The sequence below is a fragment of the Manacus vitellinus genome, unplaced genomic scaffold (genome assembly GCF_001715985.3).
Source record: "Manacus vitellinus isolate BGI_N305 unplaced genomic scaffold, ASM171598v3 scaffold_12_pilon, whole genome shotgun sequence".
Lineage (NCBI taxonomy): Eukaryota > Metazoa > Chordata > Aves > Passeriformes > Pipridae > Manacus > Manacus vitellinus.
Genome location: NW_021938949.1, coordinates 12,970,980 through 13,092,055, shown reverse-complemented (window position 1 = coordinate 13,092,055; position 121,076 = coordinate 12,970,980). Strand labels below are relative to the sequence as shown.

At 39.0% G+C, this 121,076-nt stretch overlaps 2 protein-coding genes and 2 long non-coding RNA genes across 8 annotated transcripts in view; 3 read left to right on the top strand and 1 right to left on the bottom strand.

The window, feature by feature from the left end:
* Positions 1–26,484: 26,484 nt before the first annotated feature.
* Positions 26,485–34,419, bottom strand: BFAR (bifunctional apoptosis regulator). Of its 4 annotated transcripts, XM_018067453.3 has the most exons (10): positions 34,187–34,419; positions 32,939–32,998; positions 32,585–32,648; positions 31,590–31,911; positions 30,546–30,747; positions 30,048–30,217; positions 29,280–29,424; positions 28,861–29,031; positions 28,145–28,347; positions 26,485–27,273 (listed from the first exon to the last, which is right to left on the bottom strand). In XM_018067453.3, exons 4-10 carry the CDS (start codon positions 31,853–31,855, stop codon positions 27,081–27,083), a joined length of 1,350 nt encoding a protein of 449 aa, XP_017922942.1. In that variant the 5' UTR covers positions 31,856–31,911; positions 32,585–32,648; positions 32,939–32,998; positions 34,187–34,419; the 3' UTR covers positions 26,485–27,080. The 4 variants fall into 4 exon arrangements, with proteins under 4 accessions (XP_017922942.1, XP_017922939.1, XP_017922943.1 ...); XM_018067450.3 differs by lacking the exon at positions 32,585–32,648; XM_018067454.3 differs by lacking the exon at positions 32,585–32,648 and having other exon boundaries at positions 26,485–27,112.
* Positions 34,420–34,920: 501 nt separating this feature from the next.
* Positions 34,921–82,729, top strand: PARN (poly(A)-specific ribonuclease). 2 transcript variants are annotated; one of them, XM_018067448.2, is made up of 24 exons: positions 34,970–35,024; positions 35,909–35,988; positions 36,925–36,992; positions 37,087–37,168; positions 37,799–37,859; positions 38,519–38,684; positions 38,893–38,958; positions 39,692–39,730; positions 41,626–41,668; positions 42,294–42,374; positions 44,153–44,209; positions 45,051–45,128; positions 46,297–46,340; positions 46,812–46,854; positions 48,506–48,581; positions 48,956–49,066; positions 49,152–49,221; positions 55,139–55,194; positions 57,585–57,671; positions 62,916–62,990; positions 72,697–72,886; positions 79,300–79,493; positions 80,554–80,602; positions 81,563–82,729. In XM_018067448.2, coding segments are annotated over exons 3-24 (1,731 nt in total). In that variant the 5' UTR covers positions 34,970–35,024; positions 35,909–35,988; positions 36,925–36,930; the 3' UTR covers positions 81,564–82,729. The 2 variants fall into 2 exon arrangements, with proteins under 2 accessions (XP_017922938.2, XP_017922937.2); XM_018067449.2 differs by lacking the exon at positions 81,563–82,729 and having other exon boundaries at positions 34,921–35,024; positions 80,554–81,495.
* Positions 82,730–83,504: 775 nt separating this feature from the next.
* On the top strand, positions 83,505–101,694 carry LOC115307122. Its single transcript, XR_003915566.1, has 3 exons — positions 83,505–83,757; positions 93,828–93,925; positions 101,605–101,694. It is a non-coding gene; the product is annotated as an uncharacterized LOC115307122 (long non-coding RNA).
* Positions 101,695–119,876: 18,182 nt separating this feature from the next.
* The window catches only part of LOC108638683, a 19,012-nt gene continuing 17,812 nt past the window's right edge, over positions 119,877–121,076 (top strand). The window contains exon 1 of the long non-coding RNA XR_001920031.2: positions 119,877–119,996. This is a non-coding gene — a long non-coding RNA (uncharacterized LOC108638683). The remainder of the gene's footprint in view (positions 119,997–121,076) is intronic.

Sequence of the window (121,076 nt, the reverse complement as noted above, 5' to 3'; positions counted from 1 at the left end):
GAGGGTCCGGACGGCGGCGTGCCTGTCTGTGAGTGGTGTGTCACGATCGTGTCCCCCGACCTTACTGCTCGTAGAGGCCGGCGGCAGCGCAGGGGAGGGGGCGGGCGGGGGTGGTGCTGACAGCGGCGGCGCGGCACGGGAACGGCGAGAGCGGCGGTGAGCGCCTCCCCGCGCGCCGCCGCCCCCGCGCGGCCCCTGCTGGCGGGAGGCGCGGGTGCAGCCCCGGGGTGGGACCCGGCCTGGGCTCGGGCCGCGCGGGCTTGCATTGGCCACTCCGCGCGCGCTTGGGGATCGGCGCTCTGATTGGTTGCCGGCTGGGAAGCGCTTTGCTGCTGATTGGGGCTGGTCTTGCCTTATGGACCCCGCCCCCCCGCCCGTTTCCCCCAGCGGGCCGGAGAGCGCCTATCAGAGCGCTCCGTGCGAAGCGGTGCCGGGTTGGGTGGGTGTCGACAGCAAGACGAAGGAGCCCCCGTCGGCCGGAGGCCGCCGCTCCGGACGCGGGGCGCTGGCCCTTTAGGCTTCCTGTTGACTCTCCCGGAAAGCCGCTACATTGGGCAGCGCGCTGCGGGAAAGCCGTTTCCCGCCAGTGACGTACGCAGCTGGCGGAGGGGGCGGGGCCCTGAGCGGGGGCGGAGCCCTGGGCGCTGAGGGCTGGCCAGGGCTGAGCTCAGCGGTGAGAGGCGTTTGTGAGCCCGGGACATCGAAAACCTTATGTTGGAACTCACAAAATACGTGTCTGAAAACGCTTTTGCCCGATAACAGCCCCTCAGCGAGCAGGCGGCAGAAGGGACGCTGTGCTGTCATTCCCTTCTCAGCGGCAGGGGGGGGCGGGGACACCTTCCCTGGGACCCCCAATAACCACCATCCCTGGTCGGGCAGTGTGTCCCACACACCGTGCCACGGAACGGCCGCTTTGCAGCTCCCTGCAGTGCTCTCCCAAATGAGAGGGGTCGGTGTTCCCGTTCTCTGGCAGTGGACGCAGTTGGTGTTCTGATAATGAACATGGTGAAGGGTCTGGAGGAAAAGCCCCGCAAGAAGCGGCTGAGGGCACCCGGTTTGTCCAGCCGGGAAGAGACTGAGGTCGGACCTCACCGTGGTCTGCAGCTCCCTCACGAGGGGCAGGCACTGAGCTCTGCTCTGTGGAGACCAGTGACAGCGCTCGAGGAAACGGCACGAAGCTGTGCCAGGGGAGGTTTAGGTTGGACATCAGGAAAAAGTTCTTCCCCCAGAGGGTGGTCGGGCACTGAACGGGCTCCCCAGGGCAGCGGTCACACACCAAGCCTGACAGAGCTCAGGAAGTGTTAGGACAATGCTCTCAGGCACATGGTGGGATTTTGGGGTGTCCTGTGCAGGGCTAAGAGTTGGACTCAATGATCCTTGTGAGTCCCTTCCAAATTAGGCTATTCTGTGATTCCATTTCCTTCTTTCCAGCAGCATTAGTGATGACAATGTCAGTAGTGCAGCTGACCAGCCTTATACATATGTCCCAGAAATACTGTGGTAACTGGTGTGGCCTCTGTGGTAGGACTGCAGAGAGAAAAGCTTTGGAGGTTTTAACAAGTATATTATACAGATTAAAATACCACTAATCATGACTGGAAGGAATGCAGCCAAATTGTATCTTATCAGCTGAAGTTATGCTGATGGAAAGTTCCTTGACCTGGTGTGGCATGAAACATTAATTATTAAACATATTAATACATTAATGTATTAAACACTGTTCTAGCCTAATTAGTGTGGAGAGACTGTAAATATAAATTGCTGAAACTCTGCCTTGAGGCTTTTCCCAGCTCCAAAGGGTGAGTTACCTCCCACTGATCTCAGCCAGGTCGATTCTAGAGACTAAGCGTGACAAGTCAATCGTAGCAGTCGGATGTTAAATAGTTAATGCTAAAGTCGATAGAATGGCATTTAAAAGATCCACAGGACTCAGTGTGAAATTGGGCCTTTGCTTACTGCAGGATCTAAAGGGACATGAGAGAAACAGAGTAAAAAAGATCAGGCGTGGAAGAACAGTTTCGTCCGCAGATCATAAACCATGAAATACACCATAAAAATGGGAGAAAGGCTTATCCAATTCCAAATTACAGTTGTTTGAACACTAAGCAGCTTAAGAAAGCAAGTAGTATGATCATTTTCATCCAGAACAGCAAACCACTACTGAGGAGAAATCCTTTGGCTGGTAGTAGCACGATGTTAATCCTTTTGATTTATAGGTATTTGATTTATAGGTATTACATAAATCATGTTGCTGATTTTCCTAAGCCTGCTGTTTGGATTGGCTGCATCCCATTCACCTGGAGAGGATGGCCTGTTGGGAGCTCTGCTGATGGCCTGACTGCTTAGAGAATGCTTCAGATGTAATACAGACTGCAAATGTGAGCCTGAAAATCACATCAGGTAAAGTTAAATTACTAAAATGTCTATACAAATACCCCGCCCATCAAACTCTCAGAAAACAAAGTAAATTTTGTGTTAGAATTAGGAAGTTGTTGAGCAAACTCCTGACTTCTGTTTTTTTAAATCCTTACAAAATCTTGAATAAGCTTATGAAGCCAAACAAGCATAGGGACTTGTCTTGAACTCTAAACAAATTTTTGGAGAGGAAACAAAACCTCACTGATCAAGAGAATTATATAGCTGTGAATGATAGTTCCAGATGAACAGAAGACAAGGTTTTTTCAGTTTTTTCTTTATCTGCAGCATCTGAAATCCTTATCATGCAACACTTGCTGACATGAGGATTAAAGTTCACTGGAATTTCTGACGTGAATAAGTTATTTATGTGTGGACATAATTCCAGGAATGTACTCCCTTCAAAACTGTTTTGGTTTTGCTGATGGGTTTTTTTTGAGTGTGCATGTGTGTTTTTTTCACTTGAATCAAGTTCTTGATCTTTCCCAGACCCAGAGTTCTATAATATACATATGGATGAAGACAATGCTCTTTTTCCTTAAACAGTGGTTATGGAATGTAACTACATATGGAATATATGGTTATTCCAACTCTGCATATATTTAGGAAAGGGAAAAAAATCTCCTTGAATAATCAAAACAGGAAATTTCAGAAAATGTTTGGGTTTGGTTTTTTTTTTTTTTTTTTACTTCTGTAAAAACAGTCAGTTTTGGTCAGACATGAATATATGTTTTCACTGCTACCCAAGGAAATGGTTCATAACAAGGAATGTACACATGAGTTCTATAAATACTTCACCAAGACAGAGCTTTATACAAAACTGGAGTGTGAAATAGAGAACTCCTTTGGTGAAGGCAAAAGGAGTATGGATCTGAATTAACAAAACAGTTGAGCCATGTTAGATCTTTAAGAGAAGAGAAACCTGCAAAACTAAACTGAACTAAGCCAGATTATGAACAATTCCCTTCCAAAGGCAATTGACTTAACCAAAATACCGCTGTTTATTTTGAAGAATCATATGTAGATTGAATATATCTTAATGTAATAATTTCTAAAAGTCAATTTGGTGGTTTTTTTTTTTTTGTTTTTCAGGGGGAGGCCACACTATTATTGTTCAGTTTGCTGCCACTACCTGACACCCTTATTTTGCTGAGGATCCCCAGAGGTGAGGGAGCATTGCTCTGGCCAGAACAGGAAGCCCTGTGGCACATTTTTGTAGCTGGGTAGCATATGGAGGAGGATTCCCACCAAAGGTATGGCCAATATTAGGGTTTTTTTCTGCTTTTTTCATGGTAGGGATGGATTCTTAATATCTCTATGATAAAACATCGAGTATTTCATAGAAGGTATGCTCCCTGTGGTGTTTTATTTGTTCTGTCATGTGCATACCATGCTGTTGAAAACCCTGACCCGCTGCAGCACTGAAACAGCAAAAGCTTTTCCTTTTCAAATGCTGATGAAATTGTACATTGTAATTTCCAGCACTTTCTAGTCAAATTATGGGCTTGAGCCTTGAAAATAGGATGATTTTTTTTTTAACAGCAACTACATCAATCTGTATTTTTTTTTTGAAAGCCACGTAATAACAGAACATCCTATAATGGACAACACTTATTGTTATATAAATAAAGAGGGGTTTGGTGGGGTTTTTTTGACTTTTTTTTTGTTTATTCTTTCTTAAACATCTATATATTGTAATTTAGCTACCCTCAGACTTAAGCTAAACAGCATAACAATATCTTCCTGCAACACAAGTGGCACGTTGCAAAGCTGTGTTTGTGACTTGTCACTCCGACAACCGTGTTTTAGATACAGTTCATTTGCTTTTTGCATGCAATTCTTGCCGGGGCAGGGGCGTGATCTGTGCTGGAGCTGAGAGAGTGACAGTGGCGGAGGGGCAGAAGTGTTTGAGAACAGCCAGAGGCAAGTTAAACTGTAACTTTTATGGTAGGAGCCCCATGTTACCTCTGAACCTTTCCCAAGTTTCCTTGGGAAACTACTGGGCGTTTTTAAGGTTAGTTGAAGATTTCTTCCTTGTTGAAATTCTGTTGGAAATCATGGAAGCCAGTGAAACACCCGCGGGTCTTTACAACAGAGAATATCCTGTAAGGCCTCCCCGTGGATTCTCTCCCAGTCCAAGGGGACTTTCCCCCAGCAGCACTCACGCTGTAACAGCAGCGGAGGGCCAGAGTCCCCCCGGGGGGAGTCTGACCGGGCCCACAGCGTGGGGAACAACGACTCCTGTGGGCTGGAAGGTGCGAAACTAGAAAGGATTTCTTCAATTAAACAAAAAAAGCAGCCAAGCCATCTCAGCGCAGTGCTGGAGCACACAGAAGCCACGTGGGGCGAGCTGGAATGTGTTCCTGCCAGCCACCACGAGCATGAGCTTCGTGCCTCAGGGCAGCCTCAGAGGGGAATCATGAGTAAAACACGCCACAGTGTGACAAAGTCACGGCTGACTGGTCTGATGAGGATGTGAACAGAAAAATAATCATTTTTCAAATGGGTGAGAGATCTTCTGTTAGCCAGAAGAAGAAAAAAAAGAGAGTGGGCAGCACTTCATTTCATGTCCAGTGAGCTAAGGACACTTTCTGAGGGTGCAGGATCTATCTTGAAAAATGAGATACTGATTTATATATATCAAGATGCTTCAGGGATTCAAGGAAAGCACATCATTAGTTATTAGTTTGTCAACTCTCTTCTTTCTGAGACACTTTTAATTTGTTAATGTTGTGTTAGTCTTTACAGTTTCTCTAAAATAAAAATACTAGAACTTTTCCTGCCCTTTAAAAAATAATCTTTTTTTTTCTTATTATTTATTGTGGTTAAGAAGGATTAAATGTAGCAATCTATGCTCTATGCTATTGGATTATTTTATTCTATTCCATTTTCTCAGAAGTGCTGTTTTATTTGTATGTAGTAAACAGTCCTTGTAGATTAAGCTCAGGAAAATTACACCCATTTTCTGACCTGTTTGCTAATAGAATATTTACATCACTGTTGTCACCAGCTAACCCATTATCATGAGCTTCAGCTGTTTACATCAGGTCTCAATTTTATCATTTGCTTTTCTGTAACTGTGCCTGCACTGACTAATTTAGCAACTTGAGGTGTGTCTGATGACTTCCTTTGGAAGATAGAGAATGTTACTGCATCCATTGGCAGCATGAATCTCAGGAAGTGTGTTATTCAATGCATAATGGAATATGGGTAAAGTGAATTGATCTCTTTTCTATCACAGGTTATACATCAGGTTTGAACCTGCCCATACAGAAGATGGGGGAGGGCAGAACAGTTGGTAATCTAATTCAGTTAAGGAATTGTGCTTTGGCAAATAACACAGCAGAGCAAAGGAATAGCTCTCTACATACGGAGTTGGATTGCTTGTAGCAGGAATGATCTCTCTGAAGCAAGTTTTGCAGAGGACTGCTAAAGTGGCTTACAATCCTCCTGAAGCTGGCAATCAGATTATTCTTTTCGTAGGTGAGCTAAGTAGGTTAAACATCTTCAAAGCCTCTAAACTGTATCTCTCATATCCTGAAAGCTATTAGCACATCAGCTCTGAGTCTGCTTCCCTGCAGTCTTAGGTCAAAGGGGCCAAATGTTAACACCTCTCTGCCTTGCTTCATCATATCCTCGTGGCTAAAACAGAAATTCCCCAATCATCATATTGGCTCTTAGGAATTCTCAACTCTCTCCATGTACATGAGGGGCAGCTCAGGCCTTTCACACAGAGAATGGCACTCAGTGAGAGACCAATACCCTAATTCCTGCAAACAGGATAAGCATTTATTCATCAGCTTATCTTAACTGTCATACTTATTCCAAAAGGTAAAGAACTCATCCAAAGCTCAGGTTTACAAGCACTACCAAAAATGGCACAGTATTTTCAAGCTGAGTATAAAAATAGACTAAAGGAATTCTTCAGATTCACCTCTGACACATTGCAAGGAATTGGAGTTTCGAGTCCATTACAGTAGTGTTTACTTTTTGCTTTCTCTCATTCTACTTCGTGTTGGAGAAAATACTGAAAGAAAAAATTATTTTGAATAATGTCTCCTAAAATGTAGTGAAACAAAAGTCATGTTACAAAACTAACAATATTATACATACATTGGATAACTCTGAATTTAAATAAAACTTTAAATAAGGAGTGACCAGACTTGACTAGGGTCTTTCAAAGAAAAAACTTTCGACAGAAAAACAAAGGTGAATGAAGTTAACTGATGCATTTGATGTAGCTTACTTCTGTTTTCATATTGCTGAGCATCAAACTGATGAGAGGGGTTTTTTGTTTTCTTTCCAACCATTAGTGAAATACAGGATTTAAAATACATCTTTTTCGGAGACCAAGGGAGAAAAGAGTTTTCCCACCCTCCAAAAACACCTACACACTTTTCCAGATAAAATTTCTTTGTAGAATTCACATTTCATTCCCTCCTGGCAAACTTCATTTCAGCACTTGACTTTTCGTGGGCAACAAAGTGTTTTAAAATACAAAAAGGATAAACAGTATTTTTAATTGTTGTTTGTCAAAAAAGATGGATCAGCATTTTAAGGAAATCATAGAAGTAGAGCAGAAAAACATGAGAATGCTTTTAATGGGGCTCTGAGCAACCTGGTCTAGTGGAAGGTGTCCCTTCCCATGGCAGGGGGCTTGGAACTACATGATCTTTAAGGTTCCTTCCAACCCAAACCATTCCATGCCCCCATGAATGCTGCCATAGATACCCTAAGAGAGTATTTTCTTTAAAGAATTATACATTGGTATTTGAGTTCTAACTCTGAAATTATAAAAGTTTTACTCTAAAATAATAAAATTGTAACATTTTAGGGGTTTGATTGATTTGTCACTGAAGTTGCTATATAAGGAACACAATCGTTGGGAGTCAGTGATTCCACAGAGAATTATTCTGAAGAAATTAATATATCTAAAAATAAGGAAAGCACATTTTCTTCTTCCCTGAAAGAGCCAGTATTCCCCAGTAAGCACACAGCTCAAGAGCTCTGGGAAGCAAGTGTGAACTACTGTTACTACTGCCTAATTTAGTAGTGCTGATATAACTGCAGCTGTGAGCTGCACTGTCAGCATCTGGGTGTACACAAAGTACTCCTACAAACATGGGCAATTCCAGCAGTGATGGGAGTTCCATGACAGTGGACTAACAGACTAACACAATATCCTTGGTTTCGTGGAGTTCCAGTTCTGAAGTAGGGAACAGAATCCAGCAGAGCAGGCAGTTTACAGTGGCCATTACAAATAAAGGCACTGATGGAGCAGCAAGAGCTTTCACAACAATCTGAGTGCACACAGGTATTGCAGGGAGGATATGGGCACAGGGAGTTATGATTTTAGGAAACAACTGCAATTGCAACAGAATTGCACTGCCATTAATGTAGAAGTTGCTACAACAGGCAGAGTCCTGCTGTTTCTCACACTTTGCTCTAATCAGCTTTTCACTCATTTCCTGCTTTTAAAATCGGTTTTATAAATCCATTTTTGTGTTTCTAACACCGTGTGGTTTGTGTTTATGCTGCAGGACTCAAACCAAACCTTGGATGGAGGTTTTGGGGTTTTGACTTGAACACTGTACTCTGAAATGTGGCACCCCACCCACTGGCTGGATACAAAAGGAGGTTTTTAATTGACAGGAGAGTTAACATTCTTCCAAACCTCAGTCTGGAGCCTGTGTAATTATACTGAGGCATTGTTAGAAGCAATTTTAAAAGGAAATGTTGCCTTCTTCCTGAGGTTTTTCTGTATACGTGTAGTTTGGGCATGTCAGCCTTTCTTTAAAACTCCAGCACTGTTGTTGCTGAGAGGATAAGCACAAGCACACTTTATAACACTTCATAGCAGAGAAAATGGCAAGCAGCTCAGCTCTTCCAAATTCAAATCTCCACCTTGCCACTGACTTTGTATAGAGCTTCCCTGACTTGTGCATAGAGTTATCCTGGGTCTCATTATTTAAATTTGTAAAATGGAACTTTAAGTTTTTATACTTGTGCAGCTGTTGCACTGATTATTCTTTTACATAAAAATGTAGTTTTCTTCTGCAGACTGCTGAATCTCAGATATAGATAGTTTTATACATTTTTTTGTGTTACTTTTTAGACATAGTAAGAATGTACTGGTTTAACTGAGGTCAGATCCCAACCTGTAATAAGGATTGTTTACACTTCGTTTATGTTTTCTCAAGACTAAACCTTCTCTAGCTGTCAATTGAAACATTTTAAGTATTGAGCTTACTGCCATTTCTTCCTTTTCTCACAGGCTCTCCAAATCATTACCAGTAGAAAAATATTGTAATTAATAACCCACCTTTTTCCTGAGGGGAAAAAATTGTCTTTATTAGTTTTATTTTTACTATAAAAATATGACCTGCTTCAAACGTGCATAGTCCCATCTTACTGTAACTCAACCACTTTTAAATAAATCCTCTCCTAGTTAGGCTGTCCCATCCCCACCTCTGGTTCCTACTGCACTCAATCTTCTTCCAGCCACAGGCCCCTTACAAGATGCTTTTCTGATAACTGAACAGGAAGTTCTTTATCTTCTAAAGTTGTGTGACTCCAGATTTAATTATATGCTTTAAGCTGACAGAAAATATGCCTTGCTCTAAAAGAAATTACTTGGGCTGGTACAAGAGATTTCAGGGCCTATGGCACACAAGGCAGATCAGATGATCTGGCCTTCAGCTCTTTGAATAAATGACAAGTGACTTAAGAAACCAAAGATAAAAAGGTGATGGGCAGAGGTCAAAACAAAGCGATGAAAAGCAAAATTCAACGACCAAAAAAGACTGAAAGCAGCAGGTACCAGTCAGCTGTGACACTACTTTGGAGGGAGACCCTTCTCTAGGGGATTGTGCTGCTCAGGGTTCTCACATAGCTGTCCAAGTCCAGTATTTCAGGTAAAATTAGGACTGCTGCAGCTCCTCCTCTTCCTTCAACTTAGTGTCATAATGGTTATAAAAGGACCCACCTAATTCCAGTCCTTCCAGTCGTGCAGTAATCAGCTAATTATGCAGATTACAGAAAACTGAAGGGGGGATGCAATACATGTGCCATGGCAGAAAATGTTTCTCTCCTGACACGAAAGAAGTGATCCTTTGGTGCTTGTATTATCTGGATCTTGCTTTCTGTCCCAAGGAAGATGCATTCCCTTCCCTAGGACCAGGAATGAAGTCTTACAGAAAATTAACTCCTTTATGTTGCTTTACATTTTAATTCTTCTTTATTGCATGCACATGGAAAACATGCTTGCACACATCCATAGACAAACTATTTGCTGCTTCAACAAAACAAAGGAAATGAAAAAGACTCCTTGATGGGAATTGAAGAAAATGGATGATCAGCAGCATCTCAGCACAAAATTATCCTTGAATGTCCATGGATTTGGAAGAGTGATAGACAGTATTGACTGTTGTTTTTTTTAATACAAACTACACAGGTAGTTTTTTGGTGGCTGTCAGAAAGAACAAATCTAAACAAAAATTCAATATAGTATTTTATAGAATAAAAATTAGGCTTGCTTATGTAATTAAGTTGGGGTATGCCTCCCCCTGACCCTCCATTCTAAATAAGCCTTGAACAAAAGCAAAGATTATCTGTTGCTGGCAAATCCTTCCTAGGGATTACATGGTGCATAAACGAATAAGGGTTTATCTTTTCTTCTTTCTGAGAGAGGAAGTAACTAGAGCAACATTGAAACATTAATGTGGCATTAAAGAATTCCAAACAGAATTAGGAAATTAAGTTGTTGGGATTCTCACAGCACTATCAAATCAACATTAAGGTTGAGCATTCAGATCCTACATGCAGATCACATATAATTCAGAATACTCTGTGTATGTAGTACTGTTTTGCTCTGTGAAGTAAAAATGTCAAGTATGCACAAGCTCTTTATTTTAAAAGATAATCTGAATATGTTCAGCATAAAATTTTGTATGCAGCAGCATATTACTTCTATTTTTGGGGTACCATAGTCAAAAAACAAACCTAGACAAAATTTTTACCATTCAACATAATTTAGATGAAAATACTTATGGTAAAGTAACTGAGACACAATTAGAATGTGCTGATTTACACCATAAAAAGGTAAAACTATATTTAGTACCTACCATCTGAAAGACTTCCCAGATCACTGTAAAATGGCTGTTTGGGAAGATGTCTATTTAATTCTGCAGATTGTGAAAGGCAAATCAGTGAAAGCTGTAACTGAGATTTCAAACTAGAAAGCTTCTAAAGGAGGAGGCAGAGAAATGAACTACTCTGTTACCTTTTGACTGCTCGTTCTGAGGTCACCTATGACTGCATGCTGTGTATATTTTAGGAATTGAAATCCATTTAGCAAGATTCACACCTCTAGCAGTGGAAAACTATTCTTTTTAAAGCTTTACTAGGATTGGTTCCTTGTCCCTTTCTTCCTGTCTGTCCTGCACATCCTGATGCCAGTCAGCAAGGCCTGTTACACACAGGAGAGCAAACTGCCTCACTCTGTACAGGAAAAGCAGAGAGAACAGCCATCCCTGCTGATATAAACAGGGTAGTTCCATGGCATTTGGTCTCTTGATGTTCTGATGCCATCTCACATGCAATTAAAACTTTCTCTCCTTTGCATGTAGAAACAATGGTCTTCACACATGTTATTTTAAAGAATACAGCTCCACGTGTTTAGGATGATATGAAATGTATTAGTTATAGGACCTGTAGAGTTTTTCTAGATGGCTCTCTGTGAAATACAGTAAATACAGTATCACCATTAGGAATTTGTTTTATTTTAAACCAAGGAAGCAGTTTAGGTGTAGGGATCAGGTCACTAAATCACAGAATGGGTCAGGTTGGAGGGGACCACAGTGGGTCATCTGGTCCCTCCTCTCTGCTCCTGCAGGGTCATCCCAGAGCACATGGCACAGGACTGTGTCCAGATGGTTCTGGAATGTCTGCAGTGAGGGAGATTCCACACCCTCTCTGGGCAATCTGTTCCAGTGCTCGGGCACCCAAAGGTCATTTTCCTGGTATCAAAATAAAACCAAGAAGAATGACCAAGCCAAACCATTGGTGTGCTAGTTTTCAATCTGTACCATGGAAATCATGCAACATTTCTCTATGTCTTTGAAGATCCAGTGAACTCTGCAAGAGTTAAGTATTACCATCTTCCTTGAGCACTGGCACACGTGCAAGGTACTGGGACTTCAACTCAGCAGCTTCCTTCAGACTCAACTGTTTTCTTAGCTTTCTGTGACAGTGAGTCTACAAGTCTTCTGCTCCCAAGTGTCCTGAATGTGTCTTCTCTTGTCCATAATTGATCATTTTTAAGGAAATATAAAACCTACAGAATCATAAAATCTTTCATAGTTTTAGGAAAAAGTATTCTTAAGCCAGTAATTGATACTGCAAAGAAGCATAAGCTTAAATCTTTATAATACAGGTTACATAAATCGTTCTAAATTGTTTATATTGTATAGTACCCATGGCATTTGTTGCCTTCCAAATGCAGTGCAAAATAGGCCTACACAGAAAACATAATAATATGTTTGTCATGACGGCCCAGATTTGAGAAGGCATTTAAACTCTTACCTTCTCTTGAGATGAGAGTCCTCACTTCTCACTGGAAATCAAAACAAAAGCAAAGAATAACAGTAGGAGACCCTCCCACAGAGATCTGAAGATGAGATAATTCAGAGCCTATTTGACAGGTGACACGTACTCGGTTCTTCAGCACTATTGAGCACCCTTTTGATCCCACATGTCTTAAGATACCAGTCTTCCTCTATTCACTTCTTTCCTACTCATAAATTCTCTAGTTAATCCCAGTGTTCCCCACCCCTCAGTACATCCAGGGATTTTTTGACTCTCATCAGTACATTCAGTAACTTCCCAGTTCCCAAAGCTGTCTGGAGGCATTTAAGGTGTTTAAAGACAGAGGGCTCTTGTGTGGATTAGCCTGGAACAGATGAGTCCTACATTCTGCTGACATTTCCTTTGATGGACACATAACTTAGGGGGTTTAAACTGCAAAGTGTCCAGCTGCCATAAAACTCTTCACAGCTGAGGAAGCCTCAAGAACAGAATGGTCCTGAAAGAAAGGTGTAATACAAGCAGACCAAGAGGGTGTTCACTGCTGACAGGGTGAAGAACAAAACAATTAAGAGGTGAACAAATAAACAGGTAAGAAAAATCTGCATTTTAAAGACAAATATTTAAAGACTGGCCATAGTAAAAGGGAAAGTTACACAAGATCATAATATGTGCATTTCTGTCTCTTCCCTCTTAAGTGGAATGTAGTCTGCACAATCTCTATAAATCCATGGTCTGATTTCACCCTGAATACTGCATACAATTCTGCAGCTTCCCCCCAGTCTCGGTATAAACAGGACTGGAAGAAGAGTCAGAAATGGTCAACAAGGACAAAGGCATAGAAATGGGATTTCATAACAGTGAGTTAAAATGGTAGAAAGTAGTTCTTTATGAAAAGAACTTCTGTTTGTGTCAAAGGTGCCTAGGTAATAAAAATAGGAAAAGTCTCTAGTCTCTTTGAATTCAGTACAGATGATTTCCCCTGTGCATTTGCATATTTTATTTGGTGATAAGTGGAAAACATAATTATCATTCAATTTGTTATTGCACTAGAACAGGCCTACTGCCTTCCCTGCCTGCAGGCCATGGTTTCATGAAAACCTTTAGGAAAAAGGAAGTGGTATTGGAGTCTCTTGCCCTGGCAGGGTGGAACTGCTGATTTGAAGGTATCTGCTATCATATCACAGTGTCATAGCATCATGTAGGTGGCAAGGGACTTCTGCAAGTCTGCAGTCCAGCTTTGTCCTTGTGGCAGGTCCTGTTACAGCAGGTTGCTTTGGGCCATATTTACCTGAGTTATGTATCTCTAAGGATGGAGTTCCCACAGCCTCTGTGGGTAAGCTGTTCAGTATTTGACCTCCTTGGTTAAAACAAACAAATAGAATCATTTCCCATATTGAATTGCTGTAAGTTGTGCTCAATGCCTCTTGTGCATCTCTGGGAAGAATCTGGCTCCATCTTTTCTACACCCTTCCATTAGGAAGTAGTAGACTGCAGTATGACCTCCCCTGAGCAGTCTGGTGGCCTTCACTAGCCTGGCTTCAGTGTGCCAGTCGCTTTCTTAAAATAAGACACAGACCTCCAGATGAAGTGTCACCAGTGTCAGATGGAGGGGAAGAATCACTTCTCTCCAAGCCCACCAGTGACACTCAGCCCAGTTTGCAGCTGGACACATTTGCTCCAAGAGCACACTGTTGACTTATATTCAACTTGACCCCCAGCTCTTTTTCTACAAAGCTGCTTTCTATCCAGTCTGTTCCCAAGCTGTCCCACCGTGAGGGGTTATGCCAACCCAGCTGCCTGGCTTTGCATTTGCCTTTGCTGAAGTTCATGAGGTCCCCAACAGCCCATTTTTCCAGTCTGACTGGGTCCCTCTGAGTAGCAGCCCTGCCCTCCAGAGTATCAGCCACTCCCCCCAATTTGTATCACCCACAAATGTGCTGAGAGGTCACTCTATCCCATCACCCTGGTCATTAGATCAGCCATTTCAAGAATCCAAGTTGATGTAACTTATATAAAGCAAGCAAGTCAAACATCCTTCCAGAGAGATGCTTTGCACTTCAAAATTTGTTTTACCAAATGCACACATTGCAAGTTATACTGGAGGCTGGTATAGCCCTAAAGTGGGATTTTGTTCTGTGTGCTAGGAATGGATTTGAGATAATACCATGTACATTGCAAAATACTATAAAATGGCTTAGCAGAATGGTTTCTAATCTTCCATATGGAGCTTTACAATTCTCATGCATTTTGGAACAACATTCCCAGCAACATGAGTGAAGGGAACATTGGTAAACAAGCATTGGTTGTGAAAAATAACTAAGAGAAGATGGAAGGACATGAAAGAGAGAAAACCCAGCCAAACCTCCAAAAATGGGATCAAAGACACTGAATGTTTCCAAACAAATACTCAAATAAGGAAGGCTGTTTGTTTTGGTTTGTTTTGTTTCTTTTAATGAAGACAACAGTGATAAAGAAGGTGACTGTGTACTACTTGGACATTGAGTATCTGGAGGAACATACACTTGTAAGGGATATATTCCAGGCTGAACCTTGTGTCCCAATCCAGTGTTTAAGAAGATGGGGAATAACTCAGGGACATTTATGCAGTACAGCAGAACACCAAGGTCCTGTTTCCCAGCTCTGCTACAGGCATCATAAAGCAACTTGAGCAAATCACCCTGCCTCCATTCCCACCTCTGACAATGAGAAAATAATTTCTTTCACTGTTCTTTATTAGTTCATTAATTCAGTGGGAAGGCAAAAACATCATATAGCTGAATTGCCACATGCTTAATGCTGTAGGATCCTAATTTTGTAGGACTTTGCTTAGACACCTATAGATCAAAGTACTTCTATACTCATCATGATCATCATCACTACAGATGATCACAACAAGAGTATATATAAATATGACCAAGATAGGTGCCATGCTTTTTCATTTCTTGAGAAAAATAACTGTTCCTACTAAATAAAAAATTTTAATGGACCCACTATTACTACAAAAATACAGCTTTGCATCTGTTTAGTCAGCAGTAAATCTACTGTTACACTGCTCTCGAAATCACCTTCACCTGCTCAGGGGGCAGTGGATAACTTGCACTTACATTAACTGTATTTTAGGCCATTCCAGCACTTTCCATAAACATATTAACATTTGGAGTAATATACTCTGTCATCTTCCTGCATGTACATAATCACAGACACTGAGAAACGAGGCTTTTGCAACTAATTTAACAAGTTTGCCAATAACAGTGTTGTGCTGTGAGAACGTTCCTCAGTAGAACTACGTGCCTCAATTACATTAATCTATTCCTCAGATTTAAAAACAACTTAATTGAAGCAATCATGAGGCACATGCAACCCTGTTTGAGAAAGTATATTTGAAAAGCAAATGCTTCTGCCCACTCCTGCACAGCTCCAGTTGACAGAAAGGAAGAATTTATCAGTAAGAAGGAAAATGCCATTTGTCACATATGACTTGGGCCAGTTTTCAAGTGCTTCAAATGGAAAAAAAAGGAACACTACAAACCGAAATATAACAGGTTTTCACTGCCACATAAGTTTTTAATTAAAAATTTAAAGGGAATTCAATCTAATTAAAAAAATATGATTCTACTGTTGTAATCCATATGAACTTCCAATCTGTTACTAGTATCTTTTCTTAGCCATACGCCATGGCAATGAGCTGGACATCCTAGCTCCTCAGTAAAAGTATTTCCTTCTATCAGCTTTCCCCCTACCCACCAATTTCACTAGATGTTCTCCTTTGAACTTTTCCTACAACTCATAGGAAACAGAACTCCTGACTTGCATTCCTTACTTCATCACTTTATGTAGTTACTGTCACTTCACATCTCTGTGTACTTTCTGATAGAAGCAGCTGTAGTCTGAACATTTCAGTCTCACTCAATTTTTCAGTGGGTTTAAGGGTACTTTCCTTTCTTCAGACAAAAACGTATCAGCTGCACTAACTTATTGCATCAGTCTCCCGAAGAACAAACATGAAATGTAATTCATCTTGCTCCCTTGGATACTGTTTTCATTGTCATATCCAATGGTATGCTGGATGGGACAGTGTTCAACTGGAAGTTTCATTAAACAGCTCTTGAAGACCATTAAAAGGTTCTAATAGGTGTGACTTATTGACCGGAAGAGCCGGTAAACAAATGCAGAAGTGACAGTCGAGCCCAGAGTAACAGTAATTAGCGCTGTGACTCCATGAGTAATAGGGAAATTGCCCTGACCCAGTTGGTGGCAGGAGCAACAAAAATCTGGAAAAAAAAACAAAAAAAGAAATATCCCAAATAGATGGGTTTTCTACCAAGATTTCTCAGGGTCATGGATAAAATCTGTGGCTGCCACACATCCCATTTCACAAGTGCTCCAGTTCACCCTGCTGGGAGACAGGGTGGTAGCTCCGCTCTGCTGGCCAGACGCAGGCACAGGGAGAGCAGGATGGGCTGGCAGCGTGTCCCAGCTGCCTGGTACGGATCCACAGGGCCTCAGAGGCACACAGGGAGCCTCCAGCAACCTCCATCCCTCTGCAGAACACCAGCACTCGGTGGAAACCCTGCAGCTTCTGCTGTGACAAGTCCATCCCGTCCCCCCGTGCCTCTCCAGGCGCCGCTCGCGGCTGTCCCGGCTGACGGGCCACGCCTGGTGCTCTGCACGCAGTTGCACAAAGGCCTATCAAGTGTACAATGGCATATCAATATCCTGCCTATCAGTATCCTGCCTGCTTCCACATTTATCCCACGCTGCCCTGACTTCAGTGCCAACACAAACACCTCACAGAGCGTGGATTAATGAGAGCGTGACAAAAACAAATCTGATCTGTCTGTGCATGCTTTCTGTCTGTTGGAATCGTACCACAGGTGATTTTCTACCTCTCCAGATTAAAGAGGAACGATACAATGCAGAAATCACAGCATTTTAATGCAAAAGTAGAATTATCCTTCAGTATGCACACTAAAAAAGGGTTTATTTCTTTGATAAAAATACTATTCACTACAAAAAACCCCAAACTACCAGCTGGTCTCCAACAGTAAGATAACATGACCAAGAGCGAGTTCTTGGTAAGTTCCATAAGTTCATTTTATCTCTTTCCATATCCTAGCAGTGTAAGCCTTGGTGAGATCCAGTGGGGATAATATCCTGGAATATAATAATGCCAAAAAAACCCAACAATGAACAGCACAAAACAAAACACACACATGCACACAAAATCAATACTTCAAATTCTGGGGCTCCTGACTGCTTGAACAATTGACAGGAAATGCACTGGTTTCAGTGCAATAATGCAAGGTCTGAAGAAACACTTGGGAAGTATGAGCAAGAAAAAAAAACATATAAAAGCAAGTTGTATTGTCTGTGTGTTGAGAAGGGCAGTGAAACTGTAATATGTAGGTTTTACAAAATAATGCAAGAGTTGGAAAGGGAGAGGAAAATATACGCACATATTATACAACGTACAAAAAATACTCACTTTGAGACTCTGTTTTGGTTGAGGTACAATTAAAAAGTTGTTTTGATCAAGCTACAAATGTCCATAACCAGTTTAGGAGCTGGTTGTTCTGTGGTCCCCCAAGAAAAGAAGGAATCAAGAGATGAAGTCTGGCAGATGCAGACTCCAGATAGAGCGCATGACTTCGGCACTGGGTGTAATTAACCACCAGACTAACTTGCAACACAGTCTGCTGCCACCCTAACTCTCCAGATCTGGATTAAATTACCAAGGAAGTGCTGTAATTCAAAAAGAAAACATAGCTACCAAAGCAGGAGGGTCCTGGAGGAGCGGAGCCCCCTCCTCAGAGACTCCAGGGCTCCTTGCCGCTGTGCCCGCACCGCGCTCCGCTGCCGAGTGACAGGTCCCATCTCTCCCCGGCTCTTCCAGCGGCAGCTCCTCCCTTCTGGCCAGATGGACAGCACGGCTTGGTCTGGGGCTCGGGTTCGGGGGGACCCGGCTCGGGGCAGAAAGCAGCCTTTTATAGCCGGCCCGCCGCCGCTCCGCTCACACCTCCACGCTCCTGCCCGAGCGCGCCGCCGGACCCAGCAGCCCGCACCCCGCAGCCCATGCACCGCTGCCCCCGCTCCTGCTGCTGCTCCTGCTGCTGCCCGCGGCCCGTTGAGTACAGCCGGGCACGGTCCTGAGCGCCGGGGAAGCGCCCGTCCCGCCGCTCCCGTGCCCGGGGAGGAGGGGCTCGGCCGCGCCGGGGGGCAGGGGAGAAGGGGCAGAGGAAGGAGCTCTGGGAGCAGCGATCACGGGACGTGCCTGTCTTCCCACGCCGGAGAGCACAGTCCCCGTGACAGGTGTCCCCGCGCTCGGGCACGGCTGGGTGGAACTCGCCCGAAGGAGAGCCCGACGTGCCGCTCCCAGCGGCGGCTGCAGCTGCACCTCCGGGCTGGGGGTCTCACAGCGCTGCTGAAAGTTCCTCAGCGATGCGCAGCTGTGCCGACCAAGGTCGGGGTTCGAAAGCAGACTGCAGCTCGCACGTGCAGGAACAATCTGCAAAGCCAGTACCTTCAGCCCTGCTCCTCTCCGGGTACCGGAGCGAGCTATCGCAGAGCACTCGAGCTCCAGAGCCGTTCAAGGGCAGGAACTGTGAGAACTGAGATTGCCTACAAAACCCTGAGTTCTCCTGAAAAAATGAGTCAGTCTTTATAAATAAGTTATGATGAGAGAACATAATTAAAGGACCCCTGCCTCATACCTGAGCACAGCCAATTACTCACTTTGCAAATATTTAATTAATTTTTTTGTCTCATATGTCCTATTTATTAAGCAGTATTAAAGACCAGTTGTAGTAATTTACAGCCCATTTCCTCATAGGTTTTCTGAAGAGTTCATCAGTACAGTATCTTAATGTACTTATTTTGTTCCCATAGTGACATGGTAGAACCCAATTTTAACTGCTTAAAATTATGTGGAACTTCAACTACTCAAAGCCTGGCTCTCAACTGAGTATTGCAGCAGCTTGGTACTCCAACCCCAGGACACTCAGCAGGCAGGGAGCAAACTATTAGTAAACATCAACAGGCATCATTTTAAAGTGATTAAATTAACCTCGTGCTGAACCTTTGTGACAGCTGGAAGGACAAAATCCACTTTTCCAGAATAGCATTCTGCTGCCTCAATTAAGAGATTCTCTTTTGTCTTCTTGCACTTCTTTTTTTTACACATTCCTACACACCTAGGAAATTCACCACACCAGATCGTGCAAATAACAGGATGCTGAGGACAAGGGCCCCAGTCCAGTCCTAGAGCAGATTCTGGGCACAGAATGAAGCAGGGTCTGGGGAAGGCAGTGGCACCATTACAGCCCACAAGGTAAGGTGCTTGCATAATGGGGCCAACTTAAGGCCCCACCAAGCTCCCTGCCCCAGTTCTACGTCCTGACCTCAGCATGGCCCCGTGAGTCCTCCAGCATTTTGATCACCCTCCAGACTTCATCCCTTGCATGGCACAGAGCTCAGCAAGAGCAGTAAGAAAAGCCATGGAACCGCTGCTGTGCCAGCTCGGGGTGCTCATGGCAGCGAGCCTGGCTGTGCTCGAGGGCGCTGAGTCAGGACTGCAGTCACCCACTCCGTGGGCAGTGGGCAGGATGGGAAATGCAATTCATGTTTCCCAATGCTTGGGCCACAGGAGCAAAACAGGCAAATTTATCCTTTCGAAAAATTCCCATGTGACCACAGTTTGTGGAGATAGCACGGGAGCAGCCTGGGCAATAAAGTGAGGTGGAAAAGGTCACCCCTGATGGCTTATGAAACAGGAGGTAAAAATCCAAGCAAACACCCAGAAGTTTCTGTAAGGCATACATGTCTCTTGGAGATCATCAGAAACTCTGCTTATTCCCATGTTTCTAGTTCTGAACTACTAGAGCACTATGACTGCACAGGGAAAATATCCCTACAGGAAATCATACACATATTTAACATGAAAAAATGTTTCTGTAGCCTTAGTGTTTGAAAGCATGGCTTAAAAATTTTTTTGAAACCCACAAAACATCATAGACTGCATTAGATGCTAATGATTAATGTAGTTATGTATCATAATTGTGCATCTCAAAAAAAATATGACTGTGCATCTGCAAAATTAATTATGTTTGCATTGAACCCATTGCAAAGAGTAAAATGTTATAGGAAATACAACCTTTCACAAAAAATTAATGTGTTCCTAATTTTTTTCCCTTTTCCTTTATTCACAAAGATAATCTGTTTATAATCAAATGGATGCTTCTGCTACCCAGAGCTGAAAGATGCCAGTAAACACACAGATAATATTCTGGAACAGGAGCCATGACACAACAGATACTATTCACTATCTTAGCAAGGAAGTTTAGTGCCAATGGAGCAGTTTTTAAATGAAACTGCAATCAAGGACAGAGCAAGGAAGCTTTTCTTAGCTCCTCAAGATGTGATGGCTTTCAGTTAATGGCCAGAGCTGCATGTGCAAGTTTAAGCACCTTTATTTCAACATCCCTTCTCTCCCTGGATCACACGTCCACAAAACAGGAGGGAAAGAGCTCTGGGAGTGGTCCCAGTCAGGAAAGCACCACCTGCTGCCTCAGGAAGCCTTGCTGTTCTTTCTAAAAGGGTTTTTTACCATTCTCATACACAAACCAATTGTATTTCTTAATGAGGAGATCTCATGAGGTGTTTAAATTCCATTGTTTTCAAGAAATTACAAGTGCAGGAGGTCACGAGCATCCCACACGTTTCAAGTTACACAAAGGTGCTGGGAACAGTATTTTTGCTGGCACATTTTCCATTAACTGATTATAGTTAATCATATAATCTATTATAATAGATTACTCTATTAGTCTATTATAATAGATTATGTGATTATACAGATTATATAAAAACTGCATAATCATCATAGTTGTTTTGTAGGAAAATAAATATCAAAGCCTTCAATGACAAAGTCTAAATATTTTTTCTGCTGTCTGTCTCCCTCACAAGGTATTATCAGTTATTAATTCTTAATGTCTTTTGCAATCTGTATCCAGCACTGGGAGTTTAGTTTTATAAACTGTTCTCCTCATATCAAAATAAATAATTAGTTTAATTACTAAGAAACTGTAATCAGAAACCTCCCACTAATTTGTTTTGTACTCATTCAGCTTCTTAAAATGTGCTATAAATAGCTTGGAGCCAGCACTGCAAGGAGATGCTGCCCATTACCATTAAGGGTAGCTCAACCTGCAGGAGGACAGGAAGCCCCCAAAATTGTCACCCAGTGTCTCAGCATTGTTCTGCTGCTCAGGATCTATTGCTTTAGTACTGACATGGGACAGTTAAAATATAGTTCCTAAATACAGTTTGTTTTGGGGAAATACTGGTGAGAATCCCTTAAACAACAAAAAAACCCAAACAAAATGACACAGAAAAAAATATCCCAACCCCACCTTTCTAATTTCCCTGGAAATGACTCCAAGCACCCACTCATTTCCCTGCTCTACATCCACCACACCATCCCCACCAGTTATTTGTCTGCTTTGTCTAAAACTCAGGAAAACCAGAACCCTATCATAGAGGACATATTTGTTCCAACGTAAAGCTTACATTCTACAAAATAACAATTTGGGCAAAATTGTATGTTATAATAAGGAGTAAACACTGCAACCCTTTGGGCAGCCAGTCCTAAAAATCTGTGGGCCTGGGCCACAGAACAGATGCTGCCCTTACCAGTTTTAAGACTGGAGATGACTGAAGTCTGTCTCTGTTTGCTGCCTCCATGGGAGGAAACCCCTGCAGCTGTTCTGAAGGGACTGGGGCCAACGGGACGGGGTCAAGCAGCGTGACCCCAGAGCGTCACAAACCAAAACTGTCTTACTTTCAAGGACCGTCATTTATTATCAGCGCTTAAATATTTTATATTTGCACGTTTGATTGAATAAAAACCCGTTTTTTCTCCCCAGTTTACAGAGGTGCTTTGGGGGAAGGCCGTTCCAGACAGCGGCGGGGAATCCTGGAGCTGGCCGGAGCCATCCGCTGCACCACGGGCCGCTCGCCCTTCGCCTACCTGCGCTACGGCTGCTACTGCGGGCTGGGGGGGAGAGGATGGCCCAAGGACAGGGTGGACTGGTGAGAGAACTGCTCAGCTGGGGAGCCAAGGGCAGAGTAAAAGGACTAAAATATACATCAGGCCTATTTAACAGCAGTGGGGGACTGAGTTTAAACGCTGTGTTTCTGTGGATTGCCTTTAACCCCAGCTTCCCCTGCAGTACTGCTGGGTTCACAGCACAACTGAGCTGCTTTGCCAGTGCTGTTCAACCAAGAGCTGAATAACTGAAGTCTTGCTGGACAAGGTTAAAGCTCAAACGTTCAAAAAAAATCTATAAAAGTAAAAATTAAAAAGGCAATTGAAAAATCTTGTGATTTTACTGCCATGTCCCCTTTTATCAGCATTCAAAACAATGCATAAAAATTATGCAAAATCCAACCTGTTGAAAAATAAAAATAATCCTAAAAAACCAAACCTTTCTATTTAGTACTAAATCTCAGCATATTGACTATCATCAATTTAATTTGTAATGGAACATTAACTGACAAGATTATTTACTGTTTTTTTCCTGGGCTTTTTTGCCTTTTTTAAAGTTTCTATGCATGACCTGGAGTTATTGATCTACTTCCTGGGCATGTGCTGTTCAACTGTTACATTCCACGGGATCTTTACACAGCAATTTGTGTGGAATTACCAAGTAATTACTTAATAAGCATGGAAAAAAGAAGTAACTGCAAAGTGAGAGCTCACAGCATTAACTTTTCCTATTGCAGACACAAATTCCTCAGGCAACCTAAACACCATCTAAACACCATGTGCCTACTGTAATATGGTTTTAGGCTACCAGGAAGAAACAGAATGAATGAATGAATGCAGAGTGCACAGTTTGTGGATACACCCACCAAGTCAAAAAAGAAAGGGTGTCATTAGTTTGCAGCAAAACCTTACAAGCTCCCTAATTTCAGGTCCTTGTTACCTCCCCTACTTGCTCTTCTGGGCTTCCAATGACTCCACACCAGACTGTGCATTCACATATGTTCACTGTTCTATTATTTCCCAGCTGTAGTAACATGCTGATAAAACCCACTGACTGTGTGACCATAAATCACCAGTTCTGTTCCTCTCAGGTGCTGCTTTAACCACGACTGCTGCTATGGCAAGGCAGAACAAGCAGGCTGTCAGCCAAAGACTGAGAGTTACCACTGGGAATGCAAAGACAATTCTGCTGTGTGTGGTGAGTGAGCACTTGGGGGTTTTTGGTGTTGGGTTTTGGGGGGGGGTGTTGGTTTGGGTGCTTTTTCATTTTTACTGCTACTGATTATCTCATTGACTTCATAGAATAAAGGCATTTTCTCGATTATCTGTAAAATTCTGACTTTACCATCCTTCCTTTTGTGACCTTTTTGCCAGGATGCACTGTGCCTCCAGAAAGCACAGCTATGCCACCCAACTGAATGCACTTTCTTATTCTCAATCCCCACTTACTGACACACATAAGCAAACAGAATTCTGATCTACAAGCTCCTATTACCCTTTCAGAAAACATAGCCCAAAACCTCCTCCTTTTTCTCAGCACTGATGTTTGTTGAGGTCAGTTACTCTGCATGTAATTTTATGCTTCTACCCAGACTGCAAATTAGCTGGAGAAACCCTGACATGAACTTGTTCAAAGCAAGTCTGAGTTTCTGACTGCCATGGTTTAAAGGCCACACTGATGGCCATCCACAGGGAACACAAACCCCTCGAATTTCATAACTCCATTTAGAATTTGCCTGACCTGAAAACAAATGGAAGTTTTGACATTAATTCCTCTCCTCCTTTACATTCAGCCTTTACTTTGCCCAAGTGTCTACCCCATGCAGAATCTCTCCTTGCTCACTTCTTTCTCTGCATCAGATGCACGAAGCCTCTTGTCTCTCAAACTAATTAACCTGTCATGTTACAGTCCATCTATACTTGCCTGTAAAGATTCTGCTTCTGTCCCAGTCCAGAAGCTGATAATATTTTAAAATACTGGCCAAGACAGTAGGTGTGTTGTCAAGGAACAAAGATGAAACAAAGTCCCTGTCATACCACAAAGACAAACTTTAGAGCAACTACAGGAGAAGGAATAGTTCTCAGTTAATATATTTTGGTTTTTTTATCCTATCATGTTTTCATGCTACTTATGCTATTGAGTAGCCCTTAGGGTAGGGAGTTGCAGCATCAACACAGATACATGAACACTTGCAGTTCACGTCAGAAACTGAGTTCATACACAAAACTGAACACTTGTTCTGCTCCTGGACAAATCTCAAGCAGAGATCTGGCTAAGCTTTTAAAATGTTAAATACTCAGACAAAATGTAATCAAGGATTCCTCAGTTTACAGACAGTTGCAGAGAGAAAAAAACACACATTTCTGCCTTGGCACACTAAACCCAAAATACGTTGCTGTGGAAGAAAATGTTCATGCCAAGAAGAAACTCTCAGGCCAAGAAATCTGTTAAGTTGCAACACTACAATTACAAAACAAATATGACAAGACACGGATTTTGTCACACTTAAACACACTTTACCTAACTTCTTACTGAATGGCTTGATAAAAAAAGAGGTGAGCAATTTAAGCTGGACATGGAACATTTTTGCATCCTGTGTGTATATTTTTGGTGCTTTAGTAGATGAAAGGATATGTGTGGAAACTGTCTTCCCAACCTCAAGCTTCACTAGAGCAGGAGGGCAAGCAGAGAAGGCCACACACTGCTTTCTAAAGAGGAATCAGAGTTGTTTCATTAAAGAACATGAAGAATATTTAAGTCTTTATCTGACTGTTGTATTTTCACCTGCCAAGATCGGTGATCACTGATTGATCCACGGATCAGTTGTTGCTAAACCACACCATTCTGTGTTGGTATTCCATTTGGTGTGTTTTATTACTTCAGACTAACATCAAACTTACTGTGTTCTCTTTCAGATTCACTAGAAGACAAATGTCAAAAGATGGCCTGTGAATGTGACCGGGAAGCTGCCAAATGCTTTTCTAAAGCTCCGTATCACAGAAAATACCTTCTGTGGCCAGACTTTATGTGTGGTGAGATCCAGCCTTTGTGTAGGTATTAGACATCCAACATCAGTCTTTGTGAAAACTCTGTATTTAAATCTAAAATGACTTTTTTGTGTCACAGCAGTGATAACAAATGATGTTGCCCTTTGTTGATGCCCCTTCTTGCCACCTCAGCCTCTCTACCCAAGAATGGCCAAAGTAAACATGTACCCTCTTATTTACCTTGTGCAGTGCCCTTTTATTGACTAAATAGGAAGCTGAGTTTATCAGATAAGACCTGACAATATTAATTTTGTTTATATTGAGATTCACAGATTCTTCAGATTTATCTTAACATCTGTTAACTTTGAACTGACTGGAAAAAATGCACGAAGTGACAGTGTCAGCACAAAGAACCCTCTCAACTACATTAAACACTTACAATAAAAGCCTAATTTAACTGTTGCTAATTAACTAATTTAACATTCATCTTAAGCAATCCTACCTGTATTAAAGAAGGCCTAATTAATTCTATTTTTCTAGTATTCACTTTTTAAATACAGTTTTCTGAAAAAGCTGCTCATTTGACATGGCTCAAGCTCCTTACTCTGTACACCTTGAACTTCCTGTAAGCACAGGGAGAAGTTCTGCCCTTAAAACTTTAGAGCCACCTTTAAAAGTGCAAATGGAAACCACCACCAAAACAGACACATGAAAATGCAGCAGTTGTTGGGACCAACTTCCTTTTCCACAACTGTTTGATCTTGGACTGCAAGAGTTTACCAAGTTCAGAAGTGTATACACCTCCTCAGGATGTAAAGATGGTTCTAACTGGGGTCACTTCATAGACTTTTTTAACCTTTTAGGAAGAGAAATCAGTACCATGAATTGCTGAATAATACTGCTATAACTGCTAATTTTAACAGTTATAGAACCAGGAGTGTTTCATGTCTACTTTCACCCACCTCAACTTACTCAGAGACACAGGGCTACAGAACAGTCTGCACAAGGCAAAACTAATGACAAGTACTTCAATATAAAAAACTCAAACCCAAACAAAATAACCCACTCCTATAATAGTGACGATTTCAAAAGAGATCTTTAATCTTTCAAAATATTCACAGGCAAATTTAAAGTTCATACCAATGATACAAATGAAAAAACCCAAACAACAAACCAATGTAGAATGCAAAAAAAAATCTGACTTTTTCTTCAGTCAAAAAAAACATACATTAACAAATGTCAATCCTGTTTACACAAAATAACTTTCCAGTCAATATTTGCTCATGGATGTAGACACACATTGTATTGCAGTAAGCTGTAATTACAGTGTCAGGTCACTTTTCCAAAATAATAATTTTTGAGAGATAACCCTGAATTTAAGAATTAGCAACAGAATTCAAGAGGAAAGCATTAAAGGAGCTATTGGTGAAGTGTAACTGGTCTGAATAAAAGATATCCTATGGCAATCACCACATTTTCCAAAAGATGAGAAAACTCAAGTCTTTGCCCTCAAGAGCAGGAATTTTAGAGCAAACTGCTGTGAGACTGTGCAGAGACAGTCACAGCCTTACATGTAAAGAAGACTGAAAGAACTGATGTACTTCCAATATCAAGCCTATCCAGGAAGGGCATTCCTTTGGCAAACTTAAGCTGAGGAACACATCACTGAGATGAAACGCTACATTTCAAAAGAAAGAAATCACTGTAGCAGCTCCTAAGACTTTAAGGCAGGCTGGAAAATATACAGAATGCTCAGAACAGAATAGAGAAGTTTGATCTGATCAAAAATAAGGCAAAATGACTGTAGGAATTTTACATGGCTAAAACAGGAATGTCTTCTTTTTTTTTTCCAATGGAAAATTCCTTTTGGATACTAGAGCCCATCCTCCAATTTGGAATCAACTGGTTTAAGAGTAACTTACCTTAAGGCTTTTTTGTATGTTTAAATTAACACAATCCACCACTTTTGCTGCCACATACACAAAAAAAAAAGCAAAGTTTATTTCAAGTGTCCATTTTTAGAAGCTAAAGAGCCCAAAAGTTCCAAAGGCAATCACTGCACTTGTGTCTCCAGACGCCGCAGCTCTGTAACCACAAGATCAATGTTTATGATGGGGTTAAAATACAAGGCCCAGTAAAACAAACAATTGCAGACAAACTGAGGAATAAAAGGCCAAAAAATGGCAACAAAAAGACCCTGGGTTGAGACTTTCCAGAAATGTCTCCACATTCTGTGAGGAATAGTCCTGTGAAAAAGGAAAGGGAGAGGCTTAGAGGGACTTCCTGGTTTGTTTTTACCCAGTCAAAGAAAAGCTAAGAGGTGTTGCAGCCTTAAATTATTTAGCCCTTATTTGGGATTACCCTTTACGTGTAAAACACTATTTTGCACTCCAGAAAAGCTTTCTTAAACCCCAGCAGTACCAAACTTAAAGAGGAAGCATTAAGTCAGTGCACTTAGACCCCAAAGCCCAGCAGGCTGCAGTGTCACATTCCAGCCCTGCCACAGGTTATTCGTGTCCCCTGTGCTCTTCTGTCCCCTGGCGGCTGGCAAAGGGAAAACCCACGACACACCACAACAGGAATTTCTCCCGTGCAGTTTCTAAAACTAGAAATGAGACCACAGCAACTATGAAGTAATATTAATATGCTCGAATTTAGATTAAAGTCATAACAGAAAACAGAAATTCCTGTAACTTACCAGAAATAATACCAGCATAGCTAAACTTGTTTATGGTTCTGAGGACTCATCCTTTAATAACCACACTGGAAGCATATCATGACAAAATTCTGATGTATTTACTCTCAGCTGGCATAAAAGGCAGTTCTCACAGTAAGGGTTAGTATTTCCCAGTGGTTAAGAACATGTTTATTACTGTTTCTGCATTTGCTACATCTGATAAGTAAAACCAGCTGTAAGAAACCCTATCAAATATTCACATAAATAAAGGCATTCAGAAGTACTAGCATATGTAGGAATTCAGATTCACCTGTTCTTATTAACCTCAGTGTTGTAGTCAGACACTGTCATTTCAGTGAGCAACTGTGCAATCATAAGATTGTTACTATTTATAAGGCCATCTACTTCCTACCCTCTTCAACAAACTCACTAAGACTTACTTCAATTCTCTTCTTGACCAGAGCCTCCAAAAGGAGAATAATTCCAGAACAGAGAGCAACATAGCATTCACAATTATAAACCTTGATGTCCAGTAGTGCACATCCAGCCAATCCCAAGCAAATTCAGCTATCAACTGGTATGGCAAAAATAAATATTTTACAATGAATTCTCTCCATTGTTTCCATGAAGGATCTTTAAGGTCCTGTAAATTAGGATAAAAAGACTGTTAAACAATTTTCTATTAAACAAATTCAATACTGGTTTATTTCTACTAGTCTTTTGTTGAAAAGCTGTTTTTTCCATACATTGAAAGCAGCAAATTGTCTTTGCTGTACTTGTGGGTAGATAATACTACAGCACAGTAATTTCCATTGGATTAGAACATCACAGACAGCCAGACCTTAAAATGCCCTTTCTTAAAACACAGGTAATTTGAGTGAAGAGCTTTTCTGTAGTCTTGTGAACTTCAGAAGGATGACTGTCACACATTTGAAGTCTTAAAAGCCTTAAACTGATCTTATTAAAGGTAATGGTTCCAACTCTGGTGACCACATAAAATAAAATCAAGGAACCACTTACTCTGTAGGTTTGTTGTTTTTAAAGTCATAGTGTAAAGAGATGAAATGGTGAATAATTACTTTATGTTTTTATGCTGCTAGTCTTAAAAATGCTTGTAATTAAAGCAAGTAGCACATTTAATGTTTTGAACACTTACCAGCAGTTTTGTGAAAACATCTTCATGTTTGTCTTCTTGCATAGGACAAATTGTGTGGATGAAAGGTAGGAAAGCTTCTGCATAATCAAACAAATACAGGTATAACATACTGAGTCTTGGAGAGCTCTTCAGGGCATACAGAAGAAAGAGGGATTTTCCTGGATTTACAGCCTGAAAGATATCAAATTATCAAGTTTCAATCAGTGAAAAAATAAAGTGAAAGGGACATGCCAGTTCTTAGATTTTCTGACAATTATTTTTCAAAGGATCATTTTTCAAATATCACATTTCATTAAACTGAGCAGTTTTTACAAGGACAATTCCACTACCTTAACACTCCATCTGGCTTCAAAAAAATCTTTTAAAGATATTATTTTAAAAGTACTTAATATACATGACACACTTAATATAAAATTTACCTTATATTCCCAAAGGTTCTGTGGTGGTTTAACACCTAAAGCTTTCACACATTCCAGTTCTGCCATGATGGCTTTCCTGTGGTTGCTGTTCTCTATACTGTAAGGCTCTTTGGTGAAATCCTCCTCTGTCAGTGTGAGGAGCAGCCTACAAAAGCAGAAGAATTCAGAAGGCAAACAGTGTCTCTTCACCACAAAGATATGACTCACAAATAAGCAACTAAATACCAAAACAATAAGGTACTGATAGAAGGCAGCACCTTTTGGATTACAGAATGAATCACAGAATGCTTTGGGTTGGAAAACCTTAAAGATCATTGTCAAATTACATTCCATATCAAGTGTTCACACCAACTGCATCTCAGAGCCTGGGTTTTTAAACACTTCTTTTCCAGTTTCCTCTCTCCTGCTTTCAGCATTTCTCTTAGGTGGAATGCAACGATGCCCATGGCACATGGATACTTCCAAATGAAAGGGAAGGTGGGAGGGGTGGATAACACACAAGTAGAATTTTACTCTCAGTATCATTTCAGTCTGCGTTGTCAGCAATTTAAGAAGTTCTTAGGACATTTTCAAGTAGCTTGCTTAGTATCTACTACTCAAGTTTTCACCAAAAATTGTTATAACTTCCCCTATAATGTATTCTGGTACCTTACAGAATATTCCCACAATCCATGGAACACAGTACAGTCATTTCCCAACAAGCATCCCTAATGAATCTGTCAGCAATCCCAACACACAATAGTTGTTCTTGGCCATCAGGCCCCTCACCTTCCATTCACTTTCTCCAGTAAAAACCTTTCTCTGTAATGTGAAGCCCATGGGCCCAGCTGCTCCAGCCAGAGGATCACTTCCTCAGCAGTCCATCTAGCAACAGGCTTGTGGACAAGATGATCTTCTTCAAATTCTCTGCTACTCCAGTGATAGCCAAGTAGAACTACCTACAGGTGGATTAAAAAGATAAAAACCCCTCATCTTTTACCTGTAAATCAAATACATTAATGATAAACACGCAATAAGAGGCTTGGCATGTGGAATTTTCCACTTCATGGGCCCTAGAATATTCAGGTTATAAAAAAGTATCTTGAAGTTTCCCCCACTTTGCCAAACTTCCATCTAAGCTACATTGCAGTTGTAGTTCCTGACAGACCTCTGAAGGCCACTGTGCTCAGCTGAAGGCTCTTCTGTGCTGACAAGCTGACAAGTTTAAGTAGATTCGATTGCATGCTAAATGAAGGAAATATGGAAAACCAAGCAGATGAAACTTACTGCTACACAAGTTAAAGCTGTCAGAACGCCTGAGAAAAACCCTCCTCCTCGAGGGTTAAATCTTCCTGTGTTGGGAACTGTAGGGATCTGGTCATTCCCATATTTCTGGAAGGCTGCTAAGCTGCGTGCCACATCACTGTTCTGTTGAATATCTTCTTTTCTTTGTTCAATGGCATCAGAAAATAGCTTTTCAATAACATCCCTAATGGGAAAAATATTTGTCATTGTACCAAAACCATTCAGGGTTCATATTCAGAAGAGGGACTAATTTTTGGATTTTTGTTTTCCAGCCTCAATTGTAGACTATCATCTTTGAAAGCAATGAAAAATTAGTTATTAATACTTAGGAAACTTAAACTTTTATCCATTACTTCCAAACAATGTTTTGCTTAGCTTCTAAACTTAAAATACTACGTAATTCCTCCCATGTATATTTCTTATGTAAAATTAGAATTCTGTGTGCTACTGGCAAGTCTTGATTACTAAAAAATGGTAAAAGACAACATAAGAGCCTACCCCCAATCCTACCATCTAATTATTAAAATATTATTAACCCAGATAGAGTATTATTAACAAAAGAAGTTGTGGGTAATTCAAAACATCAAACATATTTCTAGCTTTGTTCTGCAATATGATCACATTTCTTCCTATAAATAATTCCTATTACAGAAATAACTACACAATTATCAAAGATCAATCTAATTTACAATTATTAGAAAACAACCAGCTATATTAAAAGATTCAAGGGTCTCAATACTAAAAAAGGATCCCTCCTCTCCATTTCCCAAAAAAATTCAGAAGAAACCTCCCCCACTCCAGCCCCCCAAACAAAACCAACCAACACACCCCTTAGCTCCATGCAGAAAAATGGGCTTGAACAGTTCAATACAAGTGCAGAGCATGAAAGCCTTTGGGATTTAAATGTCCTTGCAACAGTTCAGATTACCAATAGGCTACAAAATTCTGAGAAACTCAAGAAATCAGCCAGCTAATTTCAGTGGTTTGATTTATCCCAAAATGGCATTCCCAAAAGAGCACACTCACCTGAGCAGGATGTTGACTTTGGGGAACCCTTCCCATTTTACTCTGCATTCGGGGCACTCGTTCTTCTTGGACGACGCCCACCACAAGGCCAGGCAATGCCTACAGAAACTGTGGCCACAGTTCAGGGTGGTGGGATCGACCAGGATGTCGTAACAGCAGTGGCAAAGGAACTCACTGACCGAGATCTGCCCGCTCACGTCAGCAACAGCACCTGTTTCACCTCCTGCCCTCTCCCTTTCCCCTGGTAAAGTCTCATCTTCTTCCATTTTCTTTTATGCCTCACGCAAACGGGAAGCCCTCTCAGATCTTCAAACCATTACCTCTGCAAAGCAACAAAATAAACCTCATTAAGAAAAAAGTTCTGGTAGAAGTTTAGGATGGTAAGCAGTGTAATTTCTCGTGGCACTGCTTTTGCCGTTGGGATGGTTTTAAACCTTCTAAGCAACACAGCCTGCCCCCAAAATGAAACATGATCTACTTTTTCAACAACATATTCATTGCAAATTACAATCAAAACCAGATTCTAGATGTAAACAGCTGGGTTTAATCTCCCTCTACTTTCTTCTCCTGCGTTATGAAACACATGAAAGTGAAACAAAGTAGCTCACTGACCCACATGACTTGGCTATCTTTAATCAAGGTTTTACTAAAAGACACCAATCAAAAGAAACATAATTAGAAAATACCATCAGAGATGGTATTTTCAAAGATAAAACACCAGCATAACATAAGGTTCTAATTTACTTCATCCCTCTTCCTTCCAAGCATACAGAATAAAACATTACTTACAAAAGTCAACGCTAGACATTGCTGGGCGATGTTAAAAAGAAGAAAAGTTTGATCCACAAAGTCACATGTTTCAGAATTACAAGGGACAGACCTGCTTCCACTTCAGTGAAGGTCTGAGCCCTGCATTAACTTTACTGACAGCTATACTTTGTTAGTATTTCAGAAAACACACAGACAAGAAGAGTCTAAGACTGTTCCAAGCTTACCAAAGATACAAATCTATTTGCTTGATGTTCCTATTCCATTCTCTCAGATGGCAGTATCTAGTTTCTTAAGAAAAAACACTAATTCAGATCACTCACTCATCACTCGTGATATGTCAGAAGATACCAAAACCGACACAATTTTCTCCTCAGGTACTACCAACCCAAAATATGACTACACTCTCCACTATGTGGCTCCTGCTTACTACCAAATTACCTATCTGCCATCCAGATCAAGCACAAAGTGGTAAGCGTGCAAGCCGGTATAGAACGGAAATGAAAAAAACACCCAAACGAAACAACAATAAAGTACAGAAACACAACAGTGAATCCAGAATCCTCACACCGCTTACAAACCTGTATTTCCCGGCAGAGCGCGGACCGTCGGCTTTCTAAAACACAAACCTGAAACAGCACCTACAGGAGGAGAAATAAAACCAAGGTTTTGCACTTAAAAGCATTCTTCTAGTTCTCCCAGAAGGCAGAGCCAGCAGGATTTCCGTGGGTGGAAAAATATTTCGCCGCCCAGTCTCCACCAAATTAAGACCCAGCAGCAGCAGCAGGACGATTTCTGGCTCCTCTCCTGCCTCCTCTTTCCAGCTCCGCCTTCCTGCCCCCCGCTGCTTCCTCCGCCGCGTTTCCTGCGCTGGGCAGGGCAGGGCAGGGCAGGGTTGGGCCGAGCCCGACCCGCAGCCCGGTGGCAGCCCCGCCGTGCCCCGTTCCCAGCCCCGGGCTCAGGAGCCGGGCCCGCCCCGGCACTGCCGTCGGTGCGGTAACTACACAGCCCTGCCGGGCCGTCCGTGTTAGCAGAGACACAAGAGAGTGCATCTATAGAGACACACATTCGCTATTATTTATATATCAATCTCTGTTCCCGTACTGCAATTCCTTTTGACTGAGTCCAAAGAAAAATGAGTGATTCGTTCTGTACAACCACCTGAAAGGAGGCTGCAGCCAGGTTGGACTCTGGGGTCAGTTCTAACTACTTGGTGTTTATTTTACAGGTGAAAGAAGCAAAGAGTTCCTGGACCTGTCAGTTAGGAATTCCTGGATCTGGTGGGAAATGACAGCCATTAACCACTTTAAAGTGCCATGACCACTTTAACGAGAAACTGCAGGAATGTATGTTAAAAAATTGAGGAGTAACATGAAAATTTTAGGCTTCAGCCAATTTACTGTAAAATAGAAACATCTCTACTATTATTTTAACTAACGCCTTACTGGACACCATTTAATCATCCTGGATGACTTGCTGGGACTGCATGTAGAATAAATTGCTTACACTGAAAAGGCAAAACTTAATCTTGAAGAATCTTTAAAAGCTCTCTCCACTAAGTCTGGTGTAATTCTTTATCTTCTTCTCTATGCCGAAACTGCTTCTCAGTTAACAGAGACTTTTCCATTTGTTTTCATTCTGCTGGGATTCTGGAAAAGATGCTTCCTGTGCCGTGTGAACTTTAACCCTGCAGCCCATTCACTGAACTCTCACGGTGTCCGTGCCCACAGCTCCTGCCCTGGCCCCTGGGCAGCTCCTCCTCCCACAGCGCTGCTGCGGGGACAGAACGTTTGTTATTATACAATTACGTGTGAAAGTGCTGGTTTTACCAGGAAGGCGAACGCTTCTTCCGCAACACGCCAAGCCTTCCAGTTCCTCCGGACTCGACATCGTTAAGGCACCACCACCACCGGCAGCTCTCCTGGTGTCTCCTCAGCAGATTCCCATCCCTTCTTCCTTCCTGGTGCTAGTTACGCATTTCTGGGCTGAAAGGCGAGCGCTCTGTGGGCCGTGACATCTCACAACGCCCCACGGGAGAGCGCGGGTGGGACCCTCTCCTTCCTGGGCAGCGCCGTCTACTAGCCGCTCCCGCGGCGGCGGGCACGGCCGGCGGCTAGGGCCCTTGCAGCCCGACCAGCCCGCAGACAGCGAAAGGGCAGCCGTGTCGGTGCCGTCGGCAGGACGACAAGAGCACAGCGCTGCCCCGGGCAGCGCAGAGCGCGTCCGTGCCCGGAGGCGGCCGCCCCGGCAGGAAATGGGGCCGGCGCGCCTCACGTGCCCTCACGTGCCGGCGCGCGGGCGGCCCCGCGAAGCGCTCGCGCGGGGCGGGCCGACTGCGCTGGCGCGGGATGGGAGGACCAATGAGCAGTGAGCTGAACCGCCCGGAGCGAACCCCATCCCGACCCGAGCCTGCCGAATTCCCTGCCCGCCTCGGCCTCTCCTCGGGCGAAGGGGTCCCCGCACCTCCCCTGGCCCGTAGGGGCGGCCCGGAGCGCGGAGCGCGCTCCGGGCTGAGGGGGCCCGAGGGGCGCCGGGCTGCCCCGGGGTGTGGTGCGTAACCTCAGGTGCGTTTTACCCCTTTCCCCGCAGATTTTAAGGATAACCTACACAAAGTGTATGAAGCCATTGAAGAGTCAGACTTCCTGGCCATCGATGGGGAGTTTTCAGGTACGGTCGCGCTGGTTTTGTGGTTGTGAGCTGTTGGCAATGTCTGTGGGGGTGTCCCCGCGCCCCAGTTCGCTGTCTCAGTGTTGACTTGAAAAAGCTAAAGCTGAGGCTACTGCAAAGTGATCAAACTACTCGTTATGTCTGCGGTAGCAAGGTTTTGGTCAAAGATACATGTCATGCTAATGCTGCCTCTACTCCCTCCCCGCAGCAATCTTTCAATGTGTTAATTGATTTTCAGTTGCAGCTGAGGGGAAAAAAGAAGGTATTACATGTGATACCTTTATAAGTGAAAGGTTCAGATAAATGAGAAAGGCCTTGCAAGTATTTGGACAGGGAAGGGCAGCACTAAGAACTTGTATGTTTGTAAAATCCAGAGGGTGTGTGTGTCACAGAGATGCTTAATAAGTTTTGGGATGTAGAGTTCAGTCCTCCATGAAACAGGATCCATGTGGATCTTGAGCCATGAATGTGATCAAAACTTGGTTTTGTTAGATGTGGGGCTTATGGAAATACAGTTGTTGTTGTGTATTGTTTAAAGTGGCTAAGTCATTCCGTAAATCCCTGGGCAGCACTCTTCCCATTTTTAGTTTGGCTTTGATCCTGCACTGTGCTGTAAAGCCCATCTACGTGATTTTATGGAGGGTCTTTGCCTGTTACTGACACCTTGAATAGGAACCAGAACGGCAGAACTTCTGCAGAAGAGCTTTGCTGCTGGAACACTACTGTTAAAATGGGTGGCTTTTATGCAGTAGAAAATCCTTCTGAACTGAAATAATTGTAACATTAAGTGAAACCATTTTTCTTAAGTTATCAGTTGTTGCATTTCTTTGCTGTGGCTAATTTTGAAAAGCTTACCCAGAGCAAAATATGTTCTACTTTTTCAGGGATCAGTGATGGGCCTTCTGTTAGTGCATTAACAAATGGCTTTGACACTCCAGAAGAAAGGTATCAAAAACTTAAAAAGGTAAAGTGTTTACACTGACTGAAAGGAAAATTCTGGAAAAAGGTTAGAATGCCTTAGTTCATCGTGGAGACAACACAGGGAAGTATGTCATGGGTCTAAAACTGAGTTACAGGCAGCAGATGGGATTTGCTTGTTTTGTTTTCTGGTAACACAATTGAATGTTGCATTAAACTTGCAGAACTCATGGTCAGAACAGACAGAAATGATTCCTCACACAAGAATGAGTAAAGGTGTAGAACTTGTTAAAGGATGTTGAGAGTGTTAACATTTATGAGTTCAAAGGGGTATTGGGTGAGAGGAATTCAGTGAGGAGAAGCTTCATCAATTCAGGCCCTGCAGGCACAGTCAGTCTCTGTAAACATTTTAAGAAGTCTGTTGTATCAGAAGGCAGACCCAAATTCTTTGTTGTCACCTTCTTAAAGCTTTGCTTTTAACATTGAATAACTTGATAAATTGATATTTTTGATCTTTATGTTCAAGAGGGCTAGTTTTGAATGCCTGTACCCAGTGTAAGCCATGTGGGTTAGAAGAATATTAAATGTGTTGTTACATGTATTTGAAAACTCCTGTCACACTGTAGGGAATGTAAATGAACATTGAGAAGGACTGAGAGCTGCTTTGGGTGCAGCATGTCCTGTGCTTGAGCAACAGGTGGAGAGAGAGATGGGACTTCCCTCAGTTCTTGTCTGTTTATGGAGTAGAAGTGCATACTACAAATCATCTTTGGGCAATAGTAAGATGATTAAATGCAGATGAAAACTAGTTGAAAAACTCTAGTGTGTTTATTTTAAAATTACCAGCGAAACAAATGTTGGTTAAGAAGATTCAGTTTACTTAATTTTGAACTAGAGAGAGAAGTCATATGTGGATGCACCCTGGTAATCTTTCAATGTGTACAGGTTTTATTCTCATGCAAAGTTTTCCTTTCCTTTCCAGCATTCCATGGATTTTTTGCTCTTTCAGTTTGGCCTTTGCACTTTTAAATACGGTGACACAGAAGAAAAGTATGTCATTCTCTTATTTCTTGTTTTCTTAATTGAGGATTTTCTAAAGTGATACTGATAAGCTCTATTGACATGCAACTCATCTTCTCCACAGGTATATAATGAAGTCATTTAATTTCTATATTTTTCCAAAACCCTTTAACAGAAATTCACCAGATGTCAAGTTTGTCTGTCAGGTTAGTAGAAAAACAAGTTTGATTTTGTTTGGTTAAGGTATACCTGCAGCAAACTTCACCTTAAAAGGTGGAAAAATAGAAGTTTCTGGGGTTTGGTTTTGATTTTTTTCTTATAAGAGCAATCCCTAAAAATGAGCTTTAAGGCAATATCTTTGACTTCAGTTTTTAAATCTTGTTATGTATTACATTGTGTGGTTTCTGGAATTGGAGATAATGTTCCAAACCTGGCAAGATAATTCTAATTTTTTCACTTTTCTCATTGGACTTTGTGTTCCCTTTTCCTGTTTTATCCTATATTCTCATCTGCTCGTCTTACTTTTACTTCTTCCCAGGCTATTGCCAGCATTTTTCCTGTCTCAGATTTGTTCTCCTGAACATTTTGCTTTCTTTAGTTTCCTCTCTCCACGTAGCTCATTCTTTCATCTCTATCCCTTAGGATATTTATTGTTCTATGAAAGTTCAAAATAAATAACAAAAGTAATATTGCCTGAATTCTTGTTTAGGGTCAAAAACGTTGTTGCTCTTGACTTTGGTCTTTGTATAATTTCTTAAAAAGTGTGAAAATAACCAAATTGATCTTTTATGCCACAGCTCCTTTTCCAAATGTAAAGTCTTTTTCTTTTGTTGCAGAGTTCAAGTATAGATTTTTTAGCAAACCAAGGATTTGATTTTAATAAAGTTTTTCGCAACGGTGAGTTGTTTGGGTTTTTTTTTTATTTCTTTCAGTGTCTGCAATATTTATGATGACACCTTTCATTGTGTCCTGCAAGAAGAAAAAAGGCTGCTATTCATGATAATCTCTTAACACACAGTGAAGTTCTTGAGTTATTTTTATCTCTTTTACTGTTGTGCTGGTAGTAATTCCTTTCCAGGAATTCATTGTATAGGTTCAGCAGAATGGAATTCCTGCTCACAGGAGGGTTTGGTTGTTTCTTGTTGTCCAGTGGCAAAGCATGACTGGAGAGATCCATAGTAATGAATCACAAGTCATGTTTTAGGAAGGGGATCAGTGCACTGTAAGGGTGCTGCTGCAGTCTGGGATTCAGGTGATGCAGGGAGCAAGGGAGAGGAGGGCTAAATATTACTGTGGTTGGGACCTGTGGCTCTGCAGTCCTTGGGCTCATTCCCTGTCCAGTGGTAGCAGCTAGTGTGGCATGTGCTGGAGGGAAGCCTGGATAGACACAGAGAACCTCTGTGGGACAGAGGACTGAAAGGAAGGGTTTGTTTTCAGCCTTCAGGGCTGTAAGAGTGGCAGATGCTTGGTTAGTGATAAGTCTTTGCTGAATCCCTGCACATCCCTAATTTGTCTGTAATTATGATGAGCTTTTACTTGTCTTTTCTTTTTGTTAGGAATTCCATATTTAAACCAGGAAGAAGAAAGACAGCTAAGGGAACAGTTTGATGAAAAGCGTTCTCAAGCCAATGGTGCAGGATCTCTGTCATACATTTCTCCTAATTCCACAAAGTGTCCTGTAACAATTCCCGAAGATCAGAAAAAATTTATTGAGAAAGTAGTGTAAGTTAAATTGTTTCATATCCTCTGATGTTGTTAAAGCTAAAATGTGAACTGTGGTGATATTTCTGTATGTTGAAGCCATTTTTATTAGTTCACTGGTTTTAAAATGCTGCTCTTTTTGTTTTGAAGTGTTTTCTTGTCTTTTGGGGAGAGCTGTAAACTTCCAAAAAATAAAACAGATATAGAAGCAAATAATTATTTCCTCCAGGGAACAGATAGAAGACTTATTAAAGAATGAAGAAAGTGAAAGTTTGGAACTGGAGCCATGTACAGGGTGAGTTTCTGAAGTTGCATATCTTCTAAAAATATTTGTTGTTTGGTCATACAGAATTAGGGGAGTGACAAGGAAGACTGTCTTTACTTGGGTTGACTGCAGCAAAATTTACATTTGATTGATTTTTTGTATGTTGAGAAAATGTGCCTCTGTATATGGGTGTCATAGTTTGCTGTGTGAGCTGTAACTTCTGCATGTAGTGGCAACATATTTAAGTACAGCCAAAAAATGTCTTGTATATATGGGCCTCCTCTTGCTATTGCTGAGGTTTTCCATAAACCTTGGATATGCATTTTAAAAATAAACTTTTCAAATCTGTTGGACTGTTAGTTGTTTGTAGTTGACAGTGTGTTACTGTTTTTTATTGGGTCTCCTCAAAAATCTATTTAGCTTTGGGGTCTGGATGTTTGGAGAGTATGGTTGTTTAAAAAATTAAAAAAAAATTGAATTTAGAAATAGCAGAACATTGTGAGATGAGGTAAGGTATCATCACTGTATCTATATGGAGTGATCCTAGCTACAGAATATTTTCTTATGAGAAGATCTGTGGGTAACTGTACAAAATGGTGTAAATGCCTTTGCAGCTTGGGGAACCCTATAGGTTCTGGCGGCAGTGACTTTTGCTTTAAAAATCTTTCTGCAAATGAACATGAAGTCAGCTTTAACTGAATATCATTACTTGGAAACACTCTGTAAGAGGATTATTAGTAACAAAATTGTCTTTTGATTTTAGATTTCAAAGGAAATTAATTTATCAGACCTTGAGCTGGAAGTAAGTTGCTGGTAATACTGCCTTACTGTATATTTTTAGTATTTTTGATAAGAAATCTGGGTAAGATCTGATCTACTTAATCTTGGGGTGATTCATTTAGACACTGTTTTGTCCTTTAAAAGAAGACTTTTATAATGTTCTGAAGAACTTATTTGTGATGATTCACTTGAATATTTTAAAGCTTAGTATTTGTTTTATTATTCCTGTCTGAAATGTCTGAATAGAACAGCACAGCCTAGAATTATGTGACAAATGCAACTTGCCAGGTTTTTAGTGAACAGAAAGTGCATGTGCTTATACAGATTGTGGGCTTTACCTGAAAAACTAGGAGTTCTATAGGAGATACTGATGTGTTTATAGTTTTCTGTTAGATGCCAAGCATAAGCATTTTTGATAATTTATTATATTGCTTAAAAATATCCCTTAAGGCCTTGGGAGAAGCACTGAGGCTGTAAAGTAAGATTTTCATTGTTCTGACTGCAGTTGTAAAATGTGGGAAATACAGCAGAAGGCATTTTTTGTACATTTAGCTAATTCAGTGTTGCAGCACTGAATCTGATCCTCTGTTGTTTATGCTGGAAGTGGATAAAATGAAGCTTCTCTCTGTAAAATGGAATCTCAAGAAGGGAGCTTGAGAACTAATCTGAGAGGTGCATTTAAGAATTTTTCAGTGTGAGTTTTTTAGATATATTATTTATATCTAAATATATTTTTTAGATATATTATTTGGATAGAATATCTATAGCTTCCAGTAGCACAAAGTGTTATATTTATCTGACACTTAGCTTTGCATCTGCTCTCAGTGGCTGGGAGGAGGTGTTCTTGAGCTGGAGTTTGTGACATGCTGCAGTGGTGCTTTCCATGAACACAGCTGTGTGTTCTGGGGAGACAAAGCCGAGCTGTGAAGTGAACCTGGAGATAATTAAAGCAGAAAACACTGAGGATGTTGGTTGCCCCTGTGTCCTGAACTCTTCACAGGTGGTTTTCTCTGCTGAAGTGTTCTCTTGTGCATCAGTGTGGTGATGCATCCCAGGTTTGTGATGTGAGGCAGCTTGTGAGGGAGGTGTAGGCTCCAAACCCTGTGAGGAGGCAGGGAGGAGAGGACACAGCAGTGCTTGGGTATGTGCTCTCCAGGGCTAATTTTAGCAATAGCCAGAGGACAAGGAAACATGCTGGTTCTGCAGTGGTTGTACAGTTGTGGTTAGTTTATTATGATGGGAAAATGAGAGTAATTGCTGCTTAGGCAGTAAAATTACTGGTTAAGTGGTAAAAGATGTTATTCTCTTACTTTGCCATCAGTTGGATTCTGTGGCTCTGGGTATGGTAGTACTCTGGAAATGAAATGTGATTGAGTGATGCAACCCTGAAGCAGAGGTAGTGACATTTGAGTTAATAATTCCCATTGGAGTCTCCTGTTAGCAGAAAGTTCAGGGTTGTTTATAAATCCTAAAATAAGTGATGTATTAAAGGCAATGCAGTCTCCAAAGAATTTGTCCTGTGGCTGCAAGTAAATGAGAGCATTCTCACCAGTATCTTTGGTTTGGATTTCTTGAGAGCAGAGATTGTAGATTGTGATGAAATATCTACATGATATTTACTTAGTATTACTAAAATAAGAAGATAGAGGTCTCACAGCAGTAGGATGGGAAGTTGCATAAAGATAATATATTCTTGTGCTAGTTACTCTTAGGTAATGTAAGGAGGCCAATCAAATTAGCCTGTTGCTTCAGATTTTCCATTATTTTAAACTAAAAAGAAACTTTCAGTAGTTCTTTTGCACTTAAGACTTATAGTAATAATGAAACATGAAATTACTGAATCACTGCTGTGGTTTCAATTTGCTAAATGCCAAATTCATAGTTACTTATATTTACTTTTCATTTGTTTTGGTGTAGGTATCCAAAAGGTATTCATGTTGAAACTCTGGAGTCAGATAAGGTAACTAGGCCTCTAACATTTGTTCTCTTTGAAGGAAATTGTGTTTCTCAATTTTACCAAATCTCCTGACTTTTAGGTATAACTTGAGCCTTGTTATGCGAATGCAAAACATTCTAGATGGAATACAGTGAACTTATTTCTAAATATTAAATCTGACCAACGTATGGAGTATCAGCATGTATTTGTGTGGCTTAATATTATTCCTTTATACTGAAAGGTATTTTAAGAGGTATCTTAGATATGTCTGATGTTCAGTGTTGGTGAAATGTAGATTGTGATCTTAGAGGAAAAACAGTGGCATCACATGCTGTTGTGTCCTCGCCTCCCAGCAAAAATCCCTGCTCCAAAAGATATTTGAAATAAGCTATTTACAAGGACATACTGGTAACCTTTCCTGAGAATTAAAAAGTGGGTTTAGTGAAAGTTAGGTTTGGTGGATGAATGTAATACAGCTTTCTAAAGTAGGCTTTTGGGAGTAGGTGATGAAGTGGTGCCTACAATAGAAACAGTTGTGTTGCCAAGTAACTGCTGCTGAGGTGACAGTTTTCTTTACAATGTAAATTTACAGAAACTTAAATAAGAGCTTCTCAGAGTCATTCCTCAAACTATACATTTTCTGTTTTAGAAGGAGAGATATATTGTTATTAGTAAGGTAGATGAAGAGGAACGAAAAAGAAGAGAACAGCAGAAACAAGCAAAAGAACAGGTAAATAAGTTGCATTTCATTAATTTGTGTAAAAGAAGGAGGGGGAGAATCTCTGCCTTCAGTCAGCAATACAAAGTTGTGTGCTAGGATTTGGTAATGTTTCTGAAACTCATCTTCCAAATTCTGCCAGATTACTTAGGCTTTGCAGTAAAGCTGGAAGAGCTGCAAGGCACTCTAGAAAACTAAATGAGAAATTGTGGAATAGTGAAACAATATTCTAGAGCAGTGAATGCCTCCTGTGAATCTGCTCTGTCAGAGGAGTGTGGCCTAGGAATAGGAAACATGAGTTTCTTGCAGAAATTCTTGAGCAGGTTGTCACATTGTTTGCATTCACAGTCTGTCCTGGGTGTTCTGTTGCAGAGCTTGATTGCTCTTGGTTGTCAGTACAATGTCCTGCACAATTCCTGGGTCATTTCCCCATAGAAACATGTGCTGCAGGGACTGCTGTGGTAACAAGCTGAACACAAGGTCATGCCTGGTGTATTCAGGCACTCTCATTGTTTGTGGGACTTTGGATTTTGCTTACTGAGTCTGAGGCAGGTTTCAGGAGGTCACAGGACTTGAACTGTGGGAATTCTTGATCAAACTCCTGGGATTTGTCCTTATGTATTTCAAGATACATAAGTTTGGGTGAAGCAAGTAATATTTGCATGCAGAATGCCTTTTAGGAGGAAAAAAGATATCTAACAGAGACATCAACTAATGTGACTTCTGTTTTTCCAGAAGGCAAGTTAGGGACAATTTACTACCAAAGTAGATTTTTCTGAGGCATTCTTAATGGGGCTATTACTCACTCTGACTAGAGGCATTCAGAGCTGAACAGAAATAACAGTGAATGTTTTATTGAATTTCACTTCTGGTTGGATAAAAATGAACAAAGCAAGGCAGAAATTACTTCCCTAGACCTGAAAAAGAAAAATCTGTTACAAAAAAATTCCTTAAGTGAAACTAAAATAGGTGCTGTAGTCAGATTCCCCCCGAAACAAGTTTAAAATGTGTAACTCTCATTATGTAATATTGTGTTTGTATAATATTGTAGTTGTATAATGTTTCTTCTTGGTTTGTTTATGTAAATAGTGAAAAATGTTTCTTCCCCAACCTCAGTGTTGGCATAAAAGTACAACCTGATTGAATAGAAATAACAGTCAGGACCCAACCTGTTGCATATATAACAATATATGTTAAAAATGTGGGTGAAGATATACAGCTTAATTTTAATATCTTGTTGAGCTGTTTGCAGTCTCAGAGCAGGTGAGCACTGCTAAAGATCTGTACTGACAGTGAGCTGACTGCAGCTGTCACTGCTCTGGGGAGGATGAAGTTACCCTTTGTAGCAGCTGTGTGTTGCTGTGCTGTGCATTTGTGGCTAAACCAGCAGTGATACCATACAGGTGTTTTGTCTGTGCTGGGCAGCACTTGCACAGTGTCAAGATTTTCTTTTCCACCCTTCCCCAAAAGCAAGGAGGCCTGGAGGGTGGGCTCTCATTGTCTTTATCCACAAGTCTTAATACCTGCCTTGGAATTTTGGGTGAGGGGAGTGAGCAAAAGGCAGAGTGGCTTTTGCCCCTGGCCAGGGGCAACCACTACAAGAGCTTGTGACTTGTCCTTCTTGACAGTGAAGTAGAGCTACACATCCCACTGGAGTTCTGTCAGCAGCATCCTGCTTTTGATGGTTCCTCTGTGGTCTGTTCTTGGTTATGTCTGAGAAACAGTTTGCAGGTACAGTTTTTGCAATATTTGTGTTTATGTTTCACTAATGTCAGAATCTTTCCTTACAGGAAGAGTTGAATGATGCAGTAGGATTTTCCAGAGTTGTTCATGCCATTGCTAATTCTGTAAGTTAGCATGATTTTTAATATGCCTTTGTTTGCAAGAAAAAATAAATAATTTAAAGAAAGAATTCTTTTGCTGTTACATTTTGGAAGATAGAATTAAATACAAGTTAAAGGGACTTTGTAAATTGATGTTACTTCATGTTTTATAATGATGGAGTGTGGTAGGTTAACTAAGCTTTTAAAATAATACATGACATGAACAATCTCATTACCTGTGAGAGTCAACAGTACCAACTTCTAAGGGCTCTTCAGTAAATAGGCTTTGAGGGCTTTCATTCTTTGTTCTGAAAAGATTGTTGCTGGGAGATTTTTTTCCTTTTTTTTTCCTGGCAGTTAAATCAGAGAAGGACAGTTGTGTAAAATGTATCAAAGTTAACATTTAAAAAACTTCTTGTACTTCTTTAAGAAGGAGCTTGCTTCTACAGCATCTGGCCTGAAAGGTTCTGCACTGTGAGAAGCCCCTAATAACTCTCATATATTATAACCATGAGGAATATATTGTGAGTTGTTGTAAATTAAAAGGTAATGGACTGAGAAATTACTTGACTTCAACCCTAAATAGATTACATTTGGAAACCAAATTGTAAGTATCTGTTCTAGTGCATCTTCTCCACATTTGAAGCTGCTGCTGAAGGCTGTGATAAATGGTTGGGAGTAGAGGAAAAAGGAGTGACTGCTCTGAGGGAGTGGAGGAGTGTGTGGGGCAGGCAGAGAGCAAATGGGGAGGTTTGATTTGTCTTTGTTCCCAGCTGCCCTTGGCAAACATCAGGTGCTTTTCACACATTGCCTTTGCCATGGCCATGGCTGGAAGTGCAACCAACATTTAATGTTCTTTTCACAGGGCAAGCTGGTTATTGGGCACAATATGCTGCTGGATGTCATGCACACCATACATCAGTTCTATTGTCCCCTGCCTGATGTAAGTAGTCTTTTGAGTGTTCAGATGATGAAATGAGTACCTTAATGTATTTGTCTTTTAGTCTTATCTCCACACTTTCTTGTGAATGGAAGCATTGATCAGTCTATTAAGTACAGAAAAGTATTTTTAAAAAGCTTATTTGTTACTTTTCAGCTACTGCCTTGTTTTCTTAGATCTTTATGTAGAAAGCTTAGTTGAATTGAATTCTTCTCCTTTACATTCTTAAAATGTTCAAATTAAACATTGAAAGTGTGGTTTCTGCTTGTATCTATTAGTCCTTCACAAAACTGCTTGGATAATGGCAGGTATGTTTAACTGACAGACATGTTAAAAAACTGGTTTGGAGCTTCAGCATAACTATGTGGTATTTTCCCCCTGTAGTTTAATAAATGGGAATGTGTATTTTCATACAAGAGAACTAAGAGAGTGATAAGAAGTCCTGTAGCAGGATGATTTCATTGGGGTGAGGAGGTGCAATGTCAGAATAATTGGAGGGAGCACACTTTGCTGTCTGCAGTAGGGGCAGTCTAACAGTTCATCACTGCATTAGTCCAACAGTTAATTTAAAGTAAGCAATTTATTGGCACCAAGAACATTCAAGAAGCCAAAGGTCTCATTGGAAGGATGGCCTACAGGACATTGTTACTTGCAGACTTCAAGGGCTTGTGGGTGTTTTGGGAAAGACTTGATCATGAGATGGGAGAAAGAAAGCTGGGACCTGTTTGGGTGGTGTTGGAACATCAGCAACTGTCAGTTGTTGCTGTACTTTTTACATCTGGCAGATCTAAACCTGTAGGCATCAGCTGTGTCCCTGGAGCAACTGCTTATATTCCACTAAAATATTAAATGCTGGGAACATTTGAAGTAGAGCTGTTAACACAGCTGGAATTAGAGATAGTCTAGGCTTACAATGGGATAGGGTACTGGAAATGATAGAACATTTTATTGCTAATCACGGACAGATCAGAAATAATGAGCCTGTAGTTGTGTGTAATTGCAGGTGGTATCTATGGTAATGCAAATACATCTCTGACGTGGTGAGAATTCAGTTACTGTAGCTCACTGTTAGAAGCTGTTTGGATAATTGTAGCTGCTGCTATCTGTCATTCCAAGACTGATAACCAGTTAACTGACATGGATTTTATCTTCCAATTTAATGTTGAATTAGGACCTAAGTGAGTTCAAGGAAGTAACATCATGTGTCTTTCCCCGGTAAGTTCTTAGTTCAAACTTTCAAGTGTTCTAGTACAGTTTTAGCAGGCTGATCCTGTTTGTCCTAGCCCTGTAAACTAGCTGTTACTGGAAATATAATGGGGATCAACTTAGATAAATAGAGCTTTTAAAGTATTCTTGAGCATCTTTTTTTTTTCTCAGAAAAACAGTACAGTTGGTTTACTTTTTGGCAAAGATGCTGTTCTTTTGGTTCTGGCATGATGATTGGTGTTTTGAATCTCCCTTTGGAACAAGGTTTATTTGCTATTAGTTGTTTGCAACTCTTGCTGTTGCTTAGTTGCTGCCATTTTTCAAGCTGGACAAAGCCAAGGAATGTTTGGGCTGTTCTAAGATCCGAGAGTAGTTTCTATTGCTGTTTCTCACCTAATATGCTAAAAGACTTCTGAGGATTTGGCAAAATGGGCCAAATTTCTTCCATGTCAACTTATTTAGTTCTTACTTTGTTTCTAGGTTATTGGATACTAAACTGATGGCAAGTACACAACCTTTCAAGGTAAATTAATTAATAATATATAGAATTATTTGAAGACACAAACTTGCATTAATTCATGTGTATTGAAACAAATTTTATTTCTTTTTAGAGAAAAATGTCTAATAATGTTTTCTGTGATGCTCCTTTTTTGTAGAAGAATGATTTTCCTTTACACCTTATTTAAACTTACAAATTTTTTGGAGTATAGATTTTTACTTCCCTACCATTGTCGTTTGTATTTGAAGTTTTAAAGTAACTTGGCAGCTTTACATTCCAAAATATGTAGAGTTTTTGCAAGTTAAAATGTGGTCAGTAGATTATTTTCTTCATGTAAAATAGCAGCAACCTCAGGAGAAAAAGAAAGTGCTGTTTATGAACAAATAGGGTGGAAGCTGCTTGTAAATTCAAATATTTAGAATACTGTGGATGCTGACTTAGATTTGTTTAGAAAAATGCTTGATCATCATTAGTTTCTTTTGTGGCCCTGATGTTCAGTGGATAGTCAGCAGGAGGAAAAAAATGACAGGTTTCTCTTAAAACCTCTTGCAGCATGAGTTTTGTTCTAAGTAAGTACTGAGATAAGTGCTCGTGCTCTCTTGCCTTCTCATGGGCCTTTGAATTAAAAAACGTGCTGCTGAAGCAGCATCTTTGTGCAAACCTCTGTGACTCTGGAGCATTGCATAACAGAAAGTCTTATTAAAATGTTAAAAATTGTCAGGTTTGTGTTGTACACTACTGTAGTAAGAATAGAGGCTTTGGTATTCTGAAAGCTAAGAATCCTCCACAAGTTTTAGGTTTGGCACAGTTACGTTGTTATTTGTATTTCTACAGCAGTGCTTGGGTTTTAGGATATTGTTATCAGATACTGCTTCCAGATGCCAAATTAATGCATCATTTCAGCTTCTTCTTTGTATTTAGTTCTTGATAACTTTTCAGACTGCAGACTTGATGATAAGTGTAAACAGCTGTCTTGAGTTAGAACCAAAGGAACTTTGGTCCTCAGAGATTTCAGACAACTGTAAAAAGACTGTGAGATGTTCTGTTTTCTCTGCTGTTGATCTGCATGTTTCCGTTGTACTGATTGCCAACATATATTTGATTAAGAACTTCAGTAAGGAATTAATCTGTAATATATTTTTGTGACTTTTATGCATATTTAGATTCACTAATGCAGCTCAGCTAAGCTGAAGTGTAAGACCAACTCTCTGATTGTCAGGCTGTCTTTGTATTACTTTAAATCAGCAGTACTTACACTTACAAAACTATTCAGGAGTGTCCAGTCATCAAGCACATTTCAATACTCACCTTGAATGCCTTCAACCATTATGATCAATATTTAGGATATTTTTCCCTACTGTTTGTGCTGCCTTTTCCCTTGCCACATGTACCCTGCATGAAACCAGACTGAAATAGAAATGTAACATCTGCATAATTCATTGTCAGTGATTCTGAAAAGTATTAATAAATGCTTATGACTCATTATGTTGTAGGTGGGGCAAGTTAACTTTAGAAATTGTCTTGACTTTCTGGTGCATTAGTTTGAAGTGGGGCTGTGTATAAATCCTTAGAGAACACAAGGTGGCAGCAGTAAATACTCATTTGATCCTGTTTGATTTCAGTGTCCAGGGAAAATGTGCTTGGCATTGGCAGTTAATGATGTGCTTTCTTGCAGGAGATCATTAATAATACATCACTTGCAGAACTGGAAAAGCGTTTAAAAGAGGTTCCATTCAGCCCTCCTAGAGTTGGTAAGGATACATCAAACTGCTCGTGTTTTGGAAATGTTCTCCTCTGCTCTTTTAAATGCAAGTCAGTCCAAAAAAACCCACTTTGTGGGGAATCCTGCAGTCATTGTCTCAGACTTAATACTCCCATTTTGGCTGAGTAGGTGTGGGCATTCATGGCTCTTTTAATAAGAAAGTCTTTCTGTCCTAGGAACCTGTTCTTACCCAAAAATGCAAAACGAAACTGCTTTTTTAAGGACTTCTGAACAAATTTCAGAACTTCTGTAAATTGTATAACCTTCCCCAGATGATGTTATGCTCTGACCTGTGGGTAAGCACACAGAGCTGCCTTTATCTTCTGTGCTAACATGTTTATAAATGATTTTTTTTCCCCTCAGAAAGTGCAGAAGGATTTCCAAGTTATGATACAGCATCTGAACAACTCCACGAAGCAGGATATGATGCCTACATTACTGGACTGTGCTTCATTTCTATGGCTAATTTCCTAGGTACCTATGTGGTCTTTTCCAAACCTTCTCCTTGGTGCTGCCTGGAGCTGCTCATTACACACTGAATTTATTCTTCATTCATCAGGTTCCTTCCTCACTCCTCCGAAAAACCATGTGTCTGCCAGATCAAAACTCATCGAACCTTTTTTTAACAAGTAAGTAGTTGTTGCATTAAAAGACCTGCTAACACATGGAAATGGAACACTGTCCTTAGCATATCTACCTCCAGCCTTGGAATCAATGGCTAACTGCATTTTGCTTTAAACTTTTATTGGCTTTTTGGCTCATGCTGGTAGTGCTGCAGAGAGGCCAGAGTTTGTAAAGGCAGTACCTTTTCTTTTGAGGAGGATAGTTTACTTTCTGCTAAGCTGTGAAAGGACACTTCAAAAAGTACCTGCATTTCTTTGATGGCCTTTCCATGCCCATGTTGATGATATGTTTACAATTTAGAAAGTTATTTCTGGAGTAAACTTTGGGGGTAGTGGAACTAAAGAAACATTGATCAGGTGTTCTTTATGCTGTTGGACTGTCAAAAACTGGTGATATTTAAAAGTGAGTACACTAAACAGTCTGGAAAAATATCCCTATTGTGATATCAATGCAGAGACCACAAAGCATTTGTCTCCCAATTGTTGGGTAACCCATTTTGAAGAGGCATAACAAACATACATGTGTGATTAGTAGTTTATGGGATGATGCTGTGATGAGTGTTTGGCCTCTGAATTGGATCTTCATGCAAACTCCTTGAACTAACTGAAGTAAGACTTGAGAGATCTAAAAGCCTTTATGCACAGATTTGATTCTTTACATATTTAATGTGTAGATTTTACCTTAGGAAGCTTCTAGGGGTACTACAATCTGTCACATAAAGGAAAAGGAGTTGAATTAAAAAAACTGCTAGTGCTTAGTCTGTCTGGTTATTTTTTAAATTCAGGAGAAATCCCATCCTTTCAAACCCTCTACTATAGGAGATGGCAAAATTAATTATTTTAGCTTCAGATGGAATGAGGAAATAATTGTGATCAATAGCTCTCACCTTTCATTGGTCTGGAAACCAGCAGTTCTCTTGACACTGAGGCATGTGAGGCAGTAACTCCATATATTCCAGCAGATGGTAACAAATTGTATGTACATTCCTTAGATTGAACATGGACCAGCAGTGGCTGCTTGATTTGAATGTGAAGGTGAAGGTAGAATTGATCAGCACAATTCCATTATAGGATAGGATTTGTCACAAGGTTGTTTCCAGGAACACCAGCACACACACGTGCTAACCAGTAGATGCCAATTGAGGGGGTTATTTTTCAATCATTAACCAAAATGCTTTCTAGAGATGCATATTTGCAATAAGTACAAACTGAAACTTCTAAAACTGTCACAATAACACATTAAATTTAAGCTTTTCAAATTAATTGTATATTTGAAATGTGACATTCTTCTAGCAGTGACATTTCAAAGTCACTTTTCATTTTTGAGGGGGTTGAGAGGAAGCCTGCTGTGTCTGTTCTGGCTTCACTGTCCACACTGCCTAACTGTAAGGGAAGGGAAAGTTAACAAGAAATTGTAGGGAGATCAACTTCTTTTTATTTTATTTTTTAAACAAGAACTGAAGATTGCTGTTTGCAAGAAAAGAATGTTTATCCGCTCTGCCATTATTCAGAACTTGCAGCTTCTTGTTTCAGAAAGGCTGTACATTTTTTTTAAATCATGGAAACTTGGAAGACTTGCCATGTCTTACTTTCACATGATTTTAGAAGCTTTGTCATGTTCTAACTAACAGCTGCCACATCACCCAAGTCAGAGCTCAGAGACGAGGCTGTCTAACGTTTCCCTTATAGTGAGCAGGCCAAAGCTTGGATTTGTAGAGCTAGTTTTCTTTCTCCTATGAAGCAAAATAACAAGTCAGAATAAGACAACTCATTTTTTTTTAATTTTTTAAGAAATAAAAGAGATTTAAATACATGTCAGAAGCCAGAGCTGTTGGTGTTTGAATGAACACATCTTTTTGCTCTGATCAGTCCTTGCAGACCAGGTCTCTGTTGGCAGAACTTGGTCTGTCCAGCACCTGTAAGTGCATCCAGGGCTTGTGCACTTCCCATAGTTATCTGAAGATCCCTGGTAAGTCTGTTGCCTCTGGGGCTTTTTTGCAGGCATGCTCTGAGCTGCCAGCCAGCTTCCTGCTGCATGTCCTTGTCTCTGGTTTGGTCTAGAAGCTTTCCCTAGCTGAGCGTCCTCTTCCTCCTGGGGAGAAAAAAAACTCTCTTCCTCCTTCCTCCAGAAGTTCTACCTGATCCTGTGGGCAGCAGTCAGAACAAGGAAACCTTTTCTTTTGAGCTGTAGCCATGTTCTTCAAGCAAAACACAAACTGCTACATGTGAACAGTAAGCTGAACAAATGAAAGTTATACCCTATGTCACAAAAGTTTTTTCCTGAAAGAAGCTGAACAGAGGAGCTTCTTATAAGACAATTATTGAGAAGCAATGTTCTCAGCTTGAACATATCTCAGGATAGTCTTGAAAAGGTTCTTCAAAGCAGACTACTTGATGAATCTTTGGATTGCTCATGAAGTCTTCATTTCAAGATCTCTGAATACAAGGTGATAATATTTCAATGCAGTTTAGTGATTAAACTTTCACACCATTGGTGTGGCTGACAGGATTTTGGATATGTTTCCTGCTCAATAGGCTTGTCACCAGTGTGATTAGGGGGAATAAATTTAAAACTAAAAAATCAAGCTTTGATTTTTATGAACTTAGCCTTCAAAGGAACGTAATAGTTTTTTCAGTAGTAATTTTTGATGTCTTCCATTATATCAACAAAGTTATGGAACCTCCTGGCCTGCTGTTCAAGAATGATGACCAGCACATAGGTTAATGTTCCTATAGGTCAGTGATGAACATAGGTAAAATCTTTAGTTTCAGATTTTTTTGTAAGAGTAGAACTGATTAAAAACAGACTTTGCCTTAGGGTTATTTGTCTCTTTTAGGCATAATGCAGTAACTTATATGATAAACAACTCAATAAACCAAGAATTCCAGAGATGCATATCTGTAATCTTTATGCTTTATTGTATATACAACATCTCTGAAAAATCACGTTCATGTGAACAGTCTGCTGTGAGTAATCCCTGATGAACATTTATGAATTGAGATGATGGGACTCTCTTGCAATATCTAAGCTCTTCTGAGTATAATTTGGGTACTGTTCTTGTGTCATGTACTGTGCAGTTGGTTTGAAATTTTTTGACCGTTTGGTTTAGGGCGACAGCTCTTCTCTTCTCCCACACTTCCCTGCCCCTATCTGCAAGCCCCTCCCAAAATTTTAATGGCAATGTTCTTTTGTATCTCTTTGGATTGTTTGAATGCTGTGTATTTTGATGTAGCTGGAGGCAGTGAGGGAAAGAGGTGTAGAGAAATGAGAGCACCATGTTTTATTGAGTGGAATAGCATCATGGTCTGTAGAAATATAAATTATCTTAGAAGTAATTTTTTTATACAAAGGGGTATCAGAAAACCAAAATCTATGGAAATCACTTGGTTTGGTGCTGTATTTGTGGAAAATGTCTCACCAGGGAGTTGGGTGCTCTGATGTGTTGCAAATAAGTTCATTTCTCCCTTCGCTTCTCTATGTTAATTTTCTTTGCCAAATCATTGCAAAAGAACATCAGTTTGCTCCTCTGCAGTTTGACCAATAACTTTCCAGTTGCAGTGTAGGAGTAAACAATGGCTGTTCTTCTGCTTTGAGCCACATGTGGCTGTACCAGTTCACTGGTAAACTGGTCTGGGTTTAGAAAGATGCCTTTTCTTTCTGCTGAATCCACTTCTCTACACAGTTCATGACACACCTTCATCCTACTCAGTGCAGAGGAACAGTGCTGACTCCTTGAGACTCTTTGTGCACTGCTGTGAAGTGGCAGATGATAGCCTTCCTCTTCTCATTTTACCTGACTTGCCATAGAAACAATTGTCTTCCAAGTAGCTTCCTCAAAATATCTCAGAGTTCCTGTTGAGAAATAGGTCTCTGTCCTCTGACCATGGGATCTGCCTGCAGTCCCTCAATATTGTAGGAAATAACATTGTCTTTTTAGCTTGGTCTGTATATCTTTTAAATACATGTGAGTTAATGTAGTGAAAATCAATGTCAGCTACAACTTCATGAATCAAGCTAATTTAATATAGAGTTCACATTGTCATACTGAACAACCTTATTAATTTAAATGTTCTGCAGATAGATAACCAATCTTAGAACTGTAGTTATGGATACTTAATTATGCATTATGTGCAATCCATGTGGTGTAAGTTACTGCTGTTACTTATGTAATATACTTAAAGTGCACTTAATATTACAGTCACCATTTATCCTATAGAGAGTGTGTGTTTGTGTTTATGTGCTGTTTAGCCATGTAGTTGTTTGACCAAAGAAATAAATGTAGGATTTATCTCTGAGGATAAAAACCTGATCTTCATTAATTTCAGGTGTATGTATTTTTTTGGCATAAGCCTGTTCTTGCTGTTGGCCACTGTAATTCTTTCCTCAACATGATAAAAGCTGGGGGAGGGAAGTTTAACTCCTGTTCTCCCTAGGAGTTTTTGTTGTGGTTTTAGTAGACTTCATCTTTTATTTTTCTGAAAGCTGCTACCTACCTGTCAGTATTACCCTGGATCTCTCTGGATATGTCAGAGTGAGGATATCTTCCTTTGTCTCCTCGTGGAATCTGTGTTTTGAAGCTGGCTCTGTTCTCAGTGTGTCACTGGTGTTCAGTTTACAGACAGCTGTGATGGGGCCAGGCCTACAGGAGTGTGGCACCAAAGGCTAAACATAAGAAGAAACTCTGGCTTCTTCTGTAAAATGTTTTCATTACTCAGTGCTGTGCTGGAATTGGTGAAGTTTCTGAAGTAATTGATGCAGATGTTTCTAATTTTTATTGATAAAGTTCCTTTTAGGTTCTGCAGTGCTCAGAGGGACACAGTGCACGTTGTGCTGTATCTTCCCTGAGACTCAGGAAGAGCAATTAGATGGGACAGTGTGTGATAACTGGTGCCAGTTCTCTGAAGAGCCTCTGGCTCACATGTGAACCTGTCATAGAGCCCATTTTTTCCCCCAGTGTTAGAATTTTTTTCTTTCTCCTGAATATTTATAGCAAAAACAAGTTATCAGCTGCATTCCAGTAGACTTTTCAGGGACACAGGTAACCATAAGGACATAGGATTCAAACCCTTGGAAACTATCAGTGAGTGTGGTATGATACAAAGAATCTGTAGGGCATTACAGATCAGTCTGTACACTTAAAATGTTTTTGACAGCTGTTTACATCAGTTATTATTTAGTTGAACACTGTAATTGTAATCTGATAAGCATTTTAGAAGCTTTTTAAAGTTATGAGGGAAAAGTTATTTATTTTAGCCCTCCAGTGAACACTGTACATAGCAAATGTTTTGTAACAATGTGGCATCTGTACCTATGACAGGATTTTAGGCTGTTTATCTTATTTTGGAGGGAAATAGGTTTCAGAGCTGAATAAGAGCTTTTATTGAAAACATTTCTTGAATGTTTTGAGAAACTCTTCAGTTATATGTTAAAGGGCAAAAGCCTCATCCTGGTATTCTCCACAGAAGTCGTGATGGCTTTTGCAGTTTTAGGGTTTTAGGATCCATTCTGTCTAAAGCATGATGCAGTGCTCAGAAACTGGGAAAGTTTATGTGTATTTAGGATGATGACAGCTTTTGCACTGTCCACTGTGCAATGGCTCTTACTGCACAGAGCTGCTACTTGCTAAATGTTCACTTCCCCACTTGTCTTAATTGTTTTCAGCAGTAACAGTTTGGGGCTTTTTTGTCCTTGTTTTTTTTTGAATAAGTAACATTATTAGCATGATACCAAGTAACATTTTGAATATGAATTGTTAGGTAATGGATTTGACTTAATTAAAGGGTCTGTTTGTTTTAATATAGTTGAAGATATGTTTGGGGTGGTTAATTCCAGAACAGACACGTGAAAAACTATAAAAAGGAAAGCTTATTGAAAGGTCTTCAGGCAGAAATTTGCTAATAGTTCTTTTCCATTCTGCTTCAGGCTGTTTCTTATGAGAGTAATGGACATACCATATCTCAATTTGGAAGGACCAGACTGTGAGTAGCTTCTTTCATTGTAAACTTTGTACCATTCTGACAAATTTCCTGGGGGAAGAAGCGTAAAGATTAATTATCATGTATGTGAAGCATGGGACATCAGCTGTGTTTAGGTTACTGACCACTTATCAAATGATTTATCAAATGTGTCCCCCACTTTTTTCTTTAACAAAATAGTAAATCCATAAATTCTTCAACTTTGACCAGAGAATTTGCATTATAAAGGGGATTAATGAGAACAGATCAAGTTACTGTTGCTAAATGTAACAGTTGGAAATTAACAGCTTTATGGTTATTTGGGGTTGTTATTCTTACATATGATGTGGGATCTTAACACTTTCCCCCTCTCCCCTCACCCCAACAGTAAATACAGGATGCAAACTAGAGAATAGCAGATGGTTCTGAAAATCTTGTGGCCACTTTCCTGTGTAATTGATGTGCAGCAGTACCTTCACTTAACTTCAACCTAAACATCAGAATTCTTTTGCCACATGCAATTGTGATAAATGGAAAAATATCACTTGAAATATTTAAACATTTCAAGTTATTTCAGGTTCAGACCTGGGGCTGTAATGAGTTGATAATACATTTATATGAAAGCAGATTTTACTAATGTAAATGTCCTTACTGAGGGAGAAAACTTTGGATAAATGTTTCCACTGATGCCTTGACTTAAGAAAATGTGAAGTCGTGGAGGTCAGTCTAGTCCTTGATTAGATGAAAGCTGAATTTTATACTGTGAAATCAGATACACAGATGTCTTAAAAATGATACCCATCTGGAAGCAACACTGATGTGAAGTTTTCCACTCCGTGCATCCGAAAGCTCAGACTGGGGTGTGACTCTTTATTAGATGCCAGTTTAATAGTAACAGACTGCAGTTCTAGAGAGATGCAAGCAACTATTGGAGAGGAAAATATATGCTGTAAGTGCATATATTTAATTTTTAATTCAGTTAGGTGGTCAGATCGCTGAGCTCTGGCTCGGTGGATCTGTTGGAATGGTTATCTAATTATGTTGCATACTTCCTTCCCCAACTGTTTGATATTGAGTGGAAGAATGGATAAATACTTTGGGTCATTGAGAGAATGCCAAAGCTACTAATTTGTAAAGATGCTACTTCCCCTTGCTAGCCAACTTACAGGATTGTTTTGATGCTTTGCCAAGAAGAGTTGCCAAGAAAGAGTCTGCCTCTGAAAGTCTGTCTGTTTTATCTGAAAGCCGCTCCGGTAGAACACACTGATGCACGTGCTGGAGGAGAACCTGGACGAGGGGGGCCTTCTGAGCTTCGAGGCAGAAAGCACATGTAGGGCTGGCATGGTGGGCTGGCTGAACAGTATCAAAAAATTAAGTGAAAGTTATCCTAATCATCTTCTTTTGTTACTGTGTATTAGAAATGCCTTTAAAAAGAATGAAGTTGCTGCACAAAGTGACTGCAAGGCAGAATAAGAATCAAATATTTCTCACCCGACTGGGTAGAAGTTATAGAGGTTTTAACAGCAGATTTACAGTAAATTTAGGAATAAACTGATACTGAAAGATTAGGAATAGTTTCTTCTCCCAATCAACAGGAAAAGGCTGTAGTAACATCTGAAACTGGAGTTATTCAGGTTGTAATTTTCTACTACTGGATTACAACTAGTTAAACTTGGACTTGCTGGCTGTTCAGTAGGCTCTTCAGCAGTAAATTGATCTGCACTTGCTTGTTAAGACAACTTGTGCTTGACTTAAAAATTTTTGTGTCCTTTTTGTTTTTTCAAGTAGCAGATTCAGTTAACAGGACTTCACCTGTGCTCATGAAGGAATTGCTTTCTTTAACTACTTGTGTCTCTGTCCAATCTGAGGTTGCTCTCAGCTGCTCATGTAGAGCTGTAATTTATTAGCAGGGGGGGGTCTGGTAAACTCAGGCTAACCTGGGCTTGTTTTGAGTGAAACAGGTTAAAGCACTTGGCAATAACAAGTGGTTGATGGTCTGATTTTGGACATGTACTCCTTTAATGAGATACACCTTGAAAAACTCTCCTATTTTAGTGCTGAAAGCTGAGGAGATGAGACAGTAGAAAAGTTTGCGTTACAGAAGAATTCAGGGTAATTCACTAAGATGTAAGTCAGTCCCTGTGTCTGTGTACCCAAAGAAGAGAGAAGTTTTTCCTGCAGGTGTTACCAGGTGGCCTAGTTAAAATCTGATCACAAGCTGGGTGTAGTTAACTGTTGAGTTACCTTCAACAGACTGGAGTAGTGTATTGCAAGGTGGAGCATTGGTACTTGATGTAGTTTTATTTAAAAAATAAGAAAGAAAGGGGGGAAAAAAGCTACCTTACCACATTGGATGACTTTTTTGGATATTCTAAAGACACTGATTTTAACAAATGCTTTTTTTGGTTTTATAGTGCAGCCAAAACGAGATCATGTTCTTCATGTTACTTTTCCCAAAGAGTGGAAGACTAGCGACCTTTACCAGCTTTTCAGTGCCTTTGGTGAGTGATATAATCTGTATTTGCTCACTTTTTTTTGTCATTAGCAAGTGCTTCTGGTTTGTTTTGTTATTTTTAGTCTGTGGATTCAGACTTACTCCTAGTACAGGTAGTGAGGAACAACCTTTTGTAATTTTTGAACGGTGTCCTATGGACTTCCTTCCTAGCGATGCACTGAAAATGTCTGCCCTGATTAACTGCTCTTTAGAAATCTTTATATGTGCTCATTGTTGAATATCATGGATCTTTGGTCCTTTTATTTACAGCCTCTCCTGGGAGGGTTTATGTGGAGGTGGATAAAGGGAACGGGGATTGGTGTGAAAGGCAGATCGAGGCTTTAGGAGTAAGGTTCATCCTGCAGTCTGCATCAAGCCAGACCCCAGCTTAGGTGAGTCTAGACAAACAAGCAAGCTTGAAAATAGCCAGTTTGATTTCAAGATGTTGAACACCATCCAAGACAGAAGAAACAACAGAAAAGCTGTTGAATAACTAGGGACGAGTAGTCCTGTTGCTCCTTTACTAAGCAGAAGTATAAAATGCAGGGACATGGAGTTCTGAACTAGTTGCCAGTGGTTCCCCTGATATTTGACTCAGTGGTTTGGTGCCCTGTGCGGCGTCTCTGCACCTGCAGTGTGGGGCCAGTCTGATGGACAGAACTGAGTAGTCCCTATTGGAAATGTAGGACTGTAAAAAGTGGCAGAGGTTCAAGAGTTGCTGTTGGGGGCAAGGAGGGGCCCTCTGGACGGTGTTTCCATGGGTTTGGAACCCCCGGCTCCCGCAGTTCTGCTCTCCCCGACGGCGCTGCCTCGGCTCGGTGTGACGGGGACAGGCCGCCAGGGGGCGCGCTCGCCCCCCGCGCGGCGCTCCCGCTGGAAATTCCCGTTTCCCGGCGTTCTGGGGCCGAACGGTTCCGTGTGCGGGTTTGCGAACTCCCGGGGTTCGGGTAGTGCTTCATCTGTGTTTTGATTTAGGTCTTACCGCCGTGTTATCTCAAAATAAGCTGCAGATTATTCCTTCCAAAATCCCGGGAATACCGATGCTTTTCCAGTTGTAGGGGGACAGAGAGGCAGAGTAGTGCAGTGTGAGGTGAAGTGATTTGCCAAAAGCCAAAAAATATGGCAGCAACAGACACGAATTATCCGAATTCCTTACATCTGTTACAGAAAAATGTTTGGAAATTAATCAGCTGTTGTACTGAATATCAGTATTAATTGTAATCTGTAAAAAATTATTCTGAATTGGTTCTAGCCTAGAATGAACTGAAGCAGAACTCTAACCTTCTCTGAAGTTCCTAATGAAAGCGGTGAAACAGCTGAAGGGGCTGCAGTGTCAGCCTTGGAACTGGTTTAGGTTTGCTGCTCTAGAGGGGTGTTCATGATCCTGAAATCCTTCAGGACTCTGTGCATACCAAGGGGACACCTGTTCCTGCAGGATGTTTTTATAGTCTCATGGGTGAATGCAGTTTCACTGTACCAGTACTTGCAGCACTGTGCAGTCTCTTAGCTTAGGTTCTGTTTCTTTAGATTCTTAAATTTGTGTAGTTTATTTGGTCATGCTGATGTGAAATCTGAAGGTATTAAAATCAGATTTGCTGCAATATAGCTTTAGTATATAGCCTTCACTTCTACACAAATGGATGTCTTTGATGGAATTTCAGTTAAAACTCATACTATAAATGTACTATAAAAACTACTACTTAAAACTTTTCCAAACAGTGGAGTCAAACCTGACTGCATGCAAATGCAGTGCAAAGACTGCATTGTATTTTGGGAGAGCATCAGAGTTGTCCTTAAGAGGGAGCTAAATGCTGATTAGTTACTTCTAAAAAAGCCAGTCATTTGTGTGTTTAAGTCATGTTCTGGTAGTCCAAGCTACTAGAGTGTTAAGTGACTTTGAAGTACATTTTTGAGACATGTTTTCTGGTTTTATAGACTATGGTGTGTGTTCCTGCTAATCACTGAACTGCAAACTCGCTCTTTAACTTTTCTTAAAGAAAATGGAGCTTGTAAAACGTCCCTTTCAAAGGTGACAATCTAGTTTAAGTAAAACTTACAGCACACTACATATATATTAAGTGTTCTTCTAAGCTTGTGTTCATATAGACATCTGAGCTTTGAATGTTGTTTTTTTGGTTTGTTGGGTTTTTTTCATTGTGGGGTGTTTTTGTTTGGATTTTGTTGTTTCGATTGGTTTTGGATTTTTTTTAATAAGGTTTTAAAAATTTTACTTCTGTTTTTTCTCTGTGTATTTCTGGCCTTTCCTCCTTCTTCTCATGCCAAGGTTTCCTTCAGCTGTTGTTGCTTTCTTTGTACCATGTCTTCCTGCCAGAAAGGTGGAAGCTCTCTTAACCCTTCCCAGTTTTTCACCAGGAATAATTTGTGTTTAATATGTGCTTCAACCCTTGTTCACAGAATAAAACTTTTATATTGTCTGATGCAGTCAGGGTCCAGGAACTGTTAGCAATTCTGTCATGGTGTCAACGTGGGCAAATTTTTTTTGTGTGTGTGATAAGAAATTGTATATGGAATATATTCATAAACTTTTTTGGTTAAATGAAGGCCCATATGGTCCTAATATCTATACTGAATGGTTAATTGCCAGGAACAGACAGGTAGGGAATGTGTAAAAAAAGAGTATAAAAGGAAAATTTTATTTTGTAGATTTTAATGTTGTTTGCATGTTTAGTTTATGTAGAGAGAACTTTTGAATTTATTTACAGAAAAGATGCATATTGCTTTGTACCTTCATCTCAGAAGCAAAAGATCAGATTTTCATCTCCTTGAGCAAAGGTGTTTTACTCACTTGATAATTCTTTACTTGACTTCCCCTTTCTTTAGCAAAGGCCATTGTTTGACGTTGTGTGTAGCAGTGAGCAGACAAGGGTCACACAGGCCAGTATCTTCAAAGTGTTGAAGCCATTTGATCCATTCTAGAAGTGCAGAGAGGGAGGTTTCCTGCTTTATTTCTTGGTTTCCATTGCAGTGTGTGGCTCATCTGCATTGGCCTTGCAGTGAGTGGCACTTGGCTCTTTGATTGCTAAATATTAGACTGCAAGTGCAGATGCATTTGCTTTTCAGAGCAAATTTATTCCCATTTCACCATACTTTTGAAATGCACAACATTTACTGAGGGCTTAGCAGTATTGCTGAATGATCTAATTTATTAATCTTATCTCTTAAATTCTTGCTTCTTAATAATAATGAAATGTGACACAGTGTGAAAGGAGCATCTCTTGAGCATGGAGAATTGCATAAGAGCATTTGCTGCGGTTCTCTTCAGATTGCAACTCAGCATCCACTGTTTAATGCTTGACTTTTTCTTTAAATTATATATTTAAAACGTTTAAATCTGAGTGTAAAGGCAGCATGTGTTGGCAGGCATTGAAACCCCTAATTAGCTAAAAATACAAAGTCAAAAGTCATTTAGAGTGCAGCAGCCTTTCTGAAACAATGACTAGAATGATGTGCCATCAGTAGGTTGGATTTTTATTAACTTATTAAAAATAAGTACTTAGTGAAAATATGGGCACTGAATTCCATTTGAGTAGCTGAACTTCAGGAGGGTTTTTTTTGTCTGTCACTGATCCTCTTTGCTGTTTTACACCAAGGGCAAGATGTTCAGGAGAATTCTCCTTTCTGATCTTTCTTTTGGTCTGTTCAGGGTAGACTGGAATGAATTAACTGTATATGTAGGAAAGGGACACAGGGCAGCACTGCCACGTTGAAGAGATTATGGTCTCAGCTGTGTCAAATGATTTCTTGAAAATTTTGTAATTAATAATGCAGAAAAGGAGAACTTCATAGATGCAGAAATTTAGAGTGATAACTTGTGAATGCATGTGGAACAATGTTAAATTGTGCAGTAATTTCTGTCATTTCAAGGAAGCTCAGTGTTGGGTCCTTCCAAATGCACAGTTTTGGTTGTAGTTGTAAATCAGGTCGGGCTTTTCCTGGGTTGTGAAATGTTAGAGTCCTGCCAAAAAGGTGTTCTCTCTACAGTAAAGACTCTCACCCACAGGCAACAAAGACCTATGTTCTTCAAAGCTGAATTATGAGAAATTGAATTTATTTGCCCTAAAAAGTGTTTAAAGAAATTCTAACATCTAACTTCTTAGTGTAGGCTCTCCTTAATAGCAGCCTTAGCCCTTTAGTACAGGGAAATGTCAGAAACCATACTGAATTAATTATGGGTTTGGCAATGATCAAAATGATTATAACTTAAACTCCTAAATAGCTGGCTACTCAAATACATAGCATGCAAATGAAATCTATCTAGGCTTTTATTTTTTTATAATTAGAAAATCTGTTTATAATCTGGCTGGATTTCAGAAGAGACTGCTATAACCTTGTAACCTGTAGGCTAAATTAGATTTAAATAGATTAAACAACTGAGAATAAATGTCTTTTAAGCCTTTTTGCATCATTGTTTTTAACCTTGTAATGTCTGAAGGTTAAATGGTGGTGTAACATTATATATAACTTGATTTCCTAGTCTACCTGAAAAAAAATGGCACCAATTTTCAATATCTGAACTGTACTAACAGTAGAGCACTTAGATGCAGACAGGAGATGTAAATGGATTTCAGACTATAATAAGACACTGTGTCTGGAGTGGGAATCCTTTCCTCTGTTTTTGCTTGATTATGAGCTCTTTTAGTGCTAATGTGACATTTTGAGCCGTTCACACAGAAAATGCACTAACTGCTTGATGAATAGAGGAACTTACTTCCAGTCACTGTTCCATTGTAACAGCTTCCAAATGAGGGCCATGATTTTGTGCATTTGTCCTTATATTGACCCAAATGAAGTTTTTATTGCACATGCAGGAAATGATGGATGGTGGGATCCAAACAAACCAGAGTTTGAAGATTTAGTGTCACAATAACTGGAGTTCTCCATTTGTGTGATCAATCTTCTGTCTGCCCCGCTCTACTGGAATTCATCATCACCCAAAGAGCTGGTTTTATCTGAGTCAAGGGCTGAAATTCCCAGCAAATTGCTTCAATTGATTGAGTAGAATTATATAGAACCCATGAAGGGAGGACATGAGGGTCTGAGGGTGTGCAGGGTGCACATGCAGCCCAAAATTTCTGAACAGTTCCAGGCCCATGTGCATGCTCTGCACACCTTTACAGTGGGCAAAAGCCTTGGCAGGTGCTGTTACTCTTCTTTAATGTCATGTCACATCAGATAAAATCTCTCAGCCTAAGATAAAAGTAGTCATCATAATTTGTTTTGCCTTTTCTAGGTAACATTCAGGTGTCGTGGATTGATGATACATCAGCATTTGTGTCACTGAGCCAGCCAGAGCAAGTACCAATAGGTGAGTGTTGCTGGATTTACTTTGGCATTAAGACTTCAGCTGGCTCCTGTAAAATGCCCTGAGCCCACAGGGTCTGTGGTTGCCATGGCAGAACCACTGACTTGGTTCTGATGCTCAGAGGAATTAGATTTTTATAGTACCAGCACATGTGGGGCAGCAAAGACAAGCCCAGATTGGACTTGGTTGAGAGTTTTGTGTTGTATTCCACGATCCTCTAAGTCCTTGTACCTGTAGGTAGAGCAATAGTGGTTCCTTCACTTGGTGGAGTATTTATTGAGGCTATTTATTGTTTGCACAGAGGAGAACTGTCAAAGACTTTTATGGTCTTTGCCTCCAAATATCCTTTGGGCTGATACATGTTTGGATTGGTTTGCAAGGAAGAAATGAAGTGAGAAGCCTTTTGGTGTATTGTAGAACACATGCAAAGTAATAGTTTGAATAGTCTGGACTGCTGATGTGTCTACAGTTTGTGCATTTACAATGTGCAATCTCTCCAGAGATTTTTCAATTTTTATTGGACTTTATGAGTTTGGCTTTGAAAAAAGTTGATGGGCATAAGTTCTATAGGAGCTATACATTTAACCTTTTTTCTTGGAAGTTCATTGCATTTGGATTTTTTATGTATTGCTCCTTGGTTTAGATCTTAGGAGAGGGGTTAGATTAAAGAAAAAAATTTGTACATGACTGAATAAATACACTCAATGAACCCACATTTCTAATTCACATAATTAGGACAGATAGCAATATTTTACTATTTACAGTTGTACAAGGTACTCTAGAAAGGACCATTTTCAGTATAAGAAGCACGGAGCAAAACATTATCTAAATATCATCATGAAATATGGATTAAATAACAGGAGAAATCATCAAGAACTAATCAAGAACTGTGTTAAAAATAGAGGAAGAGTCCAGCATCTCTGAATTTACTGAAAGTATTTCTTCCAGTCTTCTTGGTGTGGAGGGTTTTTACTTTAGGTTTTTATGTTGTTTTGGGGGGGGGGGGTTAGTGTATTTGGGTGGAGGTTTTTAAGGTTTTTGGTTGACTGTACTTGGATCCACAAGCTCGTAGTGGTTTCTGTAGTTCCTTTGTATGTGTTTGAGGACTGACTTATAAACTTAACTTTTGGGAACAGTGACTGGGAGTGGACCATCATAGATGATCATTTGGGATGTGTTATGGTAGTGCCATCCCTGTTCACTGAAATGCTTCATCCAATGTTGTGGAGCCAGTAAGAACAGCAGTATATGCAGCACTTTTGAGTAAGTGGCTGAAATTTTGTTGCACTTAAGAGGTATCCTGCCAGAATTCTCATGATTAAGGTCCTAAAAGAAAAAAAAATCCAGGTTAGTAAACCCCACTGAGTTCCCCATCATCCATGTTCCTAAGCTCAGATAAAGAGGCTTTCAGGTTCTGGATGCACAATCAGTGCATCTCTGTAATTCCTTATTAACACCCCGGGGGTGTTTAGTGTCCTTCCTCATCCATCCAGGGCTCTGCAGAGGATTTGGAGAGCTCTCCAGCAGCCTCCTTACAGCCATTGCTCCATAGCACCCAGAGCCATTGTTTCTTCATGTATTTGTAGATATGAGGGTGATGTAACTTCTGCTGAGAAGTTCCAGATAAAGAATTATGTCAGGTAAAGCCTTCCTAGAAGCTGCTGCAGTAAATTCCCCACTGCTTTCACCTCAGTTACTTACCCATTGTCAAAATGCTTGGTAGACACATTACCACCACTTCTTTGTTTTTATTGGGTGGGTTTTTTTGTTGTTTTATATTTGTTACAGCAACTCTATATTGTGGAAAGAACTGAATGTGTGCAGAATATTTAAACTGAATCTTTCTGGCACTGTTCTGTCTGTGTGTCTTTTTTTTTTTTTTTTTGGTGCTCTGACAAACAGGGAGGCTTGTTCTGTGGCCTAGAAAACATGTTATTTGTTTGAGAGCTCAGGTGATTATAGTCTTTTATAGATTTTATGAAATCAGGTCAATAGATTCTCGTAGTGAAAGCAGTGAGCCAACCAAACTGATAAACTACAGCAACCTCAGTTACCAAAAATCTGTGAGATTTTCACTGTAAAATTGATAAAAAACTCTTGGTGGTTTGTTTTTTTGTTTTTGTTTTTGTTTTTTTTTTCTTTTCTGTAATAAACAGGTCATAAAATTAATTCTTTTATTCTATTTCCTGGTCTTAAATTCTTTAATGAACTGCTTTGGCAATAAAAGTCACTGTTTGTACTTGTGATTTAGTGAGATGTGCTTATGTGAAGAACCTAGGAAAAACTAATAATGTGGCCTGGTTTTTAACCTGTTTATTTAAATGTCTTCTGGACTGTATAAAAAGCCTTGGAGAACTGTCAAACAGTGTGATACAACTCAAGATGTTGTTGCAGACCTACTTCTATGCTTATCTCTTAAAGATCTTTCTGACTCTGAGCTGGTATTGATACATATAATTGAGAAAGCACTTGTGCAACAAGAGCATTTATTGGAACACAAATGGATTGAGAACATGAAGAGTGTTTGGAAGTTTTGATGAAGTGTTCAGATTTGCATTATAGATGAGTCTAAGCACTGCAAAAACCTCCAGACTTACTTTGCACCTTTTTAATAAGGGAACTCTGTGTGAAAAAGCTGTGAAAATAGGATCAGTTTTGTAATAACCTACATGGAGTGTTATCTGATTCTAGGTCTACCAGATTTTTTAAACTCCATTTATATCTGGAAGGTGTCTTTATTTTTTAGTTCAGCAGTGATCCAAATACTGAATATTTGGCTGAACTAATGTAAAGTTATTGACTTGAACAGCAGATGATTCAAAGACTGTTCTGCCATCCTTCTGTGATGCACACACTCAGGATAACCAGCTGATGGGTCTTTCTGGTTTCTTAAAAACTTATCTCCAATGCCTTTTAATTTTGTTCAGATTTGTAGGTGTTACAAGACAATTTAAAATATGATTTGTCTGTGGTACTAGTTTTGTGCAACTGTATCTAAGAGTTGTATTGAAATTCTGATTGTTGTCTTTCACATTTCAAATAATTAATTATCATGCTTAACCTCTACAATGGCAGACCTCCTAAAATGTGACACTTTGCATAAGCTGTTTCTGCTGTGCTCTGCTGAGCTTTGCTGTTTCTGTTGCTTCTAACTCTCCTGGCTTCAGGTATTTCAAATGGACTAAAAGCTTGTTCATCAGCCCCCTGGGAATATGTTGGATTTCTCATGGTAATATGCATAGAAATTCCTTTTGAATGTGTAGGTAATAAAATGTATCTGTTCATCCCCCAGTGCTCTTTAAAACAGTGTTCCTCAGTTAGGTAATATTGTGGATGGTAACCATTAAGCCCTGGTCCCAAACTGATTGATAAAACATTGGTCCATGTGCTTTGCTGTTTGGAAAGGATACATTTGATCAGCTCAATTCAACTAATGAGCAGCTCTTCAAATTTCACATGGGAATCAGTAGTGTGGGTGTTGCCAGGGAGGATGCACATCCCAATTGTCTAGTTGTTAAACTGTTACCCTGAGGAACCTAGGAATCTTTGCAGAGCATAAAAAGACTTGTTTCCTCTTTTACTTATTTTCCCCTGAAAAATAAGTAGGGGAAAGGGCAGTATTTTCATAGGCAATTTTGGAGCTGCTCCTAACTTTCAAACTGAGTATGGCATGTTTAAAACACACAAACCAGAAACCTTGGAAAACGAGAGTCAAGACTTAAACTTTTCATTTTGCTGCCTATAGTAATGTCCAAGAATCTTCCCTTTCTTTGGTTATTCGTGCGACTCACATATTGGCAGCCTCTCTAATTTATTAGCAGTAGAAAAGGTTTGTTCTTGTACCAGATCATGTTACCCTTTACAGTTAGAACATAAACTTCAGCACCTGAGAACAATAATGGACATTGAACACAATCTGTTTTCTGCAGGAATTTGCTGTTCAAAGTAGGTAATTAATAAGAATTTGTTAAATGGTTGATATTCCTTTAGTTGGACGTCTGGGAGACAAAACTTTCTGTTGCCAAGTTGTGCTTCGTGTGGGCTCAGCATTTGTGTCAGACATGAAGCACATACTTGTGAAATGTGTGGCAAAAGATAAAGCAGTGTGTGCACTGGGAGAACAAACCCCAGAACCAACTTTTGGCATACAATTCTGGCTTTTAGGTCTTGCATTTGACATGGTTATATGTTAATGAAAATAATGGGCAAGTTTATCAGTGGTACCTCAAAAATATACATGATTTATTTTCCCTTGGCAGTCAACACTTGCACTTAATTCTTTTTACCTAAGGCTCAGGTGTGCAGTTTAATAACATCTGTGTTCTGATTATGAATAACTTCTGCAATATTTTAAGACCACTGGTTCGATTTTAGAGTAATTTTAACTTGAGAATCTTCCTGGGAATGTTTTTCTTGCTGTTTTAAAATGCAATAAATACACTTAACTTGAAATTTTAAATACATGTGAAAAGCAACTGCTTGTCATAAATGGCAGGCATTGAAATAATGTTAAGTTATTCCATGTGTTGGTGCCCTGATACATGAGCTCATACAGAATTTAGTGTGTGCAGGATATCTTCTTCCTCTAGGCTCTGAGCAGGCCAATGTATTTAGACAGCAGGGGAGCAATGGACTAAAGCAGGTGCAGCAGCTGAAATTGTGAAGGCCTTTCAGTGATTTGTGTTTAAATCATTAATCTTTCTGAACTCGTGAGTTTTTCTCAGGCAGGGCTGGACTTTATGGCTTATTAGTGTTTTATAAGGTTTACTGTAGAACCCTCTACTTAGCATGAGTGCTTACTACCACCATTTCAAAATATGAAAGCATTTTGAGATCGTGCATCTCACTGAATTTGAGGAAAGGGCAGGTACTATGTACTGTAATACCCAGACTCTTTGAAAAATTACATTACAAAAATTCACATATTGTGTTCTCACCCAGAAGTTAATGGGAAGTTTATGCCAGGAGGTTGAAACAAGGTGGGGGTCGGTCTCTTTTCCCAGGTAACAAAACAATAGGACAAGAACTGGCCTGCAGTTCACTAGGGAAAGTTCAGGTTGGATATTAGGGAAATGCTTTCACTGGACTGGTTGTCAAGAATTGGAAAGGTTGCCCCAGGGAAGCAGTGGAGTCACTGTCCCTGGAGGTTTTTAAAAGGCACAAGACCAGGTGGTTTGGAGCAGGGGCCAAGGAGCAACATGGGATTCTCCATCTTCATCTCCTAACAAGAGGAAATGAGCTGAAATCAGACTGTGTGTTCCATTTCTGTCTGAAAAGTCCTGCAGGTCTGAGCTCTCTGTGCTTTGTGTGATAACAGACACTGTGCCTTTCTGACCAGAACAGAAATGTTCTGGACATGTTACACTTTGAATTTGTACATACACAGATCTGAACACTTCACTAGTCATCCTCAAAATTCTGCAGTGTTTATTCAAAACCATTCCTGTACTAGTAAATGCAGGGATTGAGATGTAGTGAATTTCTGCTTCTCTTCAGGAATCCTGACTGCAACAGGAAAATGAATTACTGGTTTTACAGTGGAACCAGTGGTATAAATCATATCTAGAGATAGCTATTGTACAACTTCCAGCAGTACTGATGTGAATTAAGAAGACAGATTATAGACTTGCCTTCAAGGCCCTGCAGCCATACTTTTTTCTCATCAATTAAGAAATAAACAAAAAAACCCCCAACCCCAAAATGCCCTTTAAACTCTGTAAGTCTGAATATATTAGGTTTTTTCCTTAATGTAATGTTGGAAGCATCGTGACCGCCTTTTCATTTGATTTGGAGTTTTTGAAATGAGTTGAAACAAAAGCTGCAAAATGTATTACTGAGGTATTTAAACAGGGCTCAAAGGTTAAGTAGCTTGAATTCTTTCAGTATTTAAATGACTTCATCTTTAGGGGAGTTAAAATCCTTTATAAGAATGTACTTACATGTGCATAGCATGAGATGTCTCACTGGACTATACTGTCATCTGCGTTCTTCATCAAGAGAAATATTTTAAGTTTAAACGTTGCCTAAGGATCTTTCCCTTTCTTTGCCATGCTTTGTACTTGGCATTTTTTCTTTCTTCTGTAAAACTCTTTTCCTTAAGATCACTTAATCATTTTTCCATTGTCTCCAGCACGGAGATCCAAAGGTTTATTTTGGTTTGCTCTGTAACTTGCCATCCTCTTCATAAAGTGAACAGCTGCTTTGTCACTGCATTGATGCTCCCTGTTCTGGATTCAGATACCAAGAGAGATGACAACCTTTGTAAAACACTCTTATTTTACATCTATTTTAGAAGAATGTGCCTGTGCAGATTCTGTCTTAAGCTAGTACAGGAGAGGAAACAAAGGGATGGGCAGCACCATGTGCAAACTGGTGTTTTCAGTTTTGATACAGCCTGCAGATTGTTGCTGTTATTAAATAGAATTCAGAGACTATGGATCCTTCAAATTGTTAAATTACTTTTCTCCAGCAGTCTCTAATACATTGATTCCTTGGAGCAAGAAAATGCATCTTCACCAGCCTTGATTTCTGTTTCTGTTCAGTCAGTGGTTTTTACTAAGTTGAGATTTTCTTCATAGATAGTGAAGATTAATGTAGTATTTTACCTCTCTTCATTTGTGGGTGTGTTTTTTTTGTTGTTGTTACTAAACAGTTTTTTTTCACAATTTTTGTAACCAGACTGGAGAAAATGGCCTAATCCACTACACTTAGTTGTTTTTTGGATTTAACCTTTTGTCAGGGCTAAGAGTAACATACTCCATAGGGCAATAACTGCTACATAGTTACTCCCAGGATTGCTTCTTTCCTGCTAAAGAAACACAGTTGTTTAGATGCAGCATGAACAGCCCTAGAAGGCAATAAATAAGGCTGTGGAACCAAAGAGTGACTAATGAGAGTAAAAGAAAATGCTGCCTTAGCTGCTCACTAATTGAACAGTCTGAGGCAGCAGCCCCATGTTTGAAGTAGAACATGATCAGATAAGATTGAGGCAGCATCATACAAAGGTCACTTTAAGGCTTCACAGGTGAAATTTTACTTCAGGATTTCATAAGCCTGAGTGTTCAGTATGGCAGCCTTAATCTGTATAGCTCTCTGTATTTGTTTTATTGGTATATTGTTGCTTTTCTTTTACCTACACGGTTCTCTGACATATTTGCCTATTTATTAAGAGGCTTAATATTGTCAGTGGCCATCTGTCAGGATTTTGCTCTGCATAAAAGCAAGGACTTGGCAAAAGAGTATCTTTGTACACATTCCTGTTGGATCACTCAACAACTGTCAGCCTGCTCAATATCTTGCCTGATAACTAGAGAAGATGAGTCCTCCAGAAATGCTTTTCCTAAAATAATTTGCAATTGCTATTATTCTGCTTCGGGCCTGCAGATAATGTGTGGTGAAATGCAGCCATGTAGAGTTGGTTACTGGGTCAGGTTTCTCACAGGAAGAGTTGTCTCCTCTCTTAAAATTTTAATAAATAAGGAAATAACTTCCCTAAGTTCTCTTTAGTATGTTAGAATTCACAAAGCATTCTAGCAATGCATTTCTTCTGCTGGCAGTGCAGAAGGATGTAACTGTATTTGCTTTGGTTGGCAATATGGACAGCATTCATCAAAAAAGCATCAGAGAAAATGTATTTTAAACTCTTACAGGGAGCTGCTCTTCAGCTCAAGACCATGCAAGATCGATTTATGTGTGTGACTCCTTAGACTTCTCCATATGCCTTCATTTCAATTGCTCCATGATGAAGCAATATATTCAGCATGTAATATTTTATATTAAATATATATGCTATATATGTATATATTTGTGTGTCTGTGTGACATATGAATGGGTTGCTGTAAAATACATGCCTTATTTCAAGAAAGCAGAGTTGTCTTTGTTCGAAAATACTGACTCTTACACAGATTTATTTTAAAATTATTTTTAACCTGCATATATTTTTATTTTTTTTCCTTAAAAAAGGGCCGAGTACATCAGGGAATTAAATGGCAGAGCCGTAACTTTGGTTCGTAGTTTGTAGCAAAACAAATAATGTGAAATGGTTATTGTGTTTTAACAAATGACTGTGTAACAGATGATCCATGGTAACGCCGTGCTTGATTTTAGCAAGTAAAAACACACTTGAGTTTAACTAAACAAATGTTACCCCGAGGAATGTGGGCTGGCATGCAGCAAACTCCAGTGAGCCTTAGTAATTCATTCATGGTGCCTGCACCATAACTCCACGGGCAATAAATATGCTCTTAATTCCTGCAAACAGATCCTGTAACTTCACAGTTCAAAACAAATCTAAGGGGGGGGTTTGCCTCACTCCTCTTGGTTAGTGCACCAATCTCAGGAGCTGTTAATCAGAACTGCTGCTATTTATGTTTGGTATTAAAATTAAATATACAACACTCTTGGCCCAGTTTTATGTGCATTACAAAGACTTGGCAGCAGCAGCATCTCTATGCCATGGCACATATTACAGGTACTTCATTTCACTGTAACATAGCAAATATACAGAATAGATGATCTGCCCTGAAAGAGGAGGAAAACCAAATCCACCCATCCACCCATATTCCTCAGCTTTTCTGAAATGCAGTGTTGGAGCTTGCCATTTCTAGTCCTTGGACCAGAGGTGGCACAGAATACCTGTACTGGAGGTAACAACACTTCAGCTAGAAAAGGAAGTTGGCTATGCATCTGAAATGGCTGCACAAAAATTGGAAGTACATAATAAAATCAGGATTTTGTCTCCACTACAATTATGGTATTTTTAAAATGTGCGGCCCGATTATGTGAAAAACAATCTGGGGTTTGCTGGTTTGGTTTTGGTTTATATTTAAACTGGTTTACTGGTTGGTTTACAATGCTTTCTTTCAGAGAGTGAGGCTGGAAACAGCAGAAGACACCAGTTGACAGTCAGTTTAATTTGCTGATTCATCTGTTACAGTGATGGCATCAGGCCAGAGCTTGGCTCGCTCGCTGAAGGCTGAGAGCTGTGAAGATGCTGGGACTTGAAGGAATGTTGTTAAATTGTTGCTGACTGGAGGCAGTGAAAGTTTTTTTTTCCTTTATTTTTAAAGCGATTCTAATTTTGCATTGACAGAAATCCTTCTACCTTGAACTGGCAGTGTTTTTTAGTTAAATTGAGACCAAACATTAGAAAGATACAAGTTTGGAACAGCTGGATATTAGTTAAGTGCTTCTTCCATGGATATCTTGTGCAACCAAAAATGCAGCTCAAATAAGCTTATGTTTCACAGCAATCAAACAGAGTTTTGGCAAAGGCTTTGCAAATGTCGTCTTTTCCTGGCAGACTTGCAAAATAAACCTGCTGGGTTAAGTAATGAGACTAAAAGGGAAAAAATCCAGGAAATCTTTTCTTGCCAACAAGCAATCTGGAAGAGGGTTACGACTGAAGAATTGATCGTTTCTAATTTAAAAGAAGCATCTTAAGTAGATTTAACTCTTTTTGCATGAAGCCTGACCCTCAAAAGAGTTCTGAGCATCTAATTCAGACACTGAGACTTTTGGAGAGTGTGGCATTTGGGGTTGGTTTTGTTTTGTTTTTTTTTGTTTTAATTGCTAACAATGGAACTAGAAATGGTTTACATGAACAGAACAAACAGCTCACTGCGTCCTGCTTTTCAAAATGAGTTATTTCAGGGGAGGACATGCTGTCATTTCAATGTTCTGTGTGTAACATCACTCTTCTTCTCCACAGCTGTAAACACCAGCAGGTATGCTGAAAGTTATAGGATCCAGACATATGCAGAATATGTTGAGAACAAACATGAAGACAAACAGCCCAAGAGAAAATGCACAGAAGACAGTTGGAAGGAGATGGAGAGGAAACGGTTAAAAACTCAGTGCACACCCTACATCTCCCAGAGTCGCTACTACTGTGTGAACAGGTGAGGTGACTTCTGCTTTGCCAACTCTAATATTTTTATTGCATTCTTGTTAGAAGTCTGGCAATTTTCAGGTGGTTCTTAACTAATAAATGAGGTTTTTTTCCTGCATTTATTTCTTTGCATATAAATCAATAGTGGTACATCACCTGTCGCAAGATGAGAGAGGATTTCATCACCAATGTGATTAGACAGATTTTTAAATTCTGGGATCTTGGGGACAGGTCAAATCACAGCTTCTGAGCTTAATATAGCAGCATCATTCCTTATAACCAAATTAAAAAGTTTATTTTCTCTGTTCATTTGATCCTTTTGAGTGGCTTGTATCTTCTGATACTTAGCTGTCATCTTATAACCTTTTGAAGGCCATGCTGATTTTTGGATGACTTTCCATGGTGATAATAGTGCAGCAAAGAGGGGCATGAATTACCTTCTGGAGCAGTCCTGATGAAGTTGTCCTTATGCTTCAGGAGCAGGATGGCAAATGATGATACTTGCCTGGCTTTAAGCTTTTGGTATAAAACCTGAACAGGGTTTTAGTTCATTATTGAAGGACAAAATTAAGTCAGGACATGCTGCTTTTGATTCTGGCACAGTCTGTTGCTGTTTGTATTTCTTGTTCCATTTTTACCCTCGTCTTAATGACAGGTTTGGGTATGAGGGTAACAGGCAGCTTCTTTCTCAGTCATCTGTGTAGCTGTGTGTGAGAAGGGTCTTTTAGTGTTAATATAATTGTATAATTAACCTATCAAGTTATTGCTATTCTTTCTATCAATTCTATATTAAAATATATGAAAATAAGTTTAAGTAGAATGTACAAGCTACATTTCTTTAAGGTGGTGTTTTGGTTTGGTTTTTGGGGGGGGATTCTCTCTCCTTCCCCACCCTGTGGTTAGACAGACCAAATATAATGGTCACAAAACCAGTGCTGTCCCTTTTGCTGTAGCTTTCTTGGGAATGCTATGACAAGTTCTAGCTCATTATATCTTCCAGTAAATGTTGTCTGTCATGTAACAAATATGCTCAACTTGTTCTGTTCTTGCCACTGACATAACCCTGTGATTTTGCAGGTGTGTATTTTGGCCAGCTGTCAGATATTCATGGCTTTTGTCATGGTGGGAATTCTAAATGTGTTAGAGACGTGTCTGATTCAAAAAACCATATGGAGGAACCTGGTGATAAAATCCATATCAAATGAAGTTAGTTTAATGGAACTGTTGTACTTAGTGAAACTTGGGAGTGTGTGCTGTGGAGAGATGGGGAGCTCTGGAGATTGTCCTGGCAGCAGCTTGCCTGTGGCTCAGGTTTAGGTCTCTCATTAAGTTGGTATCACAGGTTCTAGACAGATAGTGAGGGTGCCAGCTTATGGAAAATAGTAAATGCAGAAAGCTGGTTTGCTGTTGTCTTGTAAATAAGTTTGAGAATTGCCACATATGTATAATTTGGAAAATCGCTGAATAAAATTTTCAGTGGATTCTTTCCTTTGAAGTTTGACATACCCCAATGAGTTGTTTGCCTGAGCACTTAATCTTGGCAGGTTTTAATATATTTTTTCTATCTAGTGTTGTCAAATTCCACAAGAAGCAGCTTTTTGGTTTTAGATGGTCAACACTTAGATAGCCTTGGATAGAAGGCATTATTTTGTTGACAGACTGATGTTACCTGAATTTTTGTTGTCTTCTTACTCAGTTAATAAAGTGATTTTGTTCTGTCCCAAATTCCCTTTCATGCAGGTCTTTTGACATGAATTTTATTTTTATTTGTTACTAGTTAGATTGTATTCTTTTGTCAACTAATCTTTTGTAAATGCTTCCCCTGAAGTGTAATCTGGTTAGATATAATATGGAACTGCAAACCATGTGGTCTTTCATTTCACTCAAGAGGAACATTTTCTTTTTGTTTTCAGACAAAGGTATATAAAAACACTTATATTTTCATATATTATATTGTTACATATTATATATAACCATTTAATATAAAATATAATAACTATAGCATAATATTTATATAAACAACCAGGACAAATATATATATGTGCATTTATATGTGTGTATATTTGTCCAGATTACTGTAAGTCCTATCTAGCTGAGCATTCAGTGCTGTGATGTATCCAGCAGCTGATCTCTTTTAATAGCTTCATGTTACTACATCCTTTATTTATTTATTATTTAATAAGCTTGCTGAATCAGTTCTGCCAAGGAGCACAGCTGCAGAGTAGCTGTTCCCCTCCATGACAATGATGTGTCCTGGCTACTTTTTCATTCAGTAATGGAGTTGTTGGGTATTTCTTGTAAGGAACTTTGTCTTAAACTGCCAGATTGATAAGTATGTAACAAAGGTTCTTTAATCCCTGTCTTGCTGAAAAAATTGTAGTCCCATATTATAGAGGAATTACTCTTCAGAAAATGTGGTGTAAAAGTATTAATAGCAGTCACAAGATAAAGTCACTTAATGTGTGTTCCTTCATACTGCTACTGCTAAATAACAAAATTTATCCCAGTGGAAATATGCCAGATTATTAATGTAAGATGGAGCAGTAGAGGGAAAACTGAAGCATTTGACAAAACTTGAAGTAGTAACTGAGATCCCCTTCTGTAAAGCCTTTGCTGTTCAGAACACACAGGACAGGGGTGGAACTGGCTGTGCTGTGCCAGCTCTGCCAGGGCTCTCAAACGCCTGCATGTGAGAACCTTCCCTCAGCAAAACAGTGTTAAACCATGGAAAAGTCAAATAGGGGATGTTCTGTGTAAAACTAAGGATCCTGCCCTACTTGTACTTATTCTAGTTTTCCTGATCATCATCTAGGAATAGTAAAATAGAATAAGGCCAATGGCAAAGGAATAGTGTGAAGCACAGAAAGTGATGTGTCATTTTGCTTTGCAAATTTTGTACTTAAAACTGCAATAGCTGCATCTTACCTTCTGTCAAGTCAAGGTGCTGTTTGTAGCACCACTTCTTTAAATGTCTTAATTTTGCTGGAGATTATCTAATTTTTGAAATGTTCAAGTATTTCTACCCATGATTCTGTTTTTTACAGAAAGGGGTTTTTATAATGGTTTATTATCAAATAAAGGATAAGAATTGGGAGAAACTAAGTCATTAAATATATGGATAACAAATATTGCAAGCCAGTTATTATAGTAGGCCAGTATTGTAGTGTTATTTCACGTGATTTCACCTGCTCTTAAGCTGAAATGACTGATTTTTATGATGGATCAGTATCTACTCCCACCCCTCTAATTTTATTCAAAGTCTCAGGAGAACACAAGGTTTATGTTTTTGTTTAAATGAAATTTATTTGAATGTCTGCATATATCCAGGCCAATTCAAAATGTTCTGTTGTGATGAAGTGTTTCTTTTAAAACTCGAAAGTGCTTTCCCAAAACGGAAAATGTTAAATGCTGCATCATCATAATTGTTTTCCCACCTCTTGTCCCCCCTCCACCTGCTGATTCTTTCAAATTAATTGTCAGAGCACTATTTGGATTGCTGATATTTAGTATTTGAAATGACATTCCAAAGTCCATGGCCAGTTTCATCAGGTGGAGTCTGTGCCCTTTCTGGCAGTGCAGGACCTGCACATGCTGTTGGTTCACCCTGCTGTGATCAGTGCTCGTGGTGCTGCTCATACTGCTGCAGTTCAACCCAAATCTTTTTGATTAGAAATCAACAGAGAGAAAGCAAGAACCAAATGCAGGTTTCCTGTTTCTGCCACCCTCCTGCAGTGCCATTCATCCTCCCCAGGTTTGCCTGTGGGCTGGCACTGAAAGCAGCAGAAGGGAGAGCTTGGGGAAGAAGGATGAGTGGCAACTGTTGGTGAAGAGTCTTGGGACCCCACTTCCCATTATCCCTGGCTGATGGGAAAGCTGTACTGTTCACTAACTAAATCTGCCAACTGGCAATGTATAATAGGATTTTGTTGTGGTGGGCCTTTTTTAGTTGGTGGTTTCTCAGCACCTCCACCCCCCAAAAAATCCCACAACTTGGCTAGTGATTTTATTTTTAAAATGAGAACAAGCTCCATTTCAATATGCAAAAGAAATTTCAGAGCCTCTTTAAATATATTCTTTAAAAAAAAATCAAATTATTGCTTGGATAGCTGTTGTACATGCGTGTTTTGAAACCTAAGTGTTGTGTAGTTTATGGATGGTGGAAATCTGCCTCTAAATGGTTCAGGTATCCAGAGTTTGGATAAATAATGAAGGAAGTTGATCCGAATTGGACAACAATATGTATTAGTGTGTTTGAGTCTAAACAACTAAACTTTGTTTAGTTGTTTCTCAGCAGACTAAGGAAATTGAGACAGACATGTGGACACATCCAGAATAATGGGTATTATTGGAAAACTGAACTTTGCTCCCAGCTGTTCTCTAACTCGGATATGCAGCCATATTAATTTGCTTCTAAGTTCATAAATAATATTGCTGTAATCTTGAATCTTATTTTCGGTTAAAGAAGAATAACACACAAAAAAAATCAACCCTTAGCCATACAATCAATGCAGGAATGTAAAATAAAATTAATATGTTGGGAGAAAGTAAGACATCAACAGTTCTTGATTATAAAATTATGTTTATTTTGTATTTTGTGCTGCCACTTTTTTGGTGGATTTTCCCCCCCACTAAAGCACCTGCAGGAGGAATGTAAGGCCTAAATTAATTTTTATTTTGTACTTTGGTACACAGATAAATGTGCACTGAAAGGGAAGAACTTGTTTCTCTTTATTCATGATAACTACACAAGAGCCATAACTTCACAAATTCAGCCATAAGACCATTCATAAAGGGAGCTTCTTCCTGCAGTGATCCTGGGATCATAATTTATGGCTCTTGAGTTTTTCTTCCTTATGTGTTTTTCAGAATGTCTTTCCCAAAAGTAGAATTCTTACAAGCTTTTCTAAACAATTTAAAAAAAAACATAGTAGTTTTTAATTCCCTGAATGCTCTTTCTTTGCTAGATTTTTTTTTTCTTTCAAGCCCAGTTTTTGCCTGTTTTGCCATATTGAGTTGTGTATGTAGGATAAACAGTTCTATCCAGCTTTTTGGCTTCCATCTTTTTATTGATGGTAGTTGTGGTGCGACTCCAAATGATGATTTGTAGGAAATCATGCAAGAACGCCTTCTGTGTGTGAATGTTTGGAGGAAAAGCCAACTATTCATCAAAGTGAATGGTGTTTGTGCTCCTAAAGTGGAAGTAAGAGCATGAGACATAATCATATGTTTCATGTTTGTTTATTGCCTTTGGACATCCCAGAAAGAGTCTGTTTTAAATTGCAAAATGTTCAGCTGAAAAAATTCCATTTCAAAGCCAAAACTCTGCTGCTGAATTTAGAAGTCCTTCCTTTAGGTGAAACCTTGTTGAAACACCATAATTCCCTGGTATTGATTAAAAAGAAAACAATACCTTGTAAAGCTTTGTTTTATAACACAGTATTAATATTTCAGTCACAGAATGGAACATGGCTTAGATGCATACAGCTATGTTGTGTGGTTCTTAATGGAAAACTAAAGGTTCATAAGTCTAAAACTACCTTTTTTTTTAATTGGTAGTTCTAAAAGAGGATTAAATTAGACATTTATATAGCTGGTGTTCACATATCTAGAAGTTCGTAGTGGGAATTGTTTTTTTAATTTAGCCCCTTTGCTACTGCATTCTTTCTTGTACTCATGCTAATTTGATTTTAATATTGTCATTTGTCTTTGAAGGGATCTTAACAATAGCATTGCAGTGGAACACAAGCCTACACAGTGTTATTTCAGTGTGTGCTGAATGAAGTGGAGCTCTGAGTTCATCTTCATACCCTGTTAGTCAGGCTTTAGTAGATACTACTAATGAAATGAGTGTGTGAGTTTTTGTGCTTTTTATTTTACCAGCCCCGTGGATAATAGGACTTTTCACTTTAAAGTCAGATTTAAAGTTTATTATATGGAGCTTGATGGTTTTCTCTGCCTTTATATAATAGAAATGCTTTTAAAACCCTCTGTAGTTCCAGGAGAGAGGATGAAGTGAACATGTGGAATCCTTCAGTATGGAGATGTGTGTTTGAGGCTCAGTTGTGTGTAACTGGGTGTCTATTGACAGTGCTTTAACCACGAGAATAAAAGTTAAAACTAAGCAGGGATAGAGAACAGCTTTAATTACATTTCAGTTGAGTGATCTCATCAGAACAGCAGCCAAGCCTTAGGCATCTATAGTACAAAGAATGAATACCTTGATCTCCATAAGATTGGATTAGATAGCCAATTTATGGAATTTTATAGTTAAGGCAAGTCTACTAGATAATGTCACTTCATGGTACACCACTTAATACAGTTTATTCTGCTACCTTCATAAGCATTTAATAGATGTGCACCAACTACTACCTGTGTAATAGTAATCCTTGACTCACTCATAATCATCTCTCCTCTGTGTGCCAGTTTTACAGGTACCAGCACAGTGGGCAAGAGAAGCATGAGTCCTATTGAGGAAGAAACTGGTTCTGATGACATGGAAGAGGGAGAGGACCAAGGTCCAGAATGTGATCAGACAGACTCCTGTGCAGAGGCCCTTCCAGATGGTAAGAAGAGAGCCAAAAAATTGAAAAAGATCAAGACAGATCAAGTTCCAGCAGGTAAGTGCAGTGTTGGTACACGGTTTTGTTCTGTTTGAAAGTGCCCTGGGCCTGAACAGAACCAAAGTTGTTCTCTTGAATGTCTTTGCTTGTAACAGTGAGTTACTCCATTACAAAGTGATGAATTTTGCATTATGCAAAAATTGGGAAAAACAAACAACAAAACCAAAACAAAACCAGAGAACCCACAAACAACCATAACCCCACCCAAGACCAACCAAATGAAGCAGAATGTTGTTGATTTATTACTTGCTTACTTTCTTTCTTAAGATGAAACTCTTTGAGTATTTTTTTAGCTATTCTTAATATTTTTTAATGTGACTTTCTATTCAAGATTACTCAGTGTTATTAGTCATCTAGAGCACTCCCTGTATTGAAATATATTCAAATATTCATAGATAAAACTTCATTTATATATCTGCATTAGCAACTTTTATCCAGAAAGTGGTATTGGATACCAAGCATCCTTTCTCCTGATTTGGCAGAGTAAAATCTTTCGTAGCTGATTCAAAAGCTGTGCTTGGAAATTGCTTTCTTCTTCCAATTCAGGAGGGCAGTTGGGCCATGTAAGCATATGCAAAATGACAAGAGTGTCTACTGTAATTCCAAGTATAAAATTCAGGCTCTGGATTTGGCATTATGGAAATATGCATTATCAGTATTAGTGTGATTCGTCTTTATTCTCCAGTTAATTTGGGCTGGAAATATTCTTCACTGTCTTAACTGCCTTGAACAAAAATAACTACAAGTACACATGAGAAAATAGTATTATTTAACTTTATCATCCCAGTTATTGCAAAACCAAAATTACTTAATTACTTGGATTAAAAATGCAGTATTTACTGTTTGGATAAGAAACCCAATATTAACCTTCATTCCCCCCAACTCCCTTTTTTTTTAAAGTGTCTGTTCATAAACACTCTCTTGGTTTCTCTTTGTCAATATTGACTTGCCAGTAATGTATCTAGAACCTCACTCTACTGGAGAAAATATGTCTTAATGTGCTCTGAAAGAACAAAAATATTCTTGATTTAATTTTTGTCCCATGACTGTCTTTTAGGAAGCCTCACCACTAGTTCCACTGGAATTTTTGAAGTCCCTGAAACATGGTAGGAAACAACTGCCTTAACAAGTGGAATTGATTGAAAGCAGTTGAGAGAATACACCTCTTGGAAGCCATACTTTATTTAAATAAAGTGGTGTTAACAAAGCAGTCTGTGTCCCGAAAATCAGTTTAATTATTTTAAACTGTTTCTTGAACAATCACTGTCAGTTTTGCTTGTGTGTATATTAACCAGTATATGACTCGTTGTTGATCATGTGAACTCCTTGCTGTCGTAACCAATGGTAGATTTAAGAAGCAAGACTAAATGTATTTTGGTCACCTCCTTTGGCATGCTGGCTCTGAACTGTCCAAAACCAACTGGCACTCCATGATTTCATGCTGGGCTGTCTCCTGTGCTTGGGGGGAGTTACCACGAGTCTCCTCATATTTAGCTGTTTTTCCAGGCAGTATCAGTTTGCTGTCAGCATTCTGGAAACAGGTAGAACTGCAGTTTCACATATTGCTTTCTACCACTTACTTTATCTGGAAATATCTTTTGAATTTCTGTTCTCTACCCCCACCCCCTGTGCAGATGGTATTCATCTAAATGGCAGCTTTACACATACCTTACCCTTTCAAAAAACTGTAACTTAAAAGTTTCTCAAACATTAATTTCCTGGTGGGAGGTAATTTTTCTTTGTTTTCACATCTGTTGCTGTTCTCACCTTTAAATTCTGGTTTGTTTCTTCCCTCCTTCTTCTTCCCCAGCTTGTGGGGCTTTTGTAAAAATGTTTTTTGTGATAAACCTGCTAACTGCACCAGCCCTTTATTTGTTTAAAAAAGGACCTGCATTGATAGATTTCAGAAAATGTTTGATATTTAACTCTTTTGTATCATGGAAATTAAAACAAAGTATGTATTTCCATAAAATGAAAATTAAAGACATTTTCTTAGGAACTCGTTTGTTTTTATTTATTAGCTTCTGAAATGTTTTTAGTGAAATCTTTTTTTTTTTCTTCTTCAGAATATAACAGTTTTTTGACAGCCTGTGATTAGCAGACCCTCTTGATCCATGGACTACTTTCAAGATATTTGTGAAATGTAACCAAGAAAAGCAAGCTTAATGTCACAAGTCTTAAATTGCTGTGTGTTTCCCTTGAAGACATGAAAACAAAAGAAGAGTGATCTACAAATTATCAAACAATCAAACCCATTGCTGTGGAGAGTGGAATATCAAGAAGGCTTCATGAGATTATATTTACATTAGAGTGGGAGCCACTGTCATTTAAACAATGCAGTAACCTGTTTAAAGCTATGCCAAAATTCATGGGGTTTTAAATTACTGTGAACTTGCATTGCAAAGGGAAAAATAATTTAAAGATGTTAAATGTGAGATGTTATATTTCTAACCTTGGAATACTCCCAGAAGTAGTATAATTAATTTGGTTTTTTAATAGCAGCCGTATCATCACATTCTCACACTAAAATGTGGGAAAGAAGACTTTATTAGTGATGCAAGGGAAAATTAGTAACTGAACTCTTGTGCTCTCAAGGATCCAGAGACTTTTCTTCCCCAAGACTCATGACCTTAGGACTAAATACTTAAATCACTTTCATCTTGAGTATCCAAACCAATTGCAAATTTAGCTCTCATAATATATTCAACACTTAATAGAAGTTGTATAAAGTCCTCATGGGGATGATTCAGGTCATTTATATGGTGTTCTGTGCAAATGTTGGAGGGTGTTATTAACTACATATCCAAAAGAACTGGCATCACGTGATTTGGAATGGAGCTTAGAGCCATGATGACAAAAGGATACAAAAACATTTAAAGGGATTGTCAGAAGTACAGGTTAAGAGGCAAGGGAGTCTCTGCTCAAGAGATAGAGGCCCACGTTGTCACAGAGAATCCACGTGGAGTCTTCACCCCAAGGTTGTTAGGATCTTCTTCATTCTTGAAAAGCAGCACTTAGATACCTGCAGGGAAAATACAAGTCTTAATTGTATTACAATCCCTTAAAAACTTGTTTCTTCAAATCAGACAGTGTACATACTTCTGTAAACTACAAAAGTTAGTAGATATACCCACTACTTCTACTCTCCTCCCCTCCTCAATTGTCATTTTGCAGAGCTGGATGTTACTTATCTCTATCTGTAATTAAATCCTCTGAAGAAAATAGTGCTTTTCCCTTTCCTAGTCCTTACGTGTGCTTGATTTTTACCAGTGAGCACCTGGGTAAGCTACTAAAATGTGCTGGCTGCGGGGCTATGCTGTTTTTAATACTAAGTTTGGGTTGACAAGTGTCAGTGTGTCAGAGGTGGTGTCCTAAGCAGGGACTGGCCCCACTGATACCACATCAAACTTCCTTATTCTGTGGGGTTTGGTTCTCTTCCCTGTGCTTGAAGTGAAATCATTAATTCTAGAAGGGAAAGAATGTAGCTTCTTAAATTAGATCCACATTTGTTTCATAATGTGTGTTTAAAATATGTGCCTAGAATTTGTTTCTGAAAAGCAGAGCTGTCATCGCTAGTTGTGATGGCTCCGGGGATTCCTGGGTTCCTGCTCCCTGGCGGTTTGTGTGCTGTTACTGACTCCAGAGGTCATTGAATCGCAGAATATCCTGAGCTGGACCCACAAGGACCATCGAACAGAACTCCAGGACGCCCCAGGAATCCCACCGTCTCCCTGAGGGCTTTGTCCCGGCGCCTCTCGCCCTCCGGTGCTGCCCCGCCCCGCTCCCCTCAGGACCGGGCGGTGGCGGCGCCGCCCGTCCCCTCCTCCCGTCCCTGCGAGCCGTGAGGGGCCGGGGGCTTCACCGCCCTCAGCGTTCTTGCTCATGCCTCCCGATGGCGTAAAGCAGCCTTTAAAAAACATTACCTTGCGGTCAAGTCGCGCTGTGGAACATTTTCTTCAGCAGCCGCTCAGGGGCTTTGCTGTGGCGGGCAGTGCCCAGCGTGGGCTGTCCCTGCTTGGGCCACCGCAGGCTCTGAGGGGACAGAGCTGAGGGGGAGACGCTGAGGAGGGTGTAGGAACCAACAAGCAATAATATATAGAAGTGCTGGAAGTAGGGGTTGAAGGAAGTGAGGAATTGAATTGAGAAAGTGAGGGAATTTTGTCGGTGGTGTTGAGGAAAGGAGTGTGGGCCTGAACACGTGAGTATCTGAAGAAATGGTGTGGAGAAAACATGAGGGAGGTCTGGCTCAGCAGCAACTGAGGTAGGTGAGCTGGCACCCTGCCCTTGCAGAGGAATGAGAATGGGCTTATTTGGCTGGAACTTACACTTGACAGTGCTAATTTATCTGTGGTGATGGAGCACTTCGTTGCTCGCATCAGAAAGCAGATTAAAACTGTACTTGAAGTAATCATTTTCAAATTCATCTCAAGCATTTATGGGTGAGAAGTGTTAACTCATGTCAGAAGGCACAGGATTCCAGCGCAGGGTATTGGAAGTTGCTGGTAGACAAACAGATAAAGGTAGTTGTGTAGTGTAGGCTAAGGAGGGAGTGTGAATGTCCCTAAAGCATGGATTTGAATGGGCACAGGTGAGAGAGAATTAATTAATCCCATGTAAAATTGAGATTGCTGGGGGTGCAAGAGCCTGTCTTGGTCTCAATTTTGAGCTTGTGATTTGAAGCTAAAAGCCTCAGATGATTTAGATGGAGGACTAAATTTAACTATTGATCCAGTGGTAAAACCAAGAGAGAGATAGAAAGCTAAAACTTTCGGTGACTGTGGGAAAAAGTAAATGTAACTCTTTCTTTCTTTAGACCTTTGAGTTCTGTCATGGTGCCAGAAAATGTCTGGTACCCTGGATGTGTTCTCTCTCTTAAAATCCTGGTAAACGTAATGCAGACAAAAATGTCCTCTGCGATTCAGTGTCAGAGCATACGCAAGGAGACTCTTGGTAATCAAAAGTTCTTGGCTTCTGAAATGTTTAGACTACTGCCAGCTGAGCAGATGTGTACATTGAAGAAGATTCCTCAAGTTACTCCACAGTACATTTAGTAACTGAATAAACATTTGCACTGTTGCAGCATTAGACTCACACTGTGTGCTTCACAGAAATACTGCCACACGTTCATTGCACGAGGAGCAGTGGATGGTGGGTTAGACTGAGGTTTATAGGGGCAATATATTCATAATTAGGATGTCCTATTTGCTTTAATAGGTATGCAGGAAGCTCTTTTAAAAAAATACTCCTTTTCCAGCAGAATTAATTGTTGGCAGCCATGTGCTTCCATGAGCACTGTAGCAGATCACAAGTCAGCCTGAGCTCAACATGGACTTGTGTGGAACACGTTATTCATAAATGCCATACTGAAAACATTCAGCCAAAGTGTGAAAAATTAGATTTCCCTGTGCTTATATTAATTTCTTAAAATGGCTGGTAGTTGTGTTTGTACATGAACAGTCTATAGTCTGAAAATATTGCAGTGTTCTGGCTTATTCCCAGAGTGACCCTGGAGGATGGGGTTGGTGTGTGGCTGAATGTGAGAATCTGGAGGTTATGGCTGTGCCAAGCCAGTTGCATCTTAATCTCTGATCTGTTTTACACCCATCAAATGACTGAAAATGCAATTATATTAAAGCTGATTACTTCAAAAACAGCTTTTGAAGTTACCAATTCCTTATATAAGCCTCAAAAAACTTTGCACTGTTGTTAAGGTAAGAATGGCTATTTTATTTGATTCTCCATACTTATTTTAACTTTTACCTTGAATATCTTTTTCAAATGGGATTTTAAATTTAGAATGTTCAGGGATGATGGTTTGGTTCATGTATATACTCAGGGGTGGGTTTTTATTTGTTGTTGTTTGTTTGTTTCTTTGTTTTTTAAATTAGAAGTCAGATGACTTGATTATAGGATGCTCCTGACTTCAAAAATAAGTTTGCTCCAAGCATGTACAGCATGTGTCTCTACCATTTAAAATTTTTGCATTTGGGGAATTTGATTGTTTAATTTGCAATAACTGATACGTATTTGCCAACAATTCCACAGTAATTTAAAATTGACCCTCTATTTTCTTTGTCAAAGGTCTACATTTCAACCTTCCCCTTTAATTCTCTCATGTACTCGATTTACTTTCAGTTGTATTTTTAATGTGCTGCTGAGAAGCTGCCAGTTATCATTAGAAACTTTTTTACTACAATACTGAAAGTGGACACAGTATTTTAGTTGTCTGGTCTTATGCTGAGCATACTGTTATCAGTGAATAATCCTCTGTTGCAAAGACATAATTTCATGTTGATATTACTGGACTCCCTCACATGTAGAATAATAATCCTTTCTGCTAGACTGTACCACAACTCCTTTGGGGCTTTGAAGTAATTGTTACTAAAACAGATTAAAGAATGGTGGTACTAAATGATCAGTCTGTGAAGAACTTAAGGGGAAGTGTTTATACTGGCAAATTTTAGGAGGTCAATGAGGTGATGCTTGAAATATTTAATATTCCATTCTCATAGAACAGATCACTATTTTTAGTGATCAGTATTTTTAGTACTTCAGTCAGGTTTCTTAATTGATATAAATTCTTCTGTCTCTCAGAGGGTGCAGCTCCAAGGTGTTAAAGCACTTATAACATCTTCATAATAATTTTTAATGGATATTTGCAATTAATGCACAGGGGAGTTTTCAAGACTCATACCTTTGGTTTGAATTATGTCCAAGAACAGGAATTTAACATCTAATTGTTCATCTAATTCATGTCTAACACGAAATTTGGGCTCAGGATGTGTCTAGAGAAAAATGGAGATTCAGTGGCAGAATCACTTGTTTAATACCCTTTAGTCTTTCTATGCCCTTTTTTTTGATGAAAGAGCTCGAAGAATTAGACTAAATATAAACTAAATATGAAACTCTGTTTTAGACTGACAGTTTTAACAAATACATCTTACAACTACTCTTACTACTTGTGATGACAGTAGTAATGTGCTGATTCAGTATGAGTACTAACTGGTACTAAAATCTAAATTTAATGTAGTTTATCTTAAAAAAATGACGGTAGCAGCTATACAAACTCTAAGAAACTGTTGAGTTTATAAAAAGACTAAAGAATAGAATGATGCTCAATTTAATGTATTTCCATACTAGTGGCACTCAAATGTTAGCAGGTGGAGCTATTTTTTCACTGGGGGAGCAAGCTTTTGAAATTACTACTCCAACACATAAGTCTAATGAGCAACAGTAAAAAGTAGCATTTTCTGAGGAAAGTGCACTATTTTTCATGGCAAAGAAAGGCTTCCCAGTTATAGTCTGACAATTTGCAAAGAGTTGCTGAATGCACGAACTCAGCTCTGTGATTTTAGAAGAGACCCTGGCTGGTTTCTCTTTGTGTCTGTGATATGTAAGCTCAGGGTATGTGTGTCATGAGCTGGAAGCTTTTCTGCCCCTGTTAAAAAGCAGCTTTTCTTACTCTAGTTTGCCAAAACATGCACTCAGGACAATGTATTTTAGTGAAACACAAGATTTTCTGCCAGTAGATGCTTTTCAATCCAGTGTAGACGTTTTCTCAGTTTGAATAAGGAATTTGGGAAGTTCTGTTCTGCTGCTACAGGAGTGCAGATGAGACAGAGTTGTGATATGTTCTGAAGTCCAGTTTCTTAAATAAAGGTAGTTCCCCACGTCCCTTCCTGAGCATATATCAACACTTTGAAGTAATGCACAATGAATTTAACAGTGGCTACCACATTCTCATCTACTTCTACTTATGAAATGCTCACTTATGTTAAACAAACCAAACACTTTCTTGTTCCTTGAATACTTTCCTGAAAAACAAGCACACACATAAACACAGCTGTAACTGCTGCAGTAAAAGTGCAGTAAAAAAAAACACCTTAGAAAAATGTCAAATGTTTACTCTACATATAGTTTTACTGGTGTGTATTTTACCTTTATGTTTAGTAATAAATTATTTGGATAAAAATACTGCTGCGAATCGAACATAGAGCACAATTTCAAGTATAATCATACAATCTAGGGTAGATTTGTGAACTGTAATCAGTATTTAGAGCTCCATTACTCATTTTGGCAAATAGATTTCACGTTGTTTCCCTCGGCAAGATCTGAAATTATCCCTGTGTCTGAAATTGCAGCCTTTGCCTCTCCCAGGCTGTTGGGTGATTCAGGCAATCTGTGTAATCTCAGTGTGTCCATGGATGGAGCACTCCCTCCATTTCCACAGGCAGAATATTTATGTGAAATGCAACATAAAATTACTAATCTGGCACGCTGAGTGTTTAACATCCTGCAAGGATGGTGGAACCACTGTGTGGCTGCTCTGCCACCGTGCCACCAGTGCAAAGGAATTCCTGGAGCAAGGCTGGAGGCACTGGCAAACAGCTCATGAGAACAGGACAGTGTCAAACATGGTAAAAGCTACAGAAAACTGGAAGAGTTTTTTGCTTGGAGGCCGAAGAGCTAACCCAAACCCTAACAAATCCTAAAATTACTGAAAGGAAATGGACAAAGGTTTTCACTAAAGGTGAGAAGTTAATTAGTTGTTAAACTTGTGAGGATGTCTTCACATTTAATAGAGCTGAAAAGTCTTGTGCAGGTAAGACCTCATGCAGGGGTGCCCTTTGACAAATGTGACACTGGACTGAGCAAAGATAAAACTGTTTTCCTGTTTTATTGAATAACATGCAACTGTATTAATACCTGTAGGTGTTGAGGACTCAGCTGGACCACAGAATGTGGATGTTCCACACCAGAGCAGATTTTATGTGTCTCGTCCTTGTTAGGGGCAATTAATTCATAGTCACTGCCATGTTCTCTAACTTTACATGCCTGTAAAAGTGTAACAAGCTCTAAGATTACTATTTATTTCCCACAGCTCTTCTGTTAAATGCCAATACTGTGGTATTTATATCTTTACTGTTTTTTATGCCAGCAGACAATATGCAAACATTTAGTCAAATAGACACTGGAAAATGAAAGAACCAAATGGTTTGTATTATACAATTTCCTTTCCTTGCTTCTTTGTACATTCTTAATAAGAACATTTACTCCTCATTTAATCATTTAATTTCAATTTGTAAAAGTGAGAAATATTTTCTTATTGAGCATTCCTAATAGGTTTGCTATCTGTGTGTTTCTTTGAGACAGCTGGAAGATTCTATATATACTCCAAATTTTTCAGTTTTCTGCTTAATTTTTCAGTTTATAGATAATTACTGAGGGTGTTAGCAGATTTTGCAGAGAGAGACATCACGACAACAAGACGTGCTTGTCTTAGCAGTCTTCTTTGAAGAAAATATCCAATTTCTATTCTTTTATGGTTTGGGGAGGGCTTGGTTGTGTTGCAAGGCACATTCTAAAAATAAAACATGGAAATGTCTAGCTGTAAGTGTAAGTATGTGATGACTGCAGATGTGGATATGATATGCTCAGGAAGAACAAGGCCAAGCATTGACATCCCAACACTGTGGGAAACAGAACAGAGTAAGTGATCTTTTTTGGCCCATAAACCTGACTGAAGTTGTATTTGCAAACAGTCCAACTGTGGAAACTTCTGGGAAAAAACAGCAGGAAGCTGACACTCATCTAGGATTGTGTGTAACAGAAGTGCAAGCTAACTCATGTTCAGGAGACTGGGGGGTTAGCTTTTTTCCCTAATGCTGAAGTGTATTTGCATTTCAGAGAGGTTTAGGGTTGTGTCTGGCTCAAAGGTCACACGATTTTCAAGTTTCCTCCAAGGAGAGGTGAGTTGCACACCAACTTTAATGTAGTGCAACCTAGAAAAATTAAAAAGTAAAAATGTTTGCTGTAGTGAGATGTGAATACAGGGACTTGTAGTAGATGAGAAGAATTTGCAGGACTCACTTGTTACCTTTTACATATTTTCCATTGCTGCTCTTGCTCTGTGTATTGTGAACCTTCCAGACATGGATGTTTACTGCAGATCAGCAGAGTCTTACTAAGATCTACCCACATTCGAACTGAAAAAAATCATCACACTGAATTATCAAAGCTTGTAGTGCAAGCAGCACAGAGTTCTTACTGTTGATAACAAACTGAGAGTGCTGCCACGTTCCAGATGTTTTATTCTGTGGAATAGAAATCACTGTGAATGATCCTAAGAGAAAATAAGGACTGTGCCACTGGTCTCTCTGGATGGGTGGATCCATTTTAGCATGGCTGGCTTTTAGGTAACTGAATTAGTACTGGAAACTGGAATGGAAAAAATGGGTAATATAAATAAGTTAAAGCATCCATAATCATAGATACACAGTATCTGCTTAGTAATAAAACCAAGGCAGGGACTTAACAACCTTATAAAATTCCAAATATCTAAACAGAATAGCTGGAGAATTGACATAGTTGACTTGAAAATCTAGAGTGCTTTACTTGTATTTCATTAGAAGAAAGTAATGGCTTAGTGATTGAATAATATTATGCCACATTCAAAAGCACAGTCTCCCACTCCCCCTTCATTTCCTGAAGTTTGAGCTCTGTTTAAATCACTGCAGAGCCACTTGGCACTCAGTGCTATTCAGACATGCCAGTTCATGCTCTGCTCTGTGATCCAGCTCCCTCTCACGTGGCTGCAACTGTCTCGCACCTTTCATGCTCTGAAAGGCTTTCTTTGCCTTCAGCTCTGAGCTGACTGGGAGCTGCAAATGCCCAGCTCAGAGTCTGAGCAGCTGCAGGAGTTCCCTTGTCCAACGCCCAGCTCTCATGCCATACATGCTACTGAATCTCATATTCCACACAATCCCAAACTTGGAAGCTGGAAAGCTCCTGGAAATCACTGGTCTGAAACTAAAGCAATTCTTCATGGAGTGATTTGTCTGTGTTCCACCCTAGGATGTTTATCACAACTTTAACACTGAAGTTCATGGTTGGTGGGAATCTGCAAACTTTTTGATTTGTGTTTTTGTGTGTACTTCAGATTTTGTAACAAATATGAATAATGACTTTTTCTTCTCCTTTAGTGCATTTGTATTTCCAGCATACAACTGAACTAGAGCAGCTCACAAATGTATTTTCAAACTCAATGTGGATTAAGATACAATGTAAGGGATTCCTTACTTGTCTCCACAGTGCTTTTAATTCTTGCACCACAATCTTATTCTCAAAATACAGAAATCTTTGCTTATTGGAACTAATAATCAATCCCCAGCTGTGGCTGAGGACTCAGTGTTGATTTATGTAGGGTTGGACAGTACATAGAGTGAAACTGAGCCACTTAAACCTGCAGAGGTTAAAGTTTTTTGTAAATGTGAATTTAATATCGTATTTAGCTAAAGTTCCTGGTTGAGGCTGGTTCTTTAGGGAACCTGTGATAATTTACAGCATTAGAAGGGGAAGTGGTACAGTATTTCCTGTTTTTCCTAGCTCTGTATGGAGTAATTGCTCTGGCAATTTTACTGACACTTCTTTCAGTTTACTATAAAATCATATCACAAAAACTTCACAATTTGCCAACAAAATAACCCCCCAAATTTCAATATTTCAATAGATCCAAGGGCTAGAATGACTCCAGCACTTAATCTGGTGGTTACTGTAGAGCTGTTCCAATGCTCCAAAGCTACTGGAGGATGCTCTACTTCACTTATGTTTCATTAGTGTAATATAAGTGTCCTATTGTCTGGGTTTGTTCTGTTATTCTTCCCTTTAATAGCCACCTAAAAGGAACAGCCACTGAAATACTAAAAATGAGGATGAATGACACATTGTAAGGAAAGAGGCTCTATGCCAAATTCCACACATTTACACTGCCAACATTTATCCACAATGTTGGCAAAGTGGAGAAACACTTCTGAGCTGCTCTGTTATTTATGAAACAGATAATTTTTTTTTTCCTGGTAGGACAATGTTGGATAATTTGATTTTTGTCACCATCACCTTAGCCACCAGTTTTAGGGTGACAGTGGGCAAGACACTTTAACCCATCTATGTCTCTAGTTTCTCCTTCTGTAAGATGGAGGTAAGAGTTACATGTCCCATATTACTCTGAGCCTGAAGTCAGTTAAGCTCCAGGAGTATATTTTATTTTTATGTGAGACATTATTGCATATGAAATGAATCATTTCTTGTATGAATTTAATACTTATTTATGATGTGAAATTTGTCCATAAAAGCAATACATGGTGAATTAACTGTTTTTACATCTATTATACACTGTTTGACAGAATCAAGTTTGACTGTTTCCTTCAATTTATTTGACAAATATGACCATCCACCCTTAAAGATACTGTGCCTCGTGTGTGTGTGTCTGCAGTCATCCCAGGATCTGTCTGCACTGTGAACTGCCACGGGTTTGTGTCTTGTCCTTTCCCCTCCCCTCTGTCTCCCCAGTGTTTTAACTGAACTGCATTATCCTGTGTACTAATTAAATGTATAGGGGTGGTGTTGTGCTAGAGAATCTTAGTTTATGCAATGATCTCCCCCCTGCCCCTCCTGCCTTCTTGTCCTGAAAAGCCCTATAATGCAGCTTTTCCTGCTATTGTAAACTGCCAGCAGACAGCATGAAGTTAGAAATGGGTGTTCGTTGGGTGAGAATGTTGGTTTGAGCAACGTGTACTGAGTGTGTGTGCATTGGGAAGTTAATTTAGTGTCAGAGATTTCATACAGAAGTTCCCCCTGAGCAGTGGCCTCAGGCAAAAAAGATAAATCCTTATTTTTTGAGAGGTCTTCCCGACAATAGGTAAGGAAAGCATGTCTGAGGTCAAGCAGGTAAATATTCACTGCAAACCTAACCTGGGGAGTTACACTGCTACACAGGGGCTGGTTTTCTGTGCAACTGGAATATTACACAGGAATAATCCAGCTGGGAGGGGACAGGGGAGATGAAACAAAAAAACAATTCAATTAGCTGTTCTTGGAAATCCTAGTACAGGTTCTCTTGGTTAACACTAAGTGTGTGTTTGTGCAGGAATGGAGGTCTCTGGGGTCACATAACTATTCATCTTGATATTTGTAGGAAATGGCATTAAGTTTTTTAAATTCCTTGAATAAATATGTAAAAATACTTTCCAGTGACATTCTACATCTGCTACAGTTCTCTTCTAATATTTTCCTGGTGTAGTTTAAGCATCATGTAAGCATGAAGAGAAAGGTTTCTGCTGTTCCATGTGGTCAGTTGTTCTAGACAGACTACTTTCAGTTCATATCTAGTGTGCTCAGCCTTCCCTAACAGGCAGACCAGGACTCCAAGGCCCAGGCCACTTATTTGTAATGCTCTGATTGTCTTAAAAACGGGGGTAAGTTGAATTTGCTTTTTGGTTTGTTTGTTGTAATAATCTAATTTGCCCTCCTATTTTTGCACTAATGTCTGTGTGGAACAGAGAGCATACCAAAGAAGAAACAGCGCTTCAATTTATTTTTTATTTCAGCTTCCTCTTACACTCTCTTTTTATTCTTATAGTTTTATTTTTTGAATGAAAATTTTAACATTAATTTAACTTTCAAGATTTTTTTAAAAAAGTTTCAACAAAGTCTTTGTTTTATTTTATTCCAAGACAGTGTTTTCTCTTGTGCATTGTTTGGACTTATTAGAACTCCTAAGCAGAAAGTTAAGATTTCTTTTTTGAAGGTCACACACATTCTGCCAACTACACATATTGTTGGTGAGCCAGATATCTCCAAGAGAAGGCTTAGAAAGGTGGTTTGGAAGTGTTCTGGGGTTTAGCAACTGCACAGAGTAGAAACTCATAAAATATATTATTCAGGCAGAGAAAGTTCTTTGAGTCTAAAGAAAAAATCTCTGGGGCTCAGAAAGAGAAGTAACAAACTCTAAAAAAATATTTTTAAATTGCTCAGGGAATAATTCTTCATGTATGGTTTGCATTATCTGCAAAGTGCAGTATTTGATTCTAAAATAGAAGCACCTCAAGTAAGTCATTACTTGAAATTAATTTAGTCCTAAATAATTTAGTCAAGTTGAACCATACATAAGCCATACTTTTTTTTTTTAATTTACAGTGTAAAGTTTAAAAATACTTTGCTGTGATGGCAGTGTAGAATGTGTACGGTAAGAGGGGGATTTTTGTGCAGATTAATTTTAGCATTTATAGTCTCCTGACTTTCAACTGACTTTTTTTTTTTTTCCAAATTGCAGTCTTAGATTGCTGCAACAGAACATCACCTCTGTAAACTGAAATAATGTAATTAAATCTTCTCATTCAATCTTGTGGAGTCTTTGCATACACAATGCTGTCAATTTGAAAGGTGAACAATTCTTAGTTTCCACATATTTCCCTTGTCCTGAAGCTGCAGTGTGTGGGCACGTGTGTGACTTTAGTGCCACAGGAGCTTCTAAAGGAAGATTTCTTGTCCTAGTGCTGGGCTGTTGGACCCTCCTGTGACAGTGGGACAAAGGACATTGTCGGAGATGGAGTGTGATGGGAAGGACTTGAACACCTGCTGAAGCCTTGGAGGTAAAGAAAGGGGGGAGAGAAAAGACAAGTGTGGTGCAGCAGGGGAATGGAATTGCAGTATTGAAACACCCCCTAACATGCTGCTGCACTTTGAGGTTCTTTCTCCTCAAATATGCTAAGAAGAGATTTGATAATATAAAGTAAAAATACAAATAGCTTTCTTTTTTATTTTTTTAAAAAAGTAATCTTAGTTAGTTTCTGTAGTCTAGATTTCCAAGATGCCACAAACTGTATTGTAGGAATTATGTGATCTATAAACATTACAGTAAAAAATCTCAGACTAACCTTTAACCCATGCTAACTCTGAATTATTTTGATTTTATGAGTGACTATATGCAAATGAGTTGGACCTTGTGATTGATAATTCAGTGCTTGACATTACTGACAGTAATGACAAGTCCCTTATGATGAAGGTACACATCAAAATATGAGTGTGGCTAAAACATCAGAGTTTCTTTAAATAGCAAGCTTTCCCTTTGGTGTAAGGTACCAGGCAACAAAAGTGTATTTAAACCAACTATTTTAAGTTATTTTTAAGTACAAAGCAAATTTTCCCTTTACAGTCTGGTGCTTAACAATTATTAAAGTAAACAATTATTAAAGTAATAAATAAATGGGAATGAAGAAAATATCATCCTTATTTGCAGAAGAGCCAAATGATGTAACAAGTTACTTTTTGTTTCAGAATGACCTAATTAGGACATTAAGGCCAGGGTTTCCAAAGATTCATTGGTTTGACCTTCCTGAAAACTTCTGCTACAAGCACATGGATATTTAAAATATTTCTTTCCCAAAAGCATACTGTAATTTCTTGGACCTCAATTGAAAAATACTGTGGTGCATCTTTGGGGACTTTGTATAGAGTAAGTAAATAACTGCTTTTTATTAAATACATTTTAATGAAAAGACCAAATTAATAAACAGGACACCCAAACCAAATGCATTTAAGACTGAGCTTAATTTTGCTTTTGCACAGGCCTCTGCAAACCCATTGATTTTCAAAATGACTGGGTCAATAAATAGCAGTATTTAATGAGATTCTGGAAACTAAATCAACTTCAGACAAGTCAGAGTTCCAGTCTTGTGCAAACAGGTGCAATTGAAGTGGCTGCAGTGGATTTGATTACTGACATTTCTTGGGAGGCTGACAGAGACTGAGATAAATCTTTTTGAAAGGCTGCACACAAGGGGCAGTCGACAGTGTGTTTCTCCCCAGAATTTTAAGACATCAGTTTTACCTCCTGGGGGAATTTTCTATTTGAAATGTTATAAATTTGCCATTGTTGCACTTGCCAATATTGTGTCAGATTTGCAGCATGAAATCTCCTAACTTACCGTGCATTAGCTTGAACTATTTTGCACATATACAATTGGAAATGATTAAATAGGGTTTCAGTTAAACAATCTTCCCCTGACAAGCTTAAGCAGAGTTTTACTTCAACAAACAAAGCCATTAGGAAGCCATCTGTTTGAAAATGATCTAGACTGTGGAATTTAATATTTGTGTCTGCATTACCTGTTATTGAATTGGTGGCTCTTGTATTCCTAATTATGTGAAACCCACAGGCAGGGATATAAAAATATTGGGATTTTTATAGCAACCGTAATAAATTGTTGTGATTACTTGTTTGCTGCTATAAATTGTCAAAACAAGAATCAGCCAGCCTCCTAACTCACATTTCCCTGAGGAGCTGTAATGTCCACAGGCTCCACCGCTTTCCTAACCCATAAGTATTTGCCTTTTCCTAAGTTAAGTGGAGAAATAATGTCATACACACAGCAAACTGTTATAAACCTCCTGGTTTGTTACCTTTTGCAGTTTCCTATTTGGTACTTTGCTTTGGATGGTATATAAAGTCAATAAGCAGGTGGAAACTGGGTCATAGGAATCTTTCTGGTGCCAAAACCCAACTTAATGGAAATTGTTAAACATAGCTGTATTTTGTAAAGGAGCTTTGCTGTTCTCATCTGACTTTGGCGTAATATTCTGTATTATGTGTGTTTGAAACAATTGTAAATTAATGCTGAATCCATTTGGCTCTCATCAGCTCCTGTCAACAGCAAACACATTTCATACAGATTTATGTTCCCAGGAAATAGGAGGTCTTTTCTTTGAAATGTTACAGCTTTACCTTTACATTTTTATGATCTTTAAATTTCAGTGTTCTTAATCTAGACAAGAGCTGAAGCTGTAAAATTTGTCTATGAAGGCTGTTTATTAGGTTAATGCTTACTTCAAAAATTATTAAATAAAAACAGGTTTTTAAGTAGGACTGACAGTTGAATGGGTGATATCCAATGCTGCACAGAAGTCTTAAATTTCCTAGTATTTTCATACCTATTTGCCTCTTAAGACAGATTTTTTTTTTTTGAAAGTTAGTACACAGCAACTAGGATTTGCTAGAGCATATCCTATCCTACACTAAAATAAGTGCATTCCTTTATGCAGTTGAAATGAAAATCGGGTTTATATCTGTAAGCAAACAAAAAGTGAAATGATGTAGAGAAAATATTTCAGGAGAAATATTGTACAAAACAAGATATTGCAAGATTTTCCACACAGTTTGAAGAATTATTTGCTTTGAAAAGTTTGGACAGATGAGCAATTTCGTTTGAGGACATAAATACCTTCTCATTTAGTGTGAAACTGGTGACAGTCCTTGAAATGCCTTTCCAAAGCAAAGACAAAGATTTCATAATCTCTGTATCAGAATTGGTGGTAATGCAAATTCATGATATATGTTAACAGTTCCTTCATTAGCTTTGATGTCTAACTTTACAAAATATTAATTTTCTGAGGGCTAAGTGACACGAATTTTGCCATGCTTTAATTTTTTTTTTCGAGTAATAAGTCTGAAAGAAGGTAGAGTGCTCTGAGTGAGTTACACCAAACCCTGTCAGATCTGATGATATAAAATGTTTCAGAGTTTGTTTGTCTGTCAGAGTCAGGGTGAGTTAAATCTCTATCTGGAATTTTAGCAAGTGAGTCACAGTGAGGTCTTCAATAACAAATGTTTTGACTGGGTGTCCCAGGTGGAGAAAAATTGGCCACTTAGATCTCACTGAAGAATAATTCTATAGTTCTCTCTTGACCTTACTTTTTTATTGCTGTTTTATTGTTTCCTGTGTGGAGAGGGAAAAAAAAAAAACCCAACCAACATTCACACAGCTTCTTTTATGGTCATGATTCACCACTGTGGCAATCAAGCAAACCTTGGAAGGACACTGAGTGAGGCCTTGCCAGTGCTTTGAAGTGCAGGGCAGGCAGAGCTGTTTGGACGTGGTTTGACTTGAATGTTCTGCTAATGTGTGATTTCCAAAGTTCCTGCTTGTGGTTCTCCACCCAGAGAAAAAGAAGGCAGTGACAATGCACCCTCAGACTTTTTTTTCTAAGAACACATAAGAAGTACATAATAATGAAGAGGAGTTGAAAATACTAAAAATGCAAATTATTATCTTGAAAAGTTGTAGTCAAATGATTCTTATGAGTAAAGAAGTCAAGGACAAAATTAGTTACTTGTAATGTGAGGAAAGCAATGCTGAATGTTGTCCTGGTATATCTACAAATGGTTTAAAATTCCAGTTTAGTAGTTTGGGTGTAATTTTACAATATGTGGAAGAATAAAGACTCCATTAGGAAGAAGTACTTGTCTCAGGCAGGAAATCTTCCTCTGGTATTTGGCTAAAAAACTGGGAAAAATAGACAAGTAACAGCTCAAATTTTGTTATATTATTTAATGAAGAGCACTTCTGTAATGAAGAGCCATTTGTAAGTATGACTGTATAAAAGGTTTCCTAAAATCATCATAATTATGTTAACTTTTATTGAAAGTGAAAATTTCACAACTGACCTGCAATTTTAAACTGATGCAACAGTGAGAAGAAACACAGGCTTGTCCCAGGCTTTGTAATGTCCAGTGTGCTGGAAATGGACTGGATTGTTTTGTTTCTGTTCTGTCTAAGCCCATACACCTCTCACCTTTGTGATCTGTGTTGGAAGCATGTTTGTCCCCAGTTCACTTTCCAGTCAGGATTGTTTGTCTTCTGTTCCTTGCTAAATGTGAGACTTTGCTGGCTGCTTGCACATGTCCCTCCTGCCCCAAGGACAGCTGTGGCCCGACATTCTCTGAAAGATTAAACACATCTTTTCCTTTGGGCCCCCCTTTTACTCACTCAGGGTTTATAGTTCACCTCTTAGAAAGATGTGATAGTTGAAGTAGACAAGCACAGGGGTGCTTGATTTCATAAAATCAATGATTCTTTCTATTACCTGGTGTGTATTATACAGATGAGAAAATACTGACACTTCCCTTCCTCAGTTTTGAATGTTGATTTGGGCACACTCTGTGCATTCTGTGCCACCCAGCTCTGTACAGAACTTTTCTAGATCATGTTGCATACCTCCTGTGTCACAATTTTGCAGCCAGTTCCCTTCTCCTTTGACCCACAGTTAGCCAAGCACTGCTCACTGTTCCTTTTCCATGCACAAGTTTTGTGCCTCTCTGGGATTCATGACCTTTCCCAAATGCTTTAGTTTTTGAGGTCCAGTTGTTTCATTTTGGGGGGAAATTCTGTAGCTTCAAACCCTGTCTCACAGGAAGAGTTTGGATGAATTGATTGCTGTCTGGCTCAGACACCCCATTGTCCTTTTCTTCTCCCTCTGCACTGGGAGCTGCCAGGGTGGGCTGTTTTCCACAGCCCCATGTCTGAGACATATGTGACTCAGCCCTGACAGCATATGGCTGATTTCACATCCCCTGAGGTATTTAATGATGCAGCAGTTTCAGAACCACAGCCAGGATTCCTGCTTTGTACACAGACAGATTTCCCACATCGTCACCGAGGCTTTTTCAAAGGTATTTTCTCAAGCTGTACTGGTGGCATTCTGCATTTCACACAAGAGTTACTCACCTGCCTGCTTCTTATGTGTAGAGGATGTAAGAGGTGTTGGAGTGGAATAAAATAAGAAAAGTGAGAATTATCACACCACATCACTTCTAAGTATAAAGGTTAGTTACGAAGCCAGCAGCTGCTTTATCTAAACCTCAAGGTATAAAATCACAGTCACAGAAAGAAGAATCTCACATTGATTATGAATCAGAAACATGAGCAAACCCAATAGACACATAAAAGGCTTGAGGCTTGGAAGCATAATTGTGGCTTTTGTCATCCCTGAAGCCACAACTTTTTTCCCCTGCTCTAGTTTCAAAGAGAATAATGGCATCATCTGATGTTTTTGACTTGCACACAGTAAACTTTCTGCAAAGGCATTGGAGCAGTGTCAGTTCTGCTTGGTTCTGGGCTGCCTTTAGTGTGCAGTTGGCGTGTCTAACGTGGGATTCCAGATGGGAATGGTCATCTTGATCCTGGCTTGATTAACCTCTGTTATACCAGTTCAGGGGAGTCATCTGGCAGAAGATGATTTCCTTTTTTGTAAGGATAACATTTTGCTGCACTCCCTGAGCTCACTGAAAAAGGTGAGGAGGGTCCTTCTGGCCAGGAACTTGTCAGGAGATGCAGGTTCAAGGGAAGGGAATGAGGTTGTGTGACTGCAGTCAAGAGAAGCCCTTTATGCCAGCACCTAAGTAGTTGTGTTCCATGAGCTCCATCATCCCCTCTTCTCTGTCATGTTGAGCATTTTCAAATTAAACTGCTTTCCTTAGATTTTTCCAGACTAACGTACATACAAACCTATTAACTAAAACTCATAGTGTCAAAAACTCTTTAGAAATCGAATGAGCTTTCAGAAGGAAGAATTACTAAGAGGCAGTTTTAAGTGTAATAATTTTATATGAGTGTACATTTTATTGTATCTCCTTGGAATCTCGTAACACTAAATATGTTTCTTGCATATGAAGACTGTAACTGAGTGTGAGAGAAGTTTTAAGCTTCAGATTGTGTGGGATGAATGTTCTGTCTCTGGATCCAACTGTCTACAAATTCTAAACAAATATTCCAAGAGGTTGTGTTGCTGTACCCAATATCCACGTGCAATATTCTGAGACTGAGCTTGGCTAATTCTGAATACCATAACAATCCTTAAAAACAACCAACCAAACCAAACAAACAAAAAACCCAAACTCCAAAGGAATAACAACTTAACAAAGATGAAGTTTATTTTCTTGTAGAAGGATTTATGATAATAATGCAGTAACTATTAAAAAGAAGATACCATAGAACAGAGATTTTTTTGTAAATCCAGTGTAAACATGGTAAACTTTTTAAAAATAATTTATTTTTAAATTAAGCTAGAGTGTTCTGTATTATCCTCATTGGAAACAAAAAAGCTCTGGCAACTTTATTCTTTGAAATGCTGGAATGACCCAAAGGCTTGGAATTGAGATTTGATGTTGGCAGGAAAGTGGCCTGCCCCTTGAGCATGTGCTTTTTGTTATTTCTGAGAAAAATCTACATATTCAACCAGGTTTTAACCCTTTTGGGCATAACTCCTGGTATGATCTCTGCTTGCTAGATTTAAACAGTAAAATCTTCGATAACTGCATTCCCTAATTATTTCCATGACCTCTGTCCCCATGGAGTGTGTGCTGTGAGCTCCACAGAGCTGCTGGGTGTGCTCTGGCCCCTCTGTCCCCATGGAGTGTGTGCTGTGAGCTCCTCAGAGCTGCTGGATGTGCTCTGGCCCCTGGAGGTCTCACTGCAGGTCCCTTTCAGTCCAGACCTGGGGGCACAGTGAACCTGGGAGTCTGCCACTGCTGTAGGAAGGGATTCAGCTGAACCCAACTGGCTCAGGAAGGCAATCCCATTTGCTGGGGCTTGAGGATGGTAAAAAATTAGTAAAAGAAGTAACATCTTAAAACTATCCCAGCTGTTACTGAAGTGTTTGAGCACAGCTGGGGAGCCCAGGTAGGGGGATTTCTTGGCACCTTGGTTAAAGACTTCCCTGCCTCGGTCTGTGCTGGAGCTCCCCTGGCAGTGCCTGTCCCAGAACAGAACCAGAGAAATGTTGGCTCTGTGATCACTGCAGGTCATGGCTCTGTGTGTTAAAATTTAACTTTTGTTAAGTTTCCCTTGCTCAGCAGGGAACTGTAGGAGTTTCCCCCCCCAGCCCCCCAGTTTTTATTCTGAGGAATTAGCATAAGAAAGTTATGAACCTAAATTGTAGATGTGGCTAGCGTGGAAAGGTAGTGTGCAAAAGGGTGGCACTATTTGGTGGTACCAGTAATGGTTACAGAGCATTTCCAGTTACTCAGCCTTGTCACCTGCTATTAAGAGGGACATGACAGTTCTGTCTGGTTATGGTGGTTTAAAGAAATGATTCTGTTGAAAGGACTTTGCAAATCTGCTGAGTTGCAAATGTTCTGAACTGGCTTTGTCTCTGTAAGTTAGAGATTTTTCTTTACAGTATCAGCTTTATGTGTGAACCACCTGATATGAGTGACTGGTAGCTGTATAAATGAACTATTTTCAAGGATTTAGCATTAATTCTGCTCTCTGTAATTCCTGTCACTCCTTGTAGTAGTTACTAAGGAAGTACAAAGTGTAATGACTTTGTCATTTACAATTTCTGTAAGAATCCAGATGTTTGAAAAAAAATATTTTGTTAAGAAGTAATTTACTGGGAACATCAGTTTAATGTTGACCTTTCTCAGGCCTTAATCATCTTTAATAATTAAGATTTTCAGTGACTAATTTTTATGATTGCTCTGTTTAAATATCAGGTTCCCGACTGCACTATGACTAAGCAGCCTGGGTGCAGAAAGAGTTCAGCATTCATACAGAACTATACTGGGGATTAAATCTTGAGCAGCAAAACTCCAGTCATCTCCTGAGCACACACAAATGCTCATATAAAGCTACATATGTAACTTGTAAAGGGGAATCAACAAGTAAAAATCACCTCTCACCTTGTGCTCTCTCCAGTGTCTGTTACGTAACAGATAAAATTAATGCAAATAACTGTTAGAAACACTGAGTACACAACCTTTGTTTTACTTACAGTTTGCACAGAAGTGCATATATGTGTCAAGTGCCACAAAGGAGTGAATAAGGCCCCAAAAATTTCTGCCTATTAACTCCAGATGCTTTTTATTTTATGCTTTCATTTTTATTGAGAGAAACATAATATTTAGAATTAAATAATCCACATGTAAACAATTATTTTATATTGATTAGGCTTATCTCCTGAGCCTATTGAATCTTTGCAAAGCTTATGCAATAGAAAAATATTCTCTGTAAGTCAACTACAATTTTTCTTACAGATGATTCATGCTGAGTGTGACAAAGTGGCAGAGGTACCTCTGGGATTCCAGCAAGCTCCTCAGTGTTGTGGTTATCTGTTAAAAATGCTCTCCAGTTGTGCTAAAAAGTTTCTCAGTTCCTATCAGTCTCAGGAAAATACTATTTTCCTAGTAATTCAAAATACTTTGGATAACTGACTTTCTGATAAACCAGGGCCAGAATTAAACTCCAGTGAGTTTGCTGCGTCCTTTGCATCCTGCAGCTTCCAATACCTATTGAATCCACTCCTTTTTGTAAAACATCTTTTCAGTAACAGTGTATTTCCTGAGAGGACCAGATGATTTATAAGTTAAAAATATGAATTTACTAATACATAGTATTAAATAAATATTCTAACAGCTTGATATATACTCCAGTAAGAAGCTAAACAGGTTTTCTGGATGTTACTGGTTGTTTATGGTAGTAAGGAACACAGTTGTATTTTAAATATGCAGAAAATATAAAGCAGAATTTCTCAGTTTAGTGGAAAAAGAAATAAATAGACAATCCCATGCATTGCTGCCATAAAGCATGATTTATAAGTGAATAAAAAAAGTGTAAATGTTGAATTCCGTTCTTTAAATTTTCCCTTGCAGAATGAGATGTTTTCTTTTTTTGCATGAGAGGGAATAAAAGTGCATGAATTTAAAAAAGAAAAAAAAAGAAAACAATACAGTTATTACATAGAGCAATTCCTGAGAGAGACCACAGTCTGAGCAGCTTGAGATTTTAGCCAGCTGAATTTCATTGAGAACTTGGAGAATGAGAGAAATGGCAGTTACAACATAATTTATCTTGATAACCAGAGAGAGACTCTCTTACCACATTCCCATAGTGCAAATATTTGTGTGACTGTGTTTTCTGGGTTCTTTCTTTGCCTAATCAAAATCTTTGACAGCTTTCCTGTGTGCCTTTCTAATGTGCATTTCTTCTGGGCTTTTTCTGGACAGGTATTGAAGAACGTGAAAGAAAAGCACAAAGGTTTTATTTCTCCTGTTTTATTTCCAGGGCTCCTCCTTGCCTTTACCTGCTGGGTTAGAAATGAACACACTGGGAGATAATACAAATAAAGCCACAGCACATAGAAAGGGGTTCAGAGAGCAGAGCTCCTAACAGAGGGGCATTATTTTGTACAAGTGATTTGGGAATATGGGAGAGGAATGAAAAGTCTTGGTTTGAACTTCTGAAGTTACTCAGGATTTTGTGGAGTGTTGAATCCAAATGTTTGATATTAAATTGCTCAAATCTAAAAGCTAGCTAAGGGACTTTGCAAAGGTGTGTCATTCTGTCAGTGATCAAATGTACAGGAGAATATATCTGATGTCAAAATGGATGGAAATTCATAATGGATATATCTGAGTTTCATAGGGCTTTCAAGAAGTGAGAAAAATCAAAAACCTGGGTGAGTATGTGTGGGTTTGAATTTAACTTAAAATATGAAAATAATTTCAAGATTAAAAAAGAATCTTTGAACAGCTGTGGTGCATCAAGGGCTTGAGTGGATAAAGGGGAAATAAGCCAACAGCAACTGAATATTTGTAAGGATTTAAACTATTATATAAATAACAGTGCCATGTCACAGAGCACAGCAGGGATGTGAGGGGCAGGTTTGGACAGTGGTGTGTGCTGGGGTTCCAGTGGAGCTCTTTCCCCCAGTGTTGTGGCCCCTGGCCAGGGGAGTTGTCCCGAGTCCCCTCCTGAGGCTCAGCCACCCCTGGAAGTGCTGCCTGGGCAAGGACACGGCTGGTCCTGGTCCCAACTGCTGCTGGCACAGACCCAGGGACACCTTGGAGCACAGTGTGCACACAGCAGCCATTTAAATGCAATTTGTTCTCAAGAGACAAAATACTATTATAAATTCTCACTAGTAGAGAAAAAGTGCTGTGCTGGAGGCTTTTCCTCAAGCTTCTCAGGAAATACTTGGTGCTTATTTTAGCACTGAGAGGCCAACAATCATAAAACTGTGTTTTACCAAGAGGTAAGGCAGGGAAGGTAGTCACTGTCCCAAATTATCTTCTTATCAGATTCAGGTTTGCTGTCCCACAGAGTTTTTCCAAACTGCACATTTGCAAATTCCATTATAGCAATCAAAAATTCTGTTTTAGCAATCTGGAATTTGTCCCCTTCACTTGTGAAGCCAAATGAGAGGGAATTCTCTGTATATTTCCAGTTACAACAGAACTTTTTTTTTTTTACAGAAGTCTTTAGAATTCTTTTAGAATTTCCTTTCTTTTGAATAATTTTTTTAGGAAATTTAATGGTTTTGTCTTTCAGGAGGGGGGGCATCTTTCTTTAATTCCTGCTAATATAATTGTATCAAATATAATATACTTTCATAATAATAATGAAATGTTAGAGTGGAGTAGAGAGATAGTGACAATAACAGATTGAAAAACTGTAATACTAAAATTGTATAAGAGGCCTACTCATTATTTACAGTCAGTTTGATGTTATCAGAGATTCTCAATACAGAAACTGTAGCAGGAAACCCAGAGCTGATTTTTACAGAACCATCTTATACATTCCTTGCAATACAGTTCCCAGATATTATGAAGAACCAAAGGGGAAAAAAGAGAAAAGAAAAATGTGTTGCTGTTTGGTGGGGCTTTTTTTGTTCCTTTTTTGTTTTGTTTTGGTTTGGGGGTTTTTGAGGGTGTTTTGGTTTTTTTGTTTTGGTTTTTTTTTCATGAAAGGGTGGAACTTTCCTTTCAAAAAGATGAAATGCATAATAATAATAAAATAGCAGACTTGTTGAGGCAAACACATTGAAGTCATTCAGAAAAATAACTGCATGACATCATGGGAGAAAGATAGAACCAAAAAAGGACAAGTTTTGTAGGCCAAATAGCTTCTATTCATCCCCAAAGAATTTGTCCTACACACACAAGAATGGGGAGAAAGAAAGAAAGAAATAAAACCTTCATCCTTGGAAGCTCACAAAACACAAATATGTTGTCCCAGATAGAAAAGGTCAAGAAAGTAAAAAAATAAAATAAAGCCATGACTCTAATCAGGAATGCTCACTGAGAAATACTGACTTGTGCTTAAAAAAGCAGAGCTGAAAGTTCCTCCCAGTAATCCAAAGAACTGGAGCCATTGTGAATCACTGTATACTCTTGTTATCTTACATTTTCAACAAACTAGTATTTGCATATAAAAGGATGATTTTTGACACATTTTTCTATCTTGATGGCTCAGAGCTGCAGGAAGAGTTTTCCACCCTTATGAGTTCAGCAAGGTGATTCCCAGGCACTTGCTTGGCACTAGGAAATTTCAGAGGCACGAGCTGCTCCCCAAGCTGATCCCATATCTTTATTAGAAATCTTATTTGTCCTTGAACATGTGCAATATTCATAAAATGAATTTATTATCAAATTAACACATAAAAGTCCTTGAAACTGGTATTTTTGAAGATGTTGTTAAACTTATGAGCTCTGTTAGTCACAGCATTCTCCTTTTATCAAACAGAATGAAGGAGCTACTCTTGTTGAGAAGAAAAGAGAACAGCGAAGAAAAAGGTGCCAGAAGTTTACAAAAGCAGGAAGGTAATATCAATAGGGAACTGGCTGGGTTATCTGAAGGGTGAAAAGGAACTGGTTTAAATGGATACACTGGACAACATTAGGATAGTTTGGTACCTTTTAGTGTACATATATAAATAATTAGATTTATTTTCCTGAATCAATTCAGCGATGCCTTCAGAAGGTGATTGCAGGTTAAAACAGCATTATTGTCACACAGCAATGTAATTTCCAGAATAACACCTAAGGCTTCACAGGTATACTGGTGATTAAGAGCAGATTTACTGACTTCCTGGCATATAGACTTTGATAAGTTTTATTGATAAAATAATGACATAGAGTATTTGAGACACTTTTAGCTTTGTGATTTAAAACCAAACAACAGTAGTCCTAAAGCTCTAAAACACTAGAAAGGAAGTGCCATTCTTAAAGAAGTTCACTTAGGTTATGAAATTTGCTCTTTGAGACCATGCAGAGCTTTAAGACAGCAGACCAAAAGAGACTGAAAATGGGCCATAATGATGAGCAGTGCCATTTGAATGTTTTACAGTCCCAGTATGAGGAGTAATGTGAGATTTCTAAACTTCTGGGCACAAGCTTTGCACTGTGGAAACATGGTGTTATTGTTACCAATACTTTTGGCTCCTTTTATTTATATGCATGTGTGCATTTAAAATCACAGTTGTACTGTGGTATATACATATATATATATACATATATACACATAGGCATTTCATGTGTGTACTCCTAAGGAAGAGTTTAAATGTCAAGGGACATTTCTTACTTGTAAGGAATGTGACTTGAACCTTTCCAGCAATTTTTTTGGTAAGACAAGGTGCATCCTTCATGTGAGTGTTGGAGGGAGGTGAAGTGAGATTACCTTACACACATTCAGGTGAAAGCTACATTCAACTGGAAACTTGAAGAGTAAATGTTAGTTTAAAATAATTTTTTTTTTGCTACTATTAGGCTTACAAAAAGTTCCTGTAGTAGCAATGTTGTTGCTATGATAGTCTTCAGTGCTGCACAATACAAATTGGCCTACTGCCTGTAGGCTTACATTTGGTATGCAGCTGTCTGTAGTTCTGAAGGATTAGTTTTAGGGAATTTCCAATTAAAAAAAACCAAACCACATTAATTTCAGAGCTCTGAGTTGTGTGTATTCAAATATCGGTCTCTGACGGACCAGTTCCCTGGTAATTTCTGTGACCAGAGCCTGTTCTTCTGATCCTTGCTCAAGAGAGTTTTTATCTCTTCTCTAACAATGTTCTCACCCCACCTTTTAAAAAATTGGCTATTTAGTCTCAGTTAGTTACTCAAGAGGCCCTCAAGAGTCAATCCCCACCCAGTGAATGGGCACCTTTTTTTTCCCCTCAATTAGTCACTTCCAGGAGGCAGCTTTTCTGCCTTCCGTCTCTTTCCCCAGATTGTACAGACAGTGCAGATTTAGAGAAACAATATTTTTTGCATTTCTACCAAAAATTAACCCCCTGAATCATGATAGAAATGCTGCTTCTTGTTTTTTTCTTACACTGATAGAAAGCACTGAGAAAGTCTTCAATGAGTATTTTCTGAAGGCAGAGTCCTCATTAGAAAGCCCACATTGAAATAGGCTTATGTGGTAGCAACTAGAAAAAGAAAGACTTTTTCTTTTGCACTGTCCAGAATGAATTCCACATCCTTGTTTCTGTAATTCACCCTAAAAATGTAATTGAATGACCCTGCAGATTGACTTAGTAAATCATCATCTAAATGCATTGAGCAAAGAAGTGTTTACTGTAGCAGTCCAGAAATCTTTATAAATGTAATAGTTAATCCCTTACAATTCAGGTCCAAAAATTACTTTCTCATAATTGAACCATATTCATCTTTCTACACAAATGAAATGCATTTGTCATATTTAGCAGGAGATCTAGAGAGAAAAACACAGCTTTCTATCTCAATCTTCAGTAAGAAAAAAGGCAGTTGTAGTGGGGCATTAAAAAAAAAAAGAGTCATGACAATTTTTTTTTCATTTAGGTACAAAGAAACCCCACACCACAAAAGTATTCAAGGTCTGTATTAAGGAATAACTTTCAAAAACTTATGTTTTGGATTCTTTCAATTGCCATCACTTTAGAGAGTGATTACCAAAATGAGAAAATGATACACGAAGAATAAATAGAAGAACATTCAGTGTTTCATTTTTTGGCATCATTAGTACATTTTAGATGGCATGTCCTTGTTAAAATCAGAGCAGGCCGTTGGAATTTGGATTAAATTATATGTTTTATTTCTTCCAACAGAGAGAAATTAAAGCAAATCCTGTGTAAGCTGGTTTGAGTTGAGCATTTCACAACCGATGTGGTTAAGTAAGTACTGAACTAACCTATACACTTTGTGTCAAATCTTTTCTTATAAACTAATGCTTCTGAGTATATAAAAAGCACTTCTTACTGTTATGTTCCAAATGGCCTGTGTGGTAATACATAAAATAAACATCCATAGAGAAAATCCACTTTTAGTTTCAATGGCTTGTAGATTGAAGTTAAAAAGAAATCCAAAACTCCCTGCAACAAGCAATTAATTTTAAGCTATAAGACTAATAAAACAATGGCAAGTATGCAACCTGCCTCACAGAAAGATGATTTAATGTCCCTACTTCTCTAAAAAATACAGTTTCACCTGTTGCAAAGCTTGTCTGAAATCCATGTATTTTTGAATTATCAAAATGTGCCTTGGTATAAAAAACTCAAGGTTTTATTTTTTTTTTAAAGTCACGTGCAGCTATAAAGGTTTTGCTTCTGTCCATTGGAATATAAATAACAGTTTTCATAACTCATGTGACAATGTTATTGTAATGGATTTTAGGCAGGAACTGGTTGTGTTTTCTTTTTTTAAACCTTTTGAGGATTAGCAGTAGGAACAGCAAATTTTTAATAATAATGCCATTAATAACACATTTTTTAATAACATGGAAGATTTTAAAATGTTTAGTAACAGGATAATAAGAACTTGAATGTTGTGGAGGATGGTCAAAAGGGAAGGAGACAGTGGAACACAAAACTGCTACAGAAATTAATCTGATGGAGCTGTAAAGGGTAGTCGTGCGTGTTAAAGACAATATAAGGTCAAGAAGAAAAATGGAGAAACAAATCCATTTTAAAAGCACTTAATCAAATTAAATGTCTTTTACTGTTACAAACTGCAAAGGACAGGTGAACTTTCCTGTGCCTTAACTGCAAGTATTACTTTTATTCAGGGATCCAACTCACTTCTCTTTCACTAAGTGTAAAAATAAAAAATTGTAGAATACACTAAGAAAAATAATTTGCAGTCCTCCAGAAAATAAGCAGGAGGTGAGTAACAGGATGGATTTGTGAACAGCAAACCATGGTAAGCAAGTCTGATTTCCCTCTACAACAGGGGAGCTGCTTTTCTGAATGAGGGGCAGGCAGTTGTATATTTTAATTTTAATAAGGCTTTTGAAAAATGTCTCAACATTCTTATAAACTATCTAGGGAAATGCAATCTAGGTCATACATTAAGGGCTGTATGCCAGATTGAATTTCCCCCTCCAAATTATGTGATTAAGAACATTGTGCAAGTTGTGAGATGTCACATCTCACACGAGATGCTTCTTCCTGGTACCACGTCGCCTCTGAGAAAGGTGGTGGCTTCTCACACACATCCCTGCCAGTGTGCTGGGATTCCTTTTGTTGGGGAGAGCATGGGGAAAGAGGCAGAAATGTAGGATGAGAGTGCTGAAACAAAGGGGCTGAGCTGTTCCTCCCAGGCAGCTTTATTAGCTCTCCTGATGACGACTGCAAGGGCTACTGAAAACACAATATTTATGGAATGCAGTCTCCTTTGAACAGGTATAGTACAACTCTGCACCTGCCTTCCGGCCTTCCTTGCAGGAAATTTGGGCATAGTCTTTTGTGTTACTCTTGCTGTAGATTTAGTGGTGGTTGAAAAGTACTCAAAAATTATGGTCAACTTGGTGGGACTTTGCAAAGGGGTCTTGTACATATATTTTTTCTGGTTTGGTGTCTTGAATGCTAGAATTGAATGTTAGAATGTAATTACTAAAGAATCACAAGACAGAGAGGAGCTCCCAGTTTGCACAAAAAAGTGGTTGATTAGGTCATGAGACACAGCACTATGGAAACCTTTTTCCACTTGGTCCATAGCAAGTGGAAATGCTCAGCAGTGAAAATGTAAAGAGCTGCATATGGAGTCACTGCTGACAGCTTGAGAAACAACAGGTGATAATGAATCAGCACCAACAGCTAACTGCTCATTCTCTGCTCAACTGTCAGAACAGCAAAGCTTGGCTTAGAAGTACAAGAATTAATTAGTTGATGTCAGGAATAGAAGCAATGATGGTTAATGTGCCACCTGGGTGCATTCATGTCCACTGAAGGCAGTGGATGGTGCTGATATCATCACCAACAGAGAGCAGGACAGAACCAAGCAGCAAACTAAGAGTGACCTGGCTTTGCTTCTCAGTTTGTTTTGGAGGTAGATCAGGAGCAGTGTTCTCTGTCTGCTGAACAACTCTGATCTGTTACTCATCAACTAAACAAGCCAAAACAGAATTAAAACAAAGCAACTCACCACCTCCAAATGGAGTGTGGGTGTCAGCTCTGCTCAGCTATTCGCTCCAGAGTGAACCTGTCAGCCTGCACGTCCTGACAGTCCTATCGCTGCACGGGGGAAGAGGATCAAAGGAAAACGTGCTGAGAACAACACAGATGAAGTCTTCTGGAGTCCTCAACTCCGAGCATTTCTTGCATGTGAGAACAAGAAAAGAATCTTTGTGTAAAGTTGAAAAATACTTCCATTGCACTAAGGAAGAAGTGTTCTTCTGTTAACAACCCTTCATTCAGTGATTCACAGACCACGTCTCATCCCACATACTTTAGGTGCTGCTTTGTACCTTTTGAGTGCAGTCATCTTAGGGTCCTGTGTCATCATCAGAAAGTTACTTTCAGAGTGAGTTACTTTTCAGGACTCAGCCTTCCTAAAGTCTGAGTTGCCTCTGGAAGTAGCTCTCTTTGTGGCTTGGAATCACTCCTCAGCTGGAGCTGATGTGATCTCAGTGAGAGGTGCTCTTGACAGGTATAGGATACCTCTGGCACAAAAGGCTTCTCAGCTTATCTCCACACAAATGCAACAGCTGTATTTCCCCTCAAGTCCCTCCTGTCCCAGAGCTACAGCAATGGACAGGTGTGAAGGGATTGTGACAAAAGTGTGTCACAAGTGGAATGTTCTCAGCTCTGGCTATGCTGTGCCAGTAGATAAACTTCTGTCCAGCACAAGAATGAAAAACTGTGTTTGGCCAGATCTACAACAGACAGACCCTTAGTCCATGGGATCAGTTTGGGGTATGATTGGAAGTGTGGAACTTAACAGAGTACATTTTGCTTCACTGACATGAACAGAGTCAGTGAATGACTAACATGAGCTCTGGTCATGAACAACAAACAGACTGGCCCAGACATGCTGACTGGTCATCTTTGGGGACTATCTGTGATGCTTTTTTTAAACTTTTTTTTGTTTTTTACATTTTGACTACGAAGTATACACATGGTCTCCTCAATCAGCTTTCTGAGGTCTTCCTTCCTAATCATCATTTTCCAGCCACTGTTGAGATAATTAACAACAATGAACAGTAAAACTGGAAATAGTGGAGCTTGATAATCATTAATATTATTACTCTGAACTCTGTTTATTTTTGTCCCTGGATTCTTTGTAGAATTAGTCTAAGTGGTGGCATACAAGAGATAATTTTAGTAAATTACAGCAAAGCAATTAGAGAATGAGTTTAATTTACAAGCAGACATTTTTTACTGCTATTTTCTGGGCTGCTTCATATCAAATAAAATGCTTGGTTTCTTAATTATAGGTAATAAGAAAAAGATTGGAGAAACTAATGACCAAACCAAAACATGTTTCATATTTGATCATTTAGATACAGAGACAAATTAAATTCCCTCTCATATTACAAAAATTGCATTAAAACTGCTCTTACTTACAGTAGCTCTTAGTTCCATAAACGTTGTATCTTTAAAAAGAAAGTTCAGTAAAGTGGCTTAAAGTTACATGAGCAGAGCTCACACTGAGTGTGGCAAAGTGTCCAGGGATGTGAAGGACCTTTCAAGGAAGTTGGACTGCATTGATTTGTTGAACTCTGAATCTAAGGACAAGCTGAATGCAGTTCAGAGAAGCAGTGAGACTTTACAGGGATGCTTTTCCTTGGAATGGTTTGGTAGGAGTGTGCTTAGGATCATAGAGAAAGAGTAAAGGAGCTATGGAGTTAAGGGGAAACTCAGGTGTCCTCCATTGGGATTCCGAATTTCCTCTGCTGAATATTTGGAACTGTCTTGGAAGCAAGGGCTTTCTCACATGATTAGTAGGTGATCCAGACATTTCTTGATGCAATAAAGCTGCAGTCCTGTGCAATCTGCTCCAGGTGGACCTGTTTCAGCAGGAGGTTTGGGCTACATGATCTCCAGAGGTCCCTTCCAAGCCCAGTTGTTATGAGATTCTGTGTGACTGAGTCTGAGAGGGCCTGTCCTGCCCAGCACAGCCAGCCACAGAGCAAGGGATGATTCAGCCAAGAAAAGCCAACATTTCTTTAACACATCAGATGTGAAAGGAGGAATGGAGAAAAGCTGTGCAAAGTAAAATAAACCGTTAGCAGAAGACCCCAGAGGACTACAGTGGAGGTAAAGAGAATATAGTCAGCCTTCAGGAAATCTTGGTTAAACAACATTGGGCTGAACAAGACAAACTGTGGCAGCAGTGTACTGGTGTGATCTGATTTAGTGACAGACTTATCTACAAACATATTGCCTAGCATGGGTAATTGTGATGACTTAAATATTAAAAATCCTAGCTAGAAGTTACTACGAGACACTACAATTAATAACTCCCTTTTAAAAAATGTTGATAAAAGAACAGGAGGCAGTGAGACTGCTGTTTTTACAGGACATTAAAGGATGGCTATTAAAACTTTTTGCCCTTCACATTAGTATTTTGAATTATGCAAATTATAGTTCTGTGCTTCCCTCCAAAGGTCTGTAGGCAATAAGATTTCTCCTTCCAAATGTTAATTTTTTTTTCTTTAAAGAATGTGTGTACATGATTAAACCAAGCTCGCCCTTCTACCTAGTTTTTAGAGAAGCAGCATCTTTCTATTGGTGTATTATAGGAATGAAGCTCCCTCCCCCTTCACAGGAGATGGCACAATTCAGAAGTTGTTTCAGAACATACTCAGTTTAATTACAGGATCAGTGAACACAGCAACGTTTTCTTGGCAACAGGTAGAAAAGCTGGCAGTTACTCAGTTTCTCTGGAGCTGTTTCTTGGCATTACATCTCTGCATTAGAAACTTGGATTTCATTTCTTACTTTGTTTTTCTGTTCCCCTGCTTCATTTCCTCTTTATCAGTTTTTTTTCTAGTGGTACATAAAAATAACATGCTGCATTCTTTGTTCTGAAGAAAGAATAAACTCAGTTGCTTTTTGAATTCATAAACAGTGGTGGGATGTGGTAAGAATCCTGTGCCTATACATATGCATTATCTCATAATAAATAAGGGAGCTAAATGAAGACCATGCACAGCTTGGAGAAGTGTAGAATGTTAAACTGATATAATTATCATTGCTGAACTTATATATTAAAATGCATTACATGCATAAGAAAAAAAATCAGTTTCTTATGTAAAACTATTGGTATATGAGGCAAGAGAAAACCCTCAGGGTAGAAAGAGAGAGAACAGCCACCAGTACTTTTGACTTATGTTGGTGTTTAATCACTGCAACCTTACTGCCTTATTGAGTGCCCCATGAAGTTCATTTCTATTGATCACTACATACACTAAGTTGAATTTAATACTTGGAAGTAGATATAATATATTAGTAGCAGTATTTTCAGAGAAAATATATTGTTCCCCTTCCCTTTGAGAAACTAAACAAAACAAACAACAGAAGTAACTGCTGACTGAGGAGAATGATGATGTAAGTCCTGTGTATCTTCACTTGACAGAAGAGCATAATTTTCCAAATTTTGCAATTCAGATTGCTAGGTTTTTAATACTTTAATGTAGTCATACATAGAGAATATGAAGAATTAATTAACAATCTGCACTGGATCCCTCATGGAGCTCTCTGGGTAAAAATGTGCTTAATAATATCTGAGAGAACTTTTAGGAAATTATTTGTATACCTGTCTAGCACTCAAAATCATCTCACTTTTGCTATATTCTTACCTTTATTTTTATCATAGTTCCTTTTAAAGCCATCTGAAAAGCGTTTTAATAATAATTTGCTTTTCATAAATAAAAAGTTGTATTTTTGCTCAGATACATCATAATTTTTGTGTTTGTACACCATATGGAAGACACAAACAGACAGATTCTTCTTAGGAGCATGCCATGCCTGTACTCTGGCCTTAAAATTTTAGTTCATTTTTGTAACTCTGTGCAAACTCAGTTCATCCAAAAGAAAAAACAACATTGGAAATAGTTTCTTTTCTGTCATCTTTTCCACTTATTTATGCCATTGTACGACAGTAACTGAATGTGACCCCCACTAATTGACATCATGTACATCATCACTTCTGGTCACAGTTTCTCATTCTACAGTTTCTGGTGTAGGGTTGGAAGGAGTACCCAGATAAAGTAACTTCTTTGAAGTTTTTTTGTCTTAGGAAGTAAATTTGCCACATTGCTGAAGTAAAATGTTTAATTTCTATTTTGAGGTCTGCAAATCAGAATGTAGGGCAATGCTTTATTTGGTTAAGATGTTATGCTGTGTTTTGTTGAATTCAGAGCTTTAGAGTTGGGTTTTTTTCTTCTATGAATTGTGAAGCAGGCACATTTGTACCCTTCCATAAAAACAAAATATTTTCAGAGGCAATGAGGAACAGGACAAAAAGAGTTAACAATCAAACAATACAGCTTATGGAGAACTTTATACTTCTCCTCTAAACATTCATCACAGCAGTAGCCTAAAATTTTAGTTTAAATTTTTGCATGATTTTATAAGACTTTTCAGTGTTTTTCAGCAAGTCTGGAAAGGATACATTAAGGTTTTTTCTAAAAGTGTTGATTATCTATATCTAACTCTCACTTAAGTGACTTGAGCTTATCTCTAACAAATGATGGGTTTTTAAGACTGGGATGGCATCGCTCTCTACCCATACATTCTAGATTTTCTGCACAATTTCTGTATACTGTACTGTCAGAAAAACAATAGAACTAGAGAATGTTTCTGTGTTTGCAGAGTCACCTTTACTCCAGAGAAAGATTCTCTTTATCTGATAAAGTACATAGGAAATATTAAATTCAGTGCTCAGCACCCTGTGTCTTCAAATAGCTTATTGAATCAGGTTGGTATTAGAGTCATTTCCTGAACTTGGGTGCTAAATTATGCAAGTCCTTGGAAGCAAGAGCCATGTTCAGCTACTCACTTGCTCAAGTGTGTCACTAAATCATGCCTCAAAAAAGGGCTGTACTGAACCTTTATGGTATTTTGTGTATATTTTAAATTTGTAACTGTCTAAATACAGTACCTGAATTTGATTTCCAAGGATTTGTTATGCCACTGGTTTTAGTTCTCTTTGAGAACTCATTCTTTGGAGCGCTCAGAGAGGGATTTCCTATTTAATGCCACCTTTAGTAGTATTCTTCTCAAATTTGTCAGCTTTGGAAATAATATGAAAACCGTGTCTTGGATTTGCTCCTTTCATCTTGTTTCTTCTTTTCCTCTTGACTGCATTCTTATATTACAGTTTATGTGATGAATGTGAGAGTAACGCCTGGTGATTTTGACTCACTTTGGATGAGAAGTATGAAAGTAACCACCAGTGAGTTTGACTCACTTTTGATTTCCTTTCAGGGCTTTTTGCTTTTATTTTCAGGCTTAATCACTATTATTGTAAAAATATTTGTTGTCTCCACAGAAGTTCCCAGATGATTTTGACTATGCCTTGGGCGTGTCGTGTAATGGACCCACACATACACATGGTTAATTAACTGCCAGTTAAGTACAGAACTTATTTTCTCCAAATATAAAATATAGTTCTATCCTGCCGTGCTGTGCCACACTTAAAATACTCTTTGAGGAATTTACTCAATCTTTATTTAGATGTGTTAATCCTGGTAAAAATGCAAAAATATTTTTGGTAGCTAAACTTAATGAGGTAATAATTACTCATTCTTGTTTAACTTCTGCTAGATTTAGTATCTAAATTTGGGGCACGAATGTAAAATCTTTCCTGTGCCCACATTTCCAGTTTTAAAGTACTTAGAAGAATCCAGACTTATTCCAGCAATTTTCTGTACTATAAATCCTGAATGAATATTTTGTTTCCACTTTCAAGTGTTAAAAAATAATTTCTTTTTTTCTTTCTAAGGTCTTTATCTTATTTATTTCTAACGGAATACTCATTTAATCACATGGCATTTGTGATGACTCCTTAGTAGTGTGTACTGTTGCAGAGGTTCTAAGTTTGCAGAGTAGAGCCTTACTCTTATTCTAGTTCTCTTACAATTTTCTCATATTAAATATGAGAAAAAAGCTCTTTCTGAACTGAAATCATGGGCATTATTTATAGCTTAATTTAGATCCATGTAATGTAGAAAGCAAGCAAATTTGTTTCCAGTTTTTCACATTGATAATTTTCAGTCTGTTTTCTATTTTTCATAATCTTTTTAATGTGTTGTCTTCTATTATCTGAGTTGTATTATTGCCATTCACAACCTCAAGCCACATGAGAGTGAGAAATAGAGGACAGAAAGGAAAAGTAAGAATAAACAACTTATAGTCTTAATAATTCTTAATCAGCTACTGCTTTTGATACTTTAAACGTGGTGATAATTAATGTGGAAAGCTCTGGAAGCCTTGGTAAGCTCGCTTGATCATCTGAAGAATGCCGGGACTTATTAGGGAAAGTTCATGATTCATACTCAAGGATTAAGCCAAGAGAATCTTGTGACCTAAGCAGCCTGGCTCTCCAGTGGTAAAAATGGGATTTTCTTATCTTACACAAAATAATAATTGAGACAGAGAGCAGGGATGGAAGCAGACAGTATACATTGATTTAGGAGTGAGCAATACTTGGTGTGGAGAGAAATTGCTGTTTTGGCAAATTGTTGGTATCATGATGGAAATATAAAGTTAAACTATAGTACATGAAGTGTTCCATAGGGATGAATCAGAGCATTCTTGAGGCACAGTAAAGATGAGAATTGTAACATGAAATGGGAGGGTCTTTTATGTTCAATGGCTGAGTTATCCTTAAGAAATGTTTAGTCATTTGCCTGATATTGGGAAATTGCTCTTCCCAATCACTTAAACCCAAACACACGAACATGTGTCACAGTACAGTGACACAGTCAGCACTCAAAGCTCCTGGGTGCAAGATTTGGGTGATGACATGAAATTTAAACTTATTTCTAATAGTAAACATTGACTTGACAGAGTCAGTCAGCTTCAATTTCCACTACTGAGTTAATAATTTCACTTTTGATTTGTATGTTTGGAATCCTGAAAAAAAGACCTTTGAAATATGAGCAATGAAGGATGTGCTGGGTGAGGGAGCATTGCAAACCAACTCCATGAGACAGCCACATAAACAAATGCTAATCCCTTTGCTGAACTCATTGACATAAACCATCTTGGTCATATTTAAGTGCCTTGCCACCTCTGTCCTTCTCTCTTCTTCCTTTTTTTTAGTGCTCTATTTTACTTGAAGGCAAAATGAAAATACAAAAGCCAACCTACATTGCTGTTTAATTGGAATCTGATTCCCAAGTATGAGAGAAATAAAACACTACTGGTTTGGTGTAACTCCCATCTTTTCATGTTGTTTTCATTCCCTTTTAAGAATGGATTAATATCAGCAGGCAAACATGGAATCATTGTATACATCTGATGATCCTGTTGGCTTCTTTAAAAGTCATCATCTTCCTCAGCCTCCACAGTGCAGGAATCCCTGGCAGGCACTGAGGGAAGTTTCAGTGGTGGCCTTTGTGGGAACTGCATAGGTGGGGGCAGAGCAAACTCCCTCCTGTGCAATCTTTGTGTGGCACAAATCAGTCACAAGGAATGATGGTGTAAAGGGCCACACTCATTCTAATAACATCAGGGGTTTGGATTGAGTTCTCTGGAGGAAATCAGACATTTAAAGCTTTTTGCAAAGAGATCATTTGTAGGAAAAATTTCCCATCATTACATTCCTGTGCTCAGTTGCAACATCTCCAATTCATGTTTATTCAGACCTTCCTTTGCTATCCTTGAGTTACAGTTGAAATAAAACAGATTATACAGTGGGAAAGTATAATCCATAGCAGTACATACAGTAAATTCCATTAGTACTATAAATTATATCTTTGCTATTATTAGCTAAAGATGCCTCATTTATTAGCATTTATTCGTGTAATCAGTGTATGTAAGACAGGGTACCTGCCCCAGAGAAAAGTGGACCCTGGAACATTTGTGAGGATTATACAGTCCTTCAAAAATCTGTGGTTTGTATTGGAAAAATATTCTATGTTTTCTACTCATATCAGAGTTATACTCAGTGTGAATACTTAAAACTCATATACATAATCCTGACATTTGTATGGACATGAATTATCTCTGCTTTCAATACAGCTTTGAATAGCAGAATAGAATATTTTACCCATAAGAAAAGCAATAAGCAAAAAAAGGATTATGAAAAAAATTAGGTATTTTAATTTTCCCATAAACATTGCAAAACAATAGCCAAATATATTTATTTTCTGCTGAGTAAAAAGAATTAAAAATCCTCAGTTCTACACAGCATTGTATCCAGGCAGCTCCATTCCTCTGTGGAGTTCCACCAATTGAATTTATTCAATTCAGATTACAGATCTGCTTGCAAAAGTGCACTTTGCACAGGGAAGGATATTGCATTTATATATCATAAATAAAAACTACTTCTACAATGTTATTTAGACTTAGGATTTAGATTTTGGAGCCAAAGCCACCTCTATACTTACAGCAAGACTTTGGCTCTGTGTAGTGAATACCACCCATGGATATGGAAAGCAATGAACACAGGCTTACAGACCAGGAATAATGCCAGCTAAGATGAAACTATTTTAAATATTAGATGTAAGGAACACATTTTTAAAAATAATCACAGAATTCTATCACCTGAAACAGGAAAACAGTTTTATTTAAAGTAAATATAATTGAAAGTCTTGCTGTGACATGGACTGTGTGTTCTCTGACACAAAAGTTCTCACAGTAGAAGACTGACCAGAAGACAAACTCTGGAATATTGACAAGAGCTCTATAAAAATGCAATAAAATTCAAGTTTATGAGTTTTTATATAGCTTCAAAGAGAAATTGTTTATCAATGCTGAAGTTCCACAAGCAAGTAAAATTGGTTTTCTTTCAAAAAATAAAGTAAAATGAAGGCATAATGTAATATTTAGGAATATTTACATAGCCAAAAATACATAAATGTAGTACCTTACATTTATTTTGACATTCAGGTTCAATACTCAGGATTTAATATCTGAAGATATGAGATTTAACATATGTTACTGTAATAGACCCATGTGTGTTTTCAATTATCTACATACAGTCAGCACAAAACATATTTTCAAATACGAGATTATTTTTCTTCTGATTTTGCATGCCTCGATTTTGAAATGTATTTTTGAGTATTTTGAACATTCCCAACTCCCTGATGAGAGCTGGACTGGATAATTCCCCAGGAACGGGGTCTTTTTACTCTCCAGGGTAAAAGAGAGTAAAGGCTTCAGTATGACTGGGGAAGGGGGAAGAGAGAAGTACAGTGGAAGATGATTTTGGTCAAATATTTCTTTTACAAACATAATATTCTTCAATATAACTTGTAAGTAGAACATGAAATTGATTGCTATAAACCCCTAAAAGTTATATATTGAAATATTTACCTTAAGTCATTTTATTCTCTGCCCCTTTATGAATGATGCCACTATCCATACCTCAAAATTACAAAGAATTTCTTCATAACAGGAAATGGGCTGAACAACTCAGCTTTATAAATACCTGGAAAATAGAGATTACTGTAAAAATAATGCTGCATTGTGATGAGTTTTTACTTGCAGCTTTTATTTTTGATGACCTTTAAAAATTTCATGTAAGTAACTGAAACTGGGTCTTTATCAACATTTTAGGAATGTGGTGTATGGAATCTGTGAATTCCACCAGTGCCCTTAAATTCCACAAACCAAGTGAGGTTCCAGAGTACCCTGCAGCAAACTTGGATCAGAGAACAGCTATTTACTGAATCTTTTCTAAATGTAAGTAACTTGGGCATTTTTGTCACAGAAGTATTTTATTTGAACAACCTCATTGTGAGGTGTCTTAATGAGGAGATATCTGTTTTTCCCAACTATCAGCCATTTGAAGATTGACCTAATCCAGGTTTACAAAGCTCTGACACAGAGGCTGAAATGCATTTTTTCAGCTGGAGCAAACTTCATTGCTAACTAAATCAAACCTTCCCACAAACAGAATAGAGAGCAGATACAATAATATCACATCCATACGTATTTCACTAAAAGCTGACAGAGAAATAACAATGATAATTAAAATCATATGGTTATAAAAAAGAGTAAAAATATTTTCAAAGTAAAAATATTTTTCAGTAAAATATTTTCAGAGTAAAAATATTTTTCCACAGTGAAATTATCTCAGAAAATTCTTATAATGCTGATTTTCTTTTAAATGTGTGAGATTTCTGCAGTATTTATATACTCCTACGCATGATTAATGGTGTCAGTGCTGTCTTTTTTATTAGCATGTCTTTCCTACAGTATATATGGTATTAGAAGATTAATAGTCAAATGAAGGCTGCAGTCAAATGAAGTGCAGAGAGCACCACGAAGGCTTCTCCTTGTATTTTAAACAAGACTATTGCATTTTAGGGCAGACTCTTCACCTAAGGACAGAGTTTGCCTTTCAGGCAAAAGCCTCTGTAAATTGTGATTTGTCCATGCTGGTAAAGAGGAATTCTGATGGAATTGTATGTAAGTATTTGTTTTGGGGAATAAGTGGTTATCACTTATTCAAGTGAAACCAGTGAAGATTTTGCCAGAAAACTTTAATCCAAGCATTAAAAGACCTTTTTAATGCCAAACAGTAGCAAAGTAAACCAAGTTGTTTTCTGTCACTAGCCATTAGTGATTCCTTCAGGTCACTGTTTAAGGTGGCTGGACTGAAAATGTACTTTTTACATTATTCACCACAGTCAAGCAGTTGCTTTAAGGATAAACCTCATGCTACAGGTAAAAATCCATGCTACAGCTGGGAGTGAGAGTTCCATTATTAATGGGCACATGTGAAGAGTGCAAATATTCGGTGAAAATATGTATTTGTGT

Excerpts from the sequence above, each read along its gene's own strand:
- BFAR (XM_018067453.3), bottom strand. The coding sequence starts at position 31,855 with ATGGAAGAAGATGAGACTTTACCAGGGGAAAGGGAGAGGGCAGGAGGT. Across the intron at positions 30,218-30,545 it reads CAGCTTTAACTTGTGTAGCA|GTAGTTCTACTTGGCTATCA; the intron begins GTAAGTTTCATC and ends ATCCACCTGTAG. Across the intron at positions 29,032-29,279 it reads AGAACCTTTGGGAATATAAG|GCTGTAAATCCAGGAAAATC; the intron begins GTAAATTTTATA and ends GATATCTTTCAG.
- PARN (XM_018067449.2), top strand. The coding sequence starts at position 36,931 with ATGGATTTTTTGCTCTTTCAGTTTGGCCTTTGCACTTTTAAATACGGT. Across the intron at positions 37,169-37,798 it reads ATGTCAAGTTTGTCTGTCAG|AGTTCAAGTATAGATTTTTT; the intron begins GTTAGTAGAAAA and ends CTTTTGTTGCAG. Across the intron at positions 45,129-46,296 it reads TCTATTGTCCCCTGCCTGAT|GACCTAAGTGAGTTCAAGGA; the intron begins GTAAGTAGTCTT and ends ATGTTGAATTAG.